This window comes from Psammomys obesus, unplaced genomic scaffold (genome assembly GCF_907164565.1).
Source record: "Psammomys obesus unplaced genomic scaffold, mPsaObe1.curated_primary_1811, whole genome shotgun sequence".
NCBI classification, from domain to species: Eukaryota; Metazoa; Chordata; class Mammalia; order Rodentia; family Muridae; genus Psammomys; species Psammomys obesus.
Window position 1 is genome coordinate 20,420,999 of NW_026585644.1, and position 129,242 is coordinate 20,550,240.

General features: G+C 39.6%; 2 protein-coding genes across 4 annotated transcripts; one reads left to right on the top strand and one right to left on the bottom strand.

Moving 5' to 3' along the window:
• Positions 1–740: 740 nt before the first annotated feature.
• Slc66a3 (solute carrier family 66 member 3) lies at positions 741–11,910 on the top strand. Its single transcript, XM_055622818.1, has 7 exons — positions 741–963; positions 3,060–3,142; positions 3,213–3,282; positions 5,209–5,266; positions 7,729–7,849; positions 8,949–8,990; positions 10,756–11,910. The coding sequence occupies exons 1-7, from the start codon at positions 821–823 to the stop codon at positions 10,845–10,847; spliced, it is 609 nt and encodes a 202-aa protein (XP_055478793.1). The 5' UTR covers positions 741–820; the 3' UTR covers positions 10,848–11,910.
• A 901-nt stretch (positions 11,911–12,811) lies between these two features.
• On the bottom strand, positions 12,812–108,460 carry Rock2 (Rho associated coiled-coil containing protein kinase 2). Of its 3 annotated transcripts, XM_055625465.1 has the most exons (33): positions 107,989–108,460; positions 76,228–76,309; positions 74,024–74,124; positions 61,886–62,023; positions 59,444–59,704; positions 53,421–53,565; positions 51,259–51,397; positions 50,253–50,344; positions 49,080–49,239; positions 47,663–47,723; positions 46,903–46,914; positions 45,018–45,097; positions 44,813–44,861; positions 44,160–44,295; positions 43,978–44,069; positions 43,513–43,759; positions 42,637–42,743; positions 40,386–40,545; positions 35,853–36,013; positions 35,119–35,303; positions 34,367–34,436; positions 32,687–32,790; positions 32,246–32,432; positions 29,876–29,969; positions 29,695–29,789; positions 28,184–28,363; positions 27,822–27,990; positions 26,040–26,110; positions 25,406–25,494; positions 24,813–24,891; positions 22,946–23,207; positions 22,646–22,859; positions 12,812–16,147 (listed from the first exon to the last, which is right to left on the bottom strand). In XM_055625465.1, exons 1-33 carry the CDS (start codon positions 108,127–108,129, stop codon positions 16,144–16,146), a joined length of 4,167 nt encoding a protein of 1,388 aa, XP_055481440.1. In that variant the 5' UTR covers positions 108,130–108,460; the 3' UTR covers positions 12,812–16,143. The 3 variants fall into 3 exon arrangements, with proteins under 3 accessions (XP_055481440.1, XP_055481449.1, XP_055481455.1); XM_055625474.1 differs by lacking the exon at positions 46,903–46,914; XM_055625480.1 differs by lacking the exons at positions 46,903–46,914; positions 74,024–74,124; positions 107,989–108,460 and having other exon boundaries at positions 76,228–76,265.
• Positions 108,461–129,242: the final 20,782 nt, after the last annotated feature.

A 129,242-nucleotide genomic window follows, 5' to 3' on the forward strand; every position in this document is an offset into this window, starting at 1 on the left:
ACACACACACACACACACACACACACACACACACACACACACACACACACACACAATGAGCTTTCAAGGCCAGTCTGCATTTGCATGAGACCGCGTTTCAACAAAACAAAACAAGAAAACGAGCCTCCGGGTTTAGGGAAGCGAACTCACTAAAGGGGATTAGCTTCTGGGTTTCAGGGCACTGGATGAGTCCTCTGGTTTATCAAAGCCTGTAAGGCTGGGAAGATGCTGACGAGATTGGACCAAAGGCTTTAAAAGTTTTAATTTCTGAAAAGCTTAAAGAAAAAAAGATAACTTGTACAGAGTGCAAAATCTCAACAGAATGGTCTGAGAGGTAGGTCCTGTGCTCACCCAACCCCTGGGGAGGCTAGTCTATCCGGGCGTTTCCACTCCGCTAGGAAGGGCACCCGTGGGTGGAATCCGGAAAGTGAATCAGCAGCTGGCAGAGCCCGGCAAGGCAGGGCAGATCCACCGCCCCGGGCCCGGGAGGACCCAGAGGGGAGCAAGCGGGCTGTGAGTACCCACAGCGGAGCGGAGCAGAGAAAAACAGACTCTCGACAGGGAGCCTCCTGGGCCAAATCGACTCCGGGGACGGTGTACCCCGAGCGGGGTCACCCGGAGTGGAGCAGACTCCAGGCGGCGTGGCTCCAGAGTGGAGCAGACACAGGGCGGGGCGCACTCCGGGCGCAGCAGCTCGGGGCGTGGTCAGGGCGGGGCTGGCGGCGGGAAGACGGAAGAACTCTTTGGACCACCAGCCCCTAGTTCTCACTTGTAAGATCGATCCCGCAGCTACCTGGCCTGGCAGGCCCGGGACTACAGAATGGAGGCCGGGCTGCTGTGGTTCTGCAACTGGAGCACGCTGGGCGTGTGCGCCGCTCTCAAGCTGCCGCAGATCTACGCGCAGCTGGCGGCACGCAGCGCGCGGGGCATCAGCCTCCCTAGTTTACTTTTGGAGCTGGCGGGGTAAGGCCCCGGGAGACCTGCGAGGAATTGGGAGTCCGGGAGGCCAAGGGTTAACTTGGGGGGCGCGGGGCTAGGAGGTGCTTCTCCGGGCGCTCCTACCCACCTCCCCTGCTCCTTCCTAAGTGCCGGGAAATACGAGTTGCTTATAACTCCATATTATATATTCAGCAGAGTCAGCACCGCCTCTTCCCCCGCCCCGAGGCCCCCTCCCCCCCATCCTTTTAGCCACATCGTTCTGGCCGCGGGCAAAGCTATTTGCACCTGCAGTCCCATATCGTCCCTAACTTCACCTGGCACCACCCAGATTATTATTATTTTTTTTTTCTTGCCTAGAGTCCCCCGCCTGTAAACGGGTTGGGCTGAGATCTGAGTTACAAGATTTGAAGATTCCATGTGGGAAGGAGGGGGAACTCGGGTCGACGTTTGAAAGTTGGGCTGGGGTCTAACACGCAGGGATGGGCAGCGACTACTGCAGGAGCCAAGTTCTTTGTGGTCCAGGCTAAGTACTTAAGAGTAAGGGACAAGTTGTTCTAACTTTGGTTGGGAAAAACTAACGGAAAACACGAGTCCCACGATCTTGCACCAGTCAGAGCCCTCCTCCGTTTGACACCAGCTCCCACCCGCTGTCACCCACTGATCTTGGAGGGGCGCGCCCATCTGATGGGGGTGGGCTCTGGTCGGTTGGTTGCGTGGTACAATCATGTGCATTTTAGAGTGGAAGGGAGAGACAGGCAGGGTGAGGAGTAGGGCACGAGTCAGAGTGAAGGATGCAGAAGTGGCCGTCTGGCTGGGGCAGCGGATGCGGGTGTGTGAAGTCAGGAATGCTGTTTGGGCTCTGGCTTGCTAAATTCTCCACCGGCATCCGAAAACTGAGGCTTCAGGGTGCAGACTGCATAGAAAGTTCACGGGACGCCTACGGAGCGCCAACCCACATCCGCATGCTGTAGCTCGTTCAATCAGGAACCGTCTTAAATCCCCAGCGGAGAACAGCTCTGGCCATAGAAGGTTCCCTGGGATCCGGAAGGGTTTTGCAGTCCGCAGAACAGATAAAGTAGGTTCTTTCGCTCTTTCTGTAACTCCTAATGGCCTCCCTCCCTCCCTTCGAGGCAGTGGGCGGGTAGTGCAGCCGACCTCTGTAATTAGGTCTAGCAGCTCTCAGGCCAGAAGGCATGAGTTCATTCTCCACCACTGAAATCCAATAGTTTTTTTTATCCCTACGACGCTCAGTTCGTGAGAACTTTCTGAAGGTCCCCCTGGGGCCCTACACGAGTTGTTTTTTACATACTCACTGCAGCTTTAGGTCAGAGTGGTTTTAATCCTGAGGTAGGGACAATAGGAATGGGAGGAGGAACCCAGCCAAACCCAGCCAGTCTACTTCTGGCTCCTCCCGCTCCCTTCCCCCCCTTCTTCCTGCATGGGCAGGGTGGTCACTACAATTCTGCTTCCCTTCTCTGCCTTGCTTGCTTGCCTGCCTGACCCTTACCGGCCAGATAGGCTCTGAGGCATCAGGAAGAAGCTGAAGGCCGCCACCGCCAGACTGCCGGCATCCTCCTGCCTCAAGGGCACAGACCCTCTTTAGATTTCTATCTGAGCGCTCAAACTCTAAAATCATGATTTGAGGGAATTGGATCTTGGTCAGAGCCTATTTTAGCGATTACAGAGACTCCATGCCTGGTTGACAGTTGTTTTTTTACAGGAATCTTGAAAACAGACAAGTAGGTACTCATAATCCCCAGGGCACAGGGGGATGTTTGGGTCCTCTCAAAAGCACAGCAGCAGCTAGGGCAACATCTGGTTGTGAGACTGTCCATTTTATCCTTGAATTCTCACGTGCCTGTGTCTTCTTTGGATCTGTTTCCCCAAGTGATCTCTATGATGTGGAAGGCAGTGCAGGTGACCCCTGAAGGTGTTTAACTGATACTCAAGGGCTCTTGGACATGCCATATGGGTCTCTGCCAACACCCCCAAAGGTGTATTCTCGGATCAATCACAAGAATGGTGAAGACCATGCAGACTAGTGCTGGGTAAATGTGCCAGTGTCTGGGGTCTGGCGGGTTACAGGGTGGGCTGTGAATACCTGCCCATCCCGTCTCCAGGTTCCTGGTCTTCCTTCGTTACCAGTGTTACTACGGGAACCCATTGCTCACCTACCTGGAATACCCCATTCTCATTGCACAAGGTAACTGGCCCTCCTGTCCCCAGCCCGCCCTCCTGCTGTCCTGCCCATCTCACAGGGCCTCTTCTTTCAGACATTGTCCTCCTGCTCTTCGTCTTTCATTTCAATGGGAACGTGAAGCAAGCCTTGCCCTACATGGCTGTGTATCCTTCCTGCATCTGAGCGGTAGATAGAGGTGGAGGGGCTAAGGAAGGGGGCTCAGTGGTGACATACAAGAGGCTCTGGAGTCTGTCCTCTACACTGAAAAAGAAAAAATAGGATTTGGGATGTTTTTTGCTAATACATACATGAAACAGGTTCCTTTTTTATTTTTAACTAAAAAAGACCCACAAATGCAAACCTTGACACGAACCTTAGGTTAGTACAGTTGCTGCCAGAGGTATCCCTGTAACGGGGTGCCCCACTGCTCTCCAAGACCCAGTGGGGTGTAGATTTGCTGTGTCCCTGTTGAACATGAGAAGTGTGCAGTTACCCTGCTAAGAGCAACGCGCTCCACCTGTGCTTATCTTGGGCACTCCTTCCTTCCAAGTTCATGTCCCCAGGGGATTAATAACATGAGAGTGCCTGGCACCAAGTCGCATGCCGGACGCACCTGGCAGGTGCTTGTCGGTGGGTAGGCATGAGCCAGATGGTGGCCTTTTTTTTCCTAATCACACCCCTATGCAAAACTAATTTAGAGGCTGAACCTTGTCATCTGGGTGGCTGAGTTGGCTTGGAGGCTTACAGTGCAGAATGGCCAACCATCAGACTGCATGTTCTATGCAAAAGGTGAGGTTTCTCACCAGCCCTTTTTGTAAAAAAGTTTTTGAATTTCATATCCCTTCAAAGGCTAGAAAGTGTTTGCATGGCAGTGGCAGTCAGCCAGTCCTGCTGCCTCCAAGACATGGCCACACAGCTATCCTACAGCAACAGACCCCAGGGTTTGGGCAAGTCTTGATCAGAAGCTATCTCAGATGGCAAATAGCCAACTGGCTCAGGTTCCCCTCCCTCCATAGAAAGAGGGAGAGCATAGCTGTGCTCCACTTCTGTCCTGAAGCTAGTTTCAAGGGGCTGTTGCCTTCATTTCCCCCATGAGGCTGAGGCTGACCTTGGTCTTCTGATCTTCTAGCCTCCACTTACTCAGATGCTGGAATTACAGACACGTGCCACCACACTTTGCATAGAGCGTGCTTTGGTAAGAGTCTAACACAGTTGGATGCTGGCCATTGCTGCCTCCTGAGGCAGGCCATCTCTGGTGCAATCCCTTCACCTACTTAATGTCACCATTGTTCTCAGCCACCTTTGCGTTTCTTCTCTATGCTGGCTTCGTGTGGGAGGTAGGCAAGGCGAGGAATGAAACCCAGAGTAAAGCAGTGGGAAGTGACTTGTTCCTCCAGCCTGACCATCCCCCCCCCCCCCCCCCCCCATAGCTTGATCTTTCTGCTCTGGTTCAGCCCCTTTGTCTCATATAGTCACTGAGCTCCCTACACAAGCCTGATGGAAAATGGTTCCTCCTTACCTAGCATTGCACACCTCTCCTTTGCAAGGTTGGACCTCTCTTGTAAGTGCTTAATTTTGACGATGCATTAGAGATGTCTACATGGTCAGAAAAACAGCAGAAAGGGGAGGGTCTGGAGAGGCTGCTCTTCCAAAGGACCCAGGTTCATTTCCCAGCACCCCCATGGCAGCTTACGACTGTCTATAACTTCGGTTCCAGGAGATCTGAGACCCTCACACAGACACACATGCAGGCAAAATACCAATGCACAGAAAACAAAAATAAATTATTAACAAAAAGAAACCAGTAGACAGTATAGCCCTATGGATATTCCCAGTCCCAGGTTACAGTCTACGAGCGCAGGTCTGCGTGTTTTCTTCCACAGTTTTCTTCTATTCCTTCAACTCAGGGCAGATGCTCACATGCAAACCCCTACATCTTTCCCAAACTGGACACTGTCTGGCAGAAGTCACCCCCTCCCCTCGGCCTCTGTGTCATGTCCTGTGATCTGGCTTGGTCTGTGAAGGACAAGATGGGAAGGGTGGGTGGGCCTGCCAATGACTCACTGCTGCGTCCCTTAGCACTTGACCAGATTTGTGTCTTCTTGGTTCGTCCTCAGCCTGCAGAAATGGATCATCGACTTGGCCATGGTGAGTGGTACCACTAACAGAGAGACTGAAATAGCAGATACCTTCTCCTTGCCCCGACATTGCTTTAGAGCAGTGGTCCTCTGCAGGGAACCATGGAGTTGGTTGGCTTGGCCTAGCCGCCTTGAGAGGCAGGTTAGAGTCCAAGGTACAATGTGCCTTTCAGTTCCTGAGAGACAATGCAGTCCCTCAGGCAGTGAAACATTCAGGCTGTCTTTCTCTTGTTCCCTCAGTAGTCAAGGAAGCATGGAAACTTGATAGGACAATGGACCTTGGGCATTTATTTCACCAATCTTGTGTATCCTGAATAAGTTTGTAAATGTCATGGTATCCTGGCAGCTACAACTGTATTGATCCTGGCAACTGCCACTATAGTCTGTTTCTGATAAAGACATAAAATGGCCACAGCTTAAGTTTTGCTCTGAACCCTCCAACCGGCCTGGTTTCATTCCTCATTATCAGGTGACCTTGGCCAAGTAAGAATGCCTACAGTTCTCAACTTGCCTAATGATGTGACCCTTTAATATAGCTCATTTGTGGTGACCCCAATCATAAAATTTCACTGCTTCTTTATATCTATGATTTTGTTAGTTATAAATAGTAATGCAAATATCTGATATGCAGGATATCTGATATGTGACCCCACACACACACAAAGGGGTTATGACCCACAGGTTGAGAACCACTGCTTTAGTGCACTGGGGGCTGGGGTTCACTCTTTGCAGTTGTGCTGAGGATGAAAAGGCAATACCAGCCAATTATTAGAAGACATTCTTGAAAGGTTTTTGTTTGGGGGCTCAATGGGAGCACTAAGATGGGCTGCCCTCCTGCTCTTATTTGTGTATGGGGGGTGGGGTTGCATGCAGGCCTTTGCAGTAGTCAGTTATCTTCCATTTTGTGGGTTTCAGGGACTGGACTTAGGTCATTAGGCCCCACAGCAATCTTTCCCACCCACTGAACCATCTTGCCATCCCTGACAGCTTAATTTTTAACGAATTAATCTTCCCATTTCCTTCCACTCTGACCCCTGCTTCCATCCCTCAACAAGCACTTACTGTGCGCCTGCTCTCTAGCAGACTCGGGGACTGGTACTTTTCGTGGCCACATTGCAGCTTCTTCCCAGTCCCTTGCCTGCACTGGACTGTTTTGTGGGAAAAACCCGATGCTTTCCCTTGACTGTATGTTGATACTACCAGGGTTCCCTTAGGGCCCAGTCCCAAGCTACCCCTTCATTTCAATGTTGGCCTTATTTGTGAAAAACAAACACTCCAAGTAGCTTGTCCATTCAGACATGGCTATGTCATAACCCAGCCATGGTGTCTCTCCCTTCTTGGCCCCTCACAACAACACTGACCTGGCCTGGTCCCCTTCCTTTGCTTTATCCAGCATCCCATTTTTTCAAGAGCCTTTTTCACAGGCTTCCCTGTTTGGGGTTAGCATTCCTGCAGGTCATCTGTGCCCAGGTCCCACTGTGACTTTTGTCTGCTTAGGTTTGCCAATGGCATTGCTCCCTCTGCCCAGAGACACTGACACTCCTTGCTCCATGATTCTTCCCTGTGTAGCTCCATCTCTCACCCACAAGGGCTCCTGGAGGTCAGCTAGGTGTCTGTAGCAGGATTGCCCCAGCAGGAAGCAGAGCAGGTACTACAGAGCCTGTCAAGGGCCCTGTGACTGCCACTCATGCAAAGCCATTCCCACCCCATTTCCATGCAACATCCCTGAACTTTCACTATAGATCAGGGTCTCTATACCATTCGCTTGGTTCTCTTACCTGGCTTTCAAACACATCCCTTTCTGTGGTCCTTCTGATCCTTTCTGCTTCATCTCCCTGACTTCTTGCATGCTGCTCATGCCACCTTACCCAGCCCGGGTGACTGCAGGGCCCTCCCTCTGGTCTGTCTGAACCAAGCAGCTCAGTCAGAAATGGGGCCTGGTTGGTCAATAGCCAGTTTGCAAGGCTTTCTTACCTGAGTGGTAACAGAAGACAGAACTCAGGACAGGGAATAGACACAAGGTTCCTGTGGCTTCAGTGTAGAAGTCGGTCAGTTCAGTGCCATGCTGGATACAGAACCTCTATACTGGGGAGGGGAGGGGATAGGGTGGGCCTGCAGCCAGGCCTCTGATTCTTCGACTAGCTTTGGCCAGTCCACTCCCTACCACAGAGGGAGCTGAGAGTCATTCTTCACCAAGTTGATGTTTCAAACCTTGGCAGGTTGGGTATTGCTGGGTTTGGCTTAAAAAGCGTTGTATCTGGGCTGACAAGATGACTCACTGGTTAAAGGTGCTTGCTGCCAAGCCTGAAGACCTGAGTTCAATCCCCAGGATTACATGGTGGAAGAACTGGCTCCCATGAGTTGTGTCCCCTCCCCAGAGGGGAAAAAAATTGTGTGTCTGAGAGAGAACGAGTGCGAGAGAACGCACTATACACAGTACTTTTTAGGTTCTTGACTTTTTTTCCACAACAGAACTTATGCACAGTCATCAGTGCAGCCAGTAAATTTGCCCAGCTGCAGTATTTGTGGAAGGCACAGGACTCTGGAGCTGTGAGCGCACTAACCTGGGGCCTCTCTGTGTACACCTGTGCAAGTAAGATCACCACTCTCTAGGGACTGGGCTTCATCACTATCGGGGTCTTTCTGGTGTTAACTGACTGTCCGAGGTCTTTTTCATACTAATACTTTTGTAATTATTCAATAGAACCTGTATACAAGGGGGTATATTGCAGGCTGTGGCTGACTTGAGTATTGGCTTCAACTGTTACCCAGGTCCCACTGGGGTTGTCAATGGAGAAAGCAACTAAGCAAAACAAAAGCAATCAAACAAAAATCACCCTGGTTAGACAAGAGCAGCTTGTCTTAACCAATTCAGTTTTCTTACCTATGAAAAATGGAGTGGACTTTAATGTTTACAGAATTTCTGCCAAGCATGGCAGTCCATGCCTTTAATCACAGTATCTGGAAGCAGAGGTAGGTGGGTAGCTCTGGGAGTTCAAGGCCAGCCAGTGATACACTGTGAGACCCTGTCTCAAAAAACATTTTTAAAATATTATTTTTGCTTTAGTTTTATGTATTGGGTGTTTTGCCTAAATTTATGTATGTGTACCACATACATGCCTGGTGACCTCAGAGGCCAGAAGAGGGAGTCAGATCCTTTGGGACTGGGGTTATATGCTCCCACGTGGGTGCTGGGAAGCAAATCCAGGTCCTCTGGAAGAGGAGTCAGTGCTTTTAACCACCGAGCCACCTCTCTAGCCTATCTACCTATATCTCCATGTGTGTGTATATGTACACACACACACACACACACACACACACACACACAGAGAGAGAGAGAGAGAGAGAGAGAGAGAGATACTTTTAAAGTAGTGAAAGCCTGTTTTCAGCTAAACTGCCTAGAACTCAAGGTTGATTTTTTTAGGGTGAGCACATAGAGAGACAGGAGCCCTCCCTGGCAATGCTGAGCTACTCTTGCAAATCACTTCGCTTTTTTGAGCAGCTTCTATATGACTGAGCCACAGTACATGGCTGCTCATTAGATGGTTACACAATACAGTATTAAAAAGGGGCCCATCAACATCATTCAAGAAGGTATTATATAGCATTACAGTAAAATGGCAAAGAATGACCTAAACAGAAATATCAAAATGTGTGAGAAGTAATTTACTATTATGAATTTTCTTTTACAGCAAGAATAATAACAACTTTAATGACCACCAATGATTTGCCAAGTAAGCAGAAACTTTTGACTTCCTGTTTGCATTTTTTGGTGAGACTTGGGTCTCCACCTGGAACCCATTATAAAGCTTAACAGATCCATTTAGTTCAACTGGACTATGGATTCAAAGACAAAATAGTATAAACTTAGTTTTCAACAGTGACTGTCTGTATTAAGCACCCATTCCTTGCATTCCCTGGAGAGTCGATTCTCATCTTGGAGTTTCTACTTCCACAGGGCAATTAACTGCTGAAATCATGTTGTGAAGTGGGTTTTCATAGCAGGGCTGGTGGGTGTGGTGGCATGCACCTGTAGTCCCATTTACTTAACCAGCTGAGGCAAAAGAGCCAGGCTAGCCTGGGAGCAGCAGGGAAGGTAGCTGAAGGAGCCCTGCCTACTCTGAGGGCACGGGGAGCATTATCTGATGAGGAGCAAGGTTTTACAAGCTGAATAAGGATTTGATCAGGAGAGCAACATTTAACGTGACCAGGGCATGGGAGGCAGGGAGCTGTGAGAGAGGGAAGGAGAGGAGAGAAGTGAGGCTACAAGAGTCTATAGACTCCTACAGGAGAACTATAGACATGGCTATGAGCAGACAGACACCTCCAACAGTGTTTTAAAGCAGCGGCTCAAGTAGCACCATTTGCTACATGTTCATACAGGAACACGGGTAGGAGTGTGTGTGTGCGCACACACATGTGCGCACATGCAAAAAAAGCTAAGAAAATATTTTGGTTACTTAAAGAGATTAATTAACCCCTTAGGCTGTTCTTAATTTGCAACACAGCATCTTTGGAAAGTGAAAAAAAAACAGAAACCTATCCAATGATTGGCAAATATCCTCAGCACTAGACTTTTCATTGAGAAAGCAAGCTGCAGAAGTCCCTTTTGTCAACACTGACTTTAGTTACAGCACTCAGGACGCAGAGGTAGGCTGATCTGAGTTCAAGGCAAACCAGGTTACATAAAAAGTTTCAGATTCAGAACAGCCAGGGCTACATAAAGAGACCCTGTCCAAAAAAGAAAGAAAACAAAGAAAGACATAACGAGAGAGAGAGAGAGAGAGAGCGCTAGTATGCCATTTATATCTATGGCATACTTGGTAAGGTGGCTTGCCTTGCATGGGGGGAGCCCTGGCTTTAATCCACAACACATCCTAAAATTGTAATTCCAGCACTTGGGATGCAGAAGTAGGACAATCAATTTAAAGTAATCCTCAACTACATAAGAGTTTGAGTCAGGAAGACCTGTCATGAAACAAACACAAGCCTTCATGTCTTAAGGGGCAAGTAAGGTCACTGTTCTCATGATCTAACAGTCACATTTTTTGTGGCCACTTCATTGTGCAACATGTACTGACACAGGGCTGCTGTCTTGGAAATAATTCCATGAGATGAGGTCTCTGCTGTGTTGCCCAGGTTCGATTTTCACTGGGGCCTCAATTCCCTCAGCCTCCCTCATGGTTCCGTGGGTAGAGCCCACCAGTTTACTGGAATGTTCTTTGCAGAACGCAGCACTCTGGAGGCGTAAGCAAAGGGGTCTTAGTTACACTTCTTAGCCAGAGCCATTAATACTTCAGTGAAGTACCAAGGATGCGTGGCTGGGTGCTCAGGTATTTCCATAGGAAATCCCTTTTTCTGGAAGTACCTGGAAACACCATTGTCCTCACACTCTTGTTTTGTCTGGGGGTCAGGATGAAACCTTACATAAGTTTCTACTTAAGGCAGTATAATGTCTAGTTCTTTTTAATGTTAGAACTTTCTTTTTATTTATTTCAGTTCTTATCCGTTTTGTGATCATGTTGGCTTTAAATATATGGGTAACAGCAACAGTACTTCACTACCGGAAGCCTGTCACCAAGGCTGAATGACAGCCTTTCTACACACAGCGACTTCAAATGACTAAACCAGGGGATGCACCATTGCTTTGTGTTCCTACACTTAAAATCTTTTACTAGTCAACGATGTTCAGAAACCTTAAATCATGCTTGTAAAAAGCCACTTAGCTGGATATGGAAGTGCAAACCTACAATCCCAGCACTTTGGAGTCTGAGGTAGCCTGGGCTACACAGCAGACTCAGAGAAGAAAGACAAGGAGGGAGAGGAGAGTCACTATTTAAAATGCCAACTTCCTTTCCCCCACTCTTTAGGCTGTGGGAGGGCTTAGACATTGAGTTTTTGTGTGTGTTTTTCTGTCCCACTAAAGTCTCGCTACATAGCCCAAGCTATCAATGGGCATGCTGGACTAGAGCGCAATGATGAAAGCTACCCAAGGCCATCTTGACTCTTAAAAGTCATGATTAAGCTCTCGCTGAAGAGCCAGCCACATCTACACTGCGGCTTTCAGAACCTTGGAACAGTTTTCCCACCAGGAGTGAGGTGTGCCCAGTCAGAAGTGGAACTGTTTGTACCTGGGCAGTTTAACTCTTCCATCAACAAGAGCTTGGCCTTGTATGTCATAATGCGGCATGCCATCCCCTCAAGCCAAGCAATGCTACTGCACTGTGCACAGATGCAACTGCTTAGTGTATTAACCTCACAGTGTGCCTCAACGGGTTCTTAAACAGAGCCCGATCTGTTTAGATGACGAAATCCCAATGGTCTTCCCGGATTAAGCACAATGCTGCCATGTTTTAAGGGCTATACTTCAGTTACCACTGCTGGAATTTAATATAGGTTTTAACTACTAGAAGGTATACAGTAAGGAATATTGCTAAGTCCTACGCAATTCTTACTATATATCTTACCAATATCTTACTAACGTAACATATCTTAAACATTGTTGGTTACAGTACTTCCTCTGATGTTTTATAAACCCAACATTTAAAAACTTACTTTCTTCTTCTATGTGAATGTCATTATCATGGTATATTTCAAGTAAGTAAATGATGTTTACTGGAAAATGTTTAGTTTCCTATGTAAAATAAACTTTCATTTATTGAACCCCACTGAATCTTAAACTGTCATTAATTTTCAGTTATGCAGGTACAGCACCTTAGCAAGCCAGCTTATCTTGTTAGGTAGATTGCCCTGGACCCAGGAGAGAAAAACTACATCTAAACATAAATCATTTCAACCACTGTCAGAAAACAAAACCCAAGTTCATCCTTCCTCACACATACTGACAATCTATTAATTTAATATAATTCGTGGTCTTTACCCCAACAAGTGTTTTAGATATTTTACCACTACTTAAAGCATTTCTTTTAAGTTAAAAACAAAGAAGAAAGAAGGAGGAGGAGGAGGAGGAGGAGGAGGAGGAGGAGGAGGAGGAGGGAGGAGGAGGAGGAGGAGGAGGAGGAAGAGGAGGAGACCATTACCCTTTTGTAGCCCAAGCTGGCTCAAACTCATCTTTCTGCCTCTATCTCTTCAGCATATTTTACCAGAATACATCACCACAGTGGCCATTTCCCTCTAGTGGAAGGAACATCTGAGTTACTGCAGCCATCTCAAATTATCATCCTATTTCAAACTAACAATCCCTGTAAGGTTGCTACAGTCTCCACTTTACAGGTAAATGTGCTGCGACTCAAAACACCCAACCACAGACCCAATGGCAGCCATGGATTACCAGTAAGGAACCTTCTAAAGACTGCCCATCATACTATTTTCTGACAGAAAGGCACCCTGTGTCCTCTACCCTCCCCACCTAAAACCAGACATTTAAGTTTACATGCCCAAAGTGAATCAGAGGCAGACTCCCGAGCCAAACTCTCCATGAACTAAGGCAGAAGTGGTTTTACTACGATGCCATCCCCATTTTCTATTGGCACTTTTTGAAGAGACAGGTTAAAAAGCTGCAGTTCATTCACAACTATTTCACAGGAAAAGATGCTTACATCTTAGTTTCTTTTATTTATTTTTTTAAACAAAAAGCAGGCATAAAAATACAATTACATTACTACAAAGATGCAATAAAATAAAAAATAAATCAAGAGGATATGATTTTTTTTTTTTTTGTTGGGAGGGGGCAGCTGGTCCAGGATGACTCTCTAAATCATGCAGTTTATAACTTATTACAGTTCCAAACAAATGTCACCACAGTGAAGGGAACAAGGCAAGGGCCCAGGGCACAATACTCAGCACTGTCACACAGTGCTTGTCAAAGTGCTTTAACATTGGCTGTGGCACCTCCATGAGCCCAGGGGAGCTGAAGCCACCTTCAGGCAGGAAAGGAGACTCAGTAGCATAAAGGGCTTGAGACACTCGGAAGCTACTTGCTCTACTTGAGAGTTTCAACATGCTACTTAGAGCATCACTGTAAGGTTTCTTAATGTCTGAGTTCCCTACTTCACCCTGGGATCCTAACAGACCAACAGCAGCAGCATGGTGTTTTCAGCTGGTTTGGCAGCCTCGAGCATATCTCACTAGGATCGTAAAACTAATGAAAGGCCCCTCTAGGGCCTGTGGCCTCTCAAAGGCTGGCCACAAACCCCAGCCTTCCCTTGGGATCACTAACTCACTTATTCTTTAGCTGGTTAGGGAATTTCAAACTTTCAGAAAGTTTTTTTTTGTTTGTTTGTTTTTAATCTTGCTTTTAGATAATGTTACTGAAAACTAATGCTTAAAAATTAATTTTACATTAATTTTCAAAAGTAATACTGGTACTTAAAATTTTCTTTTACTTCTTTTTTTTGTTTGTTTCTACAAAGCAAAAGTACAGCATCCAACTAAAGAAATCCAGCATTCCCTGTCTTTTAGGTTCCAACTGGAGTATTTATGGCTCTGTGAGAAACTGAGCAAAGGAACAGTATCTGCTCTGATTAGCATTTATTTTGAAGGTTTGGGGGCCTCAAGAAAAAGTGAAACTGACATAAAATTAGGTTACTCTTGTAATCACTGTTGGACTGGGGGGGGGTGGCAGGTACATGCAAATGACAAGAGGAAAAGCAAATGCTTCCCTAAGGTCACGTGTTTTTTCACATGCAATTCTGTCAGCTGGACAAATGACCTTATAAATCCTTATTAAACCATATGTGAAGAAGCTCCATGGAGAGATTTTTCACCCCTCAGAATGTTTTATTCCCCTGAATCCTTCACATCAATTGCCTTGCACAGTTGCATTACAACATGATTCTTCAAACTCTTAATACATATATATACACACAGCATCCAAAATTTAACTTTTGACTTTTTTTACTCAAATACTTCAATTATTCATGTGTAAACTTGACATTATTTCACCTTAATAAAGTTTATTTAAAAATATATATATATATATATACTCTCCAATTCAGAATAGGATAGAACCTTCCATAGTGTAACAAAATCTTTATATAAAATATTAAATCAGTCTCCTTTTAAACAACTCTAATGAATGGAAATAGTTCTTCTATATAAATTTTATATATTTTCATTTTTAAATCTGAAGGAGGAAGGGAGAGAGGGAAGAAAGAAGAGAGAGAAAGGGAGAAAGGGAGGGAAGAAAGGAAGAAAGGAAGCTGGGTATCAAACGAGAGCTGCAGTGCACAGCTACTTCCAGGAAAATGGCATGCAGAGACAGCATGAAAGATGCAACTGGGCTATCTGAAGGTCACAGAATTGGATTTAGTATATCAATAGGCCGAAGGCCACTATTTCCACAATAGCATCTATAACAAGGATCAAACTTTTTACAAAATCTCTATACTGACCCCAGAGGGAAGCAATAAAAAATGTTTACTGGCTTCACTGTAGTATCAGGCAAACATTTCACTACCATAGTGAACTTCTCATATGTACAGAGCCTGCTGTCGCCCACTGCTGTGCACTTCAGCACACCTACCTGGGCCAGCAGCATAGCAGGATAGCTCCTACCTGTTCTCTAACCTCAGCAGCATTTAATAATAATAAAAAACAAACTAACCATTTCTGAGGCTGCCTCTTCCCAGATATCAAAGTTGAAATACTGCCATACACAGCTGTTTGTTTCAGGAACACATTTAAATATTTAAAATATATCTACAGTACATGTTAGTTTTCTTTATATTTGAGACAATTTCTGAATCTTGAATGAAAATGTGAAAAAAAAAATTGTCTTTACCATAAATAAAAACACATCTAGAATAACCAGCAAATTCAAAATTCTGTAGTCACATACTAGCTGAAGTCTGTAAAAAGGGATGAAAAAAAAATAACAGATGTACATCACACACATTAGTTTCAATATAATCCATTATTGTTTCTATGACCAAATACATTAAAAACCATTACACATCAAATAGGCTGACACTGATATAGCTACTATATGTAAAATAGTGCACTACTTTCCCCACAAAGCAAGCTGCATCTTAAGAGCTGGTAAACTTGTTCTTTTCTTAAATATAGAAAAGGGTTGAGATTTGGGGGAAAGAAAATTAAATTAAGGCATTCAAAATGGGTAAAGTTGCCTACCATAAGCATTAGGAAACTGGAATAATTAACTTCAAACTTTGTTACAGTTACTGTTTACACAAACATGCATCTCCTATCAGGTACATGAATGAAGGATATAAACTCCAACATTATGGCTTTATACAAGTGCATAGTTGCAACTGAATGATGTCTGATTAATGTGTATAAAAAATAAAATGGTAAGTTAAAAAAAACCTTGCAGTATTACAATACAATGTTTTTGTGTGTGTGTATATATATATGTGTGTGTGTGTGTGTGTGTATATGTATATATGAGTTGAGCCTCATATATATATCTATATCTATATACACACACATATATTAGGCTCAACTCATATGTACATACATACATGAACACAACATCATGGTCACTCCTTAGAGATGCAGTCAGCATCACTATAGTGGGATCCACTCCCAAATTCTTCTGGCTAATGTGCTGGTGAAAACCCTCTGTTGAAGCTGACATGTGGTTTCTTTAAACTCTTCTCAATTCTGTACAATGTAGTGTGACTGCCAAGAGGTTTATGAAGCACGTCTGGAAGAGTTGCACGACACCTTTACTCACCAATCACTGTTCGTTCAACTTGTTTCAAAACAGCCCAGAAAAGCTCTCCATGATTTGTAATTATTTCATGGGGGAAGAAAGCACGCACATGTGTGTGTGCGTGCGCATGTATGTGTGTGATCAGTCTCTTGGTAAAATATAGCTTTTTAGTTATGTTTTAAGAAATCATATGTCAGTCTTGTGGCTGGATGAATATAATCATCTTCAATAACTGCTTTCACAGAAGGCAGTTAGCTAGAAAGGGAAGAAAAATAATATTAGTTGATACAGTTAAGTAAAAAAAAAAAAGTTAAATTCCCTGAAAAAGTATTTCACTTTTATCATTAAGCTATATTTCCTCTGTATTTCTAAAACTCAATTCATGCATTAACATACTCAACTGTATTACTTTTCTTAGTTTTAGGTACATGCAATTACATTCTTTCTAAAGCCAACAATCACCTTTCTAAGTCCCACACTGGCCACCAACATTCGATGCAGTTAACAGGCACTATTAAAGTTAAAAGAAAGCACTACAAGGCCTTGTATGGTGCTGAACTACTAGCTGCCTTATGTGGCTGAAAGCATTATTTATGGTCAGCTTCTATATAGCTGTAGGACCTCAAGCCATATTTTTTCATATCTATAAAATAGAAATAAAGGGCTAGACTTTAGCCACTAGAGTACAGCTCAGGGGTGCAACACTTGCCTAGCGAGCCCAAGACCCTGGGCTCTATCCTCCTTACCACAAAACACAACAAAGAAACTACAAGAGAAATAAACACACTGTAGTATACCTATGTAAAGACATTCACAAGCCTGGATATAGAGGTTACAGTATTACACGATGTAGGTACATGCCCTCACAACATGCTCAGTTGACATAGATTACTTTTTTCATTATTTATTCATTCACTTCACATTCTTATGTGTCTATTCTATGTGAAGATTTAAAGTCATGAGGTTTAATTTTCATTCAATCTCATTATTAAGCAAACACTTGACATTCTCCTGTTCTGTTCTCTGAGGCAGGGTCCCATTACCAGCCTTGACTGGTCTAGCTCTCACAAGCCTCTCCTGCTGTGGGAGGGCAACTGCAGCCTTGCATGTTTCAATGCCTAGTGCTCTTTGTGAGACAAGTTCTCATGTAGCCTAGACTGGGCTCAAATTCACTATGTAGCTGGAAGATGACCCCCACCCTCACCCCACAAGTGCTGGAATTCAAAGTGGGCCACAATGCCTGGGGCTTTACATTTCCAAGTCACTTCCTTTCTTTTTAGCAAGAGTAATGTTAAATTTTCTCCACATCACAAAGACAAATCAGAAAGAGCTACTTCATTGCACCGTATCAGACTATAAAGTTTTTATGGCTTTAATTCTTGCAAGTTAGAAAGAAGGAAGGAGAAAAAAATAGAGAAAACAAAGAAACAAACCCATGCTATGTTCACAAACTAGTCTGAGATTGAAAACACTGTTAAGTTTTAATTCTCTGAATATAATTTCTATAGAATGAAACAAAGGTTTGTTCCCTTTTTTTAAGATTTATGTATTTATTATTTATACAGTATTCTGCCTGCATGTGGGTCCGCAGGCCAGAGGAGGGCACCAGATCTCATTATAGATGGTGTGAGCCACCATGTGGTTGCTGGGAATTGAACTCAGAACCTCTGGAAGAAGTCAGTGCTCTTAACCTCTGAGTCATCTCTCCAGCCCATCCTTTCTTTATTTCTACACGCTTAATTCTAAGATAAAGTATTTTAATTCCAATAATATTGGAATATTTATAGCCAATAAAAAAATCTGAATATTGCGAATCCAGCGGTAGTGGAGCACGCCTTTAATCCCAGACCTCAGGAGACAAAGGCAGGTGTATCTCAGTGAGTTAGAGGCCAGCCTGGTCTACAAAGTGAGTTCCAAAATAGCCAGGGCTCCATAGAAAAACCCTGTCTTGAAAAACTAAACAAACAAAAAGAATCTGAACATAGCATTTCACTTTTAGACTTGCCATGGCAGTTCCAGTTAGAAATATTGTTTCTGAAAACTAGTTTTTAAGCATACCCTATTAAAAACATTATAAAATTTCAAAACTAGTCCAACAAAAAAGAGACAAGGAAAGACTAAGTGCAAACCACATGCACTACATGGAAGTACTAAAAACTCATTCTTTTTTTTTGATTTACCCATTTATTTCTTCAGAAATCAAAAACATCGTCATCATCATCATCACCATCAACATCATCAAATGACCAATCCCATTCTTTAAATGCCAAATCAAGCAATCTGTAACAGGAGGTTCAGAAGTTTATATGCTCTATCCTTTATAAACTGCAGAATGTAGCGCTGTGGCTAGAACGTGCTCTAAGTTTCCCTTCAGGAGCAGAGTGGCAACAGTTCAGATGGAAGCACCAGGGAAGTTTCTCCACTGGCATATGCAGGTGTAGTCATGTTGGCCAGGCACACTACAGAAGGGCTCTCTGGAAAGAACTCAAGACAAATTCTGTCTGGGCAGAGAACATAATTTGCTCTTCGCACTCATTCCTACTGTCCAGATAAAGATGTAGCTACCCTGATTCTCAATGTGAGAAAGTTGTTGTTTAATAAATAACACCATAAACGATAAACAACAACAGAAACACAGCTTTCTCAATTCCAGAAGTACATCTACCTGCTGGTCAATAGCTATGTTGTAATAGGGAACAAGAGACAGCCACAGGCATGTTAAATGGCATTGTCAACTTAACTTGGCTAAATAAATGAAACATAAACCAAAGCATGAATCATGTCTTCTTTTCAATAATTTATTTTTATTTTATGGGCATTGGTGTTTTGTTTGTATGTCTGTGTGAGAGTGTCAGATCCATTCCAACTAGAGATACAGATAGCTGTGAGCTGCTGTGGGTGCTAGAAGCCCAGGTCCCCTAGAAGAGCAACCAGTGGTCTGAACTGCTGAGTCATCTCTTCAGCCCCTCATGTTGTTTTTAATTTAAAAAAATAATACTCTAGCTTTTCCAGATTATACAAACCTTCTGCTTTTTAAAAATTACATTCATTTATTTATTGTGTGTGTGTATATATACGTGCCATGAGTGGACTGAAGGAATGAGTGGTAAGTTGCTTGCAGGTCAGGACAATTTATGCAAATACTATCTCTTCTACCATGTGGGTTTGAACTTTTATCCACTGAGCCTGACCAGTTTGTGCCAATTGAACAACCTATACTGTAACATTGCAGTCACCTTTATTTAAAGCAGGGAGGTGGGGTAAGCCTTTAATTATTCATAACTGTGATGCTCATGAATTTCTGGCAAAGAACTTTCTGGTCCCCAAGGTTACACCTGTGGTTACATTGTCAGTGGCTCTAAATTTGAGTGTATAAGATTTATCTATTAAGTACTCTCAGACCTCATTCTGAGATCTGGATATGACTGAACAGGAGTAGAAAGGCCTTAGTATTTACATGTTTAAATAACCTGGATAATTTTTCTTTTTGTTTCTGTTTTTCACACAGGTCTAATCTAGCCTAGGATGGCTTCAAACTGTGTTGACTAGGCTTAGCTTTGAACTCCTGATCCTCCTGCCTCTGCTTCACAAGTGCTAGGATTACAGGCATGTCCTACCATATCCAACTAATTAGAGTGATTTTTGATATAGATGGTAAACTTTGGGAAATTATTCTGACACTCTGAAAAGTATGAAAGTTCAACATCTGCCAACATTCCCTTCAGAGTGTCTAGCACTATAAGCCATGGAAGGAAAAGAAAGGAGACAGATTATAAACTTAACATAGATAAACCAAACCAAATTACTCTTTCAAAAGTGTTGAATATTTGAAAGGCTGAAATCTTCCAAATTTCCTGAGTATCTAAGTTAGCTCTATTTACAGATATTTTAAAGAAATCTGTATTTTATGTCCTTCTGAAGTCTTTGAGATGTGTGCCAGTACCACAGCTGTGTGATGTGTGTGTGTGTATTGGGTATGTCTTTCTCTATTATTTAATGCCTTATTTCCTTGAGAGAGGACCTCTCACTAGACTTGAAGCTCAACACTTTGGCTAGGCTGCTCGGCTAGTAAATTCCCAGGACCTATTCTGGTACCTAATGCTGGTCTTACAGGTATGTGCTATCACACAGAAGTTTTACTTGGGACACTGCGAATGGAACTCAGGTGTCATGCTTGCACATGCCCTCTTACCAACTGGGCCATTTCCCTTCCAATACTGCAATTTTATATTTAGAACCATACACTACATTATTAGTGCAAAATATAAGACCTCTCTAAAAACCTCTCCTTCATTCTCTTCCATTCAGTCAGCTTATTTTGGTTATTTCAAGTTAAAAATACCATCTTTCTGAACTCAGGTTTTTTTATTTTATTTTATTTACTTTTTTTCTATCAGAACTCAATTTAGATGTTTGGTAAGTTATTGAAAAACTTAAATTTAAACAATTCCACCATCCTTTTTTAGTTGGATTCAGGCTTCCTCTCCAATGTCACATTACTATTTTCTATCAGCTGCTACTCTGTCCTCTCCCAGACTCAGCACAACATAAAATTACAAATAGAAATTGTGGTTTTAATATAATTCCTTTGCTAAGTAAGGCTGTTTTTACTTCTTTTAAAAACATGGTCTTACTAGCCCTGCCTGGTCTGGAGCTCAGTATGTAGACCTTGAACTCACAGAGATCTGCCTGCTGCCACTGCCTCTCAAGGGCTATGATTAAAGGCATGCACCACCTGACCAAGAGAATACTATAAAAGCAGCACTTCCAAGTCCATTTTTAAGCTATCAATATCTGCTCACATTATCACCAAACAGTGGAATTTACAGCTAAAGGTGAAGACTCTGAAACCTGGTCTGATGCTCCCAACTATGACCTTGGGCATATTTTTCTTGGGAGGCAGAAGCAGGCAGATCTCTTCGTGGAAACATGATCCCCAGGTAGCAATGCTGAGAAACAGATCCTAAGAAGATAACTGAGTCATTTAATGAATGAATCAGTTCCTTGGAAGTAGTTCTGTTATACAGAGCAAGCTTTCTTGGGCAAGCTTACTGTGTCCTGTCACAGGAAGTCCTCTGCCAGGTTATGGTGCAAATGGCCCTCACTGGATGCTAGTGCCATGCTTTTTAGATGTGCTAGCCTCCAATCTGAGGTGCTGAGTACGAGCCCTGGGAGAGTGTAATTAGGTAGTGAAACAGTATTTTTGCATTAACAGTTGTACAATACTGATCACAGAAACTTAAATTTCAGATATTTTACACAAAGCACACACAAAATAGCCTTCAGTGTCTCTCAATTCTTTTAAGGTTAAAATTTTTTTTTTAATTATATGTGTGTGTGTGTGTGTGTGTGTGTCTGTACTTATGTGCAAATAGGTGCAGTTGTTCAAGTCCAGAAAAGGGTATTGGATACCCCAGCCCTGGGATAACAGGCAGTTGTGAGCCTCCTGAAACAAGTGCTGGAAACTAACTTCATCCTCTCCAAGAGTAGTAGTAGTTGGTTGTAACTGCTGAGCCACCTCTCTAGCCCCCTTTAAACATGTTTTTGGTCTCTTCTTAATTGTTGTTATATATGTGTGTGTGTGTGCGTGCGCGCGCATTCCTAAATCGAACCTGCTCAGTAAGTACCTTTTGAGTCTTTAGTTTAATTACTATAATGTGGTCACTATTTTACATTAATCTTACCATTTTATTTTTGTTTTGTGACAAGATCTCACTATGTAGCTTTGGCTGCCCTGGAACTTAATATGTAGACCAAGCTGGACCCAAACTCACAGAGATCCTCCTGCCCCTGACTCCTGAGTGCTGGAACTAAAGGCATGTCCCACCATGCTCACTAATTTTATCATGTTTGCACACATAAAATATCCAACCATTTTGCTGCTGAAACACCAATTCTACCTTTGTCATTCTAAATGATTTCCTTGAGCTATTACTTCCAGAAAGTTTCATATGCAAAGTTTGTGGTCTGATAAAGACAGTGTACATTATCATTCATATGCTGAAGGTCCTATGTTAGGCAAGAAGATGGCTGAAATCAGATCCCTGACCTTGGTTAATGGTTTGTCCATGAGCTAACCAACCTTCACATTCAATGAGAAACAATGTTTAGAAATGCCATAGTACCTAATAGGAAATGGCTCTTCTGAATCCAAATGCATAATGAAATGAAGTCAGTGCAGCCATATGAGAAATTCAGTGTTTCTTGGTACCAAGGTCATTCTGACCTCCCTTCACACCACCACTTCAATCATAAGCATTGCCCACGTCACTCTGTATGTGCACTTACAAGCCGAACTGTATTGCTCTGTAAGTCACAAACACTGTTTTGCACTTACGGATGTGAATTAAAACTAAAGCTTCTTTCAGTTCTGCCTCTCGGATCACCTAACTAAAAGAAGTGTGCAACATGTGTGATTACCTATGTGACAGTCTATTTGTAATCTTAATGCCATCTTCCAAACCACTAATCAATCCATGTGCTTATTAAAAATGAAAATAGTATGATTACATAGCAAAGTAATAAAATATCACTTTTAAATTTTGGTTGTATTTAATATGTATAACTTATAAAATATATTTTTACCATATCAGTGAATAAGACATGTTTACTATAAGTTTAAAATATTTGGTTCCCAATGACTCATTAAAATATCAAGCAAAGGAAAATTATAGTTATCAAAGTTTTTCACCTGAATAGAAAAAGGAATTTCTTAAAAAGCAGCTTCAATTTTTACCATATTTTATTGATTACCTTGGTTTGTTTGGAGCAAGCTGTCGACTGGGCCGCCGGATGGACTGGTTTTGTTGTATTTTCATTGAGGTTCTAGGAGATGATCGAGCAAAAGGGTCTGGAGCTGGAGGCTTTTTAGGTATTTTTTTCACCAACCGACTAACCCACTTCTGCTGTTCTTCTGTTGAATTCGCTAATAACAACAGATTCTTTGCCGATGATATATCATAATAAACTATAAAAATAATAATTTGAAATGAATTAATGTGCTTAAAATGATCCAAGCCCAAGTAATAGCACAGCAAGAGCTTCCTAACTTACCTTTACAAGGTGCTATTATCTCTTCCTTTTTGTCCATGTGATCTTTATGACATTTAATGTGGCACCGACGACACTCTAGAGCAGGGGGAGGCTTGAACATGTGCCACAGCGGCTTCATACAGGCTTCACAGTTGGTTGGGAAGTGATAAAGAGTAGGAATAAACTCATGTCCTTTGTGGCAAATATAATTAGATTTTTCTCCCACTGGTTCCACTGGAAATTCTGGTTCCTTCTTACTTTCTCCTTCATTGGCATACAGAATCTATAAACACCAAGAGGACAGGAATGACTGTTACACACTAAAGATTTATTTTACGAATATTTTTCCTGCATGTATGTATGTGTACCATATATACGTCTGGTGTTTTCAGAAGTCAGAAAAGGGCATCAATCCCCTAAAAGTGCAATAGAGATGGTTGTGAGCCACCACAGGGGTACTGAGAACCAAAACCGGTCTTATTCTTAACTGCTGAGTCATCTCTCCAGGACCCACATTATGTTATTTTTATTATAAACTGATAAATTACTCATATTCTGATAAATCACTCAATGAGAGCAAAATGAAGTTGAAGTTCAAACCTAAGCAGATTTACCTGATGAAAGGTTTATGTAAGCCACAAGTATGGCTCACCAGAATGCATAAAAGCCTGAAACTGATTTTCCACTTCATGGGAAGACAGAGCTCATGTAAGAGACAGAGACTGTTGCTTTGCTTCACACTAAACAGGATCTCCTTATTTTTTATTTAGCATCTTTTATTTTGCTATAGCAAAACTATAAGAATAGGTCAACAAAAGGCAAATTTACACTTAATTAGGTAGGTTTTTCCTTCACTCCCGTGGGACCAAGTTTAGGGCTAGAAGTATAGTTTATTGGAAGGTCAAAGCTCTGTTTTCAGTCTTCCGTGTCCCTCCCTATCCAAACAAACAACAAAAGTCCAATATGAGAACTATACTAATTGTTGTTTATACTCCTGAATAATAGAAGAGTGGGTGGACTGTATGCACATTTTCATTTTACAAGTCTGGAGAGTAGAGGGATAAAAGAAAAAAAAGATATGCAAATAAATGCCCAAATAAAAGAGCATAAGCACTTGAGGGTGGGAGTAAAGACAGTAACTCCCTTAAGGTGGATTAGGCACCTTAAGGTAAAACAGTAGCTGGTTCTTCTTTTTGAGACAGAGTTTCTCTGTGAAGCCTTGGATGTCCTGGATTCACTTTGTAGACAGCCTGGCCTCGAATTCACAGATATCTGCCTGCCTCTGCTTCCTAAGAGTGCTGGGATTACAGTCGTGCAACACCACACTTGGCTGGGCACAGTTGTTTTTATACAGAACTTTAATAAATTTTTTAAAAGTGTGTATTTGTGTGTCTGTGCACAAGTGCCCATTGTGGTCAGAGGGGGCACTGGAACCTATAGAGCTGGAGTTAGAGGTGTCAGTGAGCCACCTGCTGTCAATGGTCATTTAATGGAACAGTAAAAGCTCTTTAACCACCTAGGCATCTATCTCTCCAGAAATTATGGTCTGGAAAAATTTTAAATGGAAACAATAAAAGGAAAAGCTTGGCCTCAGTTTAAATAAAAAGCAAAAGTGCCACAGCTTTCAACTTGTTACTTGACTTTTTAAAATTTCCAGAGTTAGAGAATAAAACCAAAACAGAAATAAGTTCACATTCTAAAAAACAACAGCCAATCTTGTACAATGGGTAGCAACAGCCAGAAGCACAGGAAAAACAACACCCAATTGTCCCAATTGGGGCTGGGACAGAAAAGTAATGCGACAAAGGCCGAGGCCAGTGAAGAAAGAAATCTAAAACATGTCACATGTGACCCTCTAACAGGGAAAAAAAACATGCAATATGTTTACCTGGAATATCCTTGGAATTTCTTTAGCATCTGCTCTGTATACATCTGTCTGGGTAACAGGTCGAACATGAAACAGCTTGCTATAGAAGATTTTTAAGTAAAGGAATAAGTAAAATATTAGCCAAGAATTATACTACATTGGTTATCTTGTACCAGATGCTAAAAAACAGCTACTTATTGACCCTAGAAATTCATAGACTCATTTGGTTTTTTTGTCTGTTTCTTTTTGTTATTGTTTTCAGACAGGGTCAATTTCTGTCTGAATAGCCAGGCAGTAGCCAATGTAGTTCTGGCTACTACTGTAGATCAGTCTGCCTCTCAAGTGCTGGGATTAAAGTCGTTAACCTGATGACTAGCTTTTTTTATTGTTTCGATAATTTTTAAGATAAAGAAAACTCAAGTTGAGCTTCTGTCAGAAAATCACGTATTAAAAAGCCATGAAATACAGATGTCTTCCACACCACACACTGCCAGCTGTCTATAAAGGAATTGAGAGGGAAACGGTCCACCAGTAGAGTGAGAGGGCACTGTAACTGTCATGATGGACAAAGTCCTAATCCTCTCGCTACACTGTAACCTAAGTCTGATACTTACTCTATGTCTAAAACCATGTAAGGGTTTGATTGCTCTTTATCTTGTTCGCTGTCATAGAAAAGAATCTTCTTGCTGCTCACAATCACATACTGTTAAAAAGAGGAAAAGAAGAAACTGAAATTACTATACACTGTGTTTATTTTCTTTTACAGGAAAATTTGTATTTGTGATAAAGTCATATGCTATGAAAGTAAATAAAAAGTACTAATGGTGCTTTAGGGAACTTTTACTTAAGGTAACAACAGACTTACTTATAGATTTTTATTTATTTTTCTGTAACAATGAAACTGAAACTAGATATATTTTAAGCTTTGGGATCTACATAAAAAGTGAATCTGCATCAGCCTAGTCAAAGTGAACAAGACATACACAGTAGCACAGTTCTGCTGCCCACTAGGACACCATAGCACCAGAACAGGCTTCTATAATGACCTCAAAACCTATTTCAGTAACAAACCATGGACAGTAAAATTTCTTCCACAGAGATAAACAAAATTGTATCAGTCCACATCAGAAAGTATAAACAGGTATTTTATGTCAGGAAGTGTAGGCACATTTACCCTACAACTCCAGAAGGAAAATGGCTAGAGTTAAACCAGAAGCCAAAGAAACCATATTCAAAAGCACTAATTACCTTTTTAACCCATCCAAACTTTTTAGTGTTGTTCCGCACAGGTAACGACAACCATCCTTCTAATCTTGATTCTGTAAGTAAGCATAATATATGAAGATAAATAAAATGATTCTCCCTGACAATGAGGAATTTATGAAACTTTTAATCAAATCTGCCCTTTACAATTTAGACCATATAGTACCCGGGCTACTGTAATAATGCACATTACACAGCGGAAAACAAAATCCAGGTCATATCACATTGGAAAGAAATACTCTGAATTATAACATCAAACACCACATTGATTAAATTCATGCACTGGCAAAATTCACAACACACGAGCACTGCGGTCTTTTCACTGCATGTCTACATCAAGCCCCTCATTCTTCCTGGAGAGCCCAAGCTGACTAGACATGTACTGTGCACTGTAGAGTAGAAAGTACTTTAAATGAGTGTGTTCAGAAAACAGGGAATTTTAGAATGGCTAATCTCACTGAGTAAAATACAGACCAAACTTGTTTAAGAAGCAACAGGAAAACCAAAATTTCTAAGCCCCAAAATATCAAAATCAGTAAAACTCATAATTAACAAAAGAGAGCATATTAACTCATTAACTACTGTGCAGATAAATTTGATCAGTATTTTTCAAATAAAATTGGCAGGGGGGATGCCATTCTAAGATAATATTCTAATAGTGCAAGTCATTACAGAGTTTAACTACTATGCCCCAACTGTACTTGATGCTTTATGTAAGTTCTCTAGGTCCTCACAGCTCCACACATAGAATTCCATCCCTCATGTAAATGAGAGAACTGGAATGCAGAGATCAGTGAGAACCTCTGTGAGTTTAAAAGACATACTCAGGACTCTCCATCATTTCACCTGTGAGTCTTTTTCAGTGTGTGACCCAGGCCAAACTGTTTCATGTGTTCTCTGAAGGCTTAGCACATTTGTGGACATGTATATACTCCATGAAAATTTGAACATGTTCTCTGAAACAGGTCACATGTTTTTGTTCTTTTCTGTACTGTCAAAAATATCTTTTCTTGATACAGAACTACAGAAAAGTTTTCTGAAAATAGATGAAGCCATGCACTTTCAAGGATTTGGAACATACTCCTTTGTTTCTGAAAAGTCAGCAAAAATCAAACAATCCAGCAAATACAAGCACAAGCTATTTGAAAAATACCTTAAAAGAAAATTATAGTTCATGCAGCAGTTTATTTTTACTGCATCTACACAGCATGTTGGAGTGAGTGGATGTTAGTTAATGCTGTAATTTTTTTTTCCCAAAAAGACAAAATTAAATAGCTGGGAGAACTGCAGAGACAGAAAGCTTTTCAGGATATCACCTGTACTAATAGGCTCCGATGAAATGGGTGAGTAAGGCAAAGAATCTTCTTCAGAGTCAGAGTCAAGAAGCATGTGTGAACTGGAGGGCTTAGTGGCAATATTGAGAGAGGTAGAGGAACGCTGGTAGGTGAAGGACATGGACTCCATAGTGTGTGACTGAGTGATATGGACTACACACCCGCAAATAAGAAAATGAGCAGAGAGAAGAAAAAATAAATAAAAGCTTAAAAGACAGACACTACATAATGAGTTAAACACCTAAACATTCAAATATATTTACTTGTTTGTTTTTAATGAAACAAGTCCAAATGTCATGTGACTCTAAGAAGTAGATTTTCACTTAAAGAAATGACAAACCTTTTTCTCAAGAGCAAAGTCAGTCATGGAACTTAAAAGCAATTACCTGACTTAAATTTAAGGCAAATGCAAGGGCTGCCCAAGAATGTGTACCTGGAAATCCATCGTCAGGCTCAGCATCCCCTGGTCCACTGCCTATACTGGAACTGTCCATACCAATATGCAAGGCCTGGAGCTGTGACCGCAGCTGTTCAATGTCACTATCTTTACTGTCCAGGGTCATTTGGAGTTCAATTCGAATTTGGCTCTCTTCAGCTATTTGCTGTAAAAAATGTATTAACAGATGAAATGTAGATTGTAATTGTGGGTCATGGTTTAGTAGTAATTTTAGTAGTAATTACTAATAGAAATGCTCCTCAGCCAAAGACAAAAAAAAAAAAAAAAAAGAAACATTGTTGTTTTTTTTTTTTTTTTTTTTTTTTTAAAATGTTTTCAATGTAAAAGAGCAATCTTACAGCCTGCATTTCATTCAGTTCTTTCTGGTATTTGATCATCTGTTGTGTCAATTTTTCACGCTCAGACTTAAGCTCCATATGTAGCTTTCTGTTCTCCTTCTCTTTTCTTCGCACATCTGTGTCACTACCACGCTTGACAGGTTCTTTTCGATTCATGATCTCTGCCAACTTATTCACAGCCTTAAGGAAATAAGCATAACATATATATTAAGCTATATTAATGTTTTCTCAGTAACTCACCATTATAAGCTACATAACCACCAGTAATTCCTTTCCTGTACACAGGGTTATAAAGGAACACTTCTGGGGTTGGGAAGATGGCTTAGTCAGAAAAGTGTCTGCTGTACAAGCACAAGGACCAGAGTTCAGATCCCCAGTACCCATATGTAAAGCCAGGCACACTGGTGCATGCCTCTAACCATAATGCCAGGGAGGTAGAGACAGAAGGATCCCTTAAGTTCACCGGTCAGCTACTCTTCACCAATTGTGATCTCTAGATTTGATGAGAGATCCTGTCTCAAAAAGTAAAGTGGAGAGGGGCTGGAGAGACGGCTCAATGGTTAAAACTGCTTTCTGTTTTTCTGGAAAAGCTGAGTTCAGTTCCCAGTACCTATGTAAGACACTTAGAACCACTTGTAACTTCAGCTCCAGTGGAACCAACACCCTCTGCTGGCTTCCATGGGCACACACATTAATGAAAAATCTTTTTTTTTATAAAGCAGAATAGTAATATAGGAAGATACCAGAAGCCAACATCTGGTCTCCACATGTATGCACATATGCACACTCTACATGTACATACACACATGAACATATTCACACATATGACACATGCACACACAAAATATTTTTTACCTTAAATAATATACTTCTATTAATATCCATTCTGTATTCTAAACAGTTTTTCATTCTCAGTTTTTGATAGTAGAAGCCTTTACTCACTGAGCTATCTCACCTACTTTCTCATGGTTTTTGAGAATGACTGTTTAAAGTGTTTACAGGGCTGTGAGTATAGCTTGCCTAGCATATGCCAGGCCCTGGATGTGTTCCCCATTGAACTATAGGATTGATCTGATATCATTTTCTACTACTATGTGAAATTTTAATAGGTAAATGTTCTTCCTATTCTGAAGAGTGAATTCTGCATTGGCACTAAAATGTACCCCGTCCAACAACAGAAAATATCCCTAGCACCCACATGTTTACACTACAACTACAACTGTGGAAGCTGGCAGAAGGGTGTCAGTAATCACACATGCCCTGTCAGATCATCTGATTCTTTTCAGGCTACTAGCAAATAATAAAAAGCTGAGAGAGAATGCAGGACACTTCCATACACATTAAGTCATTAAGTTTTTTTTAACTTGACCAAAAAAAAAAAAAAAAATCAGGATATTGCTCTAATAGTGATATTGTGATGAACACAAAGCTTCCACCCTGTAGAGCTAGAAAAGACAGGTGACTGGAATAAAAACAAAATTCAAAACCACATTTTCATTCTGATGACATACTTGAGTCTTTAGAGTTCTCTCAGTCAACAGCTGTTTCTCAAACTGTGCTTTAATAGCCGCTGCACTGATCTCTTCATCTTTCAACTTTGACAGTTCTGAAATAAACAAATATTAAAGTTACACCAGTAATGACAGCTACTAGGTATAACCACAATAAGCTTTTCCTCCTGCTAATACATACGCTCTTGAGTATCTTTCAGCTTGTTGTTTAATTCTTCTTTCTCATTTGCAAGATTTGCAACATCACTAGTTAGTGTCCTATTTGTTTCTTCAAGCTGAGAAAAAGAAGCAAGGGGAAAACTCATATCACTTTACAAAGTTTTAGTTGTCAAATAGTAATCCAAATTGAGACCAAACGACCATTTTCTCACACATTCACTTCACCTTGTTACCAAAACCAGCCTTATCCTTGATAAAAATGTTGCTCCCTCAAAACTTCATATGTAGCCCAAAAATCCTTAGCAGTTTTTGTTTTTAATAACAAAACCACTCAATAAATCAAGAAAAAGGAAAACAAAGGCTTGTGTTCCTATTATGCTGAACAATTTTTAAAACTGTAGTATTTCTTTCAGAATGTTATTTTAAAAGAAAAAAATGAGATTTTTGTTTAGTTTTGTTTGAGACAGGATCTCTCTGTGTAGATCTGACTGTCTTGGAACCCAATCTATAGATCAGGCTGATCTTAAATTCAGAGATCTGCCTTCCAATTGTTGGGATTAATGGCATGGGCCACCACCACCTGGCTCAAAATATGTGTTTTTATTGAAAAAGTTGAATCCTTTTTTCTATATTCCTTTCAGATTATATTCCTATCCTTTCTTCCTATAGTTTTACTATAAATTATGTTCCACTTTCCCACCAAATACTGAAAATTTCCATTATATAGACATGAAGTAATATATGTGATATTTTTTAAATTATGACTCACTTAATACACTAAAGAATTAAACTCACCAAGCATGGTAAGGCACACCTTTAATCCTAGCACTCAGGAGACAGAATAATCTGGTCTACATAGTAAGGCCCAGGTAGCCAGAGATACTGAGACTGAAGATGCTATGTGGGAACAGTGGTGAATGTTTCTAATTGCATCGTTTGGGAGGCAGGAAAAGAAATGTGAATTCTGGGTCATCTTGAGATCAAAATAAATAACAACAAAATGTGTTACCCTGCTGATATATATGAAGGTATATAAATTTCATTTAGATATAAATCATTTAGATCCAACTTCTGTTTACTTCTGTTTTCTACCATACTTAATGTATCTTCCAGCTTTGTTTGCTAAGACAGGGTTTCATGTATTCTAGACTGACCGCCACCTTGTTGTGTAACTCCTGACCCTCTTGCCTTCACCTTCCAAATGTTGGGACTACAGGCATGTACCTGTTATCCCTTCACCTGTTTTATTTTAATTAACTGTATAAGTGTTTTGCCTGAATGTATGTCTTTATAGCATGTGAGTGCAGTGCCCTCAGAGGCCAGAAGGGACATCAGACACTCTTGAACTGGAATGTAGTTATAAGAGAACTATGAGCTACCATGTGGGTCCAGGGAATCAAACCTGGGTCCTTTGGAAGAGTAGCCAGTGCTCTTAAGCACTGAGCCATCTCTCCATCCCTCACCAACTGTTTATCGATGGAGACATGTGAGGGTTTGCTATTTATAAGGATCATGTGGCTATAAACACAGTGCTAGTTTGTTTAGCACAGTTATCTTCGTGTGGACTTTCTTGGGGTTGTACTGCATACTTAAAATTTGCCAGAAACTGTCATATTGCTGACTATACTATACTTATCAATTTAAACTTAACACTCCATTTGTTGTAAAGAAAAATGCCATGTTCCAGACACTTGAACTTGTCAGGTTCTTATTTTCAGTGTGGAAAGGGTATGCAATGGTATCTTAAAGCTATGACATCCACCTGACCTTCTGATAGAGAACAGTTAAGTGAAGCATCTACTTACATATTTGAGCTGTCTCTTTTGGCCAGTTTTCTTCTAAATTGTTTCATCTACTTTACTGAATTACAGGTGTTCTGTATGTGTTATAGATTATCAATCCTCTGTTAAATATACACATTACAAATATCTTCTCTTTGTTATTTAGGCTGTCTTCTGTCACACAGTAATTTTAGGTCTGTCTGATAACTTAAAAGTTTTTTTTTTTTTTCACATTTGGTTCTTAAATTAGATACAATTTACTTAATTAGTAAGGATCAAGTGTATTCCCATTATTCTAAAACTGTATTTATTGTGCCTTCTCCCACTGGTTTTATATCACTATCTGCATGCATGAGGTTTTGTGTATGTACCTCCTTCTGTCGACTACTCACCCCCTTACCATGCGCGGCATTCAGCAGGTCTGCACAACTGACAGTGTAAGACCAACTGCTTTCTATTTTACTTTCTTTTGAAATGTACCTTTAGTTAGACTGTTACAGTCTGCTAATAAGTACAGTCATTTGAAATTTACAACTGACAGCTCCCAAATGTTTGAGATTTTATGAGACAGCAATTTAATTACAAATCCAAACACCAAGAATTTTACTTACAGAAGCAATTGTAGCATCCTTTTCAGTAAGTTCTTGTTTGTGTCTAGCCATCATCTCTTTGATCTCCAGTTCTTTCATGATCTTCTCTTTTTCCAAATCAGAGTATTGTTCCTCAGCAATGGAACGAGCCAGCTGCTCAGAATCTGCTTTGGTTAGAGTGATCTCCAGCTGGGCAGCCAAGGAGTCTCTGTATTTCGGAGATAGACGGATCATAGACGGCATATGGTATGGGAATGAACTCAGAGCCTATCATGTATTCTAAACACACAGCCTAAATAAGTGAAGTCTCAGATCCCTTGGAGATGGCATTTTAATAATAAATTTTCAATATGGAGTCAAAAGATTTGTCTATTTCATTTTTCATCAAATTTTTTACTTGGTAAAAAACGGACTTGGAACAGGGCACTTACATATGGACAAGGGATAAGGACCCTTCCTTACCTTTCATCCTGTAAATCCTGCTTCTTCTGTTGCAACTCTTTACAAAGTTTAGTCTTCTCTTCACTTTCTTCCTTAAGTTCTCTAACTTGTGTCTTATAGAGGGTCTAAGCAACAAAAAAGAAATGCACGTCCGTTATTACCAAAAATATGACTTATATTCAAACCCTCGCCAAGCAAAAACCTCAATTTATAGAAATATTTACTTAATGTTGGGCAATTTTGGGGTCCTGAGAAATGAGTAGTTTTGTGGCTTTCCCCTTTTCTAGTCACAAATTAAAAAACAAACATTTGACTAGTAGGCAAACTGTACAGTAGATTGCATATCCTACGTCTAGTCCCCAGCAAACTCAACCCCTAAAAGCAGCAGTTAATAATGTAAAAGTATTACTTTCAACAGGGTACCACAGCATAGTTAAATATACAGGTTGGTCAGATAAATGAAGAGATGGCAAATAATACTGCTGATTTTTCTATCTTTCTTTCAGTTGACAGATCAATGAAAGTACTACATAAAAATACTTCTTATTGCTGGGTGGAGGTAGCACATGTCTTTAATTCCAGCCACTGGGAAGCAAAGGCAAGTAGATCTCTTGAGTTCAAGGCCAGCCTGGCCTAGAGAATAAATTTCAGGACAGCAATGTTATACAGAGAAACACTGTCCCTAACAAAACAAAACAAAACCAAAACAACAACAACAACAACAAAAAAAAAAAAAAAAAAAGGGGGGGGGGGGGAGGGAAGAATATATTTCATCTTTTTAAAGTAGCCTCAAAAAATCCAGAAAGGTCAATATGACAATTATAAAAGCACATATTTGGGCTGGAGAGATGGCTCAGTGCTTAAGAGTACTGACTGCTCTTCTAGAGGACCAAGGTTCAATTCCTAGTACCCACAGCAGCTCACAACTGTTTTGTAACTCCAGGATCCAATACCCTCACACAGATATGTATGCAGGCAAAACACATAAAATTTAAAAATTATATATTTAAAACAAACAAACCTAAATGCATATTCTTCCAAAAGGTGATTCTTGTAACCAGCTTCACAGGCTGGTTAATAGCTATGCTTAGAATTATGTCAACAACAGCTGATTTCTTGTTTTGAGACAGTACCTTTTCTTTTGTTGTGGAGACTGCCCTTAATTTTGTGGGCTCAAGTGACCTCACCACCTCAGTCTGTATGGTAGTTGCAACTATAAGCACAAACCACCAAGCCAGATAAGGGATTTCTGTTAAACAATTTACAGCCTTTTATCAGTACTTTTTTCCCCCTTCTTTATGGTGCTGGGTATTGAACTCAGGACCTCCTTCATGCTACAAGTATTTTACCACTGAGTTACATCCCCAATCCCTGTTTGCTTTTTATGAGTTATGTAAGAACCCATCCATATCTGTCTGGTGTGGTGGTAAACTACTATAATCCTAGCACTCAGGTGTGAAGGCAGAAAGTTTGCAAACTAGAGACTAGCTAGATAGTGAAGCTGTTTAAAACACCCAAAACCAAAACAAGCAAGGGCAAACAACAAAAGCTATGCATTTTCCCCTCTTCTGACCTCCCAAGGTACCAGGCATGCATGCACTTATGTGCCTATATCCCAAATACAAATACACATAAAGTGAAATAAATATTTGTTTCAGTTAAAAGACAACCATTCTCTTGGTTCTGCAGAAAGTGCCTTACTGAGAAATACTGCTCAGCTTCAAGTTGGTCTTGCAGTTCCTTCATCTGCCCGTCTGCATCCTGCCGCTCTCTGTAAACACAGAAAGTCTTTGTTAGTAGCTTACATACATTTCAACCCAGCCACTTTGTAAAGTAAGAATGTCTGAAATCAAGTCATTTTCATGCTAGCACTAACTTCATCACTACCTTTTAAAACTCTCATCCCCACCAGGCCTGGTGGCAGAGCCTATAATCCCAGCAACTAGGAGCCTGAGGTGGGAGTGATCATGAGTTCAAAGCCAGCCTGGAAATTCTCACAAGACCACGCATGAGAAAACAAAACAAGAATCTAAACAACTGCAAGCCAGATGTGGTGAGTTATACCTCTAATCCTAGATCTCTAGAGGCTGAGGAAAAAGATTCCAGGAAGGCTGTGGCCAGCCAGGGATACATAGTGAGACTTTATAAACAGTAACAACAACAAAACACCAAAAAACACACATTAAAAAAAAAAAAACAAAACAAAAACTAATACCTATATACAGGCTTTTCCCAAGGCTACATCATGTCATTAATCCAACAGCTAATGCAATGTGTTATATTATTAGTTTTATTTTACATTCCTCTTGCTATATAAGCTGGCTCTTATTTCACACTCCCAAGTGTAATTAAAGGAATTATCACCACACACATCTTTCATTTTAAATAAATACCAATAACACACAAAAACTCCCAGAAACACTCCATCAAACTGTATGAACCAATTAACTTACTTTCGAAGTTCAGCATTTTGCTTTTCCAAGTTCATTTTCATTTCCATGAGATGATTATTTTCTTGTTTTATCTGCTTTTCTGACATTTTTAGGGTGTTAACTTGCTGGGTCTGCATCTTCAGGTCATTTTGCATAAGACAACGCTTCTGAGTTTCCTGCTCTATTTTTAATGTCAAGTTTCTAACCTAAAAAATAGGTAATAAAAAAAAATTACTTGACATTTAAGTGAATTACTTATTTTTCACAAGAATGATTTTCTTTCTTTCTCTCTCTCTCTCTCTTCTTTCTTTCTCTCCTTCCTTCCTTCCTTCCTTCCTTCCTTCCTTCCTTCCTTCCTTCCGTTTTTCAAAGATAGGTATAGCCCTGGCTGTCCTGGACTCACCTTGTAGACTAGGCTGGCTTCAAACTCACAGAGATCCGCTTGCCTCTGCCTCCCTGAGTGCTGGGATTACTGGCATGCGCTACCATGCCCAGCTCAAGAATGATTTTTTTATTCATCTCACATTAAAATACAGATAATTCTTCTAATATTTTTAAATAAAATATAATCTTTAAGGTGTAAGTATCTTAAACTTATTCAATAACTGATTTACTCTATCACCAAACTCCATTAAAGCCAATGTATACTACAGAATATTACAAGAAAAAAAGAAATAATGCAGTCACCATTAGACCTCCTACTAAAACTAGGTTTTACTGGCTCACTCATTTTACTTAGTATGAGTCACACTTACATCCTCATTTAACACATCTTTCTGCTTCAGTAGCTCGTTTAGCTTCTGCTGAGACTGCTTGAGGTCACAGTCCAGTATCGAGCATCTCTTCTCGGCCTCCAGGAGCAGGTTTTCCACTTTCTGTTTTAAAGTCCTTTCTTCCAACAGCTTCTTCTCCATTTCTATTACAGTAACAGTAGAGACAAAAATGAATTGAAATGTATTTTAATTAAGGGCAAGTGGTACTACCTTATAGTTATGTTTCTAACTAAATATTTTTATCATTTCAAATATATTTGAAATATGAATTTTAGCTTAAAAAATAGATGTCTTATTTGTAAAGTAGAAAACGCATCACACTACTTGTGATATCACATTTATTCTAATTTTAAAAAAAAGACATTTTGCCTTTGTTTCTCTATAAGACACTGGCATCTTTCAATAAACAGTGTGACTATTTTTACCTCAAGGCATCCAGGCAGATTCCATGACTTTTCTTTCCCTGTTAGTATATTATTATGCAGGTGTTGAAAACTATGTTTTGGGAGGTAGTAAGATTCAGGAATCAAACTTTCTGAGCTGACCCTGACACTTATTAATTATTTGAGAAGCTAAGTTAACTTCTCTTTCTTCAATTTCCTTCCATCTAGGAGAGTAACAGTATTTAACCTCCTGAATATGGCAAAAAGGTAAAAACACTGCCAGGTATTTGGCAGGTACTTCATTGGTGCTCACTAATGCTCACAGGGTTTTGTTTTTTGTTTTGTTTTTAAGAATTAGTAAAACGGTAGCGAAAACGGAGTAAATCTATAAAGTATTACGCTTATTTAGGATTGTAAATAATCTTCGCTTTTTTTGAGTTATACTTTCCTTCATTTTTCTAAATGATTTATAATAAACCTACAATCAGAAAAGCAACTCTTTAAAAGCACTTTTCATCTTTTTAAAAAATATTTATTTATTTATTATATGTGAGTGCTGTCTTCATACGCACTAGAAGAGAGAGAATCAGATCCCATTATAGATGGCTGTGAGCCACCATGTGGTTGCTTGGAATTGAACTCAAGACCTCTGGAAAAGCAGTCAGTGTCTCCTACTGCTGAGCCATCTCTTCGGCCCAAGCACTTTCATCTAAAGGTAATCAAGTGTATTCCTATGCAAGTAACTTCAATTTTAAATGCAAGTGTTTTAGTTCATATCCAAGTAGGATTCCTATGCCCTCTCATACCTACTGTTTAACATCCAACTATTAAGTACAAAACGTTGCATTATTTAAAAATTAAATCCATACATTTTAAAGGTATTTTTAAATTTTATTTTTTAAAGTGTACATGTGCTTGCATGTGTGTGGAGGCCTAAAGCTGATGTCAGATATTTTTCTTGTTTGCCCTCCAGTGATCATGCGGCAGGGTCTATGGGTCAATGTGGAACCCACTAATTTTGGTGCATCTAGCTAGTGAGCTTGCCCCAGGAATCACCTCTCTGCCTGGCTTTTACATGGGCTCATCCATGCACAGCAAGAACTTTATCCATCAAACCATCTCCCTGGCCAGAATTAAAAATATTTAATGAAGGGTTTTTAGAAGTGTGCACAGACAAATGAAACATTCTCTACATGCTACTAAGTAAACAGTATTCCTAATTATTTACATGTACACTTGATTTTCACAACCTAACAACACCATCATTATACCTTTACAGAGAACAAGTTATCAGCAAAGTTTAAGCAACTGGACAAGGTCATACTGATAATAATTACTTGTTCAAGCCACATTCTTAATCTATAGAGGTGGTAACATACAGTACAAAGAGCAAGAATTTTAGAACCAGGCTTAAATAAAATCTGTAATATTTAAGTGCCATATCTTTATATGTAAAATTATAAGCAAGTCATCACATATCATGTATTAATGTTCCAAGTAACCATCAGAAACAAAGAAGTTATATTACATTAAATTGATTCATTTTTGTCAGTTTCAAAAATGATCAACAAATAAATAAATGCATTCACTTATTCAATAAATAAATAAATAAAAATATTCGCTGAGTGGTGATGGCACATGCCTTTAATCCCATCACTCAGGAGGAAGAGGCAGGTGGATCTCTTGAGTTCAAGGGCAGCCTGATCTACAGAGAGTTCCAGGACAGCCAGGGCTACACAGAGAAACACTGTCTAAAAACAAACAAACAAACATTTTTTTAAAAATCACATAATATTGGTGCAGATAGAAGGAAACACAAGAAAGCTCACTGAGGAGGTAGATACAGTCTACAGCTTTGGTAGTAGCTACATGATTGTAACACAAACATCAAAAGTGTTTACATTTCATTGCATATAAATTACACTTCAAAATTTAACTCTCTTCTAGGTTATAGACAAGAAATACACTGTTCATCAACTTAATCTCTTCAGACTATACATTTCTAAATAAAGTACCTTATTCCTCTTTTGTTCTCAAAGAGTCGCAACTGTAAGCCTAGCTGAGACCCACCTGCCTCTGCTTGGGATTAAAGACGTTCACTATTGTTCATGACTTGTTTCATTTCTTATCATCCTCAGTCAGTGCTTTAAGGTAAATTAGTTGGAATAAGAAAATCTAAATGTTAATTTTACTTAAAGACTAAAAGGCTACTTCTTGCAAAGCTAGTCATAATATCATGCCTCAATAAGAAATAAAATTTCTGTTCCAGAGTTGGACACAAATATTTTCAAGAACTGATTATTTCTGTGATTTCAAATCTATTTTAATAATACATAGTGAGGAAACAAACTATGCCAAGACAACTCTAAAACAACGACTGGTTTGTGGAAGCTTATTTGGGGAACTATTAGTATGACATGCCTTTAATAAAATCTGACTGGCATCTTTACTATGTCAGTGTGCAAATTACTCAGTGAGCTACTACTGAGTCCAGCTGGACTAGCTACTACATAAGTTCTTGTCTTATATAACTATTAATAATTTTTCAACACAGCTGGAGAAGTGTCAAACTATAGTAAATATATGTCAAAGAACATATCTCCCAAATCAGTAGATATAAAACACCACACTGCACACCTTTCACCATTAATGCCACTGAAATATCACTTTCTTTCAGATCTAAAATTATGGTAGAGAAATTCTGTATTTAGAAATTTTCGTAATGAAGCAAAGGTTAAAAAAAAAAAAAAAAAGACCAATACAAATCAAAAGGACCCTGAGATTTCACCTTACACCCAACAGAATGGCTAAGATCAAAAAGTCAAGCACATTCTGGAGGACGTGGAGAAAGGGGATCCCTCCTCCATTGCTGGTAGGAGTGCAAACTTCTACAACCACTTTGGAAATCAATCTGGTGCTTTCTCAGACAATTAGGAATAGCGCTTCCTCAAGATCCAATTATACCACTCCTAGGCATATATCCAAAATATGCTCAAGTATACAACAAGAGCATTTGCTCAACCATGTTCGTAGCAGCTTTGTTCATAACAGCCAGAATCTGGAAACAACTCAGATGTCCCTCAACTGAGGAATGGATGCAGAAATTGTGGTACATTTACACAATGGCATACTACTCAGTAATTAAAAACAAGAAAATCATGAAATTTTCAGGCAAATGGTGGGATCTAGAAAAGATCATCCTAAGTGAGGTATCCCAGAAGCAGAAAGACACACATGGTATATACTCACTTAATAAGTGGATATTAGACATATAATATAGGATAAAGATACTGAAATCTGTACATCTGAAGAAACTAAGCAAGAAGGAGGGCCCTGGGTAAGAGATCAGTCCTCATTCAGAAAGGTAAATGGGATGGATACCCGAAAAGGAAAAAAAAACAGGAAAGAGGACAGGATCCTATCACAGAGGGCCTCTGAAAGACTATACCCAGTAGGATATCAAAGCAGATGCTGAGACTCATAGACAAATTTTGGGCAGAGTGCAGGGAATATTATGAAAAAAGGGGGAAATAAGACATGGAAAGGACAGGAGCTCTACAAGGAGAGCAACAGAACCAAAATATCTGGGCATGGGGGTCTTTTCTGAGACTGATATTCCAACCAAGGACAATGCATGGAGATAACCTAGAACCCCTGCTCAGATGTAGCCTATGGCAGCTCAGTGTCCAAGTGGAACGGGGACAAGTAAGGGGAACAGGGGCTATCTCTGACATGAACCCAGTGTCTACCTCTTTGATCACCTCCTTTTGAGGGGAGAGCAGCCTTACCACGCCACAAAGGAAGACAATGCAGCCAGTCCTGATGAGACCTGATAGGCTAGGGTAAGATGGAAGAGGAGGAGGACTTCCCCAATCAGTGGACTGGGGGAGGGGCATGGGAGTAGAAGAGGGAAGAAGGTTCGGAATGGAAGTGGATGCGAAAGGGGGCTACAGCTGGAATACAAAATGAATAAATTGTAATTAATTTAAAAAAAATACATATATAAAGTTTCCCTAATAACTTTCTTCCTTTCTGTTCCCAAGACTTGTCAATAAAAATAAATATTTTGTAAAGACTGACTCTAGAATTAACTCTTGGAAAATGTTGCTGGAATACTCCTCACAATGCATACCTTTCATGGCTTCTGATTTCGCTTCTTCAATGGTTTCATAGATCTTATTTTTATCTGCTAGTCGTGCTTTTGTGGTCTTGTGTTCAGCTTCTTCTTGTTCTAAACTCTGCTGTATTACTTTCAGTTGATACGTCATATCTATTTCCATGTTGCTCTTTTCCTACGAAACATTTCCAATGGTAACTAGTCACAGAATTTCAAAAACTTTTAAAATACTTTTAAATAGTCTCACTATGAATGTTCAGTATTTTCCTTTCCTTTTTTTCTCCAAGTTTCTTATAAAAGTTACCAATGGACTTTACCACCCATCTACTCTGTTGTTTTGAGATCTGAATTGAACCTATTAATTCCAGCAAAAGACTACAGTGCTATTCTCACCATTCAGTATTTCTCCACCTCTCTTATTCTATTTCTCCATCTGCAACCCTGACACTATCTACTGATGCTCTTGACACTATATCCCTACTCTCAACTTCCTGTCACCTCTGAAGGTTCCCAGCTATCTCTAATTTTACTTTTTTTAAAAAAAAATTACTTATTTTGGCTGGAGAGATGGTTCAGAGGTTAAGAGCGATGGATGTTCTTCCAAAGGTCCTGAGTTCAATCCACAGCAACACAAGGTAGCTTTTAACCATCTATATTGAAATCTGGTGCCTTCTGGCCAGATTCTACAGGCACACATGAAGGCAAAATACTGTATAAATAATAAATAAATAAATCTTAAAAGAAAAAATACTTGTTTTAAGTGAGTATGTGTGTGTGTCTATGTATGTACGTGTACTACATGGGTGCCTGGTACCCATATAAGTCAGAAAAGGGTGACAGATTGTGAGCCAGTTTGTGAGTGCTGGGAACCATACCTGGGTCCTCTGAAAGAACAAGTGCTCTTAACTGATGAGCCCTCTCTCCAGCTGCAAGATGCTGCTATTCTTTAGTCACAAAGTTTCCCTTCCTGAAGTATTATTTTTCAAACTTTAAAAATGTTATCTAATGGCCAGTTGTGATGGCCAGACCTTTAATTCCAGCACTCAGGAGGCAAAGGCAGACAGATCTCTGAAAATTTGAGGCCAGCCTGGCCTACACAGTAAGACTGTCTCAAACAAACAAAAAGTGGTGTTTCAAATCTAGCTATATTCAACAACAACAAAACCTCAAGATGTCCTACTACCCAATTAGTAGGTATTTTTCTGTGATGCTGGCGATTGAACTCAGGGTCTTAAACATGCTAAGCAAGCACTGTACCACTGAGCTACATGACCAACCAGACATGTTTTAAGTTTGAAAGTCTTAGATAAAAGAAGTCAAGTCTATATTCTACATGTGCCCCAGGATTTAGAACACAGACCACATGGCAAACAAAACCTCAAGTATTCATAATCTGACCCTTAAAGGTTAGTTTGCTGACCCAGACAACATACTTCAGAAATACTAAAACAAGCAAATCCAACCACTGGTGTTCTCTATCCTCAGCTCTGTTCAAGTGGCTATCCTCAAGGCAGAGTGTACATCTTTTCCTGTCTACCTCTGATCTATCATTCTCTACACCTGAAAGGCCTACTGTGTCCAAACAGCTGGCATTTTGTTTGCATACAATGCATTGAAATTACCTAGGGGCTTTATTATTACTTTTCTTTTTGTTGACCCAAAGATTCCCCAGGTAGCTCCTGGCTAGCCTTTAACTCAGAGATTCACCTGCCTCTGTCTCCTGAGAGCTGGGATCAAAGTTTGTGTCCCCACGGTCCCCTATCAGACTATTTCTACTACAGAAAGCACTAAATATTCAGCTCAATGAATAAACAAATGGAAATAAAATATTAACTGGAAATAATCCCTGGATCCACAGTATAAAAAAAAAAAAAAAACTATGAATGTCACAAGTCATATTTTAATTTTGTATTATATTAATTTTTAAGATATTCCAGTCAACTTTTGAATTATTCTATGCTGTATAAAATTCTGAAAGAATAAAATATTTATCTTAATGAGTCCTAATTTCCTCTGGGTTTCTAAAAGAGCAACATCGTTATATACGCCAAGTTCCTTCTTCACGTAGCCCAGCATACCAAGGGTTGCCTCTGTTAAAGTTTACAGTCCTTGCTTGCGCAGTCAAGTCCAAGCAGAAAAAAGTCCATGTATATATAAAAATATTCTACCTAGTGAAGGATTACTTCACTGTCCCATATTTTGGTAACTTTCTCATGTAAAGTTGCACTGTGCTTCTCTTGCCACAAGCGCAGCACACCGTATTTACCTTCTCTAAGTCAGTGAGCTGCTCCTGCAGCTGTCTCTTCTCCACCTCTACTTTTGCCAGTAAGGCTTTGCTAGTCTTCAAATCTTCCTCCAGCCCAGATATCCTACCTAAAAATTAAAAAAAAAAAAACACCGTTGAAAACAACATATTCAAAATGCATTCAATTAAGAGTTAAAATTATCTACCTCATATTTTAGAGTTCCTATTTGTGAGCAAGTTTTTATAATCTGTCAGAAGATTACTTTAAAGTTAATTTAGCCAGAACTCAGTTGACAGAAGAAATCTAGGAGATACTAATTAAAAGCACATTTTTTTTTGTTCACAAATTCTATCAATATACTTGTAATGTCTAATTTTGTTTTGTAATTTTTTTTTTAAATTATGTGTCTGTGTTCGTGTCTGAGGATAAGTTCATGTATGTAATGCAGCGTCAAAGGAAGTCAGAAGAGGGGTTGGAATCCCTGAAGTTACAGGCAGTTGTAAGCCTCCTGCTAGAAATGCTAGGAACTGAACTTCCTAGCAATATGTGCTCTTATACGGCAACAGTCTGTCTCTCCAGCCCAGTCTCTACCTTCACTAACAGAATACCACATTAAAAAAATAAAACAAACCAGTGGTGGTTGCACACCTTTAATACCAGGCATAAGCAGGGAATTCATCTAAGAGTTCGAGGCCAGACTAGTCTACAGAGCAAGTTCAGGACGTCTGGGTCTATGTAGAGAAACCCTGTCTTGAAAAACAAACAAAAACACCACAAAACAAACAGAATAAAGGACAAACCCCTAAACCCAGGTTACTGCAATGCATTATCCATCTAAAGTTATTTCAAAATTATAAATTATCAAAATCAAATCAGTACAATCATTACTTTCATACCTTGTAAATCATTAATTATCTCTGATCCATGGGTCCGGTCCCTTCTTTCAGATTCTAGAGCTGACTGAAGATTGATAAATTCCTTTTCAAGTTTTAACTTGGCAGTCTCAAGCAGGCAGTTTTTATCTTGTAGATCTCTATTGTTAGATTCCAGCTGTTGAATCTGTTTGGAACTTTCTGCCTGGGTTTTTCTTAACCGTGCTGCAGTATCAGACTCTGTTCTCAGCAAAGCATTAACTTCATCCAGCTGTTATCCAATTCATAAGCAAGCAGATAACCACAATGCAACGTAATGAAAATACATCAATTTATTATCTTGTTACAAGCTATTTAAATAAGAAACTCTATTTTCCCAGGCATTACCCCTTTAATTATTATCGCTAACAGCTTTAGCAACACTGCAATTACAATCAGTATTAACAGGCAAGGATAAACCCATCACTTTCCACACACAGACCAACCTACTTGTTTCTGGAGCTGATTGACCTTCTCAGTGGATATCTGAGAGCTCTGGTTCCTTTTCTTCAAATCTTCAAGTTGATCTTTTAAGCTGTTAACTATGAAACAAAGCATTTTAGCAGAAAGCCTCAATATAACATACACTTAATGTTTTTCTTCTTATATATTTATTATTCTATATCACAAACCATCATTTTCCAAATTCCGTTTCTTGTCAGCTTCATGATCAGCTTTTCGTTGATATTCTGCATTTTTATGTTGAAGAAGGGCCTTTTCTCTTTCCAACTGTCTCAGGGCTGATTCCACATTTTTTCTAAAGGTAATCTGAAATAAGTTAACATTATTGTCAAAAGGAAATACGGAAAGAAATCAGTCAAATACTGTCAGTAATATCAAACACATTTTTTTTAAAAAAAGACTTAAAAGACTATCATTGTTTTGTTAAAATTTTAGTGTTCTTCATGTTTGCAAATTTAATTTATTACAGTCAAGCTTTCTGGAACTTTCTATCACTAACGAAACATCATTTCAATCATCATATAAAAACAAGATTTTAAAAATTAATTTTTACATTAGCATACAAAGTAATGGTTTTATTATGGCATTTTCATACATATATACCATCACAATGTTTTTAAATCTTGAAATACCTGTACAAACTAAATTAACTCAAATTGGCAAAACAAATCTAGGTAACAAAAGATACCCTATAATAATTTCCATCTTGTTCACCTATGACACAGGTAAGTTTTACCAATATGTATTGCATGGTACTCTGTAGCTAAAAGGGTTTCAAAGATTTTTACTAACAGAAATGTTATAAAGTACAGGAAATTTTTACCTCTTCTTCTAGCTCCTTTGCTGTTTTCTCTAGGCGAGTACTAATAGATCTAAAAATTTTTAGAAAGAAACAGTAAATAAAATAATCCTAATTTACAAAAGCATAGTGTATTAGTTGAAGAAGTATTTATATAGTCAATTTGTGCTTTTCATTTTCAGTATTGTGTTTAAGCTTCAACTTTAAAATGTACTGCTCGGCAGCATACTTGCACTTCTGTTCCAGCTCCTCCTTGGCTTGCACCTCACTGCTAAGGTGTTCTTCTAGTGCATATAATTTTTTCTGAATCTGTCAAAAAAAAAAAAAATAAGAAGTTGTAAGTTTTGGTCATAAAGATAAGAGGCTTAAAGAAAACAATGATTCTATTTTGCCTTTCCTACTTACTAGATCTCTCAGTAAGAATATGGGATTTGTACCTGCTTGGTATGACTCTGACTTAGAGCTCCCTCGCCTCCTGCTCTCTCCTTCACAGTATATATATATATATATATATATATATATATACAAACACATTTATAGGAATATATTCTTCTGTGATTTCCTACACAGCGATAGGAACACTACTACCAGGGATTAAATAAATCCTGAGTAGACAGCTAATAGTTTCAAATCCTTTTAAGCTATGTTTTAAAGCAAGTTAAAATGATAAAAAAAAAAAAAGAATTAAATAATACTACATCATTTAAAATACTGCCCTACATGAATTAACAAGTTTTGTCCCATTAACAGGAACAAAATACGTAAGACAATGTCTTCTAGGTGTATTGGCACATGCCTTTAAACCACTCAGGAGGCAGAGGAAGGAGGATCTCTGGGAATTCAAGGCCAGCTTGCTCTATATACTGAGCTCCACGGCTCAAAATAACAACAACAATGGCAGTAATATTATATACATTTGATTAACTGAAATTTAAAGAGTAAATACTGTCAGGCCAAGGCAAAAATGATACACCAAAGTTCTAATGAGTTTGTTTCTTAAATATTAAATTCATCTTTAAAACAACAACAAACAAACAGAAACCTCCTCTATTGTTTCAAAACAACTATAGGCTAGGAGCCAGGGAGATGACTCAGCCAGTAAGATGCTTACTGCACAAGCACGAGGGACTGAGTAACATACACACGAAGTCCAGTTATGTTAACCCCCAGCACTAAAGCTAAAGCTGGTAGAGGCCAACCTGGCCTGGATGTTAAGCTTCAGGTTAGATAGGCCTACAAAGCGAAACTCGTCTCCAAAACAAAATAAAACACCAACCAAATAAAACAACAAAATCAAGTTTGAGTCTCTAACTCCAGTGCTGAGGGAGTGGGAGTTTGAAGGAAAAGTGCAGCAGAGACTGGCAAATCCCTGGGGCTCACTGGCCAGCAAGTCTGGACTAATCTCTGTATTCCAGATACACTGTGACACTTTCTAAAAAAACAAAACAAAACAAACATGTAGAGTTTTCAGGAAAATACTGACAACTGGCTTCCACACATGTGTACATATAAACACATCCAATCACAACTGCACACACTAAACTTGTAAGTAAATAAAGTCAACTAACTTTTTTTGTTGTTGTTGTTCAAACTAGCGTTTCTTTGTGGAGCTCTGACTGAACTGACTGTCCTGGAACTCGCTCTGTAGACCAGGCTGGCTTCCAACTCACAAAGATTCTCCTACCTCTACCTCTCAAGTGCTGGGATCAAAGGCATGCACCACCACAGCCAGGCTGAGTCAACTATCTTTATCCTTCTCCATATATGTGTACACACAAAGAGAGAAAGAGAGAGAGAGAGAGAGAGAGAGAGCGCGCGAGCACAAATGACTTTCAAACAATAGGACTTTAAAAAAAATATAAGCTCATGAGCTAGTCAAGATAAGTACTTTTAGGTGCTGCAATACTATGAACATACATGTCCTTGATAAATAAAAACAAAAATTACATAATTCATATTTTAAACAATAGATTCATAAGAAAAATAGTAAAAGGGTACTTGATAGGAAAAAGGATGGGAAGTCTCTTGAGTAGATGCAGTACTTCAAGTGGGAAGCAGACTATGATTAGAGTAAAACATGACTGTTTCTCCTTTTCAGTGTATTTGACACGTACCTCCTGACTTTCCTAGTTAAAAAAAAATACAAAACACATTTTAATGCTTGTTATATTTAATAAAAGACCTATGATGTATATCATTCCAAAATTATCCAACACGTTTTCTACCTTTTGTTACATTTGAAGAAAAAACAGCATTATAACTTTCACCTGTATGTGTATGATTTAGCTTTGTAAGCAGTCACAAGATATTTTGGTATATGTGCTGCTGAAGTGAGAACAGTCACAAAATACTTTAACACTTCAATAAACTGTTCTTTATATGAATACACCGGTAAGCAGAAGCGCAGTTTTGAGTCTGCCCTACTGCTGTGCCCCACTGCTTATACTCTTTTAAAGCCCTGAGATCATACGTCTTCTAACTGGTATTGCAGCTGTTAAATCTATCACTCTTGCTAATGAACAAAGCTGAAAGCACATATTCACATAATTAATCACTTCAACGTTGTGCTACAGACACAGCACTTTATACTCTAAGAATGGTATTGCATGAGTAATAAAGAAATACCAAGTACATGGCTAAAAACTAGTGTTATGATGGGGTGAGAGAGATGGTCCAGTCATTAAGAGCACTGGCTGCTCTGCAAAGGAACTAGATTCCATTCCCTCTTCTGACCTTGCTGACACTGCATGTGAACAGACATAAATACAGGCAAAACACTTGTATACAAAAATAGAGATAATTAAAAAAAAAATCAATGGCATGAGTACTGAACATGTGACTAAAGTAGAAAACACAGTAAAAATATATACATACTTCACTTTTCCTTGTTTGTATTGCATCATTTTCTCTACAAGATGGAGAGTCACTTAATAACCTGGAAGAACAGAAGAAATGCTTTTCATTTGTCTTATATAATCAAATCTCTTTAAGATCTTACTTGAACATACTAAGTGAAGCACTTACTCTGCTGCTGGGCAGTCAGTCACACCCCTCAGCCTTCTCCACAGAAGGCACCCAGCCTTAACTTCATTAGGACTAGAGTCACAACATGGACCCCTTGATTCCACTTGAGTTTCTACAATGATCATATTCTATCGTTTCTCTTAGAAAAGAACATCTCCTCTTTTTTGCAAAGATAACATATGAGCTCGATGTTAAAATTTATACATTGTCTTTTCAAAATATTTAATTTTTTACACTCATTTATTGGGTGTGTTCACGTACACAAAGGCCAAGAGATACATGCAGAGGTCAGAAGATAAGTTGTGGGAACTGGTTCTCTCTTTTCACCATGTGGGTCATCAGACTTAGCAGCAAGGGCCTTACCTAGTGGGCCATCTTGTCAGCCCTTAAGGCATCATTTTGATATTACTGTCAATTTCTTTTTCAGTTGTGTCCTTCCCACCATCTATAAACATGGATAAGTTTCTTTCATCCATGACTTTTAAAAAAACATATATTCTTTATGTGTATAGGTATTTTGCCTAAATATTAGTCCGTGCACCATATGCATACCTGGTGCCCATGGAGGCCAGAAAAGGGCATCAGATCCCCTGGAACTGGAATTACAGATGGTGGTGAGCTGCCATGTGGCTGCTGGAAATCAAACCTGGGTCGCCTGGAAGAGCAACCAGTGCTCTTAACCATTGAGCCATCCCTTCAGGACAATACCCTTATTTTGTTCAGCACTCAAAACAGTTTTAGAATATTATCACTATTAGGAAGGTGACTAATCCATCTTCATTTGCCTGAGCTTTTTCTAGTTTCGTTTTTCTAGTTTCGTTATCTCATTCTAGGAAACACCCAAACCTGGGCAAATTGTGACACCTGGTCATTCTCATCATTACATCTGAGTGTACCAGGAAGTTTCTCAAACACTTTTAACATCTTATCCCAATATTTAACAGTTTTCAGTGGTTCCTCCTTGGTTGCCAGTCAAAAATCCCTTACAGAGCATCCACTGAGATAATCTGTTTAAAGGCAAATCACATTCTACCTTTTTTACAATTCTGTGATTCACAAGATAACAAACTCAAAGTATTTGTTCTTACTGTATATCTTCAAACGAATATATGACAGTGCCTTTCAATCATTTGTAAATAAATAAAATGTAACATTCAAATATCAAATAAAAAATAAAATTAAAAGTAGTTTAGACAGTCCATTAGGAAAAAAAAATCTGACAGCTAGGCTATTATAACAATAACACTTAACAAATAAAATCACATACAAATTTTCTCTAAAGTAGGTAAATCCTATAAAAGGCAGCTGATTTCCCACAAACGCTTTAGGGATCGGGAAGGTCTCTACATCGCCTTTATCATCCTCAATGTCATCAAAGTTGCTGCTGTCTATGTCACTGCTGAGTTCAGGCACCACTGGAGCTGCCGCTGCAAGGAAGAAAATATTATTTCACTCATAGCCAAAATAAAAGATCAACTCATTTTTACGATAACATATTTTATACAAAAACCTAGCAACTGATCTTCTATTCAACATTTCCTAAAACTAAAACTTTATACGTAGTTTATTACTATATTAGGTCAGTTTTAAATATGGGTTAATATATCAAACAAGGAAGGCCAATTATATCACTCTAGAAGCTAAAAATTACAAGTAGCAATAATATATATATATATATATATATATTAGAGAATTCTCATTTTCTACATTTTTAAAGCAGAAATATTCTTAAAATGAATCAACATAATATATACATAAAGTAAATTACTATGATTTATCAGAGTGCAGTCTCAACAAATAACTATTAATTTATTAACTTAGGTACTCAAGTTAGAGGATAATATTCCATTACTGAGATACACAAAACTGCAAAATTAAGAAATGCATACTATCTATTACAAAAAGAATTGAGAAATGTTGCTTTTAAAAAAAATGCATACTGGGGCTGGAGAGATGGCTCAGAGGTTAGGAGCACTGACTGCTCCTCCAGAAATCCTGAGTTCAATTCCCAGCAACCACATGGTGGCTCACAACCATTTATGAGATCTGGTGCCCTCTTCTGGCATGCAGGTATACATGCAGGCAGAACATTGTATACATAATAAATTTTAAAAAAATGCATACTGGGCTGTAGACATGGCTCAGCATTTAAGAGCACTGTCTGCTCTTCCACGGGTCCTGAGTTCAATTCCCAGCAACCACATCTCACAATCATGTGCTTTATACTGGGATCTAATGCCCTCTTCTGGCATGGAGGTATATATGCAGATAGAGCACTCACACATAAAAAAATAAAATAAAATAAATCCTTTAAAAGATCTCTCAATTTAAAATGAGTTATCATACACTCTATCACACATGTCTGCTGTTTCAGAAGAGGAAATGAATTTATAAGATCCAAAATGTGATGAAACGGAAACACTCTGACTGCGTGACTTACTCTCTCTTATGTTATCCCAATTCCACTGGTCATTCTTAAAGAAAGGATGCTGCTTGATTTCTTCTACCCCATTTCTTCCAAGTCGTACCTCCCTAAACAATGCAGTTAAAAAATACATTATGAAAAATAAAGAGTATTAATTTTTAATACTATCACCAAAACAAGGATCATAAATTGAAATATTTTTATGAAGAGTTTCAGCTTAAATGCTTTTCAAATATAAGCTATGTGTCTGACATTTGGACAGATGAAGAGACATAATGATGTGTGGATGCATAGTAAACTTTGTGGGAAATAAATTCTACTTCTATTATCTTTCTGTTGTGAATCAGAAGTACAAAATTTCCAGGTAAAAAAAACTCCCTCTCAATATACCAAATTGCATGACCCACTTGACAAAGATTTACTTCAGGCTGCTCTCATAGAAGCACCATTTAAAAATCCCTTTCCTGTTCTTAAAAAACTCAGATATGAAGTTTGAACTATCCCTATTTACTACTAGAAGCTCTTTCTCCATTTATATATCCTGAACGCTGGGATTACAGATGTGCACCATGTGCTCACGTTGGCAGCACGTATACTAAAGATGTGCACCACCACACCTGAGTCACCACCCCTAACTTTAAAGTTTTTAAGATTATAAATTACCAACTATTTATCTATAGAAACTGCTGGCCTCTCAAAAGTTATATAATCAAGAATTATATGGATTACTACATAAAGGGGCAAAATGGGTAATGTAAATTTTATCATTCAAATATAGTCATTTGCTAACTCATCTCTGTACTTTTGTAGACACAGGATTGATGTACAACTTAGATTATAAATGGGATGTAGACACAAAACAATGAAGGCAACCCAATGCCAGGCTGGAGCATGGGGCTAAACCAGAATGAAATGCAAATAGTGTAACAAGAGAGGCTGACTTCATATTCACACAAGGCAAGCATGTTTTTACTTCTGCAGATTTTAAAAGTGAAAGGGTTTCTCTCTGTGTGTACACTACCTGTCTGTTAAGAAGGCACATATAAGATTCTTTGCATGTTTAGAAATTTCTGTATCTTCAGGGAAACAAAGTGAATTTTTATGATCCATAATTTTGCTGTAGGTTCCTACAAGTGAATCTGCGTAAAATGGAGTGTCCCCTAAGTTTAAAAAAAAAAATAGTAATGATTAGAATACAGAATTCAAATTTAACTTTTTATATAGCATTTAAATATCTTAGGCTTAAATATTATCTTTCATGAAAGAGCAACTGGCCTATATGCCAAGAATCACAGTGAAAATGAACAGACATATACAAATACACTTAAAATGTAATCACACCAAAGACCTTCTACCCTTAAAAAAAACTTTGCCTTTGAGTTTTCTCTAATTGAAATATTAAATCTTGGGATCAGGCATGATGGCATATGCCTTAAATCCCAGCACTCAGGAAGCAGAGGCAGGCAGATCTCTGTTTGAGTGCCAGGACAGTCAGAGCTACATAGTGAGACCCTGTCTTAAATTAAACAAACACACAAACAAAAAATTTATATCTTAACATTCTAATTGAAAATAACAATGTGATTCATCTCACTGCAATGGTGAACACCTTTAATACCAGCACTCCAGAGGCAGAGGCAGCTGTATCTTTTATAGATTCCAGAACAGCCTGGTCTACATAACAAGACTGTCTCAAAAGAATAAAGAAAAAAGTGTGGAGGGGGGTGGGAGCAGACAAAGAAGAAGGAAAACAAGAGAAAAGAAGAGGGGAAAGAGTATATATTTGTTTCTGTGTTCAGTTCAGGGCAGTCAAGCCTTCATAGAGAGATCCTGTCTCTAACAAACAAAAAGCCCAAAACATTACATGAACTAAAGAACAGTTTCAGTGCTCTCTAACTACTGGAACAAATATTAAAATTTACTTAAATATTTACTCAACCCTTTAAAATATTTACAATAAATAAGATTATTAAGAAATCTTGGGAGCAATTAATGTCTTAGCGGTTAAAAGCATGCAGTGCTCTTATAAAGGGCCAAAATTCTGTTCCCAGCACCTGTGCCAGGTGCTCACAACCAACTGTAACTCCAACTCCAGGGGATTCAATGCCCTTCTGTGTCTTCTTTAGGCACTTGTGACACATGCATACAAAATAAGTAAATAAGTAAATCTTTAGAAACAACAACCTTGCCATCTATGGGGGCTGGGACAATAAAGGGGCTCAGCAGTTGAGAGCATCTGCTGCTAACACTTCTAGAGTTTGGGTCCCAGCACCTATGCCATGAAACTCACAGTTCTGTAGAACTCCAGCTCAGCTCCAGGGGAGCTGATTAAAAAGATTAGTGGAGGTCTAAAAAAAGCTGTGAATTTGCTCTTGCTCTAATATTACCTTAATTTAAAAAGATCTAGTGATGAGCAGTGGCACATCTGCAATCTCAGCATACAAGAGGCTGAAGCAGGAGATTATGAGTTTGAGGGCAGCATCAGCTATATGAAAACACTTAGAAAAATAAGAAAAGGATCTACTGGAGAACACTTCTACTAACATACAGCATACTTCTAATTTCTTTTCATGTTATACTTCTTTTCAATCACTATGCTAGTCTTAGATCAGATTCTACTTCATTTACTTATTTACTGGCATGTACATGTGTAAGCATGCACAGGTCACACTCACAGGTGGAGGTCAGAGGACAATTTGCAGGTGTTGGTTCTCTTCTACCTTCACCTGAGTCCTGGAGATCAAACTCAGATTGTCAGGCTCAGCCGCAAGTGCCTTTTACACCTTACCCTAGTGGTATTCAATCTTTCTAATACTGTGACTTTTTAATAAAGTTCCTCATGTTGTGGTGACCCCTGACTATAAAATTATTTTGTTGCTACTTCATAAGTGCAATTTTGCTACTGTTATGAATCGTAATGTAAGTATCTGTGTTTTCCAATGGTCTTAGGTGACCCCTATGAAAAGGTCACTCAACACCTCACCACAGAAGTCATGACCCACTGGTTAGAACCACTATCTTAAGCCATCTCACCAGTTCTACAACAGGTTCTAGTTCAGTTTTCAGAAATTCTAATTCCACCCTTGAACACAACAATTTCTTTACATTCTCCAATTCTTGACTGAACTACAAGGTACTATAAGAAGGGTTTTCAAAACAGAACAAGTTCAAATAATGACTCACCCACTAGCATCTCAAAAAGGAAAACACCTACAGACCACCAATCACATTCTCGCCCATAGTAGCCATCACCTCCTTGTGACTTCAGAACCTCAGGTGATATGTAATCAGGAGTTCCAACTGCTGTATCACAATGCACCATGCCTGTCTGGGTAAAGAGCAGAATTTAAAAAAAAAAAAAAAAAAAAAAAAAACAAAGGCAAACATGCGGGATGAGCATACACTGACTTCCAATAGAATGCCACTGACATGGTTTCAGGACTCAGGAGGTATATACAGCAACCACCAAATGCAGAGAAATGTCTGTATCAGGGAGACCAGGGATAAATTTCATCCATGGAAAAAGGTGATGTCAGTGGGCTACCAAACTACAGAAACTGACAATTTTTAAGTTGTTTATTTCTTACATTATAAAGTAAGAGGATACAAAATGAGATCTTAATGATACAACATGGGGAAAATAAATGACTCACTAGAAAAAAAAGCAGCTTTGCTGCTTTGGAAAGAAACAAAAGCACTTAGATGGCAAAGCAACTCTCAGCTTGGATATGGGATTAAGAAATGGTCCAAAGTTTAGCAAGAACAGACTGAGGAAATGTAGTAAGCATTTAAACTAAAATGTGTCAAAACTATAAGGTTTGACACTTCTTGGTTTTACATTTTTCTAATATAAAGCTATATCATCAACATATTTGGCAAAGTGATTCAATACCTTCAACCTGTGTTTGGTTTTGCTGGATAGTAAAATACTTTTGTGAATACCTTCTTAGAGTCTGTGTATGTACAATGTGTTCAGGAATGTGTGCATGCGTGCCTGTATGCATGTAAATCATAGGTCAATACTGACTACGTTCCTCTCTCACTCTTCCCCTTATTTTCTGAGACAGTGTCTCTCACGAAACCTTGAGCTCAGTAACTGGCCAGACTAGCTAGCCAGCACAGCCCAGGGATCCTCTGCCTCTCCAGTACTGGGGTTATAGGTATGTACCACCATGTTTGGTCTTTTGTGGGAGATCAGATCCTCAAGCTTGATGGGTATCTTATCCACTGAAGTTGTCTTTTTGGCAAAGATAAAAATCATCCATCACAGGCTGGAGAGATGGTTCAGTGGTTAAGAATACTTAATTCTTCTTCCAGAGATCCTGATTTCAATTCCCAGCAATCACATTGTGGCTCACAATCACCTATAATGGGATCTGATTGCCTCTTTTGGTGTCCATGAAGACAGAGCACTCATATACATAAAACACATAAATAAATAAATTAATTAATTAATACATACAGAAAGAATCATCCATCACAGAAGACAGAAAGAAGAAGGGAGAAGAGCAAGAGAAAGTGAGCACGTGTATGTGCACACAAAGGCATCACAGTGTTTGCTGTTAACTGAAATTATTCTAGCAGTGTAAAGCTCCTTCACCCCAAGTTCTGTCCAATTTGTCAAGATTTTAATACATTAATTCTTCTCTTTCTCTACCTGCTAATGGTGCATCCCACATTTCTCACAAGAAAACTATAGAAATACTAACGTGTTAAGTAACTATTAGGGCTAAGGACACAGCTTGTTGCTGAAAGTGTCTGCCTAGTATGCATAGTCCTAGGTTCACTCTCCATAACTATTCCCTACCTCCACAACCAACAACAAATAGCTCTAAATAACATGACCTCTTTGGAAAGGAAAGTTCAATGTATTTTGTGGACTTGATTTGTACAAATGTTTAAATGCTATAAAGCATACCAAACAAGAGAAATTAATTTCAAAAATAGTAATTACATATCCTTAATTTAGCAGAATAAGTGGAATGTTATTTTTCCAAATACAGCAAACGAGGTACAGAACTCATTATATGAATTAATAATTTCTATGAAGCTTGAAAAGATAATGTAGAAATACTTAGTGAGGATTTCTACATAGAATAAAATAAGACAGTGACATTAACAAGAAGTTTTGAGAAAACCTATTTTAGGAAGACATCTTCAATCCAAAATGCAATATTAACAAATTTATTTATACAGTAGCGGGACCAGTAATTATGAAACAATTTTAAATGTACACTAGAGTTAAACAAGTAAAAACAAATCTATAACTAGCTAATTAGAGCCAGAGGGATTTTGTTTATTTGTTTTGTTTTTAACTGTTAGGAAATTACAAAAAGAAAAGAGGAAGATTAGACTGAGTCCTGTGTTGTTCAACTTATACCAGATATATCAATGTTAAATAGTGGCAGTTGATATACTATCTATAGAGACAGAGACTCAAATGAAAACACGTGGGCATGTGGCTTAATACTTGGTGTGTATAACCCATGCCTCCTAGCTCTACGCACCAACTGAGCCTGAAAGTCGTGACACTTTGGGAGCAATGAGCACATCTAGCTCCCATAGAGATGACTGCTAAATACCGTTCTCCAATAAAAGGAATCAAAAGCTTCTTGGTTCTAGGGCTAAGGAAAAAAAAACACTAGACAATTTTATAATATTCTACAGTGTCAAAATCAAGGCCAATACAGTAAAGGGAGATGTGCTGAGAGGATATGGAGCGACCTAAGGAGCCTTCACAAAGTAGCAAACTTTGAGCCAGGTTTTCACGTGTGAATAAAAAAAAAAAAATGGCCTCCACCCAGCATCTATAAAGCATAAGAATCATTAAGTAACACATTATGGAAGACTTGTATAATAAATCACAGCTTTGGAGCTCCAAGGCATTGTCACATGACAGCACAGAGAGCCATATCTTAAGAGGCTTTGTAGCACCGCCTATGAAGCTTGACCTTTCATCAACCTGCTGCATCTACTGAAGTAGTCTGAGCTAGAGAACAAAATAGCCAGGCAATCGTTTTCAAAAGGTTACTCAAAATTACTTGGATTGGGGGCTGGGAAAGTGGGTAAAAGTGCTTGTTGTAAAGAGCAAGGACCTGAATTTGGATTCCTAGCAACCAAGTAAAAAAAGCCAGGTGTGGCAGTACATGCCTGAAACTCCAGGCTGAAGAAGGAAGGTGCAATGGTGGAGAGAGGCAGACCCCAGGGATTTACTAGCCGGCCAGTCTTGCCAAAAAGAGTGTGCTCAAGATACAGCGAGAGACTATGCTTTAAAAAACAAAACAAAAAAACATGCAGGGCAAGGGAGATGGCTCAGTGAGTAGGAGTACTTGTAGAGCAAGCATAATGGCCTGAGTTCAAATCCTTAACACTCACAAAAAAGGCCAGGCATGACTGTATGTATGTTTGTAATCTCTGAACTGGGGGTGGTGTGTGTGTTTGAGTGTGCATGCACGCACATGCATATGAAGGTGCTGGCCAGCCTAACTGAAATTGGTTTTCAGTTCAGTGAGAAACCCTGTCTCAAGGTAATAAGGTAAGGAGTGATAGAAGACACCTGACCTCCTCCACTGGGTTCCTCATGGATGTGCACAGGTATACACACATGTATGGATGTACACACACACAATCTAAATAAAATAAAATGGTGGAGAGAGACAGAAGACACCTAACATACCTCCAGTTTCCACACATGCACTCATAGCCAAGCGTACCTGAACACACATGCATTTGCCACAAATAAACCCAAAAATTTCTTTGAATGTATTAAATGTTTTCTAAATATATTTGATGATTTGTCATTGGCAAAATATAGTCAGAGAGTTTACTGAAAACTCAAAAATTGATCAATCATAAGTCTTCAGGTTGGTCTTACAAACAATTCAAAATGCCTCCTATGAAGATAAAAAAGAAAAATTTAAATGAAAACTCTTAATTTTTAAAAGTATTAAAGGCCCTGGACTGACTTAAGTAGGCATCAGGCCTTCCAGTCCATTTTTGAGGACTAGAACTGAGTACCGTGTCCCTGCAAAGGTACACCTACCTCTTCCTGAGGTCCTCAGCCAGCACAGCACAGGTGTTATCTGTCCTTGTGTTCCAACTAAACAGTCCAAGTGTTCAGACACACACTTTCACCTGCCCATAGCTGCATAAACCTGTCTAGTCGGATTCCCTTAGTTAGTCCCTTGGATACTAATTATTTTTATTTAATTACAAAGTTTCTTTTGTTGTCCCCTTTATTATTGATTGACTGATAAACTGGAGAGGATACACACAAGCATACAACTTGCAGGAGTTGGTTTTGTCCTTTCGCTAAATCCCAAGAAGGGACTTGGTGGCAAATGTCTTTACCCACTAAGCTATGTACTTTCTGAACGATATACTGGCATTGCTCCTATGCAGCAAGTATTGCCATTTTCATTTTTTAATGTACAATGGAGGAAAATAGAATTTTTCAGAAATAAACACAAGAAGAATCATCAGATATTAGAAACTGAGGTCATGGGCTAGTGAGATGGCTCAGCAGTTACAGAGCTCTTCCAGATGGTTCAATTCCCAGCACCTACCATGGTGGCTCACAACGACCTGTAAGTCCAGTTCCAGAAGTTCCAATGCCTTCTCTAGCCTCTGTAGGCACCACGCTTTCTCTGACATGGAAGAGAAAGCAAGGATCATTGAAAACTGATTTCTATATTGCTGATAAACTATAAAAACTTGAAGGGGTGCATACTCTCTATCAATTTATCTTCTTCCTTAAACATCTCTGGCACACGTAAAAATCATTCTTTTTCATGAGACCACAAAGCCAGAGACTAGATTTGGCTACTGAGCTCTGGTCTGCTTCTGGTGTAGTGGCAATAATAAAGGAAAGGCAAACATTGACAGAACTCAAACTTGTAACACCATTGTTTCATCAAACAATTACTAGAAAATTAAGAGTTCTATGTAATTTAAAAAAAAAAAAAAAAAGATCAGTGTCTATGGAAACTTCAAGTGTTTGTGTGCATGTGTTGTTGGTGGTGAGTATTCTGGAAGGTCACAAAAACCATACCAAAAGTGAAATTCAGTTTCCTGAAAGCATAGATTACAGAGTACTTATTATTTATAAGCCATCTTCTCCATAGGAATTAACAGTACAGACAGAGAAGGACAAATATAAAATCAAATAATCAAAACAAACCAATATCATAATTAGCCATGAAGTTAATGTTCCTGAACCAACTAATCATAAAGTGTCTGACAGCAAAATATTATATTAAATGATGACTCCGTATTTACCCTATGATACCAAAGTGGTAGATGGGAAGCAGTGAATGATTTCTTTTCTTATTTTATATCATCTCCTTTCTTTTTTTAAAAAATTTATTTATTTATTTATTTGTATTTTATATACATTGGTGTTTTGCCAGCATGTATGTCTGTGTGAGGTTGTAGGATTCCCTGGAACAGGAGTTACAGACAGTTTTGAGCTGCCATGTTGATGCTGGGAATTGAAGCCGGGTCCTCTGAAAGAACAGTCAGTGCTCTTAAAAGCTGGGCCATCTCTCCAGCTTCCACCTCCTTTCTTAAAAGGGGACAAAAAAATCATAACAAAATGAAAAACCAACCAAACAAACAAGAAACCAACAGAAATAATAATGGTAGTACAAATACTCCTGAACTTGGAACTTACAGTTTTGTGGCCCAATTCTACACACCTAAACTAGTATTAACTAGCTCTAATCATCAACACTCTATGAAGAAGATAAATGAACTGAGCACTGATTTTCTCTTGCAACAAGAAAGCCACTAATAAAATATTTTACACCTAGATGAATGATTAGTAAAGGAAATATTCTAAATTATTTTGTCTTGGCATTCTTATACCCTTATCAAACTAAATTCATTTTTACTCAAAAATGAAAAAGTCCTGATTTGCATTTTTTTATTAACACACACACACATACACTCACACAAAGCCTAGCAAGAGAAGATAAAGGTGATTGCTGTACAAGCCTGGTGAACTGAGCACGTCTCCAGAACCCATATAATGGCAGAAAGAGACAAGTGACTCCATAGAGTTGTCTTCTGACCTCCACATGCACTCCATTGCATGCACATGTTCTCTCTCTCTCTTTTCTTTCTCTCTCTCTCTCTCCCTCCCTCTCATACACAAAAACACAATATGGACAAATTTTTTAATAGCATTTTTTTACTGGCCTACTTACTTCATCCATTTTCATACACGTGCCAAAATCTGCTAATTTTAGGTGTCCATGTTTATCCAAGAGCATGTTATCAGGCTTCACGTCTCTGTGTATTAAGCCCATGGAGTGTATTGCATCCAGTGCAAGCACTACCTCAGCAGTGTAAAACTTGGCCCATTTTTCAGGCACATCATAATTACTCATAAGGTTCACAAGGTCTCCACCTGGCATGTACTCCATCACCATGTACAGGTACCTGTCATCTTGAAAGGCACAAAAGAGCTGGAAAAGGGGGAGAACAAAATTATACTAAAAACAGAGACATGAACAAAACAAAACCCCAAAATTATTATTACTAGTGAAAAAACAGACTACAACTAAAACAGTTAAAATTTATGAAATCCTTTACTTCTGAGTCAGGACTGTTTAATGAGAAAACAGCAGACAATTTTACATGGCATACTATAAAATATATATATATATAAATAAATGTTTTTCTCTCATGGAAAACACAATGTAGGAAACTAAATTTAAAAAAATTAAAGACATAATAAAAACAAAGAAGAGAATAGCTCTCTGAAAACTAAACAAACTATTGCTCATACCTTACACAGAAGGAAGGTGGAGGTAGGAGCACCTTAGAAACATCTAACAGATACCAATTCAACAGACAGAAACAAAACCCATTTCGATGAAAAAGTACTCAGTAGCCACACTTGGAAGAGAACTAACTCCTCTTTCCTCCTCTCCATCTTCTTATACAGGATAAGCAGCAAACAGCATTGTCACCTACTCCCAGACCCCAGAAAGACAGAGTATCCCAAGACAAGGTATCTGTATAAACCACCAAACAACACAGGGACCCTCAACCCCACCACAAAAGCAGCACCCAGAGACTATTTCAATAATAAAAAGATCTCTTCTTTCTCAGTAGGAATCCACTCAGTAGGATCAAAGATCAAAAGACACCAATATATGGAATGGTTAACTAGAAATCACCAATGAGTGATTTAAAGCTAAAACTGGGATACTTTAGTGCTATCCTCTTTTTTCTTCTTTTTGAGACAAGATTTCCTTATGTAGATAAAGCAGAATTCAGAAAGAATCCCCTTGTGCAGTCTTCTAAGTGCTGGGATTACAGCTGTATCCACAATGCCAGCATTATCATTCATTATTATTATTATTATTATTATTATTATTATTATTATTATTCCTTATTTAAGCAAATTATCAAGGCCCATAAACGGCACTCCCCTTGCACAAACAGTTCGATTTATACAAATCTAAATTTCTAAACAATGGCTACAATTAACCAAATAAAAACAGGAGATTTAAGGCTCATTTTCATTTTTAATTTTATTTTATATATTTGGGTGTTTTGCCTGCATGTATGTAAGTGCTACATGTGTGTGACTGGTGTCTGCTGGAGTTACAGATGTAGGCTGCTATGTAAGTATGTAGGTGCTGGTCAAACCTGGGTCCTCTGAAAGATCAGCCTGGCTCTTAACTGATGAATATCTCTACAACCCCCCTCAACATGATTTTTTTAAAGCTGTACTAATAACCTTTTAAATGACACATGGGGAAAATAAATAAATAAATACCACCAACAACAACAACAACAAAACACACACACAAACCCTCCACACCGCCTCTTTCAAGCAAGTACAAAACACACACACCTTGCTTACTTAAGCATGTTAGAGCACACACTAGTATGTGATTACCTCATCACAAAATGTCTATAGATTTTAAATACCATGTAGAGAAGCAAGGATACTGATGCACATTAACAGAAAAAGAAGCAATATGTCAATCAATTCTTTAATTCACGGTTAGTTATAAGGCAGAATCAGGAGCACTGAGAACATCATATATTACAGAAAATATATAAAGGACTGTCAAATTTTTAAGATGCTTACTTTAGAAAGCTTTTCCTGCCATTAAAGATAGGCTGAGAAGCTGGGTGTGGTGGCGTATGCCTTTAGTCCCAGCACTCTGGGAAGCAGGGGCTTGTGGATCTATGAGTTCAAGGCCAGCCTGATCTATACAGAGAATCCATGACAGTCAAGGCTACACAGTCTCAAAAAAAAAAAAAAAAAGAGAGAGAGAGAGAGAGGCTGAGGATATCACATGAGGTCTACCTTAACTCAGTATGTACAAATCCATCCAATGAAGGAATTAATTCAGAGTGGCATACTGGTTGATCAGGCCAAATCTTCATATAATTAAGAAGGAAATAGTTTCCAGTAATAATTTTTTTATAACCAACCTAAGTAATCATTGCATGCCATGTCTATATGACATTCCACCAAGGAACATTAAACAAGCATCCTGAATCAGGTCTAATAAAAAATAATTGCATTTTTACTATGCGAACAAAGCACATAACATTCAGCACACAAAACACTCTTCTGAATGGGCACTTTAACCGAATAAACTTATAAAAGTTGGCATGCTTACCTGAACCACCCAGGGACTATTGGCAAAGGCCATAATATCTCTTTCTTCCCAGAAAAAAGCAGAATCTGATCTTTTTATCATTTCAAACTTACTAAGAAGCTTCATTGCATAAACCTTCTGGGATGCCTTATGACGAACCTATGAGTTAAAAAAAGAAGCAAAAATGAGCAATACTTTAATTGCTTAAGGAGACTGGTAGTGCCAGATGCTACTGATGACTAGCTGCAAAGCAAACTGACCCTTTGCCAAATAAATGCACGAAGGTCCTGTCTCGACGTAAGTCCCCAAAGCAGAAGTATAATATTTACGAGGAAGAACATACATAAGGCCCAAATAGTTCAGAAAATCCTTTTTATTCTAGTCGAATAAGCAACTATCTCTTTCAACTAGATAAATTCCCTCAGATTAATTAAGCTAACTATTTTTTAACAGGCAATTTAAAAAAATGTTTACTGAAGGGCAAAAACATTTCTTTTAGTCTGAAATCAGTGTGTATGTATATGTGGGGGGATGTGTGTACACATCACTCACTATCTTAACATTAAGAGTCTAATAGATTAGTTTTTAAGGAATAACCTGACTTTTTTTAAAAACTCATTCTCATTATTCTAAGTATTTATTTAAAAGATTAATGTCCAAAAAAAAAAAAAAAACAACCAAAATATGGTTATTTGATCAATTCCTGTTTTGCTTAATAGACTACAAATTTCTTCAGATTAAGAATAAGGTCTATTCATAACCACTTAATTCCTAAAACATAGCACAATATCACAAAGCCAAGAAATATAGAGTCTAAGCTATAACAGCTAACACATTCTAGATAATAATAAATAACAACTGGTAATTCATATAAAACTGAAACATCCAAGCTGTATTCCTGAATTCCTACTGTAGTTCCTAAGCTGGTAAATGGCTATTCCATTAGTGAAGCTGATCAGGCTAAAAATTCCTTTGCTAGAGACTCATGCAGCTCTAGATTTAATTTGTTTTTAATCCAGCCATGTCTAGCTGCTCCCATTGTTGCCAACAAGGTCCGACATTTTTTACTCCAATTGCCAGCAAAATCTCAACTAGTTTTCCTCTTTTACATCTGTTCAGTCTATTGAGCCATGTAACAAACCAATTCTAGTCACTCCTCAGCTTGTCTCCATTGCATGTGCTATTCTCTGTGGAAAGTCCTCTCTCCTGAGTTCAGTTTCTAACTCCTTCAGACCCCAGTTTAAACACTGCCTTCTCAGAACACCTATTCTAATCAAGGAACTTTACCTTTAACCCACTGTCTCCCCTCTCCTGCCAGCATGTCTCCAATTCATTCTCTCTTCCTTGCTTTTGCTCTGTTTCACTTACTAATCTTACATCTTTTAAGAACCACAACTTGCTCTTTCTCTCTTGCTCTCTCTCTCCCTCTTTCTCTCTTCCACCTCGCCTCTCTGCGACCCTCTTCCCTCTTCCCCTAATAAACCTCCCACGTGGAACGGATTAAAAAAAAAAAAAAAAAAGAGTCACAACTTATTTGTCCTATCTCTTACCACCAGAATTTAATCCAAAGATAAAGATTTGTGGCTATTACAGAGTATGTGCCAAGCACTACTGTGTTTTGAATCATTACCTTAATCTAAGTAGTCCCAGTGAGGGATCCTTTCTACCTGTCAGAATGGTAAATATAAGGTACAGAGAATTCAATCTGCCTGAATACTATAAAGATGACAAGCTGAGACTGGCATGTTCTCTGCATCCAGAGTCTACACTGTTTAAATACCTGTAAACCCAAAGTTAGCATAACCTACCTCAAACAGAGCCAGATTCATGCCAACCCAATACCCCAGCCCACCAGCAGTTCTCTCCTTCTGGGAAGCTTACTGGCATTTGGAGGAAGAAGCTAAAAAAAGATTAAGTTCCTGACCACAGTGCCTAAAGTCTTGACTAAACTAGAGCCATCTTCCCAATTTAAATCTGTCCTTTTGTTCATGTTCCTACTTTAAGCACAATTGTCTTCTTTTAGTCCCTCTAAGAATGAACCTTTCTTCTTTATATATTTTTCATTAGAAATCCCATCACAGTCCGTGACTGCACCTCTCATCCAAGGACACTAGCTCCTTTCAACTCAGCCTCTTCAAAGAGGCTTTCTCTGACTAGCCAATCAAACTAAGATCCTTGCTTGGAACCGGTAATAAACATTTTCTTAGAAACTATAAAGACGCCATGGGTGGTGGCACACATCTGTAATCTCAGCACTTGGGGCGTAGAGGCAGACATATCTCTGAGTCTGAGGCCAGCCTGAGCTACAACAAAGAGTCCAAGATAGCCAAGGCTACACAGAGAAACCCTGTCTAGAAAAACCTAAAAACCAAAAACAGAACAAAAAAAAAAAAGAGGAAAGAAAGAAAGAAAGAAAAAAGAATCTCAGCATTCCCATTCCCTCACAACTCCAGTTGCTTTCTTTCTACAATCTATAATTATTTTGGATGTTTGTTACTTACAGGGGTTCCCCAGAGGACAGTGTAATAAACTCAGTAAGACAGATATTGTTCAGACCTGTTTTGTCCTCTACTAATCCCCAGTGACAAGTTCAAAACTGGTAGAAATAAAACACACACTCAAAAGATATCTGATAAATGAATATCTAAAAAACATTTTTCTGTGATTAACCAACTATGAATTTGAGAGGATTTTTTTAGTCAAGGTCTCACGATATAGTCCTGGCTGGCCGGGTACCTGCTACATAGACCAGGCTAATCTTGTCCATAGAGTCTCTGCCTCTAATCGTGAAAGTGGAGATCTGACTGCCTCTGGAGTGCTGGGATTAAAGGTGTGTGTCACCACATTTGCCAGCAGAATTTTTTAAGGAAGAATAAATAGTAATATTCTAGTTACCTCTTGTCAAATACTACCTACATCTAGAATCATACTTTTATTGATTAAAAATAAGGTAAGTCAAAGGAATGCTATCTTTCCCAGAAGAAACAAGAAAGAAAACAGCATAATTTGCAAATCCAATGCTATATAAAAATAATATAAAAAAAATCATAAAAAAAATATTCCCTTTAATACAGAAAGTCTCCTAACAAAACCAAGTAATTTTATTTGAGTGGACTTTTAACAAGTCTATTACAGAAAATAGACAATCCCTAGCACAATCAATACAAATATTCATCACTCAGCATCATACCCTTCTGGTTATGATGGAGTAACAGGAACCAGCTAGCCCTCCACTGTAAACCACCAGCAAATAGTATGCACACTTGTAATCCCAGCACTCTGTGAGGCAAAGGCAAGTGGATCTCTGTGAGTTCGAGGACAGGCTGGTCTACAAAGTGAGTCCAGGACAGCCAAGGCTACACAGGGAAACCCTGTCTCCGGGGAAAAAAAAAAAGAAAGAAAGAGAGAGAGAGAGAGAGAGAGAGAGGGAGGGAGGGAGGGAGGGAGGAAGGAAGGAAGGAAGGAGGGAGGAAAGAAGGAAGGAAGGAAGGAAGGAAGGAAGGAAGGAAGGAAGGAAGGAAGGAGAAAGAAAGAAAGAAAGAAAGAAAGAAAGAAAGAAAGAAAGAAAGAAAGAAAGAAAGAAAGAAAGAAAGAAAGAAGGAAAGAAAGAAAGAAAGAAGGAAAGAAGGATAGAAAGAACAAACAAACAAACAAGGCTAAAGCAACAGTTTCCATTGAGGCTTTGCAAAATGAGAAGCACATGACTAACTCATCAAGTCAACCCTATAATGGCCCAGAACAGCTTTAAAACAATATCCCAATTGATGTACAGCAAGAATTTCCTAAGCAGAGCACAGTGATTCTGCTGAGTTGGGGGGGTGAGGGTGGGAACAAAATTAGAATCTCAAAGAAATGGAGTAGCTGGGTCTGCTACTGGCTATTTTTCTCACGGGAGAGAAAACATCCCAGGTTTACTAGCACATCTACAACAGGTTTGATAGCAGGACAGAAACACTGAAGCAGACTGAAAAATACCTTGCATATTTCCTAGGTATGCACTTGGCAGGACAAACTATGCTCTGGGCATGCAGCTTTACAGGTCAAATTATGTTCTAGTGGTTTTCAATCTTCCCAATGCTATATGACCCTTCAATATAGTTCCTCATGTTGTGGTGACCCCCAAGTATAAAATTATCTTGTTGCTACTTCCTAACGGTAATTTTGCTACTGTTATGAATCGTAATGTAAATACCTGATATGCAGGTTATCTGTGAAAGGAGTGTTTAACCCCCACAGGGGTCACAACCCATAGGTTGAAAACCACCGTTCTAAACTAAGGCCTACTCTACTACTACCTAACAAAACCTAACAGTAAATGTAAATATCAAAAAGGAACAACAGTTCAACTAGAGGCTAAGTCCTGTCAAGGTAAAAGGACTTGATATCTATCACTACCTTGCTCTGTCAACACATCTACTCTGACAAAGCATAAAACTGAGCCTGTACAAATTAAGGATGACCAATCAGGAAGTCACTGAACAGACTATCAGAATAAAAACAGTCTTCAAAGACATTAACAAACCTCAACTCTCTACACCATAGCCACAAGATCTAGCAAATACTTTAAACCTTACTAAAGAGAAAAAAAGGAAAGCATAACTTATCATTAAGAAACAGGCAGTCAATAGAAAAGGTTAGGTTTGGCTTAATCTTTCTTACAATTAAGAAAAAAAAAAAAAGTAAAAAAAACAGCTCTTAGAAATAGGCTTAGGTAAAAGAACACAGGTAAGCCAGGCATGGTAGCACACACCTAGAATCTTAGCACTCAGGGACGCAGAGGCAGGCAGATGGCTCTGAGTTCGAGGAAAGCCTAATCTACAAAGCATACCCAAGACAGCCAAGCTACAAAGAAAAACTCTGCCTTGAGGGGGAGGAAAAAAACCACACATGTAATAGAAATAATAAAAATCAATTAAAAATCTGTAACTGAAAAATATGGTAACATATGAAAACTTCAGAAGAGCTTAATAGACCATTGATTAAAAAGTGAGAAGTTCAGTGAATCTGAGCACAAATAATTTTGAAAAATAAAGATGAAAATGATAGATTCAGGGGCATCCAAGATAATTTTAAGCTGTTTAAAATATGTGCAAATATAATAGAGTAAATATACCCACTAATGAATTACCAAACAATTAAAAAGCAAAATATAAACTTATGTGGTTTAGATATAAACCAGATAGTCTGAAGACTAAAAAAAAGATAAACATGTTTGCCATAGAAAACAGCAAGGAGAAAAAGTTACAATAGGAATGGATGTAACTAGTAAAACAGACTTACAGCAAAGATAGTCTTTATCTCTATGAATTCCAAGCCAGCCTATAATACATACATGACGAGTCCCAGACCACAGTGGAGGAGAAGAGTAATAATTCTAAATGTCTGCACCTTTAATAAATAAACTTGGAGATTCATTAAGTAAAAACTAACAGAATTAGAGAAAGAAAACTACAAATCCCCATTTTCAGCTGAAAAATATAACACTCCCATGTCAGTAATTTGACAGAACAAACATATAAAGCATTCCTGTATCAGAAATGTCTCCCTTAAAATGTTCTGAAATTTGAGTACCCTGAAATGTTGTAACATTACATAAAAATAGAAACTGCAACAGGTGACAAGAGCTGTAGCTTGTATTCGTCTTCTGTGCTGTTACTAGACTCTACTAGCAATCCATACTATACCTGCATAGTGACATAAAGTTTATACAACACTGAAAATAAATGCACCAGAAATAAATACAAAAACACAAGGCAAAAGTCTGGAATTAAAGGATGACAATTGCAAAGTTAGAAAACTCTACCACAGCAGACATACTATCTTTCTAACTGGCTTGTGTTCAATAACCAGATTAGCTCAAAGTAAATAACCAAAAAAAAACCTATTAACAAATTTTTAGAAGTTACTAAGGTATTCTCTTCTATGCATATTATATGTTATATTAATATATATATCCTTCAAGCCTTCACTTATTTAAAAACTGGAATCTGAATGTTCTCTAACTTCATTAAAGAAAACAATACACAGAACACTACGAGTCAATTATTCCATTATTATTTTCATTATTTATACTTAGAATACAACACACAAAATTCTGAGAATTTTGCTCTATCATAGAGCTGAGAACTAAGACTAAAAGGTATCTAGTAACTGGTGGAAAGCCAACAATCATTTACTAGAATAAATAGTATACACTGTAGCCCCAAGACTTCTGAATGAGAAACTGTTGACTGTCTTCATCTTTGCCAGGGCAGCTACTCTTCAGTGTACAATTCTATGTACTGAGTTGCTCACCTCACAGATAACGCTGTTTGCAGGCCTGCTTCCTTAGTTTCTTTCAACAAAATCATGCTTTCACTGTGGAACTGCCCAGTGGGTGGCACAATGCTAAACTGTCCAATTCAACAATCCAACACATTGCTATCTCTATGCAGTATCTCTAAGACCTTGAACATATTAAGGAGTATTTTGACTATAAGGCTGAATAGGACAGTTACTGGCTCACAGCACAAGATGGGAACCACTAGCTTTTCATCTCTGATATAACTCATAGGCATTAGTCTTATGCCAAAGGTCTACACCATACCTTTAAAATTCATTAGCAGTGATAGAACAAAGTAGCATAATAAAGGCTGCTACTTAGGGAGGTTTCCACTCATCTTCCTCTGAGGATGTCTCTGAGTTATTCTATCATAATCTCCCTCAGCATCTCTGTAGACTCCCCTTTATTCTCCAGCTCCTTCTCTATTCAATATAGATGGACAGATACATGAACAAACAGTCAAGACATAGTTGCTATTCATTGTCACACTGAACAGAGTAATGTTTAAAAACACGGGTTGGTTCAGATGGAAACAAACCTGGGAAAGGGCAGATATTTATGAATTAGGTGACTTAATTTACTTAATTCCCAAATTTCAAAGCAAAGACAAAATGAGAAATTATGACTATAAATTTAGCACACAGAATATAGTCAATAAAACATTAGATAAGTCTACCACAGGCAAATGAAATAAGACTCATTCTACCATGAAGTGATACATGTGTTCCCATTACTAATCTCAGTACTTAAAGGGCAAGAAAAATAACCTCTCCTAACAGTTCTATTTAATACAGAAAATACTGTCAAATTCCTCATTTTTTAAATTTATTTACTGTTTTATTTATTACAGTTTATTCACTTTGTATCCGAGAGGTAGCCCCCTCCCTAGTCCCCTCCCAACCCCACCCTTCCTCCCTCATCTCCTCCCATACCCCTCCCCAAGTCCACTGATAGGGGAGGTCCTCCTCCCCTTCCCTCTGATCCTAGTCTATCAGTTCCCATCAGGAGTGGCTGCATTGTCTTCTTCTGTGGCCTGGTAAGGCTGTACCGCCGCCCCCCCCCCCCCCGGGGGAAATTCCTTATTTTTAACTTTGAAAATACACTGAGTACAAAACACCACCATCCAACTAAGTGTATATATGTGCAGGAGAAACAAAGACACCCCTCCCCTCCCTCCAAAAAAGGGATGAAAAGATAAAACACTAACCATGGTTATACCCTAACTGATGGAATTTAAGCAACTCCTCTTTCCTCCCCACTCCATCCTTTCTATAGTTAAGATGTATTTCTTTTTAAGAGAGAGAAAAAGAAAGAGTTAAATAGATGGGACATTCCTAAATGAAGCTCAAGAACATACTTAGGATATTCTTGGAACCCCATGGACAACTCTGAAAATCATTCTTATTAGGACATGCCACTCGAGGCTTTCAAATTTATTTTTTATTATTAAAATCATATTTTTATAAGAAAATCCGATATGTATACTAAACTAACCTGGATTAATGCTTGATGTGAATGAAGCTTCCACTAAAGATGCAAGTAAAACAATGTCCTCATGCTTTCTGTTACGGCAGCCAAGACTGAATAGTACATACAAGAACTACGAAAACATCTGAGGAAGGGAAATAATTTTTGCAGCTCAGAAACAACTTATAAAAGTAAAGATCCAGCTTTATATTTAAAAAAATCAAGAAGCTGCGTTTACATGAACAGTATTAGAGAATGACATATGCATACACACAATGCAGAGATGAACTGACAATTGCTATATGGGAAGGGCTGCTCTTTTCTCTCTACTTCTCTACTGATACTATTTTAAGTATGTACTTTACTGAAGAAGACAATGTCCCAGGTGTAGATGAATCTTTTCAGATTAAGAGCTATCATTTACTATTAAGGTCAAAATACTTGAACGACACAGTCCGTGTGTGTGTGTGTACACATATACATAGAGACAGACACATGAACACATATATATACAGACACATATGTATATATAAGGAAACAAATTATCAACATACAAACCACAACATAGGATATAATATTATAAATAAAATATGAATTAGAGGCATGGAGGAAAGAGTTCACCCAGACAAGGGTAAAATGAAAGAAGTACTTAATTTCCAAAGTTTTTCTTTTAAGGTGAGTACTGTCTGAGAGGCACAGAGTGAAACTGTGACTAAAAGGCATATAGGAAAACAAAACACACTCTGAGCAGCTGGCTTAGAATAGATAGCTAAGAAAGATGACATTTTAAAATTTCTTAAGAGAGAGAGAGAGAGAGAGAGAGAGAGTGTGTGTGTGTGTGTGTGTGTGTGTGTGTGTAAAGAAAGATGGACATGAATGCAGTGCCTGTAGAAGCCTAAAGAGAGCACTGGATGCCCTGGAGCTGTAGTTAAAGGTTGTTGTCAGTATGGGGAAGCAAACCAGCATCCTTATTTTTACCTGCTAATCCATTTCTCCAGCCCCATGAATGCTGACCAGGATAAAGGTATCACACTAATTGAGTAAACTAAGTAGGGAGGGGCCAATAGTTACATCACACATAGAATTGTTTTTTACCTTAACACAGGGTGAGGCAGAAATAATGAAAAACCTATTTATAGGGTATAAAAGCCCCTAAGTAGATTCAACATGCTCACACCAGGAGTGGGAGTAGATGTGGTACCTAACAATATAAGGATATAAAAGTATGAAGAAATGTCTGCCAAAGAGCAGTATCAGTCCAGGGGAGCAGGCAAAGAACAAATAGGGAAAAAAATATTTCATACACATGGATATTATATTCTCTCCATCAGCACTTCACAACTTGAGATCAACATTACTTCAGTGAAACACTGAGCAGAAGTGGACTAGAAGGCAGGTACTCACATATGACTGAGTAATGGAAGAGCAGCTTAGATGAAAGTAAAGGCAATGAATACTGAAAAAAGAAAAGTGGAGACTGAAGAAATATAAAGACAGACACTATGTCTAAAAAATTAAGCATAAGAAATGAAGGAAAAGAGACATTAATTATGACTCTGTGTATCTTGAGAACTTGGGAAGAAGAGAAACAAGTGCTCTTTTAACAGCTGAGCCATCCCTTTAGTCACTATTTTTTTAATTATTATTACTCTGTGTGTTGGGGGGAGGGGGAGGCTGACCTGGCACACATGCAGAGATAAGAGGCAACTTTATGCAGTCACCTCTCTGCTTTTACCCTTATGGAAGTTCAAAGGACTGAATTTAGGTTGCCAGCTTTACCCACTGAGCCATCTTGCAAGCCAGGGAAAATTTTTAACTGACACTTTTCCAACAGTCCCAAATGTTTCTCATCATCAAAATAAATTTAAAAAAAAAAAAAAAAAAAAAGATAACCAATAAGCTGGTCCCCAAATCTTCCAAGAACTGGCATGAAAAGAAATTTCTGTTGTTTTTCATGCAGTCTAATACCGACACGGTGGCCCCATGCAAGTAATATACCTATGTATAGGGGCTGGAGAGATGGCTCAGAGGTTAAGAACACTGACTGCTCTTCCACTAGGGCCTGAGTTCAACTCCCAGCAACCACATGGTGGCTCACAATCATCTATAATGAGGCCTGGTGCCCTCTTCTGGCGTGCAGGTGTACATGTAGACAAACCACTGCATGCATACATAATAAATAAATGAATAAATAAATAGATAGATAAATAGATAAATAAATAAATGAATAAATCTTTAATATAAATATATATATATACCTTTGTATATCTAAAACTCAAATAATACTTGATTATTTAAAAGTATATATATATATATATATATATATATATATATATACATATATACACACACCTTTGTATATCTAAAACTCAAATAATACTTGATTATTTAAAAGTAAAACCCACTTAAATACCTGACAAAATCCACTAGGAGAAATATATGTTCAATCCAATTTAGTACTCACAAAAATGCTTTAACATTAAATTGTTACTAATGCTACTCCAAGATGCAAGAACTAAAACCTGGATGACAGGAAACCAGTATCCTGTAGGCTAGCAACAGAAGTAGTTAACACTCATTTTTCTTCCACAGATTTAGATATTCTGCACAAAATGTCTTTTAACATGTTACTACTAAGGTCATAGGCCCTAGAGAGGCAGCTATTGCTTTTTCGTATTATTTTTTAATGGAAATTTTAATTTTTTATGTGTTGGGTGTTTTGCCTGCATATTATATCTGTGAACCATATGCATGCAGTGCTCACAGAGAGTCCTGAAGAGGGTGTCAGATCTCTGGGAACTACAGTTACAGACAGTGTGAGCCACCATTTAAGTGTCAAGAATAAGACCTGTGTCCTCTGGAAGAGCAGCTGATGCTCTTAACCACTGAGTCTCTCTCTAGCCTCCCTTGCCCCTCAGGCAGCACTTCAAAATTTTTAGTTGTTTTTTTTTTTTTAATTTTATTTATATTAATTAGTTTATTTACTTTGTATCCCAGCTATAGCCCCTGCCCAGCTAGAATGTAGGCCAGCGTAGAATGTAGGAGATCTGGTCTTTAAAAACAAAACAAAACAAAACAAAACAAAAAAAAAAAAAAAAAAAACCACAACAACTAAAAGAAAAACAAAGATAGGTCAAAATCTGACACAAAGATAGGTCAAGATCTGACACCCATCTATCCAAAATTCAACTCTAAATTCTAGTTATCTCTTCCACAATTGCAATAAACATTTTTTGTTTTGTTTTTGGAGACAGGGTTTTTTTCTATGTAGCCCTGGCTGTCCTGAAATTCATTCTGTACAGTAGGCTGGCCTCAAAATCAGAGATCCTCCTGCCTCTGCCTCCCCAGTGCTAGAATTAAAGGTGTGTGCCACCATCACCAGGCAGCAATAAATCTTAAGTATACAGAAAACAATGTGTTCCTGTAAAATATGTGATTTGGCTCTATATATCAAATAAGCAATAAAAATAATAAAACAAATAACCCTTAGGGAGTACTCTAACTAGCATTACTACCTTATTAATGAACTTAAATCGTCATCTTCCACAGTAACCCTCACAAAATAGGTATTACTGTCTCTATTCTTCCAGTCAGAACTTGAAGAAGAATTTACACTTACAGTGATCTCAATGCCATCAAGAGGATCAGTTAGGTTAAAGGACAGAACTAGACTCTAAGAACTAATATTAGAGTCTCATGCTTACATATTAAAAACAGAAAAATAATTTAATGCCTCACTTAAAGTAAATATAACATTTACTGTTCAAAGTTATATTTGCACTTTCACCTGCAAAGATAAAGAATGCCTTCATTGTGATGGATGTGTATATGATTAATATATACATATATGTGATTATTACATATTTACATATAATATGTAACAGCTTGCTAAATAGAAATGTTTTCAATCTGATGTTTTGTTGTTTTTGACAGGGTCTTACTGTGTACCTCTGCTCACCTAGAACTTGCTGTATGTCTGGCTTGCTCTGAAATCAGAAACTGGCCTGCCTCAGCCTCCTGAATGCTAGGATTGAAGCATTCACTATCACATCCAGTTTAGGTCTGACCATTCCTAATAAAAACACAGCTCTCATATAATATTATACCAGAGTATAATATAGTATTGTATTAACTTCTAGGCAATCACATGTGAAACCAAAATGGAATTACTTCAAATCACTGTTCTAGAGCTGGAACAGTTAGTGGCAGGCTAAACCTTTTTAAAGAAAGAAACACTGAGGCTTTCAGAGATAGAATGATTTGACCAAAGATATAAAACCAATTCTCAAATGGCTAAGAACAGAATTTAGAACTATTCAGCTGCTATGATGTTAAAAAAAGTAATAAAAACCAAATAAATCCTTTCTTACCAACTGAACTTCACCAAAAGCACCTCTCCCAATAACTTTCACGACATCATAGTCTTCTGCTTTCATCTGTAAACCTCTGATTTTTTTCACAATTTTCTCATCTACAATTAAAAGATCACCATACATTTAATAATAATCATATATAGTAGGAATTTTCTAAAGTAGTCACCATATTTATAAACATTTTTTCTACATATTAGAATTAATTTTTAGCTGATCCTGTTAGTCTTTATATGATCCTACTTGAAAACTTTAAAATGTGGGGATGGAGTGTAGCTCGGCAACAGACTGCTTGATGTGAGGTCCTAGGTTCAATCCCCAGCACTGAAATAAACAACTATTCTAAGGTATGTTATCTTCACATCAAGGAACCAAAGCTCCGTGATTTGCTGGCACATGTCCACAGACTAAATCTGTTCCACTTCTCACTTTACTGTGTGCAAGTAACGTCAATGATCCAGGCAATTCCAATGTGCTTTATCATGACAGAAAGCAACCAAAAAGCCTGGCATGTCAGCCAAGACCAGGAGGCTAAACACAATGACTGTGCATTCTAGGCCAGCTTAGGCCATCTTGCTAGACGTTATCTCAAAAGAGAGAAGGAAGAGATAATACCACTTGCAATTCTAAATTCAGAAACTGACGCTTAACCCACTTCTTTAAAAGATAGCAATTACATATTTCAAATATATCAACTACTGTAGTAACTTAAATGAGCAACACCCTAGTAATGACAATTTCAAAATGAAGGACTTAGCTGTGGGGATAAAGAAGGTACATTAATCATTCTCAAACTCTTTCCCCCTTATATTACACATTTTCAGAATTTTAAATTTTATGTGCTATGTTTAAGACTATGGGTTTGTGTGCGTGAACAAAGTGCCCTCAGAACCCAGAAAAGGGCATCCGATTCCCCAGGAAGTTAGCAAGAAGTGATTGTGAGTTACCTGAATTGGGAACTGGGAATGGAATTCAGGTCCTCTGCAAAAACAGTATGTATTCTTAACAGCTGAGCCACCTCTCCAGAACCCTGGGATTAACTAACTTTCTTTCTTTCCCCTTCCTCCTTTTTCTTCCCCCTCCCCCTTCCCTTCCTTTCCCCTCCCTTCCTGTTTTGTTTTGTAGCCCAGGATAGCCTTAAACCTCCATGGCTATTGTATTGCTACATTCAAGCACGAGCCATCATGCCCAACTCATTTTGGTAATATATTTTCAGAATCTACTTATCAACATAATGCTGACAAACATCAAGAATAAGAATGTACACGGTACTAACTGCCAACAGATCATTTTTCCTTAAGGGGTCTAAACGTATACAATTATTGAAACTAAGTTTATTCAAGTCTTCTGGGTAAATAAAAGCAAAGTCATAGAGTTTCAATATTAACTTAAAATTCCGCTTAGATCAGCCATAGCCAAAAGAGTTATATAGTTTTTAACAATTCATACATAATTTTAAATTTTATCTACTTTACATATTCTAACTTAGTTCAGCAAAATTACTTTGAAAATACAAAATATTATTTTTTTGGCTTTTTCCCCCCTTTGAGGCAGGGTTTTTGTATAGCCCTGGCTGTCCTAGACTAGCTCTGTAAACCAGGCTGGCCTTGAACTCAAAGAGATTTGCCTACCTCTGCCTCCTCCCATCCCCTGAGTGCTGGAATTAAAGGCATGTGCCACCATCACCCACAAAACTTTATTTTTAAATGAAACAAATGGCAAACTTAATAAAAGTTTAATAAATTAATAGATTGTAGTAGTTTGAATATGAATGGCTCCCATAGGCTCGTATATTCAAATACTTAGTCATCAGGGAATGGCACTACTGGAAAGGATTAGATGGATTAGTAGCTGTGGCCTTGGAGGAAGTGTGCCTCTGAGGGTGGGCTTTGGGTTTCAAAAATAGCCCTCTCTTGGCCTGTGGATGAAGGTGTAGCTCTCAGCTACTGCTCCAGTGTGGTATGTGTCACCATGTTCCCTGCCATGATAATGAACTAAACCTCTGAAACTATAATTAATCCCCTAATTAAATGCTCTCTTTCATATATGAGGTTTCTTGGTCATGGTATCTCGTAACAATGTAACTATGGCTTGGATATGAGTTAACAAGTTAATAGATTTAAATACCAAAAAATTAACCAAACACAACCCATTTAAAAACAGCTATGTGTCCAAACATGAATAGCAAAAATAAATATACTTACATCTATTTAAGAAATTATCTATATTTTTATTTTTCCTCAAAGCTGGAAAATCCAAATCAAGAACCAAGGAATTTAAGCCATCCTGTTAAAAAAATAAAGAGTAAAAAGCAAGTTTGTATAATTTAAGCATTCAAAAGTCTTTAAATCTTATATATGCTGTTCATACTGAGTAAATACCAACCCACATTGAAATACTGCAAAGATATATTCACTTATTTAACAATCATTAATTTTGTGCCCAGTGCATATAAAAGGGAAGAGTAAACCCAGAGTAAACAAGATGACAGACACCTTCTCCAGGTAAATGGATGGAACTAAAAAAGATCATACTAAGTAAGGTAACCCAAACCCAGGAAAACAATCATTGCATGTTTTTCTCATCTGAGGTTTCTAGCTCCAAATCTTCAATTATGAGTACATATCCTGGAATAAATGCAGATTACTTAAGGTTAGCCTAGGCTTATATATAGTCACACAAAAATGTTCGGTTTCTATTTCACCCAGAAAAATCCAAGTAATGTTAACTGACCTGCTGTCATTTATTACTAAAAGCTAAACAAAAGCTATTTATAATACTGTATTGTTTTGTAGGTATTGGAAGATTTTTTTTAAGCCCAATTATATGACAGACTAACTTTATCCCATCTTCAACAACAAGAGTTTTATTGCCTAGTAAAAGAGATGTTTACTTGAAGAAGACAGATTAACGAAGGAACACAGCTATAGATAGGAATGAAATAAAAGGCAGAGAGGCTATTGGAATGGCTCAGCAGGAAGTGCTGCACCAGCCTGATGACCCAAGCTTGATCCCAGAACCTACCCACCCATGTAAAAAGCCTGATACATCTGTATACTCTAGCCCTTTTACCAAGAGGTGAGACAGATAATCTCCAGAAATCCCTAGCCTAGAGTACTCAGAACAACAGAAACAACTGACCTTGCCTCAACAAGGTGGAAGGGCAGAACCAACTTCCAGAAGTTGTTGTCTGGCCTTTACACAAACACCATGACACACATATGCTTGCATTCACATATATGTATCATATAAACCTATAATAATAGATAAATATTTAAAAATTTAAGGTGAAAGTGAACCATGTATTTTGCCACATGGATTAACTTCATTATAAAAGCCAGTCACTGGCTCAATAAAGCATAGTCTTCCTATTTCCTCTTATGAAACTCTTATCTAAAACTATAAAAAAAAAAAAAAAATCATCTCCTAAAGCATGCCCTCCTCCTCCAAGAAGCCAAAGAAACCAGGCTGTGGTGGGGCAGGCCTTTAATCCCAGTATTCTGGAGCCATCTCTGAGTTTGAAGCCAGCCTGATCTATACAGTGAGTTCCAGAACAGCCAGAGCTACACAAAGAAACCCTGTGTCAAAATGAAAATAAAATGAAACACATACACAAACAAAAAACCCTCCCCCAAGAGCAGGCACTTGGGAGGTAGAGGCAGGTGGATCTTCATGAATTCAAACCCACCCTTGTCTAGACAGTGAGTTCCCTAGGCTTTAAGGATTAGGGAGCACACTGATGAAATAGTAGGTATCATTCATACTGAGGACAAAGAGAAGCATGTGCACTTTCAACTACAGGGAGGTATAAACGATCCTGCAAGTGAGGAACACACATCCGGCTGGCCTCTAGTCTTCCAAACAACCGTGCCCTGCACTCACTCTCCTATGGAGGCACTCTTCCTCTCATCCTCTGCCTGGATGGTACAGATTAAAATTATGCCATTTTAGAGAAGAAAAAAAAAATGTCAAAACTTAGCAAACTATAAAATTCAAGTATGTATCATGTCCATTACATTGCAACTATTTAAAAATTGACATACACACCACAGGTGTAAATTAAAACCAAAAATGCAAGTAGTAACAGAAAACAAAAAGAAAACGGCAATTGGCCCTTCACCTCTTCCACATATTAAGCTCTTATAAACCTTATAAACTCTCATATCCAAAAATACGAGGCAAAAAAGAATGAAATAGTACTCACATTAACCTCCTCAGTAATGTTCAAGATCACCCAGAATCTATCCTGATAGACTCTAATGATAAAATCTGCATTTCAACAGTACAGCTATCTCAGACTTGACTAATCAGGGAAGGAACTAACAACTAAGAGAATATAATTTTCTCTAGCATGTTAATTTTTTAAAACAATGATGAGCAAATGTTTTCAAATTAAAGAAAAATCATTATCAGTATTATAAAGAACAGTAAGGAAATAGCCAGAAGTCAGACAGAAATGCCTTCTTAAAGCACAGAGCCTCCTGGGCTCCCTATTATTCCTGTTCAACACATTAAGCTGTCCCAAAAACAAACAAACAAAAAACAACAACAACAAAAGCTCAAGCCTTGGGGACTTAATCAAGGCTGTAGGTACTGACAAGCTTGTGATGCTAGGCACACACTAAGGGACTTAGAGTGATCACAATTATACTTTAATTAATACAATGTTTCTTACTCTTTTGGTAAAAGCCCTGATCCTATTCTAATTTCTCCATTATTGCTTTGTATGGCTTTTTAAGAACACATAGTTTGGGGCTAGCAGGATGGCAAGATGGGTAAAAGGCACCAACAACCAAGCTTGACAATCTGATTCAATCTCTAAAGCCCTATGTGGTAGGAGAGATAATTCTCAAGTTGTTCCTCTAATGTACACACAACAACCACATATAAAAAACTATCAAACAGCCATTTAAGACCTAAACATTGATATTTAATGTCCTGAATTGAATCAAGCATTGAACTAATTTTCATTAAATGTAATGATAATGATTTGGGAAATCTCTTTAACTTCTCCCTGCATTTTCCTTTGTTTTGACTGACATATACCAGAATGGAAAATGAAGGGGCTTTTTTTTTTTTTTTTTTTTGACAGCATATGTCCTTGAAAGGCACTCAAGATTAAGAAACAAATCAGAGAAAAATAAAGCAAATAAATTGTGCAGTGAGACTTACTGAACAACTGGAAGGAAGCACCCACAAGCACTAATCTATCTGTTATAGATAGATAAACATTAATGCTGCAGAAAGCTTTTGTAACAGTCACCAGTAGCAGAGGTGGTGCTTTGGTTTAAACACAAAACTCTTGAATACATATACATAAAAATGCAGATAACTCAGTTTCAAGATCTGTCCACAATCACAGATCAAAGAAATTTAATAGACAGTGCTACACACATTCAAAGGGCAAGCTTTTAAAACCTACAGAGCACTATACTCTCCAAAACTTAAAATTTGTAAAAATAAGAGTGTAAAAGTATAAGAAAATATTTTTAACCCTTTGTGGTAAGATGAAAACTACAATGAAAGCTTCCTGCTTTATACAAGTTTCTGGGTAATCTTTCACAACACATCTTTTAAAAAGTCACTGGACTTACAGATGAATTATATATTCTCCTATTAAAAGCTAAATTGCTCTAAATTTACTGATCTTGCCTCCTGACAGCAAGTTATTAACAACAGTACCCTGGTGGGTAGTTTTGGGGGAAGTCTAAGTAAGGACAACAGTCTTAGCAGTAAATGGCAATCACTTTTTAATGTTTTCAAAGAAGTTATTGCTATAGAGATGTCTAGAAATAACCCCAGGCATATGTGAGTACTGATGAGTAAAATGCACTTGGGTCTTCAGATGAATAAACTGTGTTAACTTGCATACTGAAAACCATTAAATTATATTCTAAGCCAGCTAAAACTAAAAGCAGCTGCATGTATTTTTGAAACTATTTTATTCTGTCACTCACTGTCGCTGCTTACTCTGTTAGATGCATGTACATAAACTCTGTTAAACAGTTTTAGAGTATACTTCCACCTTGATGTAATAATGACCGTCCTTGTCTCTAATGGGAGTGTTCTACTGTACACTGTGCCTAATGTTAATTCAAACTCCCTTAATCTTCTACAGAACAGCTCTGTGCACAGACACCTTGACTTGAGGTCAAGGGCACCAACTAGCTCTCCACGGTGACAGAACCAGAGCAGTTGAGTGGATTTTAAACTTATGTTCTAAAATAGAAAAATGCAGCTAACCTAGTTCATTTTTATGATCTGTCTTCCACCACCAGAGAAAAGTTTACTAGGTCCCAGCACCAAAAAATGTTACTACTTGATGAACAGAATGAACAAATATAGTAACTGGTATGCTGTGTGCCCTTTACTTATATCATCATAAAAAATAAAAAAAAAAAAAAAAAAAACCAGCAAAAACTGTGACAGTCCTCAGAAGCTAGGAACAATATAAATTCCAGTGAGACCCTCATCTTCAAAATCACTGTACTGACATTATACCAAATTTTAAAAATAGTATATTTCAATTAGTGAAAAGGGTTCATTCATACATTAGTAAAATTAAGTGATATTTAACTGTTTATCTGTAGATTTACCTTTCACTTTAAAACTTGTTTTATGTATCATTTATAATCTTTAAATATTTATATGTATTATATAAATAACTAAATATCTATTTGCAATTTTTTTCAAAAAGTTATTACTAACAGGATCATAAGATTAGAAATTAACAACTACAAATTCCCTGAAGGCAAGAAATAGCTCATTATCTTCCTTTAAGTGAAAGCTTTTATTTTCTATATTCCAAACATATACGTACATATATTTGTTTATAAACACACACAAACTATTAAATAAGTGCTTACCCAACACATTGATGTCAACATAGCAAAGGTGAATGAGTCCCTCTGCATAGCGCTGATGGCTCCATCTAATCAGCAGTGCCATTCCATCACAATCAGACTATAGTCAGGTTTAAAATGCCTTCCCTCTGCCATTCTGTCTGTACTAAGGACATTTCCTCCCATATGTTTTTCAGGCTCTCATGACTTCTAACCTGTCCTCTCCTCTTCTGCTCCAATCTACACCTGGTTCCAATGCTGAGTAATAATCAATCTTGAGTTTGGTCCCTCATCAAAATTATTCAATAGCTTCCAAATGGCTAAACAATGTAATACTGAGCTGACATGTAACCCTCTGACCTACAGTTTTACTACCCTTCATTCATACTTGCTATATAAAGTTCTACTGTCCATTACAGAAGCCACTAACCATATGAAACTATTAAATCATGGCTGGTTTGAACTGAGATGCATTCTAAATACAGAGTAAATATCAGATTTCCAGCATTTAGGACCAAAACAAGAGTGTAAAATATATCAACTCACATTTTAAAAAACCAATCACATGTTGAAATGATCACATTTTGTTAATGAGGTTAAATGAAATCTATTATTGAAATGTGTTTTATTCACTAACTTCTACTTTAAAAAGTGTGTGTGTGTGTGTGTGTGTGTGTGTGTGTGTGTGTGTGTGAGAGAGAGAGAGAGAGAGAGAGAGAGAGAGAGAGAGAGAGACTGGCGGTCATGAAGACCAGAAGAGGGCATCAGATACCATGAAAATGGAGTTACAGACAGACAGTTGTGAGCCATCATGTGGGTGCCAAAAATTAAACATGAGTCCTCTGTTTTCAATTTCTGAGACCCCTCTTTCTACGTTTCTAAAGAAACTACTAGAAAAATGTAAGCTACACAAGTGGTTCACATTATATACCTAATATACAGACCTGCCTAGACAATGATCTTTCACAGTCAACTGTATATTCTTTAACTGCTCAACTGGTCTTTCACTGCTTCATCAGTCAACATCCCTTCTTTACTGGAGAAAGCCATGTTCTGTGAGTGTAAGGAGACATTTCCATGACATCTTCCTTTGTGAACCCTCAGGCATAAAAGTTTGTCTTACTGTAAGCTTCTATACATTATATATATATATATTTTTTTTTTGGGGGGGGGTTGTTTTGTTTTTGTTTGTTTGTTTATTTTGGTAGTGGTAGGATCTCTGTGTAGCCCTGACTGTCCTCAAACTTAGAGAGCTATCTGCCTCTGCCTCCCCAGTGTTGGGATTAGAGGCGTTTAATCCCCACTACTGCCTGACATTACATGTTCTTTCAGAAGGATGTCACTCTATATTTACAACAGCTATTGTTGCACATAGTTTACCAAGCCTATTACCCATAAGTTCTTTAAGTATAAAAGCCTTCAACCTAGGCCAGATGGTAGGGGCACACACCCTTGATCTCAGCACTTTGGAGACAGAGGCAGATGGATCTTTAAAGTCAACCTGGTCTACAGAGTGACACCAATAACTACACACACACACTTGTCTTGTAAAAAACAAAACAAAATTTTCAAATTCAGTATGTCTACTCTAATGTTTGTATCATAATATCTTAGAGGCTTCCTCAAAAATAAACAAGACCGGCAACACAATCATTAGAGATTAAATATTACATTTAATGTATTAAATATTATTTATACAAATTTGCAATTCATTTACTCCTGAACCTTTAAAATGGCCTTTCTTTCTTTTCTTTTTTGTTTTTTTTAATCTCTTTATATTACAGTTTATTCACTTTGCATCCCAGCTGTAGCCCCTCCCTCATTACCACTCAATCTCACCCTCCCACTCTTCCTATGCCCCTCTCCAAGTCCACTGATAGGGGAGGTCCTCCTCCCCTTCCATCTGACCCTAGCTTATCAGGTCTCATCAGAATTGGCCGCAATGTCCTCCTCTATGGCCTGGCAAGGCTGCTCCTCCCTGGGAGAAGGGGGGGGGCGGTTAAAGAGCCAGCCACCAAGTTCATGTCAGAGATAGTCCCTTTCTAGGGAACCCACTTGGACACTGAGCAGCCATGGGCTACATCTGAGCAGAGATTCTACATTATATCCATGAATGGTCCTTGGTTGGAGTATCAGTCTCAGAAAAGAACCCTGGACCCAGATTTTTTTTTGGTTCAGTTGCTCTCCTTGTGGAGCTCCTGTCCCCTCCAGAGCTTATTATCTCCCAATTTTTTCATAAGATTTCCTGTACTCTGCCCAAAGTTTGGTTATGAGTCTCAGCATCTGCTTTGATATCCTGCTGGGTAGAGTCTTTCAGAGGCCCTCTGTGGTAGGCTCCTGTCCTGTTTCCTGTTTTCTTCTTCCAATGTCCATCCCATTTGTCTTTCTGGGTGAGGAGTGATCATCTTACCCAGGGTCCTCCTTCTTGCTTAGCTTCTTTAGATGTACAAATTTTAGTATCTTTAGCCTATATTATATGTCTAATATCCACTTATAAGTGAGTATATACCATGTGTGTCTTTCTGCTTCTGGGATACCTCACTCAGGATGATCTTTTCTAGATCCCACCATTTGCCTGCAAATTTCATGATTTCCTTGTTTTTAATTGCTGAGTAGTATTCCATTGTGTAAATGTACCACAATTTCTGCATCCATTCCTCAGTTGAGGGACATCTGAGTTGTTTCCAGATTCTGGCTGTTACGAACAAAGCTGCTACGAACATGGTTGAGCAAATGCTCTTGTTGTATACTTGAGCATATTTTGGATATATGCCTAGGAGTGGTATAATTGGATCTTGAGGAAGCGCTATTCCTAACTGTCTGAGAAAGCGCCAGATTGATTTCCAAAGTGGTTATACAAATTTACATTCCCACCAGCAATGCAGGAGAGTTCCCTTTCTCCACATCCTCTCCAGTATGTATGATCACTTGAGTTTTTTATTTTATTCATTCTGATAGGTATAAGATTAAATCTCAAGGCTGTTTTGATTTGCATTTCCCTAATGACTAAGGATGTTGAGCATTTCTTTAGTGTTTCTCTGCCATTCTATGTTCCTCTATTGAGAATTTTCTGTTAAGCTCTGTACCCCATTTTTTTAATTGGGTTACTTGGTTTGTTGCTTTTTAGCTTCTTGAGTTCTTTATATATTCTGGATATTAGCCCTCTCTCAGATATAGGGTTGGTGAAGATCCTTTCCCAGTCTGGAGGCTGTCGTTTTGTTCTGACAACTTATATTTGTTATATAAATATATAATACTTATTATATAAATATATATGTATATTTGGAACCTGATCATCAAGTAAGTAATGGCAGGTACTCTAGTGTGACTCTACGTGCTGTAGAAGCCAGTGCAGTTATGATAGTAATGGAGGATCAAACCCCCCCTTAAATAAAATCTTACCGGAAAAAAAAAACACTGACTAATAAATGTACATGGAATAACTGAATTAGAAAATCACCATCCAATAACAGCAAAGTAAAATTATATTGGAAAATTTCAATAGATTCTAAAACTAGTGGGTAAAAAGAAATAAAAACACAGTTTTCACATACTCCAAGTGCCTCCTCACAAAATACTCAGAAGTTAGAGAGATGGCTCGGTAATTAAAAAACGTGTAGTTCTTGCAGGAGACAAGGGTTCTGTTCCCAATACCCACATGGCAGCTCAGAACATATTTATTATTATGAAAAAGGAAAACTGAGAAACAGCAGATTACCTTTAAACAAGAGGCCAGCGCTAATATCATCAATGATCACATGCCCACCAAAAAGATTTGAGAACACAGCATCATGTCTGAGATACCAGCCAAAAATACCAACCGTGCTCTAACCACCAGAAAAAAACTTACAAACCCAAATTCAGAGATAATGACTTGGAATCTTCAAAACTGTGGAGAGCAGGCAGCTCAAAAGAAAGGCCTCCCAGACTTGTTCCAGATGGAAGATAGAAGGACATGGAAATTAGATGAAATCCATGATCCTAGATCACCATTATTTTCTTTTCTCTCTTCCCCCACTGTCCTGTACTTGCTTTGCAGACCAGGCTGGCCTTGAATGCACAGAGACCTGCCTGCCTCTGCCTTCCTGACTGCTAGGATCACAGCTGTGCACCACCATGTCCAGTGATCACCATTATATTCCCTAAAAATTACTTGGGCACTATCTGAATGGGGTCTCTATGTAAAGTGTATATAAAATTTATTTTCAATTGTTTTTTTACTTAAATTTATTTTTTATTTTCAATTGTTTTAAATAAAAGGCCTTTAAAGTGGATTATGCCAGGCATGTTCTCAGCTCAGACTTTAGACAAGCCATTTTCCTTTGGACGGCTCATGCTGTATTTGTATAGTCAGTTCTCTCAACCAGATCTCTATTTTTCAAGATCTTACTGTCTACACTTTAAACAGTTTCTTGTCCTTTCCCCTCTTTTCCTTTACCTTATATACTAAGTCACCTAACTATTATCATATGGCTCCCATTAAAATGTAAACTGGCAGGAAGGGAATGTTGATGTTTTGAGTCACTGCTACAACTCCAAGACCCAACCCTACAGCTAAGCTGGGGTTAGAAGGAATAAATAGGTACTTGGATTCTTAGGATATGAAAAATTAACACACAATCACAAAATAGGTTCACTTTCTCAAAAAATGCAAAGATATATGAAACAGGTAAGCCCACTGACAGATCTAGTATATCATTTCAATAAGGGTCTACATCATAAATCAATGACTTGCTTTAAGGAGCTTAGTGAGCAAACCTCCTTCCATCTGAAAGTTAGTATTGCAGCCAGCTAACACAGTAAGAAAATACCCGAATTATATGAACACTCAGTATTAAAACACCAAATATGGCTAGGCATAGTAGTGCATGCCTTTAATTCCAGCTAAAGTTGAGTGAAAATTAATGATATCTTGCATAAAAATAAAGTTTTAAAAAGGAAACAAAGTATGGTGGTACATGCCTGAAATACTAGAAATAGAGGCAAGAGGATTCAGGGCCAGCCAAGGCTACATAGAGCATTTTAAGGCTACACTGGACTACATGAAAGTCTATCTAAAAGCAAACAAATGAGTAGTGCTAGGAATGCAGCTCTGTGGCTTAGCTGCCTTGTATGAGTCCCTGGGTTTAATTCTTAGCACTGAAAAAAAATTAAATAAACAAGAACTAATTACATCAGACTTGATTAGAAAATTCAAGTACTTGCAGGTAGAGATTCCTCGAGAGAAAACAGAATGACATGATATTCACTATGAAGTGGTGTGAACCAAGAGACAAGTATAATTAAGGCTTCTGTATTTCATTATATTTCCTTGAAAAACTACCAAAGTTAAAAACAAAATAACTACAATGGTTTCAATTAGTGTCAGTATTGTAACTGAGTAGTCTATAATTAAGGTGGGAAAGGGCAAAAACCTGAAAACACTATCACTTTTATACACAAAGTGTTCAAATCATTTTGAACACTTTGTGTTCATTTCACAAGTGCTCACTTCTCATGATCTGCCACATAATAATTCTGACCTTCCTTTGCCTGTAAGAAGCAAAATAGAAAAAAATATATCATTAAGCCAGGTAAGGGGGTGCACACCTGTAGTTACCTAAGAATCTGAGACAGGAGGGTCCATTTAGCCCACGTGATCAAGGCCGGCTTGGGCAACAACACTAAAGCAAAACAACTTTTTAAAATAAAAAAGCTTTGTATTTTTAAAAGTGTAAGAATTTGAAAAACAAATTAACAAGTCTAGAGAAGCCAGTAAAGAAAAAGATGCATAATAAGCAAGAGTGATTGAAGGGAGAAGATAATCAAAGTAATTAATCCCAAGCGCACTGAGGAGAGAAATAAAAAGATGCACACGCCACACACATACACATATACACATACACACACACACACACACACACAAAATGAATCAACTTTCAAAAAGTAAATTCTAAAGTGGTAAATTAAAATCCCAATAATTACATTTGTTATGAACAGGAAAAGTAACCAGAGTTACTTTTTCTCTGGGGAGTGGTGGTGCATGACTTTAATCCCAGCACTGAGGAGGCAGAGGCAGGAGGATCTCTGAGTTTGAGGCCAGCCTGGTCTATAGAGTTCCAAGAAGGTCAGGGCTACACAAAGAAACACTGTCTCAAAGAGGAAGAAGGAAAGGGGGGAGGGAGGGATGGAAGGAAAGAAGGAAGGAACGAAGGATGGAAAGAGAAAAAAGAGAGAGAAGAAAGGAAGAAAGGGAAGGAGGGAGGGAGGGAAAGAAAACAAAAGAGCAAGCATCAAACAAAGCAGCCTTTAAGGAAATGGATTTTAAAATGTCACAATATAATGACTCTACATTTGAAGATGCTAAATACATAAAAAAGACTGATAAAAGCAAAAATCTAAAACAAAAACCAACCAACCAAACGAAACTCCACAAAAACAAATACTAAAGCCAAATGGACAAAGGCAATAAACCTTTCCTGGTCAAAGAAACAGGTAGGTAAAGGAACAAATGTAAGACAAGTCAAAATCATCAATAACTTAATCTGATCGTGATGTCCTCAAAAACTGTTAAACATAATTTTTTAAGATTTATTTTTATTTTCTTTTTTATGAGTCTGTTTGCTAGTGTGTGAATACATGGCACCTGCATGGGGGTGCCTACAAGGGCCAGAAGAGGGCATCAGAGACCCTAGAGCAGAAGTAACAGGTGGGTTGCAAGTTGTCTGACATTGGTGCTGGGATCTGAAAAGTGCTCTTAAACACAGGACCATCTCTCCAGCCAAAAATGTATTGTTTTGTTGCTGTTTTGTGAGACAGACTATTCAGACTATTCAGACTTGGCTGGACTGGAACTTGGTATGTAGACCAAAGTAGCCTCAACTCAAAGGTCTCCCTGCCTCTTCCCTTGTACAGGGAGTAAAAGTACTGGAATTCAAAGTGAGAGCCACCACAACTGGCCTTCCAAGTATTTTTTTTTTTTTTAAGATTTCAGAGAACATGTATAAAAGAGGCTACAGAGATGGCTCAGTGGTTAAGAGAACTTGCTGCTCTTGCAGAGGACCTGATTTCAATTCCCAGCATATATGTCTGGCAGTTTCATAACTTCCTGTAATTCCAGCTCCAGGGAATTCCACACCTTCCTCCAACCTAAGCTGGTACATGTGTCTATGTACACACACACATACATGCGCACACATATCATAGACACATAAACACAAACTTAATCTTTTTTTTAAGCAAAAAGGAAGACCCTGGGTAAGATGTTCAATCCACATTCAGCAAGGCAAACAAGATGGACATCTGAAGAAGGAGAAAACAGGGAAAATAGGACAGGAGCCTACCACAGAGGACCTCTGAAAGACTCTACCCAGCAGGATATCAAAGCAGATGCTGAGACTCCTAGCTAAACTTTGGGCGGAGTGCAGGGAATCTTATGAAAGAAGGGGAAGATAAAAAGACATGGAGGGGACAGGAGCTCCACAAGGAGAGCAACAAAAACAAAGAATCTGGGCACAGGGGTCTTTTCTGAGACCAACCAAGGACAATGCATGGAGATAACCTAGAACCCCTGCACAGATGTAGCCCATGGCAGTTCAGTCTCCAAGTGTATTCCCTAGTAAGGGGAACGGAAGCTGCCTCTGACATGAACTCAGTGGCTGGCTCTTTGATCACCTCCCCCTGAGGGGTGAGGGGCAGCCTTACCAGGCCACAGAGAAAGACAATGCAGCCAGTCCTGATGAGACCTGATAGGCTAGGGTCAGATGGAAGGGGAGAAGGACTGCCCCCAATCAGTGGACTGGGGGAGGGGCAGGGAAAGAGAAGAGGGAGAAGAGGGGAGCTGGAGGAAGAGGAGGGCTGGGAGGGAGAACGGGAGGCTCCATCTGGGACACAAAGGGAACAAATTGTAATAAATAAAAATAATAAAAAAATTAACATGTACAAAAATGATCATACACTGAGCCACAAGTTTCAAATTTTAAAGGACTAAACATGCAGTTTCCTTATAAAATCAAATGGAACAAGAACAGTAATATAGAGCTGACTCTTATTTCATGTATTTTTACAAAAAGCACAACTTCAAGTTCAATGCTCAGTAACACGATGCACTGATCTGCACTATTTTTTTTTTTTTTTAAACACACTGGGAAACAATAAGTCAGCTTTGGTTGCTACTATCTCCAAAGTTAATGCTTCTTATCTGACTTCAAAGTCCCAAGTTTTCTGCCAGAATTGATAAGATACTTAACTTACTTTTTATTCCCTGTGCACATTTTGACAAATAAATCCAACAATAAGGATGAATTGCAAAAAATTAAAAAAAAATCATGCAAAATGAAAGATACACAAAAATATATGCTTTTTTATACTACAGATTTCAATTTCTAAGAAATTCTAGAAGAGAGAAGCAATTTACAATGAGAGAAAAGATTAAGTTGTTAGAAGACAGAGAGGCGTGGTGGCACATGCCTTTAATCCCAGCACTCAGGGAGGCAGAGGCAGGCAGATCGCTGTGAGTTCAAAGCCAGCCTGGTCTACAAAGTGAGTCCAGGATAGCAAAGGAAGGCTACACCGAGAAACCTCGTCTCGGGAAAAACAAAAAGGTTTTTAAAGAAGCTGTTAGAAGACATGGGAGATGAGATTGAAAGAAAATGAGGAAACATTTAGAATGATAAAACCATTGCATATCTTGGTTGTGATGGTTAATAGACAAATTGTTAAGTGAATAAAGCATTATTATATACAACAATAAAAATGGCCATAAAAGTCTTTCCATTTCACAATAGTGAATATCTGTCCTTTGATCTCTCCTTTATAGTAATTGTGAATGGACTATGTGCTGTCTACCTGTCTTTTAAAGAAAGAGATTCCAACTTTGCATGTACTGCCTTTCCTATTAGCATTATTCATTCACACACTGTACTTGTTAAATGCATTGAAACTACTATTATGAATGGCTTCAAATTTCACGTACTGGAAATTATATTGGTGGGAACCACACATTATAATTTCTAATATATCACTATCATATTTACATGTATCATATATACATGTGTAAAGCAAGGTCTAATCTCTAGTATATTTCACATCCCATAAAAATCCAATAAGTTTAGGAAAAAAAAAAAAAAAAAAGCAAGCTGTATCATTTACTTTTCCTCCCCAAGCTCCTTACAACAAATCACTGTTGAAATTAGAAGCATTCAATCAACCCATAAAACATTACTTGCAAGCTAAGAAGTGGGAAAATTCAACACACATTGAACAGAAATGTATGAATGACAGACAACACAAATAATTCAACACACATTGAACAGAAATGTATGAATGACAGACAACACAAATAATGATCAAGAACATTAAAGATATAAGTACGTTCCTTACATGCACAAGAGCTATGGGACACAAAGAATAATGCAAATGGATGACTTTTTGAAATAAACTAGACACAAAGGCAAAAACTGAATGATTTCATGTGAACACTTTGCAGAGAATATAGCAACATTGCAGTGAAGATAGGGAGTTGCTGCTCGATAGGTATTTCTATTTTAGGTAATGAAGTTTTAAAAATAGATCATGCTGATGGCTGCACAATACTATGTATGTATGGAGTGGTACTGAATTGCATATTTAAAGTGACTCAGAGAATCTTATGTCATGTGATCTGACCACAATACATTTTTTATGTTCAAGAAACATTGAAAATGTCGAACAGAAACATGTACATGATAGAGATCAAAATTCTAGAGAAAAAAAAACCCGTATGTGAAATACACAGTACACTGGATGTGACAGAAGACTAGAGGCTGCAGAAGACAAGGAGACCTAACACAGACAGTAAACACAGAATGAAACAGTGGAAGCACCATCTTTCAGTAATGTGTCAATTTGATCCCCACAAAGGAAGAGAAGAGAAGAGGCTTGTTTTTCACACCTTTTAGGAAGTGTGTTTTATTTTGGTGCACTCATGCAAATCTACAAGAAAATGTGCACTGGAGACCCAAGAAAGGGCACTGTTCAAAAAAGAATGCTCCAAAAATATTATGGCAAAACCCTTACCAAGGAAAGTACGCTCGTATTGAGCATAGTAAGCCCTCCAAGAGCTGATAGCTAAGTATAAAGGAAAATGATCAGAAAAAAAAAAAAAAAGGAGATAGGAAACTAGATCTAACTGATGTGCCAGCCTGCTCTGTCCAGAGAAGCACACTTTAACTTTCCTTGAATAAATGGGAAATTCATTGTTTAAGTATTCTAAGTTAAGGAGTAAATTAAGACTTGCATTTACAGTAAGTACTTTAGCTAGAGAACAGAAAGTTGTAGGACTAGAAAAACTGGAGCAAAGACCACTGGAGAGGAAAATCCTGTGCTGATACAGAAATGATATGACAGTCTTCTGAGCAGGAGAGGAGAAAGCAAGGTGGCAGGAGAGATGTGAACTGTGTTTGGGAAGTGGACTAGCAGGAAGTGGACTGGATTTCTGGGTTGGCCCAGGAGAAATGACAGAGGAAATAATCACTGAGTCTGAGACCAAATCACAGCAGAGTTGCAAGCAATCTTATCTCTGAGAGACTATAGTGAATCAAGGAGAGATGCCAGCAGATAAATATATATCAGTCCAAAGTAGCAACACAAGCATGCAAGTGGATAAAACAAAGTCATCAACACATAAACCATCAAGCAAGTCCTGGAAATATGCTGATCCAAGAGACAGAGGCTATAATAGTACTTGAGGTTTCTTTCAAGGGGCAAATTGGTTATTTATATTGTTTTGTGAGCTATTTGAACACATTAGCAAAATTAGAAGTAAAAATTAATAGAGAAATTAAAGTCAATGAGAGTTTATCAGCAAGCAAGAAAGAAAGAGGTAAAGGAGTTGAGGATTTTTCTGATGATAAGCAAAACATGAGTGAAACAGAAGGAAAGGAAGAACAAATGGTACTAAAAAGATAAACTGGTGTGTCAAGTGACAGGAAACTTAAGGAATCTTTTGATGACTTCTATTTTCCAGGAAACAGGAACACCATCTGTGGAAGAGACTTTGTTTCTAAGCTGAAAGAAATGAAAGCCCCTAAGGAGAAGGAAAGATTACCCTCCTGCCTTGACAGCTTTCAGAGACTGGTGACCAGCAGTATGCAATGTTAGTAATCCATTAGTTGTCTGACTGTCCTCCATTATTACTCAACAAACACTTTTTGTGTAGATCAAAGACAAACTGATCTGGAACCTAGATTGTGCCAGATGCATATAGAAGAGGTTCAATGATGCAAGGAAACTGAGGATGTAGAAGAAGATCTGAATTGATGGACACTGTACTCTTGCCTACTAGTGAAGGAAGCTAAATTTAGAGGTTCAGAGTTTTATATCTCAAAAATCTGATCAGTAAGAAGCTTAGAGCAGGACAGAGAGCGTAATGTTTTACATCTGTGATCTGAACAGCAAAGTGGATTTCAGGTAATAATGAGATACAGAACAGTTACATGGGATTCTGTGAGTGAATTATGTGGAGAAAGTAAGAGGTGGTGGAATTGGGAGATAAAAGGCATGATTCTGAGTACTCTGTCCATGTAAACACTAAGTTCACACACACACACAAAATCCAGTGCCAATCTCTTGCGAAAAGTCTATGAGTCAGATGCCTACATCTTCAACAAACAATAAGATACAGACAAGAAAGCTGTCAACAAGTGACAGCTGTGAGGAGAGGTAGCAGATAGATAATCCAAGTACATCAGACTGAGAAGGTTCTAAGAGAAAGATAACACGGGTGACTCAATGAAGAGAACCCTACATGGCAAGGACCCTAAACACACACTGAGAGCAAACGTTCCAAGTTCTAAGAGGGCTCCCCCTTAGGAGAAACACAGGTACTTAAGGCAAGGAAAAGCTGATATTTGGGAAGGAATTTGAAGATGCAAGCAAGTATGTCAACCTCAGAACAAAAGCGGAAAACTTTGTTGCAGATGAAGAACAGCCAAGAAAAGGACTGACCATAGAAGCGCCTTTGGACTTACACATCAGACAGAAAGAGGCAGCTATGAAATGAGGCTGGTAGTTCAAACAAGTCCCAAGAGCTCTCTGAAAGAGAAGACAGCAGGCATCTCAGCAACCAGCCAGTGCCTGGAACAATTACAATTAGAAAAGGGTTTGTCTGTTTCTAGCATGGAAAGAGCCAAATTAAGTTTACATGAATTTTGTTGGTTGATGAATATGTGCTGGTGGAGATAGAAAGATGGTTCAGTGGTTACAGCAGTGGCTGCTCTTCCAGAGGACCAGGGTTAGATTCCCAGTACCCATATGATAGCTCACAACCATCTGCAACTCCAATACCAGGAAACTTAATGCTTTCTTCTCACCTTCATGGGCACCAGGCAGGCAAGAGGTACAGACATACACAAAAGCAAAGCACCCATAGTCATAAAATAAAAATAAACAGATGCCATAAAATTCAGAGTAAATTCCCACACCTTCTTCCTGCCCAGAGTGTCTCATTTTACAAGTGCTTCAAATATTAATAAACTTTACACAGTAAACAGGAAGGGAAAAAAAAAGACTGTATGCTGACACTGGTGGGATGGCTCAGAAGATAAAGGTCCTTGCCACGCAAAGACTCATGACCTTAGTCCACAGAACCCACGGGGTAGAAAGACCTGACTCTCGCACATGCTATGATTATCTGGGAAAGCAGTCTTGCTTTTATATGCATGAGACCAAAAAGAAAATAATGCCTTATGCTATTAAATGCAAACAAGAGGGATACCCTGACATCACAGGCTATTGCCTGAATAACACAGGCCACAGAGAAAAGGTTACAGATTGTATCTCTTATAATTTTTAACAGGCATATATTACTTTCAGAACTTTTTAAAAAAATTTTTTTTCAAAAAATTGTATTTTTCCTTATTCTATTTTGTAGATTTATTTTTGAGACAAGATCTTACTATGTAGTCCTAGCTAGTCTGAACGCCCTACATAGACCAGCCTATAAAAATAAGTAAAGTAGTTAAATATTTAGGGTTTATTGTTTGTTTGATCTTTTGAGACAGCCTCTCACAGAGCCCAGCCTGACCTCAAACTTGCTACAGAGCCAAGGATGATTTTGAACTTCTGATCCTCCCACCTCTGCCTGAGTGTTGAGGATCATAACCTGTGCTGACTTTACGTGGTGCTGGAGTTTAAGGCCAGAGCATGCTAGGCAAGGCATTCTACCGACTCAGCTACATCTTCCGAACCAACTGCTACAACTCTAAAGATTCTTTTACTATGCCACTCTAGCACTTCATACTCATTAGATACTGGCCGGAAGTGTGCAGTTTTATTAGCTATGGTAACTCAAAATATTAAAGGTAAAAACCATGCTGCCATTCTCCTCTAAGTTCTATAATTATTATCTCCAAACTCAATAAACACAGGCGGTCTGGAGATGGCTCAGATAATTAGGAGCACTGACTATTCTTCCACAGGATTCAGGTTCAATGCCTAGCACCTACCCTACATGGCAGTTCAAAGCCATCTCTAACTCCAGTTCCAGTGGCTGCAATGCCCCCATGTGAACTCCAAGGACAGCAAGCAGACATGTGGTAAACAGACACACTTGCATACAAAACAATCATACAAATGTTTTTTAAAAATCAATAAGCACCAATTTTTCAAACTTCTACAATATATATTTCAAGTTTCTACAAGATAATATATACACATTCCTTAATAACAAAAAAACTAGTGGCTGGAGAGATGGCTGAGCTGTTTAAGAGTACTAGCTACTCTTCCAGAGGTCCTGAGTTCAATTCCCAGCAACCATATAGTGGCTCCCAACCATCTATACTAGGATTTGATGCTCTCTTCTGTCTAATGCCTCTTCTGTCATGTAGTCAAATGTGCAAATAGAGCACTCATGTACATGAATAAATAAATATTTTTTAAAAATTAAAGTACTATATTATCAAAAGTACTTGAAGGACTAGTAAAACATGGGTACCGTATCAGCTACTGATGAATTGTCTGTTTTCTCTAATTTTCTATGGAGAAAACAATTATTTGGTTGGTTGGTTCTGGTTTGGTTTGGTTTATTTTTGATACAGGGTTTCTCAGCAAACAACTCTGACTGTCCTAGGACTTGGTTTGTAGACCAGGCTAGCCTCATAGAGATCTACCTGCTTCTGCCTCCTAAGTTCTAGAACTAAAGGCATGCACCTCTATGCCCGGTTGAGAAAATTATTTAAACAATACAGCTGGAGAGATGGCTCGCTGTTTAAGAGCACTGTCTGTTCTTCCAGAGGTCCTGAGTTCAACTCCTAGCACCCACATGGTGGCTCACAACCATCTATATTGGGATCTGATGCCCTCTTCTAGGGTGCAGGTGTACATGCAGATAGAGCACGCATATACATAAAGTAAATAAATCAATCTTAAAAATTGTTTTAACACTTTAAAAATCTAAACAGTACTCTAGTATTGCTTGATATAACCAATAACTCAAAAGCTGCTTTGCACATTAAAATTAAAAATTGTTTTAAAAATGAAGATTGTAAGTCAGATGCGGTGACACACATCTGTACTCCCAGCACTCAGGGAAGCAGAGGCAGGCGGATCTCTGTGAGTTTGCAGACAGCCTGGTCTACAAAGCAAGTCCAGGACATCCAAGGCTACACAGAGATATCCTGTTTTGAAAAAACAAAAACTGGAAAAAAATAGATTGTATTTTACACTTTTTTTGTTTTCTTTTTGTTGTTGTTGGGGGGGGTTGTTTGTTTTTCTGAGACAGATTTTCTCTGGGTAGCCCTGGCTATCCTAGAACTTACTCTGTAGACCAGGCTGGCATACTCAGAAATCCACCTGCCTCTGCCAATACCACAAAAGAATGTTTGAAGCCTTCTCTGTTTTCTAAACCCAGGGATAATCACAGGATAGAAAGAGGACACACTGATTTGGGAGCTATAATTTGAAGGAACTTACATTCAATTTTAAATTTCTAGTTAAGTTTTTCCTCATAAATTAGGCTGACAATATATCTACGACGACCATTATTTTTTACTTTTCTGTTTATTAAATATGAAATATCAAAATTACATATTTTGGGCTGAGGCGATAGTCCAGTTAGTAGAATACTTGCTTAACATGCACAAAACCCTGGCTTCAATCTTTGGCTCTACATAAATGGGGAATGATGGCACAGGCCTGTAATCTCAAGGCTTGGGGTTAAGTAGAGGTAGAAAGAACAAAAGTTCAAGGCCGTTGTTTGCTACATGGCAAATTTGGGCCACTCTGGTATACATGCAATTCTATCTCAACAGGAAAAGAATGAACATAGTAATGAAAATCGGAACTTTAAGGTCATTCGCAGTCACATAGCAAAATTATATATTTGAGGACAATAAGGAGGCTCATCCAGTGGAGGCCCTGGCTACCAAGGCTGAAGACCTGAATTCAATCCTTCAATCCATGGGACTCACACAGTGGAAGGAAGAGAACTAACTCCCAAAAGTTGTCCCCTCGTTTCCACAAATACACTGTGGCATGTGTGCACCTATACAAGTACATACCATGTACACAGACAAACACACATACACATATTAATGTAAATTTTTAACTTCTTAGAAATAAGTTTTTATACACACTTTTTAAAGTAGCATAAGATGTAATGATAAATTTGTTATTATGTATACCTTATCACAATGGTATTTCTTTAAAAAACAAAACAACTTATGTTTCCTTTAGGAAAGCCCAGCAAATTAAGGGAGGGAAGGAGGAACAGAGAAAAGGCAGAGAAGCTGGCTAGCCTTAATTAATCTGATTTGTAGAGTCCTAAAAAATAAAATGTGATGATCCTACCATCCTTCAATACATCAGGCACATACACAACTCTATCTTCTGAAAAGACGTTGAACATCTGGGCCTCATTTTATCACTCAGTCCAAGAAAAAAGTATATACACAGCACCTTTCACCTTTCATCTTCTTCCTGAGGATGACGTGCATCGCTATCACCAGAAAAGCTCCTTCAATGCATGGAGAGTCCTGCCTATCTCAGTCACCTACTTCAGGAAACCTGGCTTGGGGAGCTCCCCCAAAAGGATCTCCAAAGGGAGATCCCCACATGAGGATGTTCACAGTAGTATCCCCACATTTAATATTTCAAGTGCTTTTGCAAAAATTCAACATAACAAAATTCATTTTCAGTAGCTTTTAAAAGAACCAGTTCAGGGCTGGAGAGATGGCTCAGAGGTTAAGAGCACTGGCTGTTCTTCCAAAGGTCCTGAGTTCAATTCCCAGCAACCAGATGGTGGCTCACAACCATCTATAATGAGATCTGGTGCCCTCTTCTGGTACTCAAGTATACATAGAGGCAGAACACTGTATACATAGTAAATAAATAAATCTTAAAAAAAAATCAGTTCAAGACAACTATGTTAATGTATTTTATATATTTGATACATACACACACACAAACACCAAGCCAGTATGGTGGCACACTCCTTTAAACTCAGTACTCAGAAGACAGAGGATATCTTCGTAGTCTTAAAAAAACAAACAAAAACCCTACAACCAAAAGTAATTTTAACATGAATTTAACATGAGAGAAAAATTAAATAAAGAATTCTTTGCTAAAATTTCCCTGATTGTTTTTTTCAAGAACAAATATATTGGGTTTTTTTTTTTCCTCATTTATTTATTTTATTCACTTTACATCCTTGTAGCCCCTTCCCTCTTCTCAAGGGCAAAGGCTGTATTTAGTAAAAACTCCAAACGATTACAATCATATAAGAGTATAGATTCTAGATGAAATATGCTTAAATAAAAGGAAAAATACTGAAGTCTTATGCATACAGAATTCTCAAATAAGGAATCATCTGAGAAGACCCAAAAATGTGCAAATAATAACCCCACAAATCAGCATGCATTGCCACCTGTGAACAAGAGTGGACACGTTATCTGTATACTAATTTGCAGGGTATTTAAAGACAAAGCCAATGCAACTGTTTCATCATGGCAGTTAGCACTCTACAGGAACCTAATTATTAGAGTAACAATAAGAATTGTTTCTAATCTGTATGTAGAAAAGAGAGGTACAGCACTCTAACTCAAAATAACAGAATGTTTATCATCTTATTCCTAACAACTTATTAAAATTAAAAGATGAACCCAAAACAAAATCAAAATAGGTGGAAAAGCCATGTTTACATCAGAGTCCCCAACATGTGTTGTTTAACAATAACTAAACAAAATGTGGTGGTACATACCTGTAATCTTAGCACTGGGGATGCTAAGGCAGGAGGAAAGACAGTTTGGGGCCAGCCTGGGCTACATAGTGAGACCCTGTCTCAAGAAAAAGAGAGATGAAAAGAGAATAGGAAGGAGCCCAACTAGTTGAGTCCACTGCTTCTACCAGTTTTCACAGTTCAAGAAGAGTTTTTCATTACTAAGAAGTAAAAGGTTCTCTAACAAAGTTTATTTTTAATAAAAGAAAAATGCTTGTTAACTATGACTCTCATGTGCAGGGGAAAAAAAAACCCTCTTCATTACTTGATTAGCATGTCTTTGCACAAAGACAATTTAAATATATTGATTTAAACTAGACCACATTCAGAGTACACTAATAAAAATAAAAAGAACAATCTCTCTCTTTAGAAAGCACCAACTAAAATTCATGTTATTAGTAAAGTACACTGCAAGTACTATCATTCACTAATAAAAAGAATATGAAATTGCACAGCCATTTCAGAAAATATTGGCAGCTTTTCAAAATTAAGCATTAACTACCACATGACCCTACAATCTCATTCCTTGAAATCCATGAGAGATAAAAACATGTCCTCACATATGGCAAATTCATAAACAAAATGTAATATGTAATTCATGCAATAACATTATTCTGCAATACTAAGGAACAAAATACTAACACATGCTACAGTACAGATGAACCTCAAAACATACTGGGGAAAGAAGCCAGATGCAATGATGGCATACTGTGTGCGACAATTTAAGCAGAAATCTCCCTCACACATGTGGGTATCTGAACAACTCCAGATGGTGGTGCTGTTTGGAAAAGCTGTAAAACCTTTAGGAGGCGCAGCCTTGTTGGAGAAGTATGTTACTGGGAGTAGGCAAAGTAAAAAGCCTCAACTACTTCCAGTTTGTTCTCTTTGCTTCCTGCTGGTGGCTAGGGATGTGAGCTCTCTCACCTCCCTGTTCCTGCTTCCATGCCTGCCACTTACTGTCATACTTCCTTTGCCATGATGGATGGGCTCTTATCTCCCTGGGACTGTAAGCCAAAATAAACCTTCTGCAAATTGCCTTGGTCATAGTGTTTTATCACAGCAACACAAAAGTAACCAATATAATTTTTTTAAAAAAGTAAAAGTAACTAATATAACTGTAGAGTACCATTTATGTAGAATTCACACAAACACACACACAAAGATAAACTTATAGATGCAGAGCAGGAGCTGGGACTTAAGTCAGGACTGACTGAGAACCTACACAACAGAATTTTAGAGGTAATGAGAACTTCTATATTAAGTGACAGTTTAATTAAACTGCAAATGTAAAATGGATGAATTTATAGCAAATAAAGAATACCTCAATGAAGCTCAGGTGTGGTAGCACATGCTTTTATTCCCAGCACTCAGGAGGCAGAGACAGGTAGATCTCTGTGAGTTCAAGCCCAGCCTGGTCTCTACATAGTTCCAGGACAGCCAGCTTTACATAATAAACACCCTACCCCCCAAAACAAACTGAAACAAAAAATACTGATGGAAATAAAAATAGCATGAAAAGCTAGAAAACAACAGTATCATTTAATACTTGTTCCTCAGCCAGACTCTGATCTCAGACCTGAGATCTAATTTATTCTAAGAATAAATTAAGAGATAGACAGATGGACAGTGTCTATGCCTGCAAATTATACTTATATATTCAACCATTATGAAGGATTTACAAGCAAATACTGTATTATATATTACTCCCTTTCTCTAATAGAATACCACTAAACAGAAAGGGTAACTCTAACTCAAAATTTTTTTTGCAACTTTTAAATATAGAACAGGCAATTACATTTATTAGAAAAGGAAACATTACAAACATTAAATAGGAAAAAAGTCAAATAAAATGTTAATAATCATGGAATTGGCAAAATGGCTCAATGTGTAAAAACATCTGCTGCCATGTCTGATAATCTGAGTTTGATTCCCTGGTAGGAGATACTCTCAAAAATTGTCCTTTGACTTCCGAGTGGCACATACATACCCATGAACACATATACATACACACAAATAAATCTAAAATGTAATAAAAGTTTTGAAATATGCTTGCTATCTGAAAGTTTTTGAATATAGTCTTTCACCACGACTTTTTTTTTTTTTTTTTTTTTTTTTTTGCATTGGGGTGGATCCCCTAGAACTGGAACTGACAGCTATGAGCTGCCACATGAGGGCTGAGGATTGAACCCAGGTCCTCTTGAAGAGCAGCTGGTCCTCATAACCACTGAGCCATCTCTCTAGCCCCTCACTACGACTTCTAATGACTGAGTTTTTACTCCTCTCTTTCCAGGTTTTGTAAGACAGGGTTTCTCTGTTTAGCCCCAGCTGTCCTAAAACTCACTTTGCAGACCAGGCTGGCCTCGAATTCACAGATCTGTCTGTCTCTGCATCCCACTGCTGGGAGACATCTGCATTCTTGATCAAAATCTCACATGCCCTTTGACTTTGTTTTTAATTTTGTTAGTAAGCAAATATTGCTTTATTACTAACAGCCAATATACTGTTTTGAAGGATAACCTGAAACTTACTACCGTCATTTCACCTCTTCTTGATCATGAAAAGCTGACAACACAGAAATCACCTGGCTCCACAGGGAACTAGATGTGATTAACTAGAATCTAAGGCAGGGGAACAGATGGCACACAAATGATTAGAGGCTATTTAGCTCACAGTGTCTTAACTTCACCAAAAACACAGAATAAAATTAATTTTTATCTTTTTCTAGACACACCGTTTCAGTACAACCTGGAAAATGTCTACAATACAATTACTTTTCCTACAAAACCAACTATTCTAATCTCTCAAACCTATCCTCTGAGCATACAAATATTTGCTATCTTCCTTCTTATGGATAGACCAGGGCCAAATAACAGAAACGTATCAAAATGTTTACTTGGGGTCTGCTGTAATATCACTTCTAGAGGAAAAACACCTCTAAAGATTCACTCCTATAAGGGGAGGAGGCCCTCCACTACCAGTGGACTGGGAAAGTGGAATGGGAGGAGGTAAGGGAGGAAGGGATAAAGGAAAGGGGGAGGGAGAAAGGAAGGGGCGGAGAAAGGGAAGGGGGGAGAGATGGACTGGGATGGAATGAGGGTGGGCTACAGCTGGGATACAAACTGAATAAATTGTAATAAATAAATTATATTAAAAAGATTCACTCCTATTACTTAAAACTGAATTACTTTTTAATTCAACAAATAGCTAAAGAACGTAACAGGAAGACAAAAACAGCTATATCCTAATAGAGTTTATATTCTATGCATAAAATTAAACTCACAAGCCAGGTATTGCCCCCATACCTATCACCCTAGTACTCAGGAAGCTGAGAACGGAGGTTCTTGAGCTCAGGGGCAGCCTGGGCTACAAAGGGCATTCAAGACCAGTCGGCTATACAGTGCGTTCTTCACTTTACAACAATAAGTAAATTAAATAAATAACGTCAATGGCCAGAAAGCATTAAAAATGCAATACTTTAACACTGTAAGACTTCCTCAGCACTATTACCCAAGTAGTACAGCAGGCTTGCTTCTACTAAAAGAAGTCCCTTCTCATCTCCAGAGCTAAAAGCTAACCTTTACTTAAATTGTCACACACAATATGCCATCACTGCATGTGGCTTCTTTCCCCAGGAGAATGTTTTGAGGTTCATCTGTACTGTAGCATGTGTAGGGAAGTGTTAGAAACTAGTTCCCAATCTGTAATCCCTTAAAAATAAATTTTCTATCACTTACATCATAACCAAAATTGTTCAAAAATCTTTTACAGAATAAAGTAAATGAGGCAGTAAATATAAAACCAATTATAAAAAAAAAACTTTAGATACCTGGAAAACAAGCCATAAGTCCTTAGAAATATTCTCCAAAAGAGTTAACACCAATGAACCAAAAAGCAACCCTATTATCAGAAAGGAGAAGAATAAACGAATATGAGAATGAAGAGACTAGCCACCGTCAACAGAATACTTTCCAAAAAGGTAAATGAAGGTCATTTAAAACAAGCCATCTGCAGACTTGTCCAAAAACATCTACATAGTGTGATCACCCCTTCAAGGAGCAGGAAAGCACAAATGGAAGGAGCAGCTCTCAGCAAGGATAAAGAACAGGCAAGCACCGTGACTTGATACTAACTTGCATATTAAGCTCCATATAATAAGCTAGCCTATTAAAAGTAATTGTGCTTTTTCTGAGCTGTGTTTTTCTTTTTCTTTTTTGTTTATATTTCTTGTGTGTATGTGCCACTGTGCATATGTAGAGATCAGAGGATAACTTGTGGGAATCAATTCTCTTTGTCCACCATGAGTCCCAAGACCAAACTCAAGGTCACCAGGCTTGGCAGCAAGCACCTCTATCAACTGAGCCCTTTAGATTTTCAGTGACATGTCATCCTGGGCCTATAAGGTCATCCATCCTGAGCCATCAACTTTCTCTTTCCCAGTAACCCTCCTCATGAGCAACCACTGTAGAATAATTTTAAAGGTAAGATGCTTCCTATCTTCCCAGCCATGGCTGGCCAGCTGCCTATTTCCACAGATAAAACTAAAATGAGTTTTAAACAAAGCTTAGTTAGACAACATAACCATAACTAAGAATTTGAAGATGACTATTAAGAAAATACACAAAAGTCTATTTCTAAACTGATTTTTGGCAAAGATGACAAAGCAACCCAGCAAAAAAGGAAAACCACTTTTCACAAAATGACAATGATGATTATGATGATAATAAGAATGGTGCTGAGTAGTGAGCAGTCTGAGTAACCAGTCATGTGAGAAAAAAAGAAAATCAGCTTCAGTCCCTAACTCACACCTACACTTAACTTGATGAAATGTATCCTAGACCTATATATAAATGTTAACTCATAAAGCTTTTAGAATAAAAGCAAAAGAGGGCATTTCCAAGAGATAGGACTACAATTACTTGGGTGGGAAAAAAAAAAAAAAAAAAAAACAGTAACAATTTTTGAAATGGTTAGAAACAGACATAGCACACACTAAGAAAAAATATTCACAAAGCAAATTTCACAGCATTTCCTTTACACACAAAATCATTTCTATGTCTAGCACATAAAACCTTATATGATAGCCCCAACTTTTCAAAGGGGCAAATACTCTAACAGATGATTCACATATTTATATATAAATAGCCAGTATATGCAGTAGTCATCAGAATGTGCAAATTACAACACAGTGACCAACCATGACCCACCACAGGATTTTTTTTAATGTTATGAAAGATGGAGAACAACTGGAATTCTCCCTTCTCTTGTTGGCACAAGTGTAAAATAGTATAACCACTTTAAAAAGATCTGGTCATTTCCTAAAAAAGCAAACATACACATATCCTATGACACAGCAATTCTACCTCATTTCAACCCAAGAAAAATAAAAACAAGTCCTTACAAAGACTTAGCACAAATCATTCATAACAAAATTTATTTTACGGCAAGAACTCACTACGTAGCTGGGGCTGGCTTGGAAATCACTCTATAGACCAGGCTAGCCTCAAACTCATAGAGCTCTGCCTGCCTCTGCCTTCTGAGTGCTGGGATAAAATCAGGTGTGCACACCTTGCCCAGATTATAACATTTATTAAATGTATTTATAATATCTATAGTATAAATGGCTTAGCAAGCAGGAAAGAACACTAGTGCCTAGCCTGACAAACCTGAGTTAGATCTCAAAGCCCACATAGTAAGAATCAACTAAAAGTTTTCCTCAGTTCTCTACACACGTACTCACAAATAAATAAATGTAAAAAATAACCTAAATATGTTTTTTAAAGTAATTAATCTGTACATTCTAAATGTATACCTTCTACTTCACAAATGAGTATGTACAAAATATTTGTTCATCTTTTATTCTATCTCATTTTTATTACATCTGCAAAAGAGTTTCAGTCATAACTTTCAGAGGAGTGAACATGTGCAACTGTATTGTAATCGGGTGAAAAGCCAGCACTACATGGAAAGAACCTAGGCACTACAGTAAGTATTTCATGGAGATGGAGGCAACATTCACCTTGCATATGCAAGGTCTTAAGCTCAATACCCACAACTACCAAAAATAAAATTTCCACATAGTAATATTTTCATACAGATGGCAGGTACCAGTCCTAATAGGTGTTTCTGGGGCCAAGCAGATGGCTCGGCAGTTACAGAGAGTTGATGCCAAGCCTGATAGCCTTAGTTTGATTACTGGAATCCTCATGGTAGAAGAAAACTCCTGCAAATTGTCCTCTGACCTCCACACCTGTGCCATGACACACAACACCCCACCCAAAACACACACACATAAATAAACGTAAATTTAAAAAGTTTTAATGGGTATTTTGTTTTTCCTCCTATTGAAATTATAAATAAATACTTGATCACCTTTACCCATTCACAAAACCCATAGGTTACCATGACTGCATACTCTTTGAAAGAACTAAAGAAAAACCCAAAGCACAAACCTTAAGACATTTCTCCAGAATACATGTTAACTAAAACACACAGGGCAAGCAATGTGAGGATCTGTGACAACAAAACAGAGGCATACCAAAAGTTTCAAACACTACAAATGAGCATCACTTAAGGTCCTCCCTTAGAAATATTTCAAACAATGACCTTCAAAAAGACTCAGCTGTACAGGTACTTACTTCCCATCAAGCCTGAAAACCACATGACCTGAATTTGATCTCTAGGTGATATAGATAGGAGTAGAGAACTGACTCCCACAGTTGTCCTCTGACCTCCACACACATGTGCCATGCCCACATGGCACATGCCCACACTCAAACACACAAGATAGTTTTGTTTTGTTTTGTTTTGTTTTTAATTACAGAAGCAAATCTCTCTTGAAACTATTTTTAAATAGTACCAACCAGCTTACAATCTGCAACTTCAAAAGAGTTGCTTATTTTAGGGCCAAATAAAGCAACTAGCCTCTGCACAGAAACAAGATAATTTCGTCTGCACACTGATAGTGTTCTGGAATCCAGCCCTACATAAGCTTGACAATGATTAGCACTTATGACGGCAAACTCAAAATGATAATTGCATGCACCTAAAACTGTGTAACAAGAAATATCTGTAACAAAAATCATTTCCTACCTCAAAGAAAACAAAGCTAACAAAAATTTGTCAAATGCACTCAGAAGTCAAATGGGTGTAAGGATGTACCATGCACTGATACTGTATGCTATCTTGTGTAACTTTTCTTCCTATGAATGGTGTACCTAGCCTACTGAAAACATGTTTCAGAAAATCCTGGTATGTTTCACCATCGAGTGCCATAGTGCTTTCGAAGCTTTTGAAAACAGTAACTAAATTCCATGCTGTGTTTGTATTAAACTATTGAAGATATTTTTCTAGAATAAAACCAAAAGAAATACAAGGTTATGTAAAGCAATGATTATCTGTGAAATACATCTCATAGTAAGATTTCAGATCTTTAAAGTAATAACAGCTACTATTTCATAAATATTTTAAAAAACAATTTTTATAATGTCAGTTTAAAGACTAATATGCTGAATTAAAACTTGGAGGAATAAAAAGGTTGAGAATGAATGGCAGTGATGATTGGCACAACAATGTGAACGTATTTAATATCATACAATCGTGCACTTCAACATGGTTTAAATGGCACATTTTATGTATACTACTACAATTAAAATTTTTAAAAATTCTCGTAGTCAGGGTTACCATTGCTGTAATGAACCACCATGACCAAAGCAACTTGGAAGGAAAGGGTTTATTTGGCTTACACTTCCACAGCACAGGAAGTCAGGATAAGAACTCAAAACGGCAGAAAACTGGAAGAAGGTGCTTATGCAGAAGCCTTGGAGTACTGCTTACTGGCTTGCTCCCCATGCCTTGCTCAGCCTGTTTACCAAACCCAGGTCTGTCAGCCAGGGTTGGCATCACCCATAATGGGCTGGGCTTTCCCTCATCAATCATTAATTAGGAAAATATCCTATAGCTGGGTCTTATGGAGACATTTTCTCAACTGATGGTCCTTCCTTTCAGTTAACTCCTGCTTTTGTCAAACTGACATAAAACCAACCAGCACATTATTCATTCTAATATTCTACAATAAAATACACATAACTTAGAAATAATTATTTTAACTTTACCAATGTTTTCAGTATCTATCAATGTGCAACAAGAGGACCAAGGTCCTTAATCTAGGGAATAAAGGGCACTTTCTGACTTAATAACATTTGCTGCACTCTAGAACAAGACTTGTACTGACTCTCAATGAAGTGTAATCAACTAAAAACAGCAGTAAGCCTGCTGTCAAATCATCAAACGGATGTCAACCCTCATAACAGTAAATGTCACAATAACAAATGTGGGTCTTGGCTGTACTAATTATTCAATGAAGGAACTAAACTGTTACTGACCATGTGTAATAATTCAAGAAATATTTTAATAAGACAAACTGTCATGTCACAGGTATTAAACAGCTTAGTTCCAAGCTCAGAATGATCCTAATAATGATGATTAACATCACTAAAATACAAGAGATGGATGTGAAATGTAAAGACATTTCTATCTGGGATTGAGAATGAGCCTGGTGAATATTTGAGATTTACAGATACTATTTTTAACTGAACTTTCTGGCCTAGGATCAAAGTTTTGCGAGCGAAATACCAAAGTGAAAATGCTGGCAGTGACGCCAGAGAAGCTTTGCTTTATCTACAGAAGGGCTATGACCTCCATGCAACTAATCCTACTCTGAGCTAAAGACTTCCAAAAACTGTCCTAAAAGAACACAGAAACCTACTACCAGGCAAAATAAATAAATAACCCTCCCCCAACTCACCCCCCAAAAGCCAAATCTCTACATCTACACATCCTATAGAAAGATACCCACTCTCTAGTCAGTTCCTGCATTGTGGCCAAACAGGACTGAGTCACTCTGCAAATGATTCCAGAAACCTCAAAGGATAACCAACGGCCTCAGAAGAAAAGTTAGTCAGTGGAAAGGGAGGAGACAGTTTTTCTCATCACAGAGTCACTAGGCTTCTCCTAGTAGGGCCCAGAGTTGACATGCTTTTTGGCACAGAATGCCTGATCACCCACCCTATGACTAGCCCTCCAGAGCTGATAGCCAGAGTGTCTTTTTTCGCCTTCTCTTCAGGATACGTGGTCACACTTTTTCCCATAAATGCATCTCTATCTTGCCAAACATAATCGCTTCCCCCAAAAAGACCAGAACTATGACAGCATTCTATGCGGCGTTTATTGTAAAACGCGTTATTTTCTTAATCGAGCTCCAGCCAGCAGCCTTCCCGAGGCTCTTATTTTGTATTTTGAATACTATGGGCAAGACGAGAAGGAGAGAGATTTATTCCATTCTACAATTCAAACTCATGTCTTGGCTCCGGAGCAACAATCTCCGGAAATTTAATTTACATAAATTCAAATGCACTAAACAGCTACTATGGAATGTCCAAGGGCAACTGAAAAGAAGCAAACTTGAGCTGTGCGCTCCCAGATTCCCGACGCAGAGGACGGAGGGAGGGCAGCTCTTTGTCATGTACCCCAGGTGGTACTCCCAATAGGGAGAGCATCGGGTTTCTTTCTCCCTGGATTTCACCCTAGCTCCCACGCTGTGTGACACTTTCAAATTAGCTAGTCTGGGGTAGGAAGCACAGCCAATCCTCCACCTTTCCGCCCTAAACCGACTAGGTAGGCGGGAAGGAGACCAGGGGTGTTTCCTCCCAGCGCGCTCCAAGAAAAGGGGGCGGCCGAGATGACACCCGTGCACAGGGGGGTGGATCGGAGGAATCCCCGGTGGGGTCTCCACTCCGGAACCTGAGTCTCCAGTCCCCCCGGACAGCCGGAAGCTGCGCGGGTGGGCCAACGGGGACCAGGCAGGGCGGGGAGCTCCCTCCCAAGCCGGCACCTACCAGCAAGCTCTCCACGTTGATGGGCGAGCGAGGGTCTCGGATGAGCGCCTCCAGCTTCCTCTGGCGGCCCGCGCCCGCCCCGTCCCCCGGCGCGGCCTCGGGGGCGCTGGGCATTTTCCCCGTCGGTGGGGGCCGGCTCATGCCGCTTCGCCCGGCCTAGCGCCGCCCGCGGAACCTCTGCCCGGGCCCGCCGCGCGCCGCTGTCTGAGGAGCCGCCCGGCCCGGCCGGGTGCAGCGAGGCACACGGCGTCCCCGCCCCTCAGCCGCACGCGCGCCGCCCGGCCCGTAGCGAGCTCGCCAGGACCCCGCGGGCGGGAGCGGGGAAGGGGCGCCCGCGCCGCACCGCCCCGCCCTCGGGGCTCAGGCCGCTAGGGCCGCCGCCCGTCCGCCCGCATGTCGCCGCCGGCTGCCTCGCGCGCCCACAAGCCCGCTCCCCTCGCACGCAGTCCGCGCCGCGGCCCTTCCCGGCCGCGCGCCGCCGCTACCCACAAGCCCCTCCGCCCGCGGGTCGGCCGCGCGCTCCCCCGCCCCGCCCACCCCGGCGCGTCCTCGCTGCACGCCCCGCCCCCTGGCCTCCGGCCCCGCCCCGCCGCGGAGCGGAGCTGCGAAGCTTCTTTTCCGCTCCCTCTCCACTGGTCTGGTTGCGTCGTCTGTCCCGCTCCCGGAGCTCGGAGTCGGAGCGGGTGGCAGCGCGATGCCCCGTGGTCCCCGTCGCGTGCCCCGCGTCGCCCGCCGGACCCCGCGGCCTAGCTGACGTCCGCGCCCCCCTCCCGCCGTGTCCCGCTGACTCAGCGCGCAGCTATGCACGCCGCGCCGAACTGCAGCGCCCCGGGTCAGCGCCCTACCCGGGCCTGCGGGCCCGGGGCCATAGCCTGGGGCTATAGGGGGCGGGGAGGCCGCGCCCCTAACCTGCGCTAGGTGTCTGAGACTCTTTTGATTCCAGGGGTTGGGAAGCCTGGAGGGAGGAGTCGCTCTCCGAAATCTTTGTGCCCTCCGAAACCTTTGTGCTCTTCCCTGATCGCGGTGTGTCCCTAGACTTAGACCTTAGGCACTGGCCAGGCGGAGGGAACGGGAGGGCAATAAGGAACTCTTCTGCATTCGCGGAGTCCCTGCTTTGAGGAGTAAAAGAGGGGCTGCTTCTCCACATTCCTGCCCTCTCGCTGCCCCCGAATCATTGGTCGACGATCCTCTCGGCGCAATCTGAAAACTATGTGCCAAGAGCTATAAAACTGTTCACAGAGCCCCTTTGACCCAGTAAGCCCATTTAAGGAAGTCCAAGTGTAAGGAAATGATCCAAAGAGGGGAGGACTTTGCGTGAAGATGTTTACAGCAGGGCTAGTCAGAATGTTCATAATGACCAAAGCCCTGGGAGTGGACCCAGTCGTCCAGCAACTGAATAATCCAAACAAGCTCTGTCACATTCACGGGAAGAATTCTGCAAGCATTGCAGGCTGGTTGAGAATAAGAGAAAAGTACTGAAGTGAAAGATGCAAAAGGAATTGTGAATACTCTGAAATGAGCAGCTAAACAAATGAAAATACACTTGTTTCTAATTAAATGGGATTTTCCCCCTTTCTAAAGATGCTGAAGAGGGCAATTTACTTCATAACTGCCTTTAATCCCAGCGGAGGCTGGCAGGTTTGAGGCCAGCCTAGTCTAGAACAAGTTCCAGAACAGCCAGAGCTACATGGAGAAACAGTCTCGAAAACAACAACAAAGATACTAAACAGTATATTGAATTTCAGAATTTGAAAACGTATGCTTATTGATGGGTCATTCTAAAAGAAGGTACAGTGTAACGCCTCTAAATAGTGGGCTGTAAGCTCTTTGAGGATATCAAGGTAGATCTGCAGGTGCACTACAGCCCTGGTTTTGTCAAAACTGCGCTTCACCCAGCACGTGTTCCAGAAACGTTTCTGCTTCTGGGGAGAAGCCATTCTGACTTGGACGAAGACAGGAAGAGGCCCTTGATGACTCAGGAGAGCCCTTTTTCTTGCAGATAATAAAACTGGCCTCTGGTCAAAAGTAGTTCTTCAAGCCTGTGGGTGAATTTACTCCTTCATACCTTCACAGACCCAAAGCCAGGACCAGCTAACTACTCCTCCCACTGATGCACTGGAGCAAGATAATTAGAGAATCATGATTACAGATCTTACAAGTCCTTTTTCCTGATGATAATAGCATTATGAGCTTTCAAAAGGAACACTGTGATCTTCAGGTTACAAATTAATTTTGAAGTACAGGCTTTATGTTTTTATGGACTTTGGTGGAGTAGCCATGGTATGGTCTCAATTCTTGGAAACCTTGTTTTAAAAGAACAGTCGTACCCTGGTATGGTGGTGAATATCTGTAATCCCAGCACTCAAGCAGTAGAGGCAAGAGGATCAGGAGTTCAATGCCATCTTTAGCTACATAGCAAGTTTGAGGCCAGCCTGGATTGCTGGAGAACCTATCTCAACCCTAAAATGGGAAGCTAAGGTGCTGATTCAATTGGTAAAGTGCTTATCATACAAGTATGAGGACCTGAGTTCAGTCCCCAGCACACTTAAAAAGCCTACCACACACCTGTAATCGCTGGAGACACAGACGCACACAGCAAGATCCCCAAGGCTTGCTAGCCAGTCAGCCCAGAGGAGCTCCAGGCTCAGAGACTGTATCTCAGATAAATAAGAAAGAAAGAAAGTGTAAAACAATTGAGAAAGACAACCAGTGTCAACCTCTGACCTCCACACATACCGGCACACACACATATATGTGCGTCTGAACATATGCATACATACAGGTACACACAAAACACAAACGAGTAAATAAATAAAAGAACACTAATAATAAGATACACACACCTCTATGGATACCCATTAGGTACAGAAAATTTGGGGAGCTGTTGTGATAGCACAGTGGTTTTCATCCTTAAAGCTGTGACACTTTAATACAGTTCCTCATGTTGTGACCTCCAACCATAAAATTATTTTCTCTTGTACTTCATAACTGCAACTTTGCCTCTGTTTCGAATCGTAATATAAATATTTGATGTGCAGACTGTCTAATATCCAACCCCCATGGAAGTGTCATTTAACCTCAAAGGACTCGAGACCCACAGCTTGAGAACTGCTGGCTCAGAAGGTAAAGGTGCTTGCCATGCTAGCCTCGTGATTTGAGCTTCATCTCAGGAACACATTTAAAGGTGGAAGGGGAGGATCACCTCCACAAAGTTGTCCTCTGCCCTCCACACATGCATTGTGACATGTAACCCCCACACTTACCATGCACAAACACACAAAACAGTAAGTAATTTATTTAAAGATATTTTTGCAAGACACCATTGCTTACCTGGAAGAAAAGCGCCTACAGTCTTGTGTTTTGATGACTATTTAACCACCTTCTATTTGCCTCTCTTCCTTTTAATTTTTTTTTTGCCAGCATGACCATTCTTATTTACAAAAGAAATAAGCATATGAACTCTAGTTAAAAGTTCAAGCAAGCCAGATATATATAGACTATAACCTGAAATGTTGTCTTCTAGTGCTTTTACACCCACAATCTGGTAACTTCTTAATTTTTGCTTTTAGACATAGTCTCACTCAGGAATGCAGGCTAGCAAGAAACTTACTATGTAGTCCTGGAGAGCCTCTAACTCATGACTGTTCCTTCACTAACACCTGCCAGCTAGGAATCCCTTTCTAGACCTTCTGACACTTCATGGTATTAATTAATGGCCCGGGGAATCCCCTTCTTTTATCTATTGAAAAGCCACGTACCCGTTTCTACTTGTTTTCTTTTGTTTTTTAATTTAAAAAAAATTGATACAGTACATTTTGACCGTGTTTCTCACACCGCTGGTTTCTAGTTTTTAACTTGAGGGGTCTGTCTCTTCTCCATTTCATCCTCCTGCCTCAAACTTTCAAGTTCTGGGAATACAGATGTGACCCGCCATGCCTGGTGCTGGCTCTTCTTTCATGTGCATGGTCTTCTCACTCAAGGCTGTTGTATATTCTTACAATTATTTGCATATATAGATCATGTATATCCTTTATATATATACATATATATCCTTCGTATACATAGAATAGTACCATGTCATAGCATTTTGCAACTTTAATTCTCATTAGTGTGTCCCGGGACACGCCCACAAAGGTAGACAGAAATCTTCATTCTCTGACCTAGGCCCAAATGGGTAGACAGAAATCTTCATTCTCTAACCTAGCCTACAGCATGAGAATCCCACATTATATTTACTGTATTCAATAGCACAACAGTTGACAGACCCGGCAGAGCTACCTGCCACCACCACGTTATCTGTACGTTCCTGAGTAAGTTACGTAATTTCTCTGTGTCTCAGTGTCCTGAGTGCTGCCTCTTAGTAAGTGTTTTCATGCTGGGTAGTGGTGGCGCAGTCCTTTAATCCCAGCACTTGGGAGGCAGAGGGAGGTGCATCTCTGTGAGTTCGAGGCCAGCCTGGTCTACAGAGTGAGTTCCAGGAGAGCCAAGGCTACACAGAAAAACCCTGTCTCATAAAACAAAACAAACAAAAAAAGAGTAAATAAATGTTTTCATATTGCCATTCTTGTACTTTTGCCTTTGTGTGGCAATAGATGTGAATGAGACTAATTCCTAAAAGCAAATTATTTAATAAAACATCCCATAAAGTCACAGCTACTGCAAAACTATCTGGTAAAAAGGCTTTGAGCTGGCCAGGAGCTCAGTGGGGAGAAGAATCTCTCTTGAAAGTCTGGCCATGAGTTGATTTCAAGAACCTCGGCTACACAACTGTCCTTCACATGTGTGTTTTGGTATGTATGCGTGTGTACACATACCACACTAATAATAATAATAATAATCAGTTCACGTTGCCATCCATTCTTACACCCATGCCAATAGGACGTATTCTAAATGTTTTTAATTTTGTCAGTTAAACAAGCAAACACAATAACATACCGTTTCCTTTTGCATTCTCTTAGTTGTTGCTGGCATGAGTATTTCGGATGCCCATTTCTTCTCAAACTCCTGTTTACATCCTTTGTTGGCTCTGCCTCTTTCCTACTGGTGTGTAGGAGTGCCTTGGCATTGAGAATGTTCCACGTTGTCATAATATATAAAATACAATACATTTTGTGAAGATTTTTCTTCCAGTCTGTGGCTTTTCTTTCTGGGCTTGGGTATCTTTTGTCACACAAACATTTCTATTGTTCACCAGGTCAAATCTGTGAATGCTTTTCTTTATAGGTTGAGAATTTTGTGTCTAGGCTGAGGAGAATTTCAGATCCAGGTTTTAGAGAGCACAGAAGCGTGGAGCTGCAAGAGGTTAGGAGGAATTGGCAGCTTCCTAATGATGCTAATTCAGTTCCTTCCAGATAGGCCTTCATGCTTGCTCCCTGTGCTTGCTCCTTTCTGAGGTATCAGCTCTTCTGCTTTCTCTTCTTATACCTCAACTGTCCCATCTCATCTCCTTTTTAATGCTGAGTTTTGGGTGTCCTGACTGCAGATGAGTCAAGCAAGAATTTGCAAAGGTATTTGTTCTATTCTAAGGAAGAACAATCGGGAATAAAGGCAGGCCTGTGAGTGCCTAGGGCTTCGCCCTAATTCTGTCCTCTGTCTGCACATTTTAAGTGGTTCATGTTGATTTACTATCTTCCCAATACTTCTGACACTTCATGGCATAAAGTGAGGACCCAGGACTCTCCTTCTTTTGTTTACTGAAGGGCCATGTACTCATTTCTATTTAGTTTGAAAGATCTATCTCTTGCCCAGGAATTAACTCCCTTTAGCTGTAATTTTGTCCTTTCTTATAAAGGGCTGTTCAAGAACTCACTTGTATGTGTGCATGTGTATGTGTGTGTGTGTGTTGATATGTCTCTTGTAATTGCTTCTTTAATGATAATAATTACCTTAAGGGTTTACCATATGTTAGGCAGTGTGCTTCATAGAAATTATCTTAATTTCCAAAACAGCCTTTTGCCAATGGTAATATCACTGTGCCTATTTTACAAATGATGTCATAGAGACTGAGGTGTGTGTTACTGGAATGAGTTACTGAATGACGTGTGGATGGATAGATAGATGGGTAAGTAGGTAAATGAAAACAACGAACTATGAGTGGTCCAGGCATTGCCAATAAAACCCACAACTTTTCCCACCTTGCTTCAAACCAAAGCATTCAAGTTGGATGACTATACTGAGATGCTTATGCAGCACATAAGTCAGACTTAATAACAGAACAAAGGCATGAACTCTCAGTGCAAAAGAGGTCATTATTTTTGTAAACTCCACTACTATAAAGGGTACAAGTTTAAAGGTTTATGAAGTAGAGTTTCATCCTAAGTCTCATTCATGGTTCTGGTAATAACTCCCAGCGTGAATGAGAGAATCACCAAAGCCCTCTGTGAGTCAGCGTCCCCATCCACAAAGCAGGAATAATGACGCGTGGTTGTTATTAAGGCTCCTTAAGATCTCTAGATGAAAGATACAGCTTCTTCCCCCGTGTACTGTGAAATGACTCCCAGGGGAGAAGGAGCTGTTTGGGGCTCACATCTGTCCTCAGAGGGAAATGGCAGGTCACTCTGAAAACACAGACCTGTGGTGTCTGGGAATTAATCATGGTGTCAAGAAATGTCTAGGGTCCTGGGAAACACTGCTTGTGGACTCCACTGCTGCTGGTTTGGCAGGAGATCTTGATGTCATTGCTGGCAATCCCTTTGTCCCCATTAGTTAAGGTAGCCACGGGTCCAGGATGTTTCAAGTGAGTTCTCTTCCCCCAACCCAGTGTTGGGTCAGCTGGGATTATGGAGGAAAGCTTCAGCCTGGATTTAGAGCTTCCTGCCAGGAGTGACAGCCTGCTTTCCTGTTTCCTCTAGCCTTTCTGGCTTTTCCTCAAAATGGAACAAAGCTGCCTCTTCTTTCTCTGATAAAACTGATTCCCACAGACACAGAGGGCAGCACCTGTGTTCTTGCTCTACCTGTCAAGCCCTTACCCCTTCCCCACCAAACTCCCACCCCTCCCTGACCTGGCTCTTCCTCCCCTAACACTTCTTGCTCTTTGAATGAAGGAGTTGGCTCTTCTGAGTGCTCAAGCTCTTGTCCCCTGTAAGTTTTGAAGAGAATGCTTAGCAAGGTGCTTGTGGTTCCATGGAGAACCCTTTGTTACAAGCAGATGTCAGAGTCTCCTGGGTATCCACCAGGATTTCCAGGTCTTCGTGTCCCAGAACAAGAAATTAGACTGGAACACATGTGTAGAAGAAGCAGGGACATTGTCTTTCTTTCTTTCTTTCTTTCTTTCTTTCTTTCTTTCTTTCTTTCTCTCTCTCTCTCTCTCTCTCTCTTTCTTTCTTTCTTTTTCTTTTTGTGGTTTTTTAGTTTTGGGTTTCCCACACACACACACAGGATCTTTCTGTCCTAAAACTTGCTCTGTAGATCAAGCTGGCTTCAAACTCAGAGATTCTCCTCCTCTGCCTTCTGAGTGCTGGGATTAAAGGTGTGTGCCACCACCACCCAGCTTCCGGGACATTTTCTTAAGAAAGAGTGCACTACCATAGGAGTAAGACAATCGTTGATAACCTGTACAGACCCAGTGGAATGGAACATTCAGCATGTACTTTTCTGTACAGCATCTACTTTTGCTGCTCATCCTGTCAGATGTTGGCCTTGTTGAGGAGGTAGGGATGTGAGGAAGATACTCTCAAAGGGCTCTAATCTTTGTCTCTTCCAACTGGGTCTTCTATATGCTAATTTAAAAGAATGTTATTTTTGTGTGTATAGGCATTTTGCCTGAATGTACTGCTGTGTACTATCTGTGTGCAGTGATCTTGAAGGCAAGAAGAGGTCATTGGATGCCCCTGGAACTGGAGCTACAAACAGTTGTGAGCTGCCCTGTAGGTACTGAGAATTGAATCCCACCTTCTAGAAGAACAAACAGTGCTCCTAACAGCTGAGCCATTGCTCCAGCTTTCATATGCTAATTTTGACCTTAATCCTCTACCCTGTTCTCCTGACGTACCGAGTTTGCCCCTGATGTTAGTCCACCGTGTTTCCTCTCACCTGGTCCTTCCCAGTCTACGTGATGGAGATGGGAAAGCAGGAAGTGAATAAAAGGACACGTGAGCAGTGACTAGAGAGAGCAGTTTGCAGTTGTGGAGGGACAGCATAGAGGGTACATGGAAAGAAGGCCAATGCCATCCTGGAACTGTCCAGCTGCAGTGGTATCAGGTAAGCCCTCTCCAGCTGGACCTCCTACTGACCTTACAACCATGAGCAGTAAGTCACCTGGAGGTGACTGGATACAACTTAGGAACAAATCTTCAGAAGCAGGGTAAACAGCTCAAGGCCCAAGGAAGCCAGTCAAGGAATAGTTTACTATGCTGGGCGTAGTGGCCCATGCCTTTAATTCCAGCACTCAGGAGGCAGAGGCAGGTGGATCTCTGTGAGTTTGAGGCCAAGCCTGGTCTACAAAAGGAGTTCAGGACAGCCAGGGCTCTGTTACACAGAGAAATCTGTCTCAAAAAAGCAAAACAAAACAAACAAAAGAATAGTTTACTAATGCATGGACTACCATTTATAATGAAGTGGCTTAGCCCATGATTGATTAAAAATCTGCAAACCATACAAAGGGAAAAGGTCACTATAGGCTAAGTGGAGGCTCCTTAGCACACAGGACTAAACTCAGTTTCCATGAAAGCCTGTCCTACTATGTAATGAGGAAACACTTTGTACTTCCGGTCTTCAGACTGACACTTTGATGGCTGAGGCTGCCCTTGTATTATTCCGTTGACTGCTTTGGCCTCCAAAAAATGAATATAGAAAAAGACATCCTTCTTGTAACCCAGCCCTACTGATGAGGGCATGGGCAGGTCATTTCTCTGGCCATGAGCAGTAGGGGTGAAGGTCCTTTTGATAGAATCACAAAAACTTCCTTTCAAATCCCACTTGGGCCCTTTCTGCCTATGTCAACTAACTCACTTCTGTGACCTCTCCCTCTCCCTTTCTCTTTCCCTCTCCTTTTCCCCCTCTCTCCCAATCTCTCTCCTAGGATATTCATGGGGAACAAATAGGAGAAAGTTCATACCGTGTTCAGTGTATTGAGTCCACACTCAGTGAAGACAAGCTCACACTTCCCAGCATCTCATGGGCCTCAGCACTGCCTCTTTCCTTTATTCATTCACTTCTACTCAGAAGCTGATTGCACAGTGATGGCAACAGACTGAATTTCCTCTGGGTCTTTATTGGGCTTGTGATCCAAGAGAGGGACAGGTATTCAGTGACGGTTGTCTTTCAACCAGGTAACTATGAGTGCATACTGTAACCTTGTTGAGCTTTGCAGAAGTAGTATTAAAATTCTAATCAGAAAATAGCACAAGGAGCAATGCAAATACCCAAGTCTCCTCTCTCTCTCTCTCTCTCTCTCTCTCTCTCTCTCTCTCCCTCTCTGCCACACACACACACAGAGAGAAGAGAGACAGATACAGAGGAAGAGAGAAAGAAAAAAGAGGCAGACACACACACAAAAAGAGACATACACAGACAGACACACACACACAGAGTGGGAAGTCTGTCTTTTCACACCCTCTTATGGTTCCTACTGGGTCCAGTTCTGTAAGTGTGTTCTGAACCTTCCAGGAAGAGGACAGCGTCAGGATGACCTGAGACTACCCAGTCTCTATCAGCGAAAGAGAGCAAACTTAATATTGAAGTAAAGTGGTCCCTGGTTATTCCATTGCCCCTTCCTATATGCATATTGTGGCAACTACTCCAAAGCTGAGAGCCAGCGGTCATGGCCTCTGAACCCAGATTTCTTGCCAATATGCCCATTGGCAGAGTTCAGCAGCTGTGGGCTGAACTCTGTGAAACACCTACTGGCTGTTTGCTGTTGCTGGGAGGACCTTCAAGGGAAGGCACTTCAAATCTCAGCATTTCTGAGAATTCCTCAGAATTCTCAGCAGGTGAGAGTCAGGCCTGTGACAGAAAGGGTTGTTTGCACCAGCTTGACACACAGAGCAGCAGCTGGGACTTGGCTGGCTGGTGCTGAGAGCTGCCAGTCAGGAACACTGGTTCAGAGGATTACATCCATGGGCACAATGCCAATCCCTCAGCTTTGAGAAACCCCAGCCCTGATGATGACCAACCCCACTTATGCTCAAAGATGATATGATTCCATGGTGAAGCCCACCAACACTCCCTCCTGGCATCTTAGGAGTGACTGTTGCAGCCCCATTTAGCTCAGGTCATTGTGGTCCTCAGGGGAAGTGCTGATCAAAATGAGTCCAATGCTCTGTGCATGCCTGGCATTAGAGGAACTTTACAGATAGGAAAGTCAAGGTGATTTGGGATGGGCAAGGTGATTTGAGATACACAGGATTTGGCAAGGAGTAGGTGCAAGCTCAGAGTACCTGTTGCCTGAAGAAGGCTGACTAAACAATGAGCGTAAGAACTGGAATCCTTTCTAGCCACCTTGGGTACACCAGAAAGGCCCTGGGTGGTGGGGGTGGGGTCTACGGGCAGAGCAAGCATCCCAGCTTTCCTGCTTTTCCAGTGATGCTGGGACCTTCACTGGATGTTCTATTTGCTTTGATGCATGCTATTCACCTGCTCTGTGTCCAGGACTGGTCTCCAGGGCCTGCCCTCCTAAGCTCCTGATGACTTGTCTTCTGGTTGGGCCAGCTGAGGAGAGTCCTTGGAAAAGGGCTGGGACTAGCTTCCCGTCCTCCACTCTAGCAAGCCTACTCCTTTTTCTTTGGGTTAACATGCTGCATCCTCCCTCCCCAACAGGCTTCTCATTGTCGCTGATGTCGGAGGGCCTCAACATTCCCTGTTTTCCTTTAATCTTGTCCATATCAAAGAAGATTCCAACATGGAAGCCATTTCTACTCTGTAAGTCAATTCTACCATCTCCTGATGGTCAGTTCCTGGACCAGGAGGAAATGGGAATAATGGCTAATGGCAACACTTGATGTCTTTGCCTGCTTGTTTGCTTGTTGTTGTTGTTTTTTTTTTTCTTTAGACAGGCAAGGCTTGCTGGAGCCCCGGCTGTCTTTGAATTCTTCCTTTCTTTTTGATTTATTTGTCTTGTTATGTTTTTTTGAGCCAGGGTTTCTTGAATGTCCTGGAACTTGCTCCATAGACCAGGATGGCCTCAAACTCACAAATACACCTGCCTCTGTCTCCTGATTACAGGGACTAAAGGTGTGCAAGCCATCATGTCTATGGGTAAATTCTTTTCCCATTCTGTGCCTCTCTTGACTTTGAGAAAATTATTTTCCTATTCTGGCCTATTTCCTTGCCTATAAAACTGGTAGTAATCACCTACAAGGGCCTAACTGCAGAAGACATACTATGGAGGGAATACTAAGCATTCAAGAGAACCATGCAACAATTTCTATCAGAGAGGTTGAGGACAACTGGGGAGGGCATCTTATAGAATAGACTGAAAACTAGACCTGTAGAAGCCATTTGGAATGAGCAAGTCTGGAATAGGTTGGCACAACACTGCCAGTGATGTGGACCAGGAAGAAATGTGGGTGGAACAAAAGTTTCCCATAGGGAGGAAGCTGAGTTTCTATGGTGAGGACACATCTGAAGGATCCTAACCATCAGGCTGATGACTGATGCTACCAAGGGAGGAGTCTGCCTCCTTCAAGGCCCAGAAGGCAGAGGAGGCAGGAGTCTCATTGACAGGCTCTGGGCTTCCTTCTCATGGGCTGTCTTCTTCCTGCGTGATTTTGTTCTTTGCAGGTCGCTTCTCAGATCAAGAATGGGTAAAGATTTACTGGGTGAGGCAGCCATTTGGTAAGGAATATTTTGGGCACTATTTGAATATTGGCAAAGTATATGTTCCTGTCACCATACTCTTAGCATTGGAAAGTCTGTTCATTTGCAGCACTGTCAAAGGCAAGAAAGTAAAAGGAAAGCCATGTTTTAAATTACTGCAAAAATTAAATCCAAAAACAAATTGTTATTTTATTTTTAGTGTGTACCAGTTGGATTTTTTTCCCCGAAGTTGACACAAGCTAGAGTTATCTGGGAAGAAGACTCTCAACTGAGAAAATGGCTCCCTGCCTGGCACATGCCTTTAATCCCAACACTTGAGAGGCAGAGGCAAGTGGGTCTCTGTGAGTTCAAGATCAGCCTGGTCTACATAGTACATTCCAGGACAGCCAGAGCTACATTGCTGTATAGTGAGACCCTGTCTCAAAAACAAAACAAACAAATAAATTAAAGAAAAAAATGAGGGAAAAGATGCCTCTCCATCATATTGTCTGTCAGCGAGTGTGTAGTGCATTTTCTTGATTAATGATTGGGCTAGCTGGGCTGATCCCCACAGGGTTGGTGCCATTCCTGGGCAGGAGTCATGGAGTGTATAAGAACGTAGACTGAGCAAGTCAATGGGATCAAGCCAGTAAGCCTCCAGGTTCCTTCCCTGGGTTCCCTCAGTGACAGAGTGTGACCTGAGAGATGTAAGCTGAAACAAACCCTCTCCTCCCCAGTTGCTCTTGGTCATGGTGTTTCATCACAGCCACAGAAACCCTGACTAAGATACAGTATATGTGTGTATACTCTGGTTGTGGTGTGCCACCGTGCACATGAAGAAGTTAGAGGATAACTGTGAGAGTCGGTTTTCTCCATTACCATGTGGACCTGAGAGTGAACTCAGGTTATCAGATTTGGCAGCAAGCGTCCTTACTCAGTGAACCCACCAGAAAGTGTTTTAAACAGCCTTGAACAAGACACATTAATTCTGGACAGTCCTAGGCAGGAATTCAGAAGTACTAAGAAAAATAGGTAAAATGTCAATGATAAGAATAGCAATGTAAAAGCACTGTGAGAGCCACAGAGCTGTTTGACAGGTGCAGCTCAGGGTGTGAGTCTAGCCATAACCCTTCTCTTCTCAGGCCTCAGTTTCCTAATATGCCAAATAAAGGAGATAAACCAGTCAATGGCCTTCCAGGACCACAGCTCCTATTTCACAGCTCTCTACCCTTGTTGAGAACAGCATTCCTGGGAGGCCAATGGGAACTTGACCACTTCAAGTTTGGCTCTTTTGATCTGTTTCCCAGCATAGCTTGTACAGAAGCTGGAGAACTGAGGCAGCTGCTCCAAGCTGGCACTTTGACTGTCTTTGGCCTGAGATGAAAGACCCACTGCCTGCTGTAATGCAGCAGGTCTTCTGGTTTGAGGTCACTCAGGCCTGTGCCAGCCTTACTGTCACGTTGATGGACAGGACCTGAGGGAGTTGACCTGCCTTCCAGCCCTAAAACACTACTGTACACACACCATGCTCCCCAGAAATGGCCTTCTGAGAGACACTCAACCTTTGAGAAATTTTTGGTTGGAGGTTTTGTTTTGTTTTGTTTTGTTTTGTTTTGTTTTGTTTGAGATAGGGCTTCAGGCTGATGGCCAAGGCTGACCTTGGCTTATATTTTTTGTTTTTGTGTGCTTGTTTCTGTCTTTCTTTGCCATGCTTAGGGATGGAACCTGGGATCTTATGCCTGCTATCGCTGAACCAACTTTCCAGGCCAGTGCTTAACAGTTTTAAATAATCAACATTATTTTGTTGAGAAACAAAAAGTATATCATGTCATGCCAGAAATAGGAATGAAGTCTCTTCCACCTGCCTATGCCTCCTAAGTGCTGGGATTATAGGCATGTACCAACAACAGTATGAGAATATTTTTTGTAAGACGAACTAGTTCATTAGTAAACATAGTTCATTAGTAAACCAAGGTCATACTCTGTACAGAGACTGTGTTTGAGGAATTTGCTTATTTTGTTCACATTGGCATTGTGTGTGTGTGTGTTTGCGCACACAAATGTGCGCATTCGTGTCTACCTGAGGTGCAGTGTAATCATCTATATGCCGATGTGTACACAAGTGCATGCACCGAGGAGGTACTCTGTTTTATCACTCTCTGGCTTAGTCTCCTAAGGCAGGGCCTCTCACTAACCCTGGAGCTTGCCTTCTTCTTGAGCTAGGCTGGCTGGCTAACAGGCTGCGGTGACCCCTCCGTCTCCCCTGCTCCAGACTCTGTATTGGAGTTATAGGTCTGTAGCTACTCCCAGCTATTTACATGGAAGCTGGGGATCTGAACTCAAGTCCCGCAGTGTTCTTACCCACACAGAGCCATCTCCCCAGCCCCACACTTGAATTTCTGAAAGCCCTAAAGCACCAAGTATTCCACAGGCAGGTGCAGACACGCCTTACACGTGTACAAACACTCAAGACATGACATTCAGGTTCCTCCTAGTAACCTCTTTTGGATCTTATCAGCTCTCTTCTGTAGAAGTTCAACAAGCCTGGTCTACGCCGCCTTCAGAAAGTTCTTAGAAGCAGGAAGCGATGATGATGATTAGAAATGCTAGCGTTTTCCCATGAGTGAACCCAAAATCGATATTTAACCACTGTTTATAATGATGCTGGAGACAGATACTGCATCCAGGAAAATGTGAGAGATGCAGAGCCAGAGTCCGACCAGGAAAATTCATTCTTTAGGAACCAAGTGACTCTGATACATGGCACCATAAGTAGCTAGTGCTGATGTTTTTTTGGGTTTTGTTGTTGTTGTTGTTGTTGTTGTTTTACAAGATGCTATCAACTATAAATTGCTACATTTTTTGCTTTTGTGTGCTTGTTTCTGTCTTTCTTTGCCATGCTTAGGAATGGAACCTCAGATCTTATGCCTGCTATTGCTGAACCAACTTTCTAGGCCAGTGCTTAACAGTTTTAATAATCAACATTATTTTGTTGAGAAATAAAAAGTACATTATGTCACACCAGAAATAGGAATGAGATCTTGATGACTCACAACTCTTGAAATGCACGGGTATCAATCTTGATAGCTCAGCCAGCTCTACGGTTATGTAACTGACTGTATGACCTTCTCAGTGGGGAACTCAGTTTGGTCATGTGCAAAAAAAGATTTCTCCCTTGTTTCGGTGTGCCAAGACTTTCAGGGTCTCTGGGTCTGTAGCAGTAAATCAAGGCAAATGGCAATGCACCTTGAAGCCTTACCAGGAAGGTCACAAGAGTAAGAATGTAACTTTCCATGCATTCACTTATTCATTAAATACAGTGAAGTGGCAGAGGGTAGACTATAGGCAGGGTTCACACATGCAAGAAAATGCAGTCTGGGGCTGGAGAGATGGCTCGGCAGTTAAGATCACTGACTGCTCTTCCCGAGGTTCTGAGTTCAATTCCTAGTAACCACATTGTGGTTTACAGCCACCTACAATGGGATCTGATACCCTCTTCTGTTGTTCAGGCTCTACATACAAATTAGAGTACTCATACACATAAATAAATAAATCTTTAAAAAAGGAAACACAATCTCAGGATGATCAATGATCAGGTGTAGGGGCTCCCTGGAGGGAAGCCGGACTCTGTCTAGGAAAGACACACTCAGCTCCACAAAGATACAGAAGGGCCTTAAAGGAAGGGGCAGGAGCCAGGTGTGAGATAAAGAATGGAAAGGATATGGAAAGACTCAGAATCATTTCTCGTGGCAGGGTAGTAAGGAGGGTTTTGTTTGTTTGTTTTATTTTGTGCATCTATTGTATGCTAGGCACTTCAGGTGAAAAGGTGTGCATCTTTAGGGGATAGATTTCAATAAGGAGGTGTACATGAAGGTTTAGTCACACATACTGAGGTGCAGTCATCCAAATCCTGTTATGTGGTCATCAATAATAGTGAGAGGCATGGGCAGGTGGAACTATGGCATGGCGCTTTGTATAAAAACTACATCCCTTCACCATTCAGACACTTGACATCTTGATGAGTGCTAATGTACACTAACCACTGGGGATAAAGTACACGCTGGTGAGGGCCTTGTCTCTGAGCAAAACATGCCAACAATGCGTAGCGAGTGCTGTGACTCCAGACGCCTAAGCAAAAGAAACTGAATCTGAGGACAGTGTGCTTAAGGAAAGCTTCCCAGGCAAGGGATGTTTTAAGCTGATTCTGGAGTACATCAGAATTGCCCAGGTGCCCAGGATAGGAACTACTCTAAGCAAAAGCATGTGCAAAGGCCTGGAAGGCTTCCATGCCACTGTGGAATGGGACTTAAGAAAATAAAGGGTGTGTGTGTGTGTGTGTGTGTGTGTGTGTGTGTGTGTGTGTACAGAGCACCTTGGGCTTGAGGCTGTGGTAAAGAGCTTGGGATTCATCTCACGGGATGGCACTGGCAGGTTTTAAGCAAGGAGTCAATAAGATTAGCTTTGTATTTTTCAATATATATACTCCACATGTACCCACTCATCTGAGGACTGGAGCTTAGTATCATAGCATGAGGTCCTAGGTTCAATTCCCCATCCCAGTGTGTGGAGGTACCAGTCTTCACGTCAGCAATGCAAGTCCTTGCAGCCGCCCTCTAAAGAACATGAACTTCACTGTGCTTTTGGGGGCTGACCACCTGCTTCTGTTAGCTGTCTCCAGGATGGTGGCAACATGGCTGCCCTTAGAGCGGAAGCCCATTGTCTTCCCTGTGAAGAGACAATCTGGGTGGAGAGAAGAAACACTTGGTCACTTCTTTCTAAATCACAAAAGCATCTCAGGGACCCTCTTGCTGCTGAGACATGTTTACTGAGACAGGCCTATGCCACCATTGTCAACTCAAAGGAAGAGGGAGGTGTCTCTGTTCTGGGCTCTAGATGAGATTCCCACTGGCAATGAGGCTATAACTGTGACAAGGCTAACAGGTCATCCTTCAGATGCACAGACGCAGTTGGTGTTAATCAAAACATACAGCTAAGACTCTTGGTGGCCACGACAGGCACCATGAGGTCAGCCACAGACTCTGCCCAGACCTCTGTGTGGAGATATCCACACTTCTTCAGAGCTGGTCTTAATTCTTACACAGCTGTCCCAGGGGCTCGCTCTCTTAGAGGTTCGTGGTCACTGTAAACACCACTGTCTCATCATTGCATTGTGGTGAGCTGATGGTCCCAGTGGTTCCCTCCGCAAGAACCACACTGGGCTGAGCAAAGCAGGTCCTGGGCCTGCTTCTTCCTCCCCAAGACAAACCTTATTTCCTGCCTAGGATCCCACCTTCTAGAGTAAGCAAGCATGGAAACATGGCTTCCTTTAAGGGTGCAGCCCCCACAAACCTCAAGAGTAAATCAATATTGCCATAGAGTATACACACATCAAGAAGGGTCCAGGGAGCTGTTTACCCCAGTTTTAACAGCAGCCTCTCTGGTGCTCAGGGGTTACAGAGTCATCATTGCACTTTGTATAGTATCTGTGGCTTTGTTTTGTTTTGTTTTGTTTTGTTTTTCTTACCATGATTGTGTACTATGCTTTCAGGAAAAGAAATTAAACTCTGGAATCAGACAGCCTTGACTTTTTGCATAACCTTTATGAGCCAAATCATCAATTAGCTTATTTATAAAATAGGGAGAAGGGAATATTTCACAAGGGTGTTGAGAAGTATTCAAAACCATTACTTTTTTTCTAGTATTTTCATTACTAGTAACTGACACATACACATAAACATTATATTGTGTAGCCTATTGTCTGAGAACCCTTTTTCCTCTGCCTCTGTTTGACCCCTGACCTTCAGTCTAGCCTTCTGACAGCATAGCTTCCTGCCAGAACCAGACATACAATGTGTCTCTGACAGACACAGTGACAACTAAAATGTAATGTCCCCATTTCCCTCCATAGCAACGCAAACAGATGTGGGTTGGTATGGATCTTTAAGCACATATGAGCAGTTACATGAGAAACTTCTGGTCATTTTTAAAAGTATTTTTTATGCATTCTGGGTTGGTAGTTTTGCTCTTTGGTGGAAGGTAGCTATTCTTACCACTGTACCACCAATGCTGTCTCTATTATTTTGTTGTTTGTTTGTTTGTCTGTTTGTTTGTTTGTTTGTTTGTTTGAGACAGGCTCTCTTTACCTAGCCCTGACTGTCCTGAAACTCTCTATGTAGAGATGTACTGCCTCTGCCTCCCATTTGTTAGGGTTAAAGGTGTGTGCACTATGCCTGACCTGTTGCATCTATTGTCATTTGGTTTGAGTTTGTTTGCTTGTTTTTCTGTATTCTGTTGCTTTTGAGATAGTCTCATGAGGCTGGCTTCTAACTTGTACTTCTGGTCTTCCTGCTTGCATCTCCAGAGAGCTGGAATTATAGGCTTGTACTACCATGCCCACTTTACGCAGAGCTGCAGGTCAACCCCAGGGCTTTGATGCTCTACCAACCATGAGCTATATCCCTAGCCCCAAACTTGTCCTCCTCCTCCTCCTCCTCCTCCTCCTCCTCCTCCTCCTCCTCCTCCCTCCTCCTCCTCCTCCTCCTTCTTCTCCTTCTCCTTCTCCTTCTCCTTCTTCTTTTAAGATTTATTTATTTTTATTTGATATGCATTGATGTTTTGCCTGCATGACTATGAAGGTACCAGATTCCCTGAAATTGGAGCTACAGATAGTTGTGAGCTGCCATGTGAGTGATGGGAATTGAACCTGGTCCTCTGGAAGAGCAGCCAGTGCTCTTATCTGCTGAGCCATCTCTCCAGCACCCATCTGGTCTTTCTTAACATTTTTTGAACTCCATCCCAGTCACCTGACAAGCTTGATTTTCACAACCACATAATATTTCACAATTAGAAGTTAATGTAATATTTCCATCTGTTCCCATATGTGTCTGTATTTCTAGTTTTTGTCCTTGGTAACAAAACCAGAAAGAAGACTGGATGCACACACACATGCACACAGCTCCTCTGTCACACCGATGATTGCCTTTGCAACAGATCTTCAGAAGTCTCACTTCAGGGTGGGACAGATAGAGCCAGGTAACAATATGACTTTTTTTTTTTTTTTATCTACTGCATGCTGAGCTACACCTCACAGTATTTCTGATGTGTGCTGAGTGCATTATAGCTATATTATGTAACAGCTGCTCACTAAAGCATTATGTGCTATTATCCTTGTTACTAACCAGGGAGCAATATTTTGGGAACACTGAGTGGTTTATTAGAGACCTATTTAGATAAACTAGTGGACTCTAACGATCCAGGTTATCTGTAGTAACAGGACAGCAACCCGCCTTTCCTTGTATATACAAAGTCAAAAGGAAACAGGACTTCAGTGGAAATGAAAATAGACATAAAAGTCAGCCTCCTTATTTCCTTCTAGGCCTTGTAAATCCATTTCCTCAGAGAAGCATGAACTCACAAACCAAAGGCTTTGCCAATGTCATTAAAGATTGTTGTTTTGTATTTTAAAAGCTGCTATCAGCTTATTTGCATATCTGATTTGAAAATCCAAACGCCCATTAAAGACTTTTCCTGCTGTGGAGAAGTAGCCAGAAAAAGCTGTTTGCAGCCTTTCTAGAGAAGGGCTTCCGGGTCCGAGTCACAGTGTCAGGAATGAAGGCGCTCCTTGTTCTTCTCAGTGACTCTCACTGTAGCTGGTGACAGACTCTGAGGCTGTAGCATATGCAAAGAGGGCAGTTTTGCAAAATGCAGCCGTGGCAGATTCCGGCCATGAGGTCTCCTGAGCAGTTTGACCCAAACGTCAAAGCCTGACAAAAGTGTAATCCCAGAGTGAAATGGAATCTTGCAAGCTGGCCAGGGGCCAGATTCTGGGCTCTGGACACTTCTGAGAGCACTGAAGGTGAGGAGTGCTTGAAGGAAAAAGATTCCTCCCAGCGCACGCGCACACACACACACACACACACACACACACACACACACACACACACTGGTTAGGGAATAGGAAACTGAAATCTCACTGCCACATCTTCTCCTTTGGTTTTGTCACCAGTGAGCTCAAGCAAGTTGGACGCCTAACACAAGGGTCTTTCCCTCCCAGAGCCATCAATCTGGACACTGTCAACATCAGTGAGGCTGGTTTTAGGCTGCTCAGACCATCCAAGCTATCCTCACAGTTCCTCCTGCTCTCTGTCCCATGAGATCCTCAGGTCTGCCTCTCACCTCTGGCTCCAACACTCTGGGGGCAATAAGACCACTGAGACCTGATTTTGCTTTCCTGGTTTAACCCTTGAACCATATTACCTCTAATCCAGCCTTTGTTTATATGCTGGGGATTTTCCCATCATGACCAACTCTGGTCCTAAAACTCTACCCACAGAGGCTCATGCTATTTTCTGGGCAGGGAATGAAGCATTATGGTGATGGAGGCCAGGCTTGGTCTACAGAGGTCTAGAGAGAATTCAGTTCTGAGCCAAGCTGATTCACACTTTAGTGTTACTTTCTTTCTTGGCTTGCTCTATATACATTATGTCTTGTCTTTAAAAAGTTCTATCAGAGCCAGGCACAGTGGTGCACACCTATAATCCCAGCACTCAGGGAGGCAGAGGCAGGCAGATCTCTGTGAGTTCGAGGAAAGCCTGGTCTACAAAACAAGTTACAGGACAGCCAGGGCTACACAGAGAAACGCTGTCTTGAAAAACAAAAACAAAATGTCCATCCGAAGGAAGCCTAGTGCAGCCAAGAATGGCTATGATCTCAGCCTGACACAAAACCATAAACTTGCTAAAAATGTTATGTTTCTTTTGTGATTCTTTCCTTGTTGTTCTCAGTTATGAACTTTGTAGATGACCACATCATGTCCCATTGTTGAAAGGTTTGACGAATACCTGTAAGTGTAATCATTGTTCTTAGAAGATCTGCTACAATGAATACCAGGGCTAGTGTTTACCATGTTAGAGGGTAAACACGGCAAAGCCTTGGGCCATTAGGTAGAATCCATATCTCCTAGGAACTTGAAGTCTGAGTTTGGATACACACATGTTTAGAGAGAAATGTCCCCTTTCAAAGTTTGCTGAATGGCAGGGAAGGAGGATAAGGATATAAGAATTCAGCAGAAGGGGACTGCCACCCCGAAGCTTGAGGTGGAGGGAATGTGTGATTCAGCAACACCTTAGAGAGATGGGGAAAGGAAGGCAGCAGCTGTGACCAAGCACCGCTATGTGTCAGTGATAGTGGGAGGGTACTAGCTCAATGCCTGTGGTGGTCATTAAGCCTGGGGTAGGAAAAGAGAAGGAAAGGGAGCATGCAAAGCAGAGAAGTGTTGTAGTTACAGTATCATCAGCATGGTCTGAGCTGTGGCTGCGTGTATTCAAGTTGGATGCTTGTGAGCCAAGTGTGATGGTACGTGCCTATAATCCCAGAACTTGGGGGATAGAGGCAGAAGGATCAGAAATGGAAACAAGCCTCAGTTTGTTTGAGGCTGGCCAAGGACGATACATGAGACCCTCTTTATAAAAAAAAAAAGAAAGAAAGAAAGAAAGAAAGAAAGAAAGAAAGAAAGAAAGAAA

Bases quoted from the DNA above. Each gene is read 5' to 3' on its own strand.
- Slc66a3 (XM_055622818.1), top strand. From the start codon at position 821: ATGGAGGCCGGGCTGCTGTGGTTCTGCAACTGGAGCACGCTGGGCGTG. The intron at 5,267-7,728 runs GTGAGTGGTACC...TTTCCACAACAG, and splicing joins GGATCATCGACTTGGCCATG to AACTTATGCACAGTCATCAG. The intron at 8,991-10,755 runs GTAAGCAGAAAC...TATTTATTTCAG, and splicing joins GACCACCAATGATTTGCCAA to TTCTTATCCGTTTTGTGATC.
- Rock2 (XM_055625465.1), bottom strand. From the start codon at position 108,129: ATGAGCCGGCCCCCACCGACGGGGAAAATGCCCAGCGCCCCCGAGGCC. The intron at 62,024-74,023 runs GTAAGAAAGGAT...TTTAACTCATAG, and splicing joins CTTTTGGTGAAGTTCAGTTG to GTTCGTCATAAGGCATCCCA. The intron at 50,345-51,258 runs GTAGTGTACACA...TGCATTGTTTAG, and splicing joins TGTGCCTTCTTAACAGACAG to GGAGGTACGACTTGGAAGAA.